The 144,179-nt window shown below is 38.7% G+C and overlaps 2 long non-coding RNA genes across 2 annotated transcripts; both read right to left on the bottom strand.

Moving 5' to 3' along the window:
- Positions 1 to 34,835: 34,835 nt before the first annotated feature.
- Positions 34,836 to 48,690, bottom strand: LOC120581603 (uncharacterized). Its single transcript, XR_005647347.1, has 2 exons — positions 46,809 to 48,690; positions 34,836 to 41,125 (listed from the first exon to the last, which is right to left on the bottom strand). It is a non-coding gene; the product is annotated as an uncharacterized LOC120581603 (long non-coding RNA).
- Positions 48,691 to 53,973: 5,283 nt separating this feature from the next.
- On the bottom strand, positions 53,974 to 113,098 carry LOC120581601 (uncharacterized). The gene is made up of 4 exons (XR_005647345.1): positions 112,863 to 113,098; positions 83,557 to 83,683; positions 56,159 to 56,267; positions 53,974 to 55,649 (listed from the first exon to the last, which is right to left on the bottom strand). It is a non-coding gene; the product is annotated as an uncharacterized LOC120581601 (long non-coding RNA).
- Between the last annotated feature and the right edge of the window lie 31,081 nt (positions 113,099 to 144,179).

Genomic DNA, 144,179 nt, shown 5'->3' with positions numbered 1-144,179 from the left:
CTATTCTAAACTTTACAATTATACTTTACATTACATTTATAAACTAATCTCTATCACAACTATGTTATGCAGGTGCTATTGTTACTTTACGGATGAGAAATCTGAGGTACAGAGAATTTAAATAAGATTTCTGAGGTTATAATGGAATATTGTCAGAGGTGGGCACAGGATCTGAATGCATGTAGTCTGACTATAGAAAGTCTCCCCTCCACCACTGCACCGTACTGGGGTGAGCTGGGCATGTGCTTCAGGAATATTATCTTTCAATATTATGTGTTTCTGTGTGGCTTGAACATCTTCATCAAACATATATTACTTTATAACTCTAATATAATGCATTTGCAAAATGAGATCACATACAGGAAAGCATTTCGTGTTATAGTCTGTCACTTGCTGTACTTATATAAATTCAAAGCACTGAGAGATGCTCATATTAAAAAATATAGTTGTTTTGCACAGCAACATCTCTTATACAATCCTTGCTAGGGTAAGGGAAGTTGAAAATAAGACAGCCACATCCCCAGCTTTTACTTGCATTTTCTCCATAATGTGACTTGTGATTGCTTTGCAGATGGGGTCTGATTATCAAATTGTACATCCTCCTAAACCCACTTGTGTCAATTGCACGTCAGACAATAACTAGCAAGTGGTGTCAGCGCCCCATCGACAGAGCTACTGTCAGCACGGAAGCATTTGGGCCGAGAATAAGAATGACAAGTGTATACATTTCCAGCTTTGCAATCAACATGGAAATTAGTCAGTTTATAGATGCTGAGTGGTCTTATAGAGAGGGCCCCAGCTGCAGACAAAATGCCAAACAGAGGATGATAAACAGAGTGGAAGCATTCAGCAGCTTTTCTTTTCAGCTGCTTGAAGCCTGAGCGCCTTGGCAGTAGGGCGGGTTGGCAGGAGTTGCTGAATTATTTCAGAGCTGGAGGGGGATCTTCAAGGCCTGTTGTTCTCCTGTGAGGAACCCGAGGCTCAGGAGAGGACTAGGGGCACGGTGGAAGAGTGTGGGGGTGCAGTGTGAGCTATTGGCTTTTTCTGCACTGTCAAAGTAATAGATTTATTCATTCGTTTGTGCATGGATGTGTGTATTTGAGCATTTATTTATTAACCATCTGCTGAGTGCCAATAGTCCATTCTCCTCACTGCAGCCAGAGTCATCTTTTAAAAATAAAAACTAGATCATATGTCTGTCAAACGAACTCAAAAAGAGTCTAGAAGGCTTTGCTAAGAATAAATAATAAAGATTTATCCAAGGGTCTTAGAATTTACAAGCAGAAACACAACGAGGCAAAAACTCAAAAGTGTTCCAAAGAAGAAAAAAAAACCTAAGAGTTCTTATACTAAAAAGTACATTCTTGAAAATGATCAGCCCTGTATTCTTAACCCTAGGATTGGTCCAGAATGGTTATCAGTCCGATGTCCGGAGTCTGGATGACGGATGCCAGGACGTCTAGTCATGTGTGATGCTCTGGATAATTGATGTCAGGTGGTCTGAATATGTGCATCCCTTGTGGGTAACCAGAGGGTTATCTGGAAGTCCGGTGTATTTTCAGGATTGGTACACAGCGAACTAGTGTGTATCCAGGCAATAACGCAGGACCAGAGAGTTCAAACGTTTGCTTTCGGGCTAGTTAGAACAAGAATAGGATCATTTCCTCACACCTCAGCCTTCATAATATTAATAATTTTAGCAGCTTGGTTAAAGTGAATTCATTTTAGATACTTCCTAAAACATTTCTTTTCTCCCTAAAACATTCCAGTAGCCTCAGTGCTCTTGGAATAAAATTCCATTGCTATCCCAGGACTTACTTATGTGACCAAATAGGATTTGTCCCTTGTCTGCCTCTGTCAACTCATCTCGTATCACTCTCATCCCCCATTATCTCCATCACCACTGAAGGAGAGAGGAAATTTTTTTTCTTTTCCCCTTCCAGTTTGTTGGCTGAGACTCCCCTGTAGCACAAGACAGATTAACAGGAGAAAGACAAACAAGTCTAATAACATGCCTACCTCCTGTATACATAGGAGGGACCTGGGAAAACTGAATAACTCACCGAAGTGGCCCAAGCCAACCACCTTAAATACCATCTCCAGCTAAAGACAGGAGAAGATATCGGGGGCTAAGGGAGACCAGTTATGGAAGGTTTTTGGGCAAAGCACTACAAAGGAGATATGGTTGCTATGTTAAATCTCTGCCCTCTCCATGAATAGAGATTTAGTCCTCTCTCTCCTGCTAATAAAGCTAGAGAGACACCCTTACAAATGGAGATTTCCCATATAAATGTTTTTATATGTCTCTTTCAAAGGGGTAACTTCTACTTGGTTTTCAGAGTTTCTCCTGTGTGTACTGTTTCTAAAAAATAATCAACCTAAAATAATCGTTATGCCAAAGAGGCATATTTGGAGGTGACACATTCTGTTCTTCCTCACTACTTTCTAGCCACATGTCAGGTGTTCTGTCCCGAGATCACACTATGCCCTATTTTGCCTCAGATCTTTGCATTTGCTGTTCCCTCTGCCTAGAGTGTTCTTGCTGGCCCTCACACTGCTGGTTCCTTCTCATGGTTCAGTCCTAGTATGACAGCTGCTTTCTCAGAGAGGCCTGCCTTTACTATGTTCTCAAAATTACCAGTACCAGTTACTCTTCTGCCCCCGTACTTTCCTCCTGGCATGTTGCTGCCATCTCTGCACGTCCTTATCTGTTCACTTGTTGGTTGCTTGTCTCACCCATGCCTCATGTCCCCTGCTATGCCCGAACCAGAGCAGTGCTTAGCAAATGCCTGTGGAGCGAGTGAATAACCCCACTAGGTGACGTCCTTTGTCCTAGGCATCAGGGCTACAGTGGTGAATATAACTGATTCCTGGCCTGAGGCCTTGATAATCTAGGAAGACTGACAGAGAAAAAATAAACAAACAACAAAACATCACCATTTGTTGTCATATTTTAATCTTACTAGACTCAAAGCCTCCTTTCTTTAACAAATCTTCGTAACATTCTTCTGTCAGCCTCCTACAGAGTTTATAGATAATAGAACCAACTTCGATGCATACTTTTCCCAAATCAAAATGTGCTAAACAAAATATAAAAGGGAAATAAAAGAAAATTAATTTATAATAAACTGATATTGTTTAGTGCCTGGGTATAATTATACTAGAACACATACATCCCTACTTGCAATGAATGTTTTTGGATTTGAGAGAAGCAAGACAAAATCTAACCTAATATAATCACCACTTTTTCTAATAGCTGCTGGTTTGAATTTGGGGCTTACACACGTACAGGCAGGTTTCGAATCACAATTACTGTCACAACTACAAATGCAGACCATGCAGACCAATACAAGTGTGTGAGATTAGCAAACCAAACAGGACAGACAGCAATCCTGCTTATTGCATGGCTTACTGAAGTGGCGAATGATTCTTTGCAAAGTTCTGAACAAAGCAAAACACAATCCTGACTTACCTTGTGGTTATATTCCTAGAAAATTTGATGTGTAAAACCATGCAAAAAAAAAAAAAGTTAAGTGCCCATTATAGTTGGTAATTAAAATATTTACATGAAAACAGCTCAATTTGCCTACAGCAGAAAGCTGCTGTCTGGGAAGAAATGTAATATTCAAATACCTTGTAATCAAAACAGTTACCCTGTATCTGAGAAAAGCATCTTGGTAATTTTGTGAGTAGGACAAAGATGGAAATTAACCAACACTTATCTTTGCAGCAGTGATAATAATAATTTTAAAAGGCCATTTTTTTTTTCTATTTTTCTCCACTGTGATAATTTCTTTGTTTGATTGTCACTGAGCATGGAAAGTGGCAAGGTTTGAGAGTATAGACTGTGTCCTCTTGAAAGTAAAGAAATCATACCCTTCAGAGAATGACCTGTACTGAGTGAGCATGACACTCTCAGTAAATTCTCCAGGCTGCACTGGAATGAACATAAAAGGAAAGAAAACTTTTTCTTCTACCCATCTAGGTTCTTTGACTGGACCGATCATCAAATTACCACAATAAGATAGATTAACAGGAGAAAAACAAGTTTAATTACATACGTATAGGGGCCCCAAAAGAATATGAGACCCACAGATAGTCAAGCAGTTGAGGCTTATGTGCCACCCCTTGCTAAGGAGAACTGGGTAGGGTCTAAGACTTCAAAGGGGAGAAAGACAATTTACAGGAAGATAAAAGAGTAAATGTTTGCTAAACAAAGTTTGGCAGTTCCATTCAGGTACCAAGGACAGAGAGAGGAATTTGATCTCCAGACCCTGGAGCTCCCGCCTCCCCAGGCTTACCAGACTCAGACCCTACTCTTTGTAGTTCTCTCTGGTGATAGTTCTCTTCCTGGATCAGGCCCTCTGTCTTAACTAGTTTAGGCTGTTAAGGGCAAGGTCAAAAAACTTCTTCCTGTGTCTTTTGAGCCTTGATTGTTTTCAGTCCAAAATAGTTCACATGCCAAAGTGGTACATTGTGGGGATACTTGTTCTGAACCCCTTCAAACCATCCAAATTATTATAGTCATGTGGCTGGAGAAGAACTTAGTTGTGACCCAGTCTTCCTCTGCCCGCTTTTGATGTTTGAATGTGTTCTGACGATTCTTTTCCAGATTGTCAACAGTTCTAGTGACAGAGAACTCATCTCCAAAGGAAGCATGCTATAATCTTGAGTAGCATTTACCTTAAGAAATTCCTTCTTTACATAGAGCTAAAAACTCATTTACATTTTTCCATATACAAAGCAACTACTGGGGACCCACGTGAGTTTTCTCTTGCAAATGTTGTCATGTCTAAAGCACTTATGAGAAATAACTATTCTAAGAATTCAGACAGGAAAAGTTAAGGATTTGGTCCTAGAATGAATTGAGTAATTCATCTTTTTTTCCTTCTTTAAAAATAGCAATTCAGAGACATTAAGAGTTCAGACAAATGTCACCTGGATGTGATTAATATTTATCTCCCACCCAACATCTTCATTTTTCTCTGACCTTTCCATTTAGGTTTCCACCAGGCTCTGGGATGTGAACTGTGGCATTCTCAGAGGCATCCACATTAGTTAGATGCATTCTTATATTTGTTTACCAAAGAAATAGTAATTTCTGAGCATAGTCTGTGTGCACAAGATTGTGCTGGGGGCTCTGGATCTATAAAGATAACAAAACCCAGGAGGCAGTTAGCTTGTATTCCTACATTATCTTGGCGTCACCAGAAGTGTCTCTCTTGAGCTCCTTTGTTGTTCATTGGGATTGAAGTGACTATTGATATTTGTCGTGGGTAAAATACTGGAAAGAGCTTCCATCCTCATTTTGGTGCAATGCATGTGGGTCCTGTTCTAGGTCCACAGAGAGTGCATAAATACATACCAGATGAGTACCAGAGATAGGAAATGCTCCAGAGGAGGGAAGAAAGTGGTCACCGTAGGCTGTGAACACTTTACCAAAAAAAAAAAAAGGAGTTTTGAATTTGGATGAGTAGAAAGAAGGATAACATCCAAGCAAGAAAAGCAGAAAGAAAAATACAGAAAAAGAAATAGCTATGGTATTTGGGGACAAGGATAAAATCAGTAGACTCTTGTTCCAGAACTATAGACAAGGAGAAGTTTAATAAATACAACTGATGTCGAAGTAAAATCAAGAAGTCCGGAAAAACTTCTGTGTGGTTCTGGTAACTGTGAGAACAAGCAATAAGACATAACAGGTCCTTTTCATTTAGCCAGTGACATTCTACAAGAGAGACAGGAGCTGAGCTTAGATTAGTTCAGTTGATTTGGCAAAATAACAAGCCAGTATATGCAAGTTCACATTTTTAAGTATATTCTTGTAGCGCCAACTCGGGCCCGCTAAAAAAATGAATGGTAGGTATAAAAATTTCTCTTCATGGTTATTTATAGAGCTTCACTCTGAGAGTTTCTCGTAAAATAATTGTGCATGTAAATGAAAGCATGTTGAAGTTTTTGAAAAATATGTTGTTTAATGTTAAAAGTTTAACTGCAAGACACAGAGCAACTTTTGAGCTTCTTGAGAGCATGTGTTCTCAATAGGGGCAATATTGACACTAAAGGGACAAAAATTGATTCTTGGAGGGAGGAGCAAAAGATTTTACTCTGGATGTATAAATTGTAGAGATACATACAGTATATACATAGATATGCAATATATCTGTGATAATAAAATTTCATAGGGGTAATAATTAGGAAAAAACATCTAAAAGACTCCATAGGGGAGTGATAATAATGGAAAATTGACAAACAGTGCTGTAAAGGAAAGCCAATTGGTCGATCAGAAGAGGATCTGACCTTGCAAATTTAGAAACTTTGTCTCTGTTCATAAACAGAATATGGACCCAGCTTTTAAAAGTATTGTCATTATTAATCAAGGTTATAGACACTGATAAAGACTTCAGAATGCCTGTGGTGTTTGTCATTGTAAGTAAATAAAATGTCAGATGAGCTAGAATGTTTGTTAGTGTGTCTAGCATCACCTTTCTATACAGAAAGCTACATGAGGAACCAAAATACAATCAAAAGCTTGCTTGGAGAGCACAAACCAAAAAAAAAAAAAAGGCAGTTATTTAATTTCAAATGTGCAGTGGTGTAGTTTAACAGAGACATGTGCAGCTAATGTTCATATTAGGAATATACCCGCCATGGGCACTGGGGAGCTCCCTGAGTGAGCCAAAAAACTGATTTCCCCAGATGGTTGCTATGACTCTGCTGCTGGAGCACCGTTTTCCTATGCTTTTATTTATGGCCAACCTCTTCCAGTTGACAAATTACTCCTTTAGGTTTGTTGATCCTAGTGTCACACCTGATTGTCAGTAAGGACTCTTTAACGTGACTTTACATACCTCTAATCTAATCCAGTTTTCATTGTTTAACTCTCCGTGGACGGCATTATTTACATCTGGGTTGGAAGCGCTCTTTGCTCCTCCATGAACCTCACAATGATGGAACTTCAGAATCTGCTTGGGTGACGTGGTCAGAGGGTTTTACGTTCTCAAAGTGTGCGTCCTACACCACATGCAGATTCCAGGGCTCCCCTCATGCCCACCAGGTCAGAATTTCTGAAGGTAGGCCTGAGGAATCCGCATTTTTAATAAGCACGCTGGATGCTTCTGATGTCTGTTGAAGTTAGAGCAACACCGTTTTCAAAGGAATGCTCTGAGACACCTCCTGAAAGGAAGTAAGATGAAATGTGATCAGACCTCCTTTCTCAGGTCGTCGTCAGACGAGTGACCCTAGTGTGAGCTACTTTTCTTTATTTAATACAATGGTTATTTCAATCTTAACCCTTAAGAATCACTGGCAAAGTTATAATCCAAAATGTTTGCTCTTACAAAATTCATCATCACATGTCACCCCAAAGCATGTAAATGTCCCTAAGTGGAGTTAGTCTTCACTTAGGCGGAGCAGACCTCTTTCAACTTCATAATTTCTTAGAAAAATCAACACAGACAGACTTCTGGGGTAGTGTCCGAGGTTTGGAGTTAAAACCCTGCCTCTGTAATTAGCATGCCTTCTGTCCATCAGCAACTACTTTAGCATCTTTGGCCTCTAGTCCCCTCATTGGTTAAGGCAGGATAAAAACTTTCCTAGTTATTTGACAGGATATTTGGATAATCAAAGGACAGAATAGCTGTCAAGCCTTCACAAATAGATTAAAAAGAACTCATAAGAATGTAAGGTATTATTATTAAACACTGACTCCCAGACGTAGTCATGCTTGTTAAGGGTAAAATTATTTTTCCCATGTTAGTCTAAGCTAATGGTGATGGGTTTGAGGAATTTCGAGTTGAAGACAATTTCATGGAGGAGAGATTAGATGTTCTAAATAATCATTGGAAGTGAATGTATGTGCCTGAATGTGAAATGACACCCCTGGAATTTTCCAGGAACCAAGAGTGACATTTAAGCAATTGAAAACATCAGCAGAACGAATCGACTCACAGAACACAAATTTATGTCAAGAAGGAAATGGAAGTGTGGTGTTGCTTCTGCAAAAGGAGAGAGACTTTACAGGAACATTAATAATACGTCTATCACATGGCTTTCTCTACCAAAGGGAGAAAAATGTTTCCCTGTAAACCCGCCCTGGATACAGAATTCTGCTTGCTTTTTCCAAAGCATAGCTCCGCTCCCGCCAGACGCCTCATTAAAGTCTTTCGTGCCTCCTAGTCCCCCTCCAAGTTTAGACCCTTTGGTGTAGGAGTGAAGACTTTCCAAAATCTAGTCCTATCCCGCACTTCCAAACTCATTCTCCCACTGCATCTCTTCACTCGCTCTAATTGCAACCAAAGAATAACTTTTGTATTTTTCAGATAAATCTATACCTTTCCTGTCTCTGTCCTCTGTAGCTCCACCTGCTCTTTCTCATGCATGCACAAGTCTGATGTTTGCCAACCCATCAAGGCCAAGTTAAATTTTTATTTTTATTTTTTTGTATTGATTAGATTTTTTTTAATCAAAGTGGCAAAAATAGCTTCCAACAGCTTCAAGAATATGTTCTACTAACTTACCAACCCTGCTATTATGTACAAAGTCCTAGGTAGGGCTCTCATGGCTGCTATTGAATCACATGCCTGTCTCTGAGGTAAATGATATGGTCGGCGATGTGCTCTAATCAACAGGACAAGGTCACATTTGGACTCTGGTCTCGTGGGCAGACTTAGTTTCACCTGTGCTAGAGAGACTGAGAGAGATGGAGTGTGACTTCTGAAAGGAAAAGAGGAATTCTACTTTGGAAAGGAAAGAAAATGGCACAGACATAAGATTCTATTTCAACCTTTTCTTCTAGCTAGAAGTAATATCTTGTCTTATTAAAATTCCTATAGCTCTTGACAACTTTTTAGCTTGCATTACAGTTATCTGTGCACACATCTCATTTCCCTGCTAACCTTTAAGATCCCAGACACTGACGGAATCTCCTACTCTGTGTTCCATTTCCCACACAGCCTTGTAGGATGCTTTGTTCTGCTTTGTTTATTTTCTACTCACTTAACCTCCTTTGACCTATTTCTTGAAAAAGCAGCATTGTAATAGATCGTGTTTAAGCGCCCTTGTAACATCAAAATTCTTTGATTCTGCTATATAATCGTTAGTTGCTGAATGAATGACTGAATATAACACAGGGGAAATGCAAAAACTGTCATATCTTGGATTTGCTTAGATATGTTTCAGGAATGTCAATTATCAACTGAGTTACACACCCAAATCCAGTAATTTAAAGATGACCTGACAGTATTCCCCCACTCACTCTGGTTTTCTACATATGTAATGCATAGTATTAGGAATTGCTTTCCAGTTTGTGGGAGGATGCGAAGGCCCAGTGTTCTAGGAAAAGGAAGTGAATCAGAGCTTGTTTTGTTAGCTCATGTGAAATGGAAGAGCCTTAACACAATGGGGTTCTTAAACCCAGAGAACCTGCATAAAAATAAAGATGAGACAGGGAAATAATTGGAAATGGATATATTATATAATAACTGCTACCTTTAAGTGAGTCCTTGTCAAATGTTAGGCATTATACTGAGTGATTATATACTTAGTCTTATTTAATTGTACGATGATCTTATGAACTAGGTCTGTTCTTCCCATTTTAAAAAAGAGAAAAGAAGAATTAAATCTCAGATGAAACGGCTTGCCAGACATGACCCAGCAGCAGAACAAAGATCTTAAACCCAAATCGTTCTGTTCTGACTCTAAAGCCCAGACGGTCAAACCCCACACTCTACTCTGTTGTGTTCAGGAACATCCTGCCTCAGGTTGTTTTGTTTCTTCCCACGGGATCCCACACTTAAGTTGTTCCCTTTTCTTAATCAGGTCAGGAAAAATTCACCCTTCGCCATGTAAGTATTTTATAGAGATGAAGGATTAGCTCAATTAGTGTGATCATTAGCGTGACTCGTCGAGGGGTACACAATAACCAAACTGGCCAGTGAGCCATCTCCACATGATTTTAGAGGATTTTACAATAACCTAGAATCTCAAGGCTGCAGGGAATTTTGTCACCCATTTAGTCCTGATCCACCCTCTTGACCTAATGCTTTGTGTTCTCGTTTAGAGCACGGAGTCATAGAAGTTAAAAACAGTATATAGTGCATCCTCACCCTGACACCCCAAAGTCAAGGGGATTATCTGCCCAGAGGGAACAAAGTATGCTGCTGTTAGATCTGTGTGCTGCAGAGGGATTAGGATCCAGGATATCTAGGTTTGCAGTGGTTCTGCACGTAGCAGAAGGCCAGGGTAGGGTCACATCCTGGTAACAGGTACCATCCATCCCTATTCTCATGTTATTCCACTGATAACTGCAAAACCAAACCAGGGAACTAGGTGAGAGAGAGAGAGATGGGGAGGGAGAGGGATGCACGCTGGAATAAAATATCAATCAGGCCGCAGTAGCCAAGTCATGGTGGAGACTCAGACTGCACATGGGAATGAAGGAGCAGATAGTCAGTACAAGTTTTGCTAAACCATGAACTAACCATAGTAGGTCATTTAAAACGGTTTCTTTATCAGTCTTGCTATGACTTTCTTAAAGAAGCAAACCTGTAGGTTTCTCTGCGATGACAGCAAACTGTATGGAACTTAGCATGAATAATTAGGTCCCAACATGAAACCAGAGCTCACCTCTGTCCTCTTCTCTGTCTCTCTGACCAGATTTCGTGACCCTACAGTAGTTTCCCAACATTTTCCACATCAGCTCTGAAGTATGTGCAAGATGAAGAGAAAGTTCATTTGAAAGTCCACTAGTTTGTTTAGCCAGATGTGTAGGCAAGCTGCCTCAGACATGTTACATCTGATGGCTCAGATTCCCAATCAGCTACTCCCTGTGATCCCTGATCTCTGTTTCTTCAAATCAGAGAGAGCAGATGGAATCCCTTGACCTTTTTCTATTTAAAATGTCACAGACAGTGGTAGGAAAATTAAGCACAATGGAACAAAACATCTCGTCATGTAAATTCCCCTTATATTAGCTGCAAATTCATCGACGCAGAGTTTTAATAGAGATGACAGGAGAAGAATCTGAAGGTTTAGTTATTGTTTGACAATATGCTCCTCCTCAGCAGGCCCGGTCAAGTCAGCTGTCACTTCATTAGCCAGGAATCTGACAGTCTTTACAAAGTGGTTCTTAATTCATTAGGGCTAAGTGGCATGATTGATTTACAAGTATTAATGATTTGCCACTTTTTTCAAAGGGTCGTTGGAGAAGGGGCGTCCTGTCAAGGATCTCTAACTACAGACCCTAGTGGCTAGTTTACTTAATGCACATTTAACTCTATCTTGGTTAACTTATTTTCTTGATTGTAAGTCATCATTAGTTTAGCAGTAGCTTTCCAAGAAAAGCTATTTTGCTTGAAAAGGGGATGATATATTTAATATATAGGTAATCTATGTTGCATGCTTCCTATATATTATATATAATCAATTATGTTTTCTATATTATGTAACTATATTATTATGTATTATTTTTCTAGGTAGTATATTCTATATATTATCCAGAGGTATACAAATAAGTGATAAGATCCATTCCAGTTTAAATAAAATAATGCATATTTAAGAATTAGGTCCAGATCATTTTATGTGTGTAACATACATATATATGATACTTATGTTTTCTTCCTTCTCGTCTCATTAGTACAGTCAGTACACGGAGCTAGCAGGAAGCTGCTCTCTGAATATCCTTCTCAGTTGACAGGAAGTTATCTCTGAGTCCCCCAGATCCAGCTCAGGTGGTTTAGGTTTAACTTCGGTTCTTCGATGAGATATTAGGGTATTAAGATTTTATGATTGTAATGAAGAGAAATTGTGTCCAAATCCTGACACATACTCAGTCTGAAAAACAAATTAACTGTCCCAAGCAAGAGCAATCTACTTTCTACAAAAGTGGAGAGCAGAGAAGTAAAGTTTGATCATGTGTCTCCAAAAATATCCATGAAAGATGCTGTACCCCGTGAGGAGTATTCAGTACATACATCCAGATAGTTGTTGACTTACTCATTCACTTCTTTGGTAAATACTGAGAGAGCAGCATGTTTTGTGCACGCACTGTGCTAAACTCTCAGAATACGACAGTAAACAAAAAGAGACTTTTTATACCTTTACCAAACTGACAAACTTGATAGGGGAACATAAATAGGCTATGACAATGCAAAGAGGGAAATAAACAGAATAGAAGGAGCTAGTCATGAACAGAGCCAGGGAAAAATAATCTAGAAGGGGAGAAAACATTTAGTTTAGAGATTCTAAATAAAAACTTAATAGTAAGCAAACGTAGCCAGAAGGCAGAGCAGGATGGGGAGTGTTCGGAAAGGAGCTTGGAGAGGTGGATGCAGTCTAGTCACACAGGACCTTGTAGATCACTGTATACTGATGCAAGTTCAAAGATATCTTCCTGTATAATCACCGTACCACTCATTCTGTTTTTCTTGTTTTGTTTGGCTAGATGCTCCAGTAAAATGTTAAGAAGTGGTGATAGAAGCCGTTCTTGTCTTTTTTTTAAATTTCAGGGTGTACTTCTAAAATTTAGTCATTAAATATATTTGCTCTAGTTTTCTCATAGATAACCTTTGTCAGATTAAGAAAATTACCTATTTTTAAATGTTAATAATTTTGTTCATAAAAAGTGTTAGCCTCGATTGAATGTTTATTCTGCATTTATTGAAACGATCACATGTTTTGTTCTATCTGTTAAACTGGTATATTTCATGAGACTTTCTGAGTTAAAGAAACTTTTCATTCCTGAGATTATCCCTACTTATTCATTATATTTATATTTATATATATATAAATATATATATATACACACACACACATATGTAATTCTATATGTGTGTATGACAGGATAACTATGTGGGTTTAGGGTCTGCTGTGGAGAAATACTTTTATACATATCCACTATTTCAGTGCTTGTTTGTTCATAGGTTTTGGTTATTCATAGTTTTCTAGAAAATCATTCAATTTTGTTTTCAAAATTGTCGACCTAAAGTTATTCATTAATAATTTTTAAAGTCTCTCTACTACAGCCAGTGGTATGCTAGTAAACTATATCTATAAAAATACTTATTTGTAGCATTTGCCAATTTCCATGGTGTAAATACTTTACTACGCTAGATTTCAAAGCTATCAAAATGGCATTTATGTTGATATCAGCCCTCTGGTATGCACCAGCTCCATCCTGCTTGTTATACTTTTCCTTTTTCCTTGGTGATTTTATTCATTTGTACCTTTTCCTTTCTCTCTCTTTTTCTCTCTCTCATTTGTAAATCAGTCTCCTTAGAGGTCTTGTATTTTATTAGACTATTTTTAAAAAATAAATTTCTGATTCTGTTGATCCCCTTTTTGTTCCGTTGTTTTCTCTCATTAATTTCAGCTACCATCATTATTACTTTTATTCTATGTTCCTTAGGTTTTCTTTGTTTTAAGCTAGAGGTTCAAAGGCATTTAATTTCCATCTGGTTTTAGTAACAAATGAATTTAGTTATACATTTTTAAGTAATGTTTTAGTTGCATGACACAAATTTTCATTTAGTATTCTCATTATTTTAGTTCTACAGACTTAGTAAGTTATAGTATGTTTCACTTCAGGTGTCTAAAAATGTGTGTCTATGCTTTTTGAAAGGGAGAGACTTTTTTCATGAATGATTCCTCACTAATCTGAAAGTAGATCAGGGAAGATTATGTGATATCATTTCTTTGAAATCTGACGCCAATTTTGTGACTATGTTTACAAGGTGAACCTTTGTCGTCAAAAGTTCATATATAACCTAAATGAATGTATATTCTTTAAAATCATTTCTACCTTATAAAATATTTAATTCTGGTCTATGTAAATTAGAAATGTAATTACTATCTATTTTGATGGAAAGCATTTAAAAATATCCCTGAGACCCTCCTCTCCCCAAATAGCAACCATTTATGCATATCTCAATTCATTAGAGTTAAATGTTATCAAAGGTATAGGTAGTGTCTTCAAACAAATTATTCTGTATAATATGCTTATCTCTCATAATGTGTCATTTAATTTTCTTTTAACTTTTAAATACTCTTTACTTAGAACTTTGCTAGCAAAGCATACATATGCTAGTTGTTGTTAATATGGAAAAAAAAAACCCACTAGAGACAATGAAAACAGTGCAAACGTTGCATTATGTTATTACTGCTACCAGCTAACACACCGGGAATGCAAATGTGAAGATGAATGCGTAGCAGCTCTCCTTTCTCGCTGCTCAGAAGATAGTCAAAATTCAAATTCATCTCTGGAAGAAGAAATAGAGTATTAAAAGGAATTCCTTTTAAAGGTTGAATTCTTGTCATTCTAAGAGAATACCTTAGAGTATTACTTTATCAGATGCAGAGGTAAATATGTAGATTCGCAGACATGCGAGATTTTTTGTTTCTTTAAGATTCTTACAGCCTTGCTGAATTTTTCTTGTCTGCTTCATCTTTTGCTTTCTCACAGAGGTATTTTTAAATCTCCAGTATAATTGTAGATTTGTCCATTTCTTTTTGTGTTTGTCAGTATTTACCTCATGTATTTAATATGATAGTGAAAACATCAAAAGTTCATAGGTTCTATAACTTCTTGGCAAATTATCCTTTTTATTACAATGTAGTATTCTTCTTTATTCCTGTTAATGAAATGTGCTTCGTAATTTATTTCCATTTTTAATATTGCTATCCAGCCCATTTTCATTTCAACTTCATTTCAGGAGTATTTCTTATATGCAAGTTATCACAGTATTTTGTTAATTTTATCTAACCTATAATATTTGTCTTTTAATCAGTGAGTTCAATTATTGATGTATTTGGACCTATTTCTATCTTATGATTACCACCTTTTTTTCTGTGTTTGTTTTTCTCTCTTCTGCCTTTGTTGTATTGATAAAAATTAACATATAATTATATATTATATAATTTTAAATTATATTCATTTAATTATATAAAAATTCTGTAGCTATTCAAGATTTCTTTCCTTTTCCAAACCAAGAAAGGCCCTTTGGCATATTTTACCTACCCATTACACAACATTGTATCATGTTATTTTTATTTTACTATACAAATAAACATAGTTATCATAATAATTAAAGTATTAACACCACCTGACAAAACAGAAAAAATAAATCCTAAAATCTCAATGGCATGGGAAAACACATTGATTAACATTTATTTTCATGCAAAGTCCAAGCCAGGCAGCTCCCTTCCAAGCAGTGACTTGGAGACCCACTTGACTTCCAACACGCAAGCGGTCACCAAACTTCTTGGGCTTACAGCTGTAGTGTAGAATCACTGCCTCTGCCATGACGCCAGGGCTGGGACGACCGACCTCAGCAAACCTAGTAGACAGCTTGGCACAACTCCAGGAGTGAGTTTGCATCTTTGTTCCCTACCTCCCTCGGCCCATAGCTCTGACAAAACTATGTTAGTATTGACAGCTTTTATAGGAGTGGGGTGGGAGACTTCTTTTCGGGATTAGAGGTGACTTATTTCAGGCTCTGGCTACGAGCCATGAGCAGCCTTCCTCTGGGCCACTGACATCAAGGAGTTGACATTCCTGTCCCCACTGCCCGCTTCACTCCCTGCTCCAGAGAACCTGTACCTTCAGCCTTGGTCACATGTTCTGAATCCGGTTCACAGAGCAAAGGGAGGATTTTAATCATAAACTTACCACAGCATAGATTTCTGATTGCTTCTCTTTTATACCCACCCCTTCTTGTCTCATTCCTTCCATTTTAAGTTGTGTGTTTTGTTTTAATATATTATTAAAAGGTACTTACATATGTACATTTTGAGCATTGTGAATATATACTGGTATACATTTGAAAGTCTGTTTCAGATCATTCCATAAGATTATTTTACGTGTCCTTTCTTGCATGGAGACATTTTGGTTCCTATTTCTTCCACGCGGGAGCTAAACTCTGGCCACTACTCTCTGTGCCAGGCCCGAGCAGACCATGGCTCTGGTTCTTCTCTTGCCTTCTGTTTCCATTTCCATTCATCTTGTTTGGGAGCCCTGCTATATCTTTGTTCATATACATTTCATGTATCATTGCATGTCTTTGGAGTAGAGAGAGCAAGTCAAAATATGACATTACTGTATTACCTAGACCAGAAGTGCCAGTCCAATATATTTTTATCATTCAAAGCTCATGTTAAAGAAATTTTCACCCCCCCCCAATTTCTTTTGCTTTTAGTTATATTTATTTGCAACTTAAAATAGCATTGAAGTATATTATTTAATGTTTAACATATGGCCACGTGGATTAAAATAAATCGGTGATATATTTTTCGCAGCCTTGTTGCTCCTATGTGCTCTGGCGCATCCATAAACACACACTCCAAAGTGTACTACACAGTGTTACTGAACCCCACAAGCAGCACATACTGACAGTCTGCTCCAGCTCAGGGAGAGGGATGTTATGAAACTCTTTGGATTCAGTGGAGAATAGAGAAAACCTCAGATTGAGAGCTCTTAAAGACTTTTTCCATTACTCATAGAGCTTTTCATGGATGTTAGCTCTGTGTCTCGCTTTCAAATATATTTGCTTCCTCCCCTGTCATTGCAGAGATGAGGGAGAAATGGTCCATGCTCTGCTCACCAGAGATTTAATGTTGAAGTGACTCATTTCTGTTTCATGTGAATTAAGCAGGACAGAAAAAAAATTACCCCAAATTACGAAGGCTTAAATTATCTCTTGATCTTTTAGTCACTAAATATTTACTGAGTTCTCACTATGTTCCAGGTGTTTTTGTAGGCACCAGGAATACAGACATGAACAAAATACACTAAAACAATCTCTGCTTATATTGGGATAGAAGCAAATAAGTAGCTAATATATTTAATGTGTTTAACAGATGATAAACACCATGTTAAAACAACAAAGTAGGGAAGGAATGCTTAAAATTGCCATTTTAAACAGGGTAGTAAATGAGAAGGTGAGATATTTACAAAACCTAAAAAAGATGTGGAACAAGTCACATGGACCACTTGAGGGACAAGCAGTAAGTCAGGTGTGGCTGAAGTTGAGCAGGGGTGAGAGAACTCAGAGAAGGATAGAGAACAGTTAGAAGTAGGATTACTAGATCATATGGTAGTTCTATTTTTAATTTTTTGGAGACCCTCCATATGGTTTTCCATAATTTACATTACCACCAACAGTGCACAAGGGTTTACTTTTCTCCAAATCTTCATTGACACTTATTTCTCATCTTGTTGAAAGTAGCCATATTATAACAGGTGTGATGTGATAGCTCATTGTGCTTTTGATTTGCATTTTCCTGATAATTAGTGATGTTGAGCATCTTTCACATACCCATTGGCTATCTGTATGTCTTCTTTGGAAAAATATCACTCCAGATCCTCTGCCCATGTTTTAATTAGAATGTTTATTTATTTATTTATTTATTTGTTTTGCTGTTGAGTTGTGAGTTCTTTATATATTTTGGATATTAACTTGTATCAGGTATATAATTTGCAAATATTTTCTTCCATTCAGTAGGTTGCCTTTTCACTTTGTTGATGATTTCCTTTGCTGTGAAGAAGCTTTTTAGTTTGATGTAGTCCCACTTGTTTGCTTTTGGTATGAAAAAAAAAAAAATCATTGTCTAGATCCATGTCAAGAAGCTTTCCTCCTGTTCTCTTCTAGGAGTTTTATGGTTTTTGTTGTTATATTCAAGTCTTTATTCCATTTTGAGTTAAAAATTAACTCCAATTCTTATGTATATGATGTAAGACACTAGGTGAGTTTCATTGTTTTGCATATGCTTGTCTAGTTTTCACAACACTCTTTATTGAAGAGACTGTCCTTTTCCTATTGTACATTCTTGGCTCCTTTGTTATGGATTAATTGACCATATAATTATGAGTTTCTTTTTGGGCTCCCTAGTCTGTTCCTTTGATCTATGTGTCTGTTTTTATGCCAATTTTATACTGTTCTGATAACTATGGCTTCGTAATATAATTTGAAATCCAGGAGTATGATGCCTCCAACTTTTTTTTTCCTCAATGTTACTTTGTCTATTTGGTATCTTATGTTGTTCCATAGAATTTTATGATGCGCTAATAATTAGCTAGCACAATATTCAAAGTGCTAAGTACTTTATTTATCTCAATAAAATCTTAAAGGTAGGAGATATTTGGAGAAACAGGGATCAAATGTTTCAACAGCCTCTTATGTCTTGCCACATATGGAGTCACCCTATCTCCATTCAAAGTTGGATCCTTTTTCTCTCTGGCTAAGAGTTTTATATACATGAAGTTGTTGTATGTCCAGCAACTATCAATCAGCTGACATAATTTGAAGCTCACTGTGGGTAGGCAAAGTAAGATGACACTGAGCTGCTGCTATCATGGAACTTTCGGTGTGGAAAATTTGCTTGAGTTTTCCATAAGAAAACATACTAAGAGTCTTTTTGTACGTGGCAGTATGACACATACATAATTAGAAACATTATTGCTGGACTGTATATTTAGTTTTTAAGGTATTGGCAAGAATAGGGGCAAGTCTGCCTGGCAGTTCAATTAAATTTATTACCATTCAATAGTTATCTGCAGTTCACATAATGCTCTGTTTGGCCTAGTTAGTGCTGATAATGACAAATTGAGTAAATAATTTGTATTTTTTAAAAATATATAATGTATCTGAGTGAAGAAGTCATATTAGCATTGACTAAATTTTAATTAACCAATTTGGGGACATCTTACAATGGATGCTTAGATACTGTCTGTCCCTAATGACATTGCCACCAAGTCAAGTGGCCCCAGAGTCCAATTACTAACTGGTTTGGGAATTTTGTTTTCTCTACCATTTTCTTTCATATTCCTAGAGCAGGTCCTCGAATAATGTTTCATTCGACACTGTTTTGTTATGTTAATGAGAAAAAGAAATCAATTCTTGGCAGGGGTCACTGTCTGTGTGGAGTTTGCAGTTCTCCCCATGTCTGCGTGGGTTTTGTCCAGGTACTCTGGTTTCTTCCCACATCCCAAAGATATGCACGTCGGGTGAACTGGCATGACTGTATTGTCTCAGTCTGAGTGAGTGTGGCTCTGTGGGTGAGTGGCCCTGGGATGGAAGGGCACCCTGTCCAGGGTTGGTTCCCTCCCTGTGCCCTGAGCTGCTAGGATAGGCTCCCGCCACCCAGGACCCTGAACTGGAATAAGTGGGTTGGAAAAGAAGTATCTTACCTGTTAATATTACTCTTTCTTAAATGTATATATAACTCACATTTGTTTCAATGTTTAATACAAGAAGTGATTAGGGTCATCATTTAGAAGTTTTGTGATGATTTTGTGACCAGTATTATTCCATAGAAATTTAACTCTTGTTTATCAATTAGCCTATGGTAGCAGGGGTTTTGTTCTATGTTGTTTTACTTAAAGTTGTCGTTTCCAAGAACGTATTGATGGCATTGAGTATGTACTATATTTTGCATTCTCACCCTGCTCCAGAATCTCTTTATATTTTGCCTCACAATATTGCTTTGTAAAAAGCACAGTTTTTAGAATCAGAAACATAAGAATATCTTGACCACTCACTGATACGACCTTGAGTAAGCTACATCACTTTTTTTTTTAGACTCAATTTTCTCATCTGTCAAATGAGAGTAAGAATGAACTTGTTATAGAATTTTGTAAGAAAAAACAAAAGAAAGAATTCCATCCTGAGTTACGATGGAGCAGCTTAACAGCTTGGCATTCCTGCTGAGAACAATTATAGAAATTGTATAAAATAAAAATAAATAGGTATTCAAAGGCATTGAAGAGCAACCAAGGCAGCTAGGACTTTAGAGGCCCAATTCTCAGAGAAAATAGAATTGCAAAGAAGTTTGTCTGAAATTGTGCATAACTTTTCCCCCCAATGAATTTGCCTCTTCCTAAAATGCACAAAGCAGCGGTATAATAATCCAAGCAGAAGGGTGACACTGGAAAGATAGGTAGAGCTGTCAGGCCAATAATTAGAGTCTAGGACTGCTGAAGAGGTAGGTCCTGTAAACACCCTGTCTTTTAGTTGAGGACGTTGAAGAATTAAACCATAGAAGGAGACCAGGACTTTCAAAGATTAAAACTTAGCCATGAAAAATTGCAATTCCTGGTTCAATCCAGGTGCTTGTGCCTCTGCCCTAGTCGAACTGCCTGCCAATTAGAGAACTAAATCATATCTGGAAAAAACACACCATTGTCCTGAATCTCTGAAATTTTTTTAAATGGAATGTCTGGCATTCAATAAGAAGTTACCAGGCTCACAATGATGACACTAAATGAATACTGGCAAGTTAAAACAACAACAATAATGTGTTCTGGAGTTAAATATTTTATATATATATATATATATATATATATATATATATATATATATATATATATATATGTGTGTGTGTGTACACACACACACACACACACACATATATACACACACACATATATATATATATTTCCATATAGATAGATAGATAGCATTTAATTTAAAAATATGATAGTAACAGTAAAAAAGGCATAAGGGGATAAATGATTTAAGAAGTTGTCAGTACTTTGTCTGGAAAATGAAAAAATACTAATTTGTGATAAATGCTAAGTCATCAATAATGCATATTAGCATATCTAGAATAATTAAAAGCAATTCAAAATGTGTAACATTTTACTTTTAGTAATAGAATAAAAATGAAAATGGAAAAATCAAAGAGTAAAACTGTATTAGATCAATTTAAAATGGCAGGAAAGACAGAGTAACATAAGTGATTTAAATAGAAAACAGTGAGTAAAATTATATATTTAAGCCCAAATATTTAAGTGGTTACACTGCATCGTAATGGACTAAATATGCCATTTAAACATAGAATATGCTGCTTATAAGAGATGCAATTTAAATAATAGAAACTGAAAAATAGAAATTAAAAGTACAAAAGATAAAAATACTATATAAATCCTAAAAAAATGAGAATTGGTATGGTTATACTGATATCAAAAATGTAAAATTTAAAAGAAGAATCACTAGAGATTAAATGGACTAATTGTGTTAAAAGATGTAACCCACACACATAGACACACAAAATAAACACAGCTTTAAACTATAAAATGACCAAAAGCACCTGGCATACAGAAAAGGATTAGCCAAATAACAATCAGTATAAGAGTTTTAATATCTCTCAGCAACTTATAGAACAAAAAAAAAGTAATGATATGAAAGATTTTATAATGCAACAGAATTGATAAAACACACAAACATGCAACCAACTACAAAATAACTTCTGCAAAAATAACATTTTAAGTCTACATGAAATATTGACCAGTATTAACCAATTACTAAGTCATTTAATCAATTATCAAAAAATTTCAAGTTTAAAAATCATATAGAATAGGTTTTTTTTTTTTTAACCACAGTGGAATTAGACAAGAAATTGATTTGAAAACATAGCTAAAAAAATTCTTAAATATTTAGAAATTAAGCAGAGCACTTCTAAAAAACCTGAATTTCTAATAAGATATCAAAATGGAAATTAGAAAATATTTTAAATAATTGATTATAACAGTGCTTCTCAAATATTATGGATGCAGTTAAAAGAACCCTTAACAGGAAAATTATAGCCTTAAGTTTATAAATTAGAAAAGGACAGCTCAACATATAAAAAAGAGCATATGAAATGACCTAATGAGATTTATACCTAGAGTGCAAGATCGGTTCAACAAATGGAAATTAATCAATGTATATACTATATTAATAGAATCAAGTAAAAAATCCTACATGATCTTCTCAATGGATACAGAAAGAGCATTTGACAAAATCCAACACCCTTTCATGATAAAAACACTCAACAAATTAAGAATAAAATAGATATCTACCTGATAATAGATTATATAAAAATCTCATAGCCATTATCAGACTTGATGGTGAAAGAATGAAAACTTTCCCCTAAGATCAGGAACAGGACAAGATGTCTACTTTCACTACCTCTGTTCAGTATTGTACTGGAAATTCTAGCCAGGGCAAAGAGCAAGAAAAAAAAATAAAGTAATTCAGATTGGAATGGAAGAAGTGAAAGTTATTATTACTTGCAGATAACACGATCTTATAAATCTAATTGAAAATCCTAAAGAATCCCAAAAATACTATTAGTGCTAATAAATGATTTAGCAAAGAAGCAGGATACAAGATCAGTATACAAAATTAGTTGTATTTCTACATACTAACAATGAACAATCTGTAAAGGAAACTGAGGAAACAATTCCATTTAGAAGAAAATATTTAAAAATTTTATTTAAAAATAAATTTAAAAATAAGTACAATACTTGTATACAGAAACCTACAAAATGTTGTTGAAAGAAATTGAGGCAGATCTAAATAAATGGAATAGTCCATGATCATGGTTTAGAAGAATTCATATTGTTAATATACGTCCCCAAACTGACCTTCAGATTCAATGAAATTCCTCAAATTTCCAACTGCCTTTTTTGCAGAAATAAGTAAGCCCATCATATAACTCATATAAAATGCAAGGGGCCTGGAATAGCCAAAACAATATTGAGAAAGAACAACAAAGTTGAAGGACTTACACTTCCTTCAACTTCCTTCAACTTCCTTCAAAAGTTACAACAAAGTTACAGTAATTAAGAGTGTGGCACTGACATATAGACCATGCATTAGAATTGACAATCCAGATATAAACCTGTAACAACTGTGGTCAATTGATTTTTGGCAAGAGTATCAAGACCAGTAAATAAAAAAAGAATAGTCTTTTCAACAAAATGGTGCTGAGACAACTAGATATTCACATAAAAATAATTAATTTGGACCCCTACATGACACATTAAAAAAAAAGAAGGAATCAAAGACATAAATATAAAAGCTAGAACTATGAAATTCTTACAAGGAAATATAAATGTAAATCTATTTGCGCATTAAACAATAATTTCTTATGTATAAGAGCAAAAGCATAAGCAACCAAAGATGAAATAGACACATGAACTTAAAAAGTTTTGAGAATCAAAGGACACTAATCAAGCAAGCAAAAAACTCACAGAATGGGAGAAAATACTCATATCTGATCAAGGATTTGTATCTAAAATATATAAAGAAGTTTTCCACACCAATCATAAAAAGACGAACAACCCAGTTAAAAAAAAATGGGCAAAAGATATGAAAAGCCATTTCTCCAATAGCCAATCAGGATATAAACATATAGTCAACATCATTAGTCATCAGGAAAATGCACATCAAAGCTATAACGAAATACCTGTTCACGCACAGTGGGATGGCTATAATAAACAAGATAGATGATAACAAGTGCTGGTGAGGATGTGGGAAAATTGTAGCCCTCGTGCATAGCTGATAGGAATGCAAAGTGGTGCTACTACTGTTGTAAACAGTTTGATGGTTCCTCAAAAAGTTAAATGTTGAATTACCATATAACCCAGAAATTCCACTCCTAGGTATATACCCAAGCCAATTGAAAACATATTCATACAAAATCTTGTATATGAATGTTGATAGCAGCATTATTTATAATGGACAGGAAGTGGAAACAACCCAAATTTTTATCAACTGATGAATAGGTAGACAACTTTGATATGTCCATAAATGGATTATTATATAGGCATAAAATAGATTAAGTACTCTTACATGCTTCAACATAGAAGAGTCTCGAAAATATTATTGCTAAGTGACAGAATCCAGACTCAAAAGGCCACGTGTTACATAATTATATTTATTTGAAATATTCATAATAGATAAATCCATAGACAGACAGTTGATTCATAGTTGCCAGGGATCAGAGGAAGAGGGAATGGGAAGTGACTAGCTATTAAGTCTGAGGTTATAGAAATGTTCTGGAATTAGACAATTATGATGGTTATACAACATAATGGATAAAAACACTGAATTGTACAATTTAATAGTGGGTTTTATGTCGTGTGAATAAATCTCAAAAAATAATAAAAAGGAGGCTAAAAAGCAGTAATCTGAGTGTCTTTTTAAATAAATTAGACAGGAAATATTAGCAACTCACTCCCAACGCTCTCAACGAAAGTAGAAGAAAATAAATAATGAAAGTGAGATTGAAAGTAGTGAAATAGAAAATACGTGTATAATAGGGGAAAAATCATATAAACCAAAAGTTGGTTCATGGAAAAAAGTTAACAAGTTAATAAAAATCCTAGCAAGTCTGAGCAAGGAAAAAAGAAAAAAAGAAAAGCACAGATTACCAAAGTCAGAAATAAATAATGAAATATTACTACTAATCCTACATAATTTTAAAATGTAATACTTTGTAGATACTGATTAGAAAATTCAGATGAAATAAACAATTCAGATGAAATAGACAATTTCATCAGAAAACTCAATTTACCAAAACTGATACAAGGAGAAACAGAATAACTGGATAGTTCCGACATTATTACATAAATTGAAACTATTGTTAAAAGCCTTTTCCAAAGAAAGTTTCTGTCTCAAATGGACTCACTAGTGAATAACTTCCAAACAATACAGAAGAGAGAACACTAATCATTATATACTCATCCAAAGAATAGAAAAAGAAGAAATACTTCCTATTCACTTAAAAGGCCACAACAACCTTGATACCAATACTGGAAAAGAACATAGTAAAAACAAAATTACAGGCCAATCTCTCCCATGAACTTAGGCATAAATATCTTAATAGAAAATTAAAAGTTTGAATTCAGCAATATAAAAAAGGGATAATATAGCTGGTTACACCATTGCTATATTCCTAAAATGTAAGATTTGCTTAACTTTTCAAAACTAATAAATTGCCTTATTAAAAGAGTAAGGGAGAAATACCATTATCACAATTGAAGCAGAGAAAGATTTGATAAAATTCAGTAGTTATTCATATGTAGAAAATTCTTAATATGTCCCCTATCAGATTAAGAGTTATCTACAAAGTACATACAGAAATTAAATTACTTCTACTTCCTGATGAAATAACGAAAGCTTTATGTCTGATGTCAAGAATGTGAAAATAAAACTTATTACCACCACTTCTACTCAACAGTTTGCTGGAAGTCTTAGGCAGTGCAATATGGGGGAAAAAAGAAAAATGTAAAAATAGAAGACTGGAAAAAATAAAACTGTTTATTCAGACAACATAATAGTATACATTCAAAATCCAAATGAATCTACAGCTAAATTATAAGAACTAATAAATCAATATAGCAACATTTCAAGATATGAGGTAAATATAAAAATTTTCAGCTTTTTAAATAGGATGCAATTAACAGTTGCTTAAATTAAATATCTAGAAATCTAACAAAAGTTGTGGATGACCTCTATAAAAAATTATGATGTGAAATTAAAGAAGACACCCTCTTTCCCCAATTTAAGGAAGATATTATGCACTTCCAATGGAAATACTGATAGAACAAAAATGTTAGTTCTTCCTCCAAAAATTTATCATTCCACTGAAATCTGAAACATTATCAAATTATTAAAATTAGTAAACTTATTCAAAAATTTATATGGAAAGGCAAAGAGCTAAGAAAATTTTGAAGACTGAAGCTGCAGAACCTAACTACTAAGTAAATTTATTTTAAAGCACAGTAATTGTGTTTTATAATAAAATATAATATAAAAGTCTCCTTATACACAAGAATGTACAGGGAGACTTTTGAAACAGAAAAAGTAAAAAATAGTAAACTTATTTTGTGACAAAGATGACAGTTCAGTGCAGTGGCAAAAAGACTAGACACTGGATATTGTGGTAGGCAGGATAATGCCTCCCAAAGATGTTTATTTCTCATTCTCCAGAATTTGTGAACATGTTATATGATATGGCAAAGAGGAATTAAGATTACAGATGAAATCTATGTGCTAATTAGCTGTTCTTAATATAGGGAAATTTTCCTCAGTTATCCGGATGGACTCAAAGTAATTGCAAATGGTACTTAAAAGTAGAAGTGGGAAGAAGAAGAGGTCATAATCAGAGGAAGATGCAACTTTGGAAAAGTGGTGTGATGTAGAAGAATTTGATTGGCTGTTGCTGGTTTTGAAGAGGAGAGAAGATGGCCATGAGCCAAAGCAGGGAGAAAACTGCCTTTAGAGCTGGAAAAGGCAAGGAAATGGATTCTCCCCTCGAGCGTCCAGAAGGAAACACAGGCCCACAGTAATTTGATTTTAGCTAGGTGAGACTCATGTCAGCCTTCTGACCTAGAGAATTATAAGATAATAAATTTGTGTTGTTTTAAGCCACCAAGTTTGTGATAATGTGTTAAAGCAGCAATTTAAATTAACCTAAGTTCCAATATAAGACAGTATGAATCTGAGCCCTTGACTTGACACTGTGTTGAAAAATCAATTTCAGATAACTGCATATTTAAGTGAGAAAAGGTAAATAAATAAATAATAAGGAAATAAGCTTCTAAAAGAAATCTAATAAAATATCTTCATGACCTTGGGATAGACAAAATATCTTAAATGGGGGTGGGGGGGAAAGGCACAGGCATAGATAAAAGCATAATAAAAGTAATGTTTCTACTTTTTTAATGTAATAAAGCATTACATAAAATAAAAACATAGTAAAAGTTCTATTTTCTTAATGGTAAGAGACACCAGGAGCAAAGTGAAAAGCTGAGCCATGGAGTGGGAAAAAATAATCGTCTGTATAGTCATGTAGGACATGAATAAGAACTCACCTAGATTATGCAAAGAACTCTATAAATCAATAGGTAAAAGACAGACATCTCAATAAAAATAATCAAAAAGATTTGAGAAGATACTTCATCAAAGATTCATCCAGCAATAAGAATGAACACATGGCAACTACACAGAAAAGCATGGATGACTACCAAACTGGACAAGAAGCCAGACACGAAAGGATACATACTGTGTGTTTCCATTTATATAATGCTCAAAAGCAAACTAAATTACCCTGTGGTTTTAGAAGTCAGGGCAGAGCTTGTCCATGGCAGGGTTTTGTGCCTGAGAAGCATGAATGAGGGAGGCTTCTCAGAGTGATTTTCTGTTTCTTCATCTGGGGGCTAGTTATATACCAGGTGTGTTCAAATTATGAGAACTTATGAAGGTGAGCACTCATGATTTGTGCATTTTTTTGTGAATTTTCTCCTTTGATAGAAAATCTGACCATAAACCAAAGCAAACAAATAAGATATCAGCACTTAGTGTAAGAAAATCAGTTTTCTGGCTCATATTAATCCCTCAGTAAATATACCTGTTAATGTCCTCTTTAAACCCTGTTTTTCTTCTACTTCTTGCTAATGCATTAGGAAACAACCTCCCTCTCTCGTTTTGCTGTTCCACCGTTTTTCAAGGCAACATGAAAACGATGCATGTTAATGATTTTTCACCTGTATTAAGAAAGTTCTGAAAACAAATAATGCGTATTTATGACTGTGTGCTGTAAATTTCTAAAGTGCATTTAAGTGTTCAGAAATCTTCAGAATCCCTGCAAAAAGGTATCTCCTTGCTAACACTTCCTCTAATTAAATCCACTTTTCTTCAAGTACTAGTGATCATGTTTTAAATGATCATTCTGATTAAATTTTGTTTTTATTAACTTTCATTTCTAGTATCTACTAGTGAATGTGTTCTACAATTTTGCCAAATAATGTATTTACTATAAACATATACACATGTGCACATGTAAACATGCATATATACATATATGTATGTGTGTGTGTATATATATATACTGTATGTATATGTGTATATATAGTATTTCTAATACAGTTCAGATTAATCAGACTTTTATCAAAAGTAACTTCTCAAATTATATTCATTGGAAAACAGTCTGTGTTCAAAAGTATGGACTGAAAAAATGAATGTCCTATATGAACTTCCTGAATGGTTACCCGAACAAAACGAGTTTAATACAGATATGTAAAAAGTTGGTTAGAAATTCTTCACGGTTATTTACTACTTGTACTATTTTACTACGTATTCATAAATTTTTCTTTAACAATTACATCTCTTTAACAATGAAGAACCAGGGCAGGTATCATTCTCAATATTTCACACATGAGGAAAGCAAGGCTCAGAAAATTACTTAATTGTCTCAAGTTCACTATGTTAAATTAGTTTCAGATTCAAGGGAAAAACAAATAACAAAAGCCCAGGTCTCCTTTTTTCTAATTAAATCCATTCTTTTCGGCACCTGTATTCCAGTCTCCCTCCCCCATTTCCCCACATCCTCTTGTACTAAAAAAAAGAAAGGCCTGGGTGGGTATTAAGAATACATAGAAGTTTCTAAGAACGTCTTGAATCTTTAAAATATGAACTTTAAAGTACAAGTAGGGTTTGAATTAGTGTTGAGCAGAGAGAAGTGCCATGTAAATGGAGGAAAGTGCCACCAAGTAGGGCATATGCAGCCGGTGATGAGCAAAGTGAACTACTTAGAATGGACCGACGGTGTTAGGGTAAGAAGACAAGAGAGATGAAATTGGAAACGACTGCAAGAAATTCAACCCACACTGTGGTATTTCTACCCACAGACTCAGTATTAATTAATGAAACTCTCCAGAAATTTATTTGGACTTTAAGGGCATGTTTTTGTATCCTAGTTAGCTCAGTTAGGAGTAGGGGAGAAGGTAAGACTCTCAGATGAGAATCTAGGGAATTCGCATTATATAGGCAAAACCTTAAACATATTTCAAATGCCACGTGTTCATCGTGACCCATTCAAATCTCTTTAGCACGATTTGCTTTCATTAGTGTATTTTTGTATGTTCAAAATTTTCATTTAAAAGTTTTACAAAAGAAAAAGTGTTCCACATAGAGAAAGGGGAAAAGTATAAATATATATATTCTTTATAGGGCAGGGATGGGGAGGAAACTACAAGTTAAAAAAAAAGAAAAAGAAAAAGAAAAATATATTATTTTCTTGTTATTTTGAGAGTTATATTGGTATTCCCTTCCTTCTGTCTTTGAATTAGATCCTACACTAAGTTCTGTCATTTTTCTCTCCTGAATATGTCATGACTTCAGTTTCATTTCACTTGTCACCTGGACCATGCCTCTATCTTTCTATCAGACTACCCTTTGCCCTTTATCTAATCTGTCAAGCTACCATTACTTACCTTTTAGATTGGCAAAGATCCAGAAGTTTGACAACATCCTCTATTGGTGTGGCTGTGTGGGAATTTTTTTAAAGTCACTCTCATATATTAGTGAAAATGTGAACTGCGGCAATCCCTACGGAGAGGTTACTGTCATTACCTGGGAACATGTCTTATACATGTACATTTTCACCCAACAGTCCTCCTCTAGGAATCTATCCGAAAGGTATTCTGGGCAAATATATGAAAAGCTGTGGGTATTATGGTATGAGATGCAGCACTTTGCAATTGCAAGACTGGAAATCACCTATATGTCCATCAGTGGGGAACCGTTCGAATAACCTGTGATGCATTCGCCCTTTGGAGTACTGTAAGAAGGAATGAGGCACATCCCTATAAACCACCCTAGTGTGATGTCCAGAAATATTAGGTACACAAAGCAGGATGGAGAAAAGTATGTTAACACTTATCTAAAGGAAGAAGGAGATACAAATATCCAGGCATCTTCAAAGATGTTTATGAAACTGGAAAATTTATCATCAAATAGGAATCATTAACTGTAGGGGAAGAGAGGTAATAGGCCAGAGGTGTTTGTAGATATCGCTTCAGTTACATATAATCACATAATAAGATAAAAGCAAGTCAGAAGCGACGATGACAATCTAAAACAAGATGAAACAGTGAACCTTGTGTCTGACAGGAGGCATAACTAGTGGAGTGTGTCTAGAGTTTGGTCAAGGAGACAGCCTTCGTTACTCTATAAATATGTGCTGAATGTTTGACCATACCTGTAGGAAAAAGTGTTCAGGACATAAGCAAAAGGTGATAAAAATAGCTCGTTTCAATAAGCATAAAAGAGAAAAAAATGCTTATTCTGCGTGGAAAAAGCTGGAGTGCGTTTCTCTGATTTTATCCTTTATGATATTAAAATGAACAATAATAAGAAGCTTCCTAATGTTATTAACTATAAGTCTCTTCCCAGTCCTAAGAACAGACATGATTGTAAGTGGAGAAGAGAAAGTGAGATGTTCTCTGTGTCTGTCTCTGCTTTAGGCTTTAAAATAAAGAGAACATTATTTATTTATTGCAATATGACTATGAATTTCTATAAAGTTACCAATAACTGAATCCAGAGATGGCTATAATTTTCTATAGGGTGAAATAACCTCTGCATAGAAAGTGCTGGGTGGATTCTGAAGTGCTTTATAATTCTAACACATAAAAACCGATAGACCAACAAGCTCTGAATTGTAGACCCCAGTGGTTATTTTTGTCTCTCTTCTGGAAGGTTCTGCAATGTGCCTTTATTAACTGGAGCACCAGGAATGTGGCCTTCTCAAAAATTCAGAATTCAGAGCACAGAGCATTGCTAATTACAGAAATAACGAATACATGCAGCTTCTTATCTTCTTAATTGTTTCATGTTATCTCCTTTTGCAAAACACAAGCCAGTTACCTGCTGAGATGCAAGTCCTCATTCACAGAGGAAAGCAAATTGTCAGCTAAAGCTAGTTGGGATCAGTAATTCCTCCTAGATTGATACTTAGAAAGAAAGTATGGCATAAAAACTAAGACAGATGTGTTTGCATGGGTGGAGGGGGACATTTTTATTCTTCTGCTTTAAGTGGAGCAATGTAAACCTGAGAGATCAAGTGTGCTGTGGAACGTAGGTGCAGAGCAAGATGAAAACCTGAAAAACATGAGAATTCATAGAGAAACGCATAAACATTTCTTATTTCTTTGTAAAATGGGTCACTCAGAGGAACTCTAGCACAGGCAAGCTGTGGGATTTATGACATTCAATTGACGGGGGGGAAAAAAGTTATAACATAGAAGAAAACCTGAATATTTAAAAGTAAAATGTCCTAAGAAGCATTTGATGGATGAAAAACTAAGATTTTATGCCCATCTTCCAGACCATTTCTCTCCCCAATCCCCCCTATTTTTAAACAACTCATAAGTTTCCCCAAATGGCTTATCAGTTTACGAGTATAGTTTACTACAATGATTCTCAGACTTCAGCATAGGCGTAGTTTATGCCAAGGAACTTAAACATGAGTCTCTTTGCTAGTGAATCTGATTCAGGGGGTCCGGAATGAGTCCCAGAATCCATACTCTCTTTGTTGTTGTTGTTAATTTTTGCATTTCAATTACAGTTGAAATACAGTAGTATATTAGTTTCGGGTGTAAAATACAGTGATTAGACATTTATATAACTTATGAAGTTATCACCCCAATACCTACCTGACACCATACATAGTTATTACAATATTACTGACTATATTCCCTATGCTGTGTTTTACATCCCTGTGACTGTTTCTATAATTGGCAATTTGTACTTAATCCTTTCACCTTTTTCACCCAGTCCCTCAACTCCCCTCCCATTTGGCAACCATTAATTTGGTCTCTGTATCTATGAGTTTGTTTTATTTGTACGTTTTTTAGATTCCACATATAGATGAAATCATATGGTATTTGTCTTTCTCTGCCTAACTTACTTCACTTAGCATAATACCCTCTAGGTCCATCCATGTTGTCGCAAATGGCAAGATTCCTTCCTTTTATGGCTGAGTAATACTCCATTGTGTATATATTCAACTTGTTCTTTATCCATTCATCTATTGATGGACACTTAGATTATTTCCATATTTTGGCTATTGTAAATAATGCTGCAGAGAACATGAGGTGCATATGTCTTTTTGAATTAGCGTTTTGGATTTCTTCAGATAAATATCCAGGTGTAGAATTGTTGGATCATATGGTAGTTCTATTTTCAAGTTTTTGAGGAACCTCCATACTGTTTTCCAGAGTGGCTGCACCAATTTGCAGTCCCACCAACAGTGCCTAAGGGTTCCCTTATCTCCACATGATTTATTGATGGTAGTCATTCTGACAGATATGAGGTGATATCTCATTGTGGTTTTAATTTGCATTACCCTAATGATTAGTGATGTTGAGTGTCTTTTCATATGCCTATTAGCCATCTGTATACCTTCTTTGGAGAAATGTCTATTCAGATCCTCTGCCCATTTTTTAATCAGATCGGTTGTCTTTTGGGTGTTAAGTTGTATGAGTTCCTTATATATTTTGAATACTAACCTCTTATTAGATGCATCATTGGCAAATATCTTCTCCCATTCAGTAGGCTGTCTTTTCATTTTATTGATGGTTTCCTTCACTGTACAAAAACTTTATAGTTTGATGTAATCCCATTTGTTTATTTTTTGTTTCCCTTGCCCTAGGAGACACATCCAAAAAAATACTGCTAATAGCAATGTCAGAGAATTTATTGCCTATGTTTTATTCTAGGAGTTTTATGGTTTCAGGTTTTACATTTAAATTTTTAAAGCATTTTGAATTTATTGTTGTATATAGTGTAAGAAGGTAGTACAGTTTTATTTTTTTGGCATGTGTATGTCCTGTTTTACCAACTTATTCTTGAATAGTCTGTATTTACCTCATTGCATATTCTTGCCTCCTTCGTCATAGATTAAATGACCATATAGGCATGGGTTTTTTTCTGGGCTCTCTATTCTGTTCCTTTGATGTATATGTCTGTTTTTATGCCAGTCCCATGCTGTTTTGATTACTATGGCTTTGCGATACCCGAACCCATACTTGTAACTAAGCCCTCAGGTACTTATGACACACATGTTCCATCGGCCACAATTTGAAAAACATTGATGACATAAAACCTGCAGGGGTATATGGCTAGAAACACTTGAGCCTCATCTTGATATAATTGCCATGACAATAAAACTAAATGTCAGGCACAGAGTTAATAATATATACTTGTTGATGATTAATATTCTCAAAGTGAGTTTTAATGCAAGTATGAGCTGGTGTTGTTTTAACTAGGTGAGCACAATTAGACTCTGACTGGGGCCCGCACTTTCAGGAAGACAGGGTTAGTACTGGTGTCTCACGCGTGGCTGCAGGCTTCAATGTTGGGCAGCTGGGTGTGGGACGGAATGAAACAATGCTGCGCACAAGAGCCCAGCTTCAGACCCAGGTTTTCACAGTCCTCGTACTATGGACTATCTGTGTAACATTGAGAAATTTATTCCACTTCTCAGCTTCCTCATTCTTTAAATAGGAACGGTAATGTCAATGCCCGCTTTCTAGGATTGTGTGATATTTTGATGAGAAAATGTTTGTAAAGTGGTTAGTGCGGTTCCTGGAATAGTGTAGGCATTTGAATAAAGAATGAAAAATGGACTTCGTTTTTTAGTCCTCATAGTAGGTTGATTTCATTGTCAGGAGGAAAGCAATGACACCCTAGGGAGTAGAGTTCCAGCATAAGCCTAGAAAAGCTGAGAGCTGAAGATTTCAAGTTTGTGTCATTGTGCATTCAGAGGTATTGCCTTGAATAACATGAGAAATAGTGATGATTGCCTCAGTGGCTAAGGCTACATACTCATAAATAAAAAAAAAAATTTTGAAAAATTATTTTTAATCATTTGGGTGGCATTAGGAAGTAGAAGGGGCTACAAGAAATGGGAGAAGCCATTCGAGTTACTGGGGCCTGTCTACGTTGCATGTTACTACAAATTCACTATTGCTGGGCGAGAGGCAGGTTATTTTCCCCCTGGGGCCATGTCTGCTCTCTAGTTCCTGGCAAAAGCCCCAGACAGAAGCTAGATTCGATGCTCGTGATCTCCAAGGAGCTTTCTTGAATTCTGTCTTCACCAGTGAAGAACTCCTCTAAATTCTAAGATTCTATTGTTCATAACATTTAATTATATGAGGTAATACGTGGAAAAACGTTATCCTGGTGCCTGGTACATACTAACTGCTCTGAAAATACTGGCAATTATTATTACTACTTTGCACTGCTATTTCACTTTCAGTTTTAAAAACACTGAAAATTCTCCTAATAATGCTATAATTGACAAATATCAGTGTACCATTCATTGTTGAGTGATTGTCATCTAAACGTTGCTCCATTTCACTTTACCTTATGTTGGCACTTCGAAGGTACCACTGCCTATCTTTCACCTTGCATAGTTATTTTAATGAGAAGTATGTTCTAATTCTTATGTTTGTTCTTTTCTACAGAATGTCTTTTTCTTTTTTTTTTTTCTGTCTGCCTTCAAGATTTTCTCTTTATTGCAATTTGAATATGCTATGTCTAGGTGTGTATATGTGTTTGTGTTTTTGTTTTGGTATCTATTGTTTAGTGTTCTCTGAATCCTTCTAGCCGTGGTTTGATGTCTTTCATGATTTTTGAGAATTCTTGGACATTACTTCTGTAAATATTTGTTGTACCCCATTCTTGCTCTCCTCTCTTTTTGGGATTCACATTACATGTATGTTAGACAATTTTATATTGTTCTATAGCTTGTGGATGCTCTGTACTTTTCCCTTACTCTTTTTTTCTTTATGTTTAAATTGGAGTTACTTCTATAGATTTATCTTCAAGTGAATTCTTTTCTTCATCAGTTGAGTCAACTGATAAAGGATTTTTTCATCTCTATTATCATGTTAACTATCCCTAGTATTTTCATTTGTTCTTTCTTATGGTTTCACTCTCTTGAAATTTTTGATGTGTTTACCTCATTGCATATTCTTGCCTCCTTCGTCATAGATTAAATGACCATATAGGCATTGGTTGCTGTCCAACTTTTCCACTAGCGCCTTTAACCTATTAATCATAGTAATTTTATATTACCTGATAGTTCTAACATTTGGTTGTTATTTGAACTTAGTTTTATTGCTTTGTCTCTCGAAAGTGGATTTTCTCTCTCTTTTCCTTGTGTCTCAGAAGTCATTTGATAACAGAATAAACAGGCAAATAGTATTTATGCTTGCAAATGAATATGCCTTTTTTTTTGCTAGACTTTTATGTTGATTTACTCTTGTTGGGAATTGAACTAGGTTTGGGTTTTGTCACGGATACCATTATTCTCAGTATATTACCTACTTTGTATTCCTCTAGGCTTACCTTGTATTTAGGGTGGAGATTGAATTGACACAGATTTTTGTAAATATTCCTCTTACACCCTCTACTTTCGGTTTCCTATGAATTAATACCTCAGAGAGGATCTCTTGCCAGGTTTTCACCTCTTTCCCAGAAGTCGATTGTGATAATTTGGCAGTTGGCTGTTTCATAGTTGGCTGGCAGGAGTCAGAAGTGGCATTCCATTCAATCTTGTCCCCTGCCTCTAATTTTTCTCTAAGTACCCTGTAGAGGTCCATGAAGAAGAGTCTGTGAGTGGCTGCAAATTCCCTTCGTGTCTGCATTTCTAGTGGCTTCTAAATTTTCATGATAGCTCACTTAATTTTAGCAGTCAGCTAGAAATTTTAGCCCCAATCTTCTTACCCACTTGTATAGTGACTGTCTTCTTCCCGTGCTCTGCCCAGGAGAACCAGTGCCCATGTCTCCTCAGAGGTACTTTTTTTTTTTCTTAGATTTTAGGCTAGTCAGTGGCCTTGCAAACTCAGTTCTCCAATGGGTTCATTATAGTTATGCTTTCGTAAATCATGCCACTTCTTTCTTACTGTTAAGAGTAACACTTTCTAGGTTTTAACATCCTGAGTAGAAACCAGAAATCCACTTTAAGTTTTTAAGCATATATTTAGGGTTTTTATCTGTAACACAATCTTAATCTGAAACATTATCAATCCATTAATTACAATCGATTACATCTGACTGAAGGTTTTCCACAGCAATAGGGCCCGGTCTTCACAGATGAAACAATTAGAATGTTCTTATTTTGCATATGTCTGAATAGTGAGGCCTCTAAAAGCAATTTATCTCATTTTAATCTTCACTGAACATTGTGTTTAAAAACTTGCTAAAATTCTAACTGTTGTTTATCTAATGTTTAGAACTTTGACAAATAACAGAGTTCTAAATCTCCTGGAAAATTGTGTCTTCAGCTGCCGTTTTCCTTTCATCTGATCATAATGTCCCTCCGACACTTTAAGATATTCTAGTTTAATTCTCATTTTAAGAATTCTCACTGATCTCTAGTTTCGTCAAGACCTTAAAACCTTGACTGTCTTGTGATTTAATTAGTGAAACCAAGGCTGTTCCATGTAAACTAGAAATTCACAGGGATTGATTAAAAGGATAAGCCCTTCCATAATAAACTTGAACATCTATCTCAAGAAATTACCACTTGTAATGGATGTTTTCTGCTTGGCACACTTAGGGAAGGGAAATTTTCAGAGATCTGAACTGTTCACAGTATATATTCTTGGCATTTTGTAGTGGTACTTGCCAGCCACTTCTAACATAAGACTGCTTTAGACCCAGAAAAAAAGTTAAGTCACTTTGACCAAAATCTTCATCTCAGATCTTAATCCACCTGTATTATAAAATACCATTTCCACAGCTGGAAAAATTTTATTCTAACGCAGTAAACTTTTAAGAGTTAGCATATATCGACTAGATACTGGGCACCAGGCACTCTGCTAAGAACATTCTAGCACAATTCTATTTAATTTTCATAACATCATAGTGAGATAGATAATATTTACCTCCATTTTACAGAAGAACCAATTGAGGCATAGAGAGGGTAAGACACAACCCCAGGTTCTCAAGGCTAGTGAGTAGAAGAGCCAAGTGCTGCTCCTAGCTATATAGAATGCTGTGCTTACAGCGCGATGTCTGTATTTTAACACCTGGATCAGTGTGATATTGAAGAAAAGAGCACTGTACTGAGAGTCCTCCTACTTGGATTCCAAAGCTAATTTATAGTGATATGCAACGGTCCTCCTGGTCAAACTACTTCTTGCTCCCAGCCTCAATGACTTAGATCTGTTGAGAGGAACCAGATCAGGTGATCTTTCAGACTCTTCTAATTCAGGAACTGGCCTAAAAATCAGTAAGTAAACTGCATCAACTCATTCATATGAGGCTAAGAATGATCTTCCCTTGCCCCTGATGTTTGCATTTTCAAAGAGGAAATACCCAAGGAACCAAAGAGCCAAGTATTCATTAATTGAGGCATTTAAAGACTTCAGGCGAGAGGAACTGTGCCATCACTTACTTTACATGTAATGCCCATCCTGTCTTTCTTGCTCTTTACCAGCTTTCCTTTCTCATGTGTTCATTCTGTTTATTGTTCAGCTAAAGATTCTACCAACCATATGCTAAAATCCAGGCTATACGAAAGATCATTTTTAAATGTAAGAATCCAAAATGCCAAAATTAAAAACAAACTTAGCGAAGGAAGGGGGCAGAAGACCTTGCTGTGAGTCCATAGGAAGAGAAAGATTTGAGTAAATACTGCCAATCACAGTGTTACCCATTTCCTGGCACCTGTTTTCATCCTAATGTCTAAATGACACTAGAAACGGTCAAGTTTATACTTCCCCCTAGTACACAGTCAACGAAGTAGAAATTGTTGTAGTATTTTTCAGCATCTTCATGAGCAGACTGGAAAGCCTGGATGGAACAGTTGACAACTTGTGAATAACCCTCTTCTGAGACAAAGAAAAAATGTACTTTCATTGTGATGTACACCTAAAGCACTGCTGTTTCACAGTTCACTGGCATAAAGTTACCTGCTCCAATTGTCTCTTGAGTAAACCCAAATTTTAGCAGAATCATTTCTACAGTAAGTCAAATCTATAGTATTCAAGAGCTTAAGCTTGGGCATAAGACAAACCTGGATTTGAACTTGCACTGTCCTTTACTAGTTGTGTATCCCCAGTATGTTTAACTTACTTTTCAATTCCCTTCTCTGTAAAACAATGGAGGCAGGATGGTATTAAAAAAAAAAATTCAACTAAGTAAACTAAAGTTCTTATTGGCTTTATTCATCAATTCATGAATCAGGCAGCATCTAATCTAGCCGATAGAAGTGCCAGGGAGCTGTACAAAATGGAAGATTTTTCCAAGCAGAAGGGAGCAGGAACGAAGAAGTTATACTAGGCAAAAAAAAAAAAAAAAAATGGATTGGTTATTTCAAGGTCACTTACTTTTTGGAGATGGCAGGGGTCTATTGGGCAGATTACCTCACTAATGTTGATCAGGTGATTCCTGTTCGACTGGTTTAAGATTCTATGTCTGGGAGACCCAAAACTGTAATTAAACCTTGATTTGGTGATGTGGGGCCTAGTGTAAGCCACTCCATTTGGGGCCTTTTGTCTTATTTTTGCCAATAATAAATTGATAATAAATTGACAATACTATTTCGTAGACTGATTGTGAGGGTCAAGTGGGATGTTGCATTTAGAGCAGCAGCCTCTGTTTAATGGCAATAATAATTTGGTATTTTAAAGTTGGTTTTGGTGCCTTCTAAAGTTTCAACATTTTATCCTTCCTCTACAATAATTTATTTAAAAATTATAAGCCCTAGAGCTTGATAGACCAACTAATCTGAATGTTTCCGCTTGAACAAAAGGGCCAAGTGACATTTTTTTGACATCATAAAGTTAATGGTAATTCTTAAACTAGCTTTTACTTTATCTGCTTCCCAGATCCTCATCCTTTGTCCCCCTCTAGTAATCAAAAAACTGTATCCAAAAGTATAATTTTTTATGGTTAGGTAGCAGTTAAATTTATTAGTCCTGGAAACAGATCTAAATTCAAATACAGGTCCACCCAGACCCTGACTATATAACCCTATGGATGTTATTTTACTAATTCATGCCTCAGTTTCCTCATCTGTAAAATAACGAATAAAAGACCAATTGGCCAAGACAGTCACAAGCTCTGGAATGAGACAGACAATGAACAGTCGTTATGATGTGACAGCTGGTGAGGGATGGCCCGGCTGCTATGAGAGCAAGTGGGCACCAGGCAAGAGTCCCATTCTGAGAGCAAATGCAGCAGTGGATCCTGACTGCTGGACTTGGAAGCTTGTTTCCACCACTTCTTGCCTGTGTAACTCAGGCAGGGCACTCCAACTTTCTATCCTCAGTGTCCTCATCTCTGAAATGGGAATCAAAAGAGTAGCTACCCCCACAGAATTGGTATGAGGATTGAATAAGTCAAAACATTTAGAACTGAGTGTGCCACTTAGCTATCAACAACGCTTATTTGGATTTTATTTAATCATATGCCATCTTGTTGATTTAAAGGGAAAAAAAGTCTATGCTACTTTTCCAAAATACACGCAAAACATCTGACTTGGATCTCTTACTAGATTCTCAAAATCCTATAGCCTACTTCTCATCAAACATTTCCATTCGCATGTCTGGCATTATAGTTTATATGCTCCAACTTGTCTTACATTTAAGACCTGTAGTTCTAGAGATTTCTCTACCTCAGCCAGTGGTAACTCCATCTACCCAAGTACTCAAACTAAAAACATGGCAACCCTCCTAGACTTTTCCTTCCTTCTCATTCTTACTTTCCATGGCTAAACAGTCACTGGATTCTGTCACTTTTTATCTCTTAAGTCCCACATTCACCCAAACACATTTGAAAGAGTGAGTCCCAGAAAGAGCCCCAGTTCTTTCATACGTACTAGAGCTGCAGATAACAATGAGCAGACCTACTGGCCCCTCGCCATCAGAACTTACAGCTTAATGGGTGAGATGGATATTTAATGAATAATGGGAGGTATTTCTCACTTAACTGTAAGTCGTGTTAAGTGCTATGGAGGAAAAGCACAGAATTTAATGACTTAAATTGAAAAACCTGAGGCCCTGACTGAGCCAGAGAGATTTGTTGGCAGAGTCTGGAACAAACCAAAGGCTTCCCGAGCTCTTGAATTGGAGACGTTTACCCCAATCAGCCTTTTCTTATCCAGACCAAAGCATCTCCTTGGCCACAGAGGAGACTGTTGGTTGAAAGAACATGTTCTCATCATTGTGGTAGCAGGTCAACATAATGGCTGGCGTCAAAATTGGAGGGTGCGTTAACATCGATTGTGGTGACATTTTACGTCCATAGAATCACTAAATCCTGTTGATTTTACTTCCTAAACACCTCTTGAACCTATCCATTTCTCTCCATTCTCATTGCCAAGGTAGCATTACTTCTCATCAGATTATTGCCACAGCCACCTCCTCATAGCCCAACATCCTTTTTAAAGTTCCCAATACCAGCATGCTATGTTTATTTTTTTATTATTTTTTTTTCAATGAGCATTTGACTATGTTCCTCAGTGGCTTAAGAAAAATCTAATATCCTTAACCATACTGAAATGTGCCTGCATCCGAAGTCCTGGCTTTAGAGCTGCCTTTTTTCCATCTCTCTTCTTCTTCAGCCACAGGCGACAGTTTGCCTTCTTCCACTTCCTTTGGACCTTTACATATGATGTTACTTTTCTACCTGGGAAACTCTTGCCCAAGCCTCCTTACTTTAAACCTTGTCTTGCACAAACAGCATTTCTTCACAGGGGCGTTTGACAGCCAGTCCCCAGCTCTCACCACACACACTCCCCCAAAGATTCTCAATTTCAGTGTGCAAAAGCAGGAGCTAAGGAGTTTGTTAAAAACGTAGCTTCACTAGGCCGTCCCCAAAGTATATATGGGTTGATCTAGGCATTTTGCATTTTTACTAACACATATCCCCGGGGGTTTCTGACCAGGTGGCTCTCAGAACCATTGAGAAGTCCTGCATGATGGTGGCTCCTCCTGCTGTGTGGTGTCAGAGTACCTTTTTAAACTTCTCCATGGAATTCTGCATTTTTAAGAATTATTCCTTTTATGTCTATAGTCCCTGCTAATTTAGGACAGGGTCCTTGTCTGTGTTGTTCAGCCATAATCCATAGCAGAGTGGGTCCTGTATAAATATTTGTTAAATTAATGATAATTCCTTACCTTTGTAGAACATGATAATTCATGAAGAGCACTCACTACATGTAAATCAGGAAAACAGGGGCCTGAGAATAGATGGTGTATCCCACTGCTTGTAGGCACCGTGCTTGAAATCCTGGGAGGCCCCTGGCTCCTGAAGGATGGCTAATCTGCTTGTTAAAGCTCATTTATTTCAGCTGCCTCCACACAGGTCGCTTCCTTCTCCTCCTCCACACGCTCTGGTGACACTTAAGCCCTAATTGAACAGTGAGGTTTCCGTCACCTTCCAGTGGCTCTGCTGATGAGCTGTCAAAATAGAAAACACCAGGGACAAAACGCTGCCACCAGTGAAAAGACGAGAGGCTCTCGGCGATCTCAACTGTTCACTGCAGCTCTGTGCTCTGAGGGGCCAACCTTTAGGGGTAAAGAGAAAGATGAGGAAGTTGAATCAGTATTCGGAAGGCATCTTTTCCTTCTCCACAGAAGCATTTAGCTAGGAAAGGGCAGAGGTAAGATACATAAGGTCTCAAACCCACCTCAGGTTACCAGGAAGCAGCAATTCTCCCCGGTCACACTCTGGTCACTGTGATGTGGTACAAAGTTTAAAAAGCTCGGAAAGATCTGAGTTAAACCCTGAATGAATCAAGGTGTGTGACAGTGGGTTGTTAAGTGGAGAGTCAGAACTATCAAAAATGCAAGTTCCTGAGCCCACCCCTATAGATTGTGATCTAGTAGATCTTGGGTTGACCTAAAAAATTCCATTTTCAACAAGGACCTCTCCTAGTAATTTGAATGTAAATAGTTCTCAGATCGTGCCATGAAACACTGATATTTTTACTCAGACATATTAGGTGCTGTCTCTGATCCTCAGTTTCCTCAACTGCAAAACGGAGCTGAAAACTCCAGCCTGACCTACTTCACAGGGTTGTTCCAGGAGATGGTGAATTTTTTGAAAGTTATAAAGCGAGAAACATCTAGAGATTGTTACTTGCATTTTTGATAAGGGGTAACAATTATTTCTAGGAAACATGAATTGTAATAGATGCTTTCTAAATATAATAATGTAACCCAAAGGAATAGCTTAGCAAATTGGAGTTTAAAGATCTATTTAGTTTATGAGGGATAGGACAGATCTGTCTTGATTTATGTTCTGTCCCCAGTGTCTTATTTGAAGTAGATACTAAAAAATACTGTTAAATGAGAAAAGGAAATGCTAGCTCTTTGATAACTAGTAGTTGACTTGCCCCTCAACTTCCACCTGATGTTTGCTCACTTCCACTGCCAGCACAGGGTCAGCCCCAAATGTGCAAAGCACAAGGGACCTCCATGAACACTGACTCTACTGACACAAGGCCTCTCTTTACTGGGCACCAGCATCCTGCTTAGCATTGTTCTAGGCTGTGGGGTCACCTGTGCTTTGGATTTGTCTTCTGGACAAATCATAAGACAGAGCCACAGTTTGGGGACAGAGGAGGCTTTCTCTCCAGTCTTCTTGTTGTGTGACCTAATCGAGTGTCTCCTTGCAAACGTCTTGCTCCTTCAAAGAAAGGTGCAGTGGGATCCTTAGCTGAGTGGCAGAGATAAAGACCCCCACGTCCTCTGAGGTTACCAGTCTCCCTTCCCCCAGGCCTCCCTTTCACACTTACCTGTACTCTGGCACTTGATTAGTCCACAGCACAGACAGAATTTTGCAAACCTGCTCTGTGTTCAATAAAAGGCAATGTGCCAGGTAGAAAACACAGAGAAAGAACAGGTGGGCGGTTTCAGTCTGCAGGGGCAGAGCAGGGAGACCTGCTGACTGCAGCAAGGGTGGCTAAATTGCCATGGCAACGAGCAAGCTGATCACTTCTGCTCCATCACCCACTCCATAGCCACAGCCTTCATGAAGACAAAGGGAACACGTCCCTCCTGAGGGCTTTGATATTAACGCAGGGGCTGCTTTCTCTACAAAATGCCTAAATTTCTGGTCTATTTTAGAGTTTTGTCATTCTCTTTCAGATTTCTTTGAAATCTCAAGGAATCAATTAAACTACAGACAATACTTTTGTAATAAAGGGTAATATTTTCCTTTTTAAGCTCTATAGAACTGTTTCTACTTATTTATTTGATAAATATTTACCGAATGTAAAATTAATAAGAGACATTCTATCTTCAAGAGCTAACAGTCTAGAAGGAAAATAAGACATGAGAAGAAATCACTGTAATTCAAAAAAGAGTATGCCCTGGAAAGTTCCTTTGCTTTCACAGATTTAATACTCATTATTTCAGCAACTCAAAAGTTATTGCAATGGCCCATGGCATGACAGAATTTGAGATGATTGAATTCCCTGTGGGGTGCAACTGGCATGTGATTGATCAGAATGAATCACATCACTGGTAAATGAACCAAGCTGCCCTCCCCCCACCTCCCCATAGCATTGTTGCTTTCTATTCATTGGTATCTATATAGCTACTATCTATAAACATCTAAAGTATTAAAAAAAACACTTTAATTTTAAAATTCTGACTTTTATATGAAAAGCGATACAATGATATTCTTGGAGATATCACGGTCCCTTTGAAATGTCAAGGAATTTATTCCACTGATAAAGGGTATTGGATATTTAAGAAAGGAAAAAGTTCATTTGGTAGAGAAAGTGGATGTTTTGAGAGGTGCTGTATGGAGTAAGTGGCATTGAAATTGGCTTTGAAGGGTTTCGACATAGGACGTGGTAAGGGCAGGGGTTTTGCTATTGCAAAGAAGGTCATAACATGTGAAGAGATTGAATCAACAAGGAAATACCACTACATTCCTGTTGAAATAGCTAAGATACAAAAAAGGCGGTATCAAATGCTGACAAGGCTGTAAAACCCCCGTTCATCACTGGTGGGAATGCAAAATGATACTGGAGAAGACGGTTTGTCATTTCCTCCCACAGATAAGAATAGTCCCAGTTCTAGGGACCGGATGTTTAAAGCAGCTTTATTCATAGTCACCAGTAAGTGCAAGCAACCAAGGTGTCCTTCAGTAGGCAAGTGGGTAAACAGGGCGAGGTACATTCACACAGTGGAACATTATTTAGCAATGAAAAGAGATGAGCTATTAAGCCACAAAAAGATGAGGAGGAACCTTAAATACAAATTGCTGAGTAAAAGCAGCCATTTTAAAGGACTGTTTACTTTATAATTTTCATTATATGACATTCTGGGAAAAGGTCAAACTGTAGATAGAGGTAGTGAAAGGTCAGTGGTCCCCAGGCTTTCAGGGGGAAAGGACAGACTTGAAACACAGGGGAAATTGTCACAGCCAAGAGGAGCCTAAGAAAACATGGTATGTATTTCATTCCATGGGCCATTGCAATAACTTTTGAGTTGCTGAAATAATGAGTATTAAATCTGTGAATGCAAAGAAACTTTCCAGGGCACACCCTTTTTTGAATTACAGTAATTTCTGCTCATGTCTTGTTTTCCTTCTAGACTGTTAGCTCTTGAAGATAGAATGTCTCTTATTAATTTTACATTTGGTAAATATTTATCAAATAAATAAGTAGAAACAGTTCTATGGGGTTTAAAAAGGAAAAGATTTCAAATAAATGTATTGTGATATCCTGGATGGGTTCCTGGGTAGAAGGACATTAGGTGAAAACTAAAGAAATCTGAATAATATATGGACAGTAATTAATAATAATGTATCAGTATCAGTTCATTAGTTGTAACTACTGTGCCATTGTAATGTAGGATGTTAGTAACAGAAGAACGTGTGTGTGTGTGTATGTGTGTGTGTGTGTGGTGTGTGTGTGTGTGTGTGTGTGTGTGTAGGGAGTATATGAGAACCCCTTACATATCTTAACTTTTCTGTAAATATAAAATTGTTCTAAAAAAGTTGTCTACTTAAAAAAAAATAAACTAAGAAAAGGGCGGGGGGGAGTGTCGAGGGAATAGTAAATATTGTAAATAGTGAACACTGGAGTTGGGCTGGGACAGGAACTGTGTGTGGTACATTGGTGGGAAATCAGACAGGGGCATATCATGGAAGGCATTAAGTGGCAAACAGTAGAGGTTGGCTACACTCAAACCATTCACAACCCATTTTTCCTTTGCCTACTTTTACTGCGGAAGCTAGAAAAATGAAAACCTTCCCTGCATTAAGGAATGAATAAATGGCAGTTATAATGAGAAGTCTAAGAAAAAGAGAAAGCTTCTGTTTTCCTGAAAAATAGGTTAGGAGTCACTATTACTACCACTTCGACCTTACTTGCTTTGAATACATGCATGCTGCCTTACAGTACAGTCACCATCTTAGAGTCGTGAGGCTATAAGGCAACGTGGGAAGGACAGTGAGGACTGAGATCGAAGGAGGTTCTGTCTTTGATACATCTTTTAGCACCTACTGGATCAAGCCAGCTGCCCTCCAGGCTTCTTATGTGACCTAATCGAGGGTCTTCATTACCTACCTGATGCTGAGTCTGAAGGTGAGAATAGAATGACTTGAAGGTGAGAATAGAGAGATGGTGGGGAGCTCAGCTTAGCATTTTATTCATGCACTCAGCCACGCATTCGCTGCCATTCACCATTGAGGCATTTAGGTTTCCCAGTTCAGCCAGTAAATTAACAGTCGACTATGTGCTAGGCATGGTTCTAGGTTCCTAGACATGCTAGGAAACTAAGCAGGTTTCCTGTTCTTGTCAAATGTACATAGTCTTGGGAGACAGATAGATCACTCAGCTGAGTGGTTTTAAATGCTAAGAAGAGACATGAAGCAGGGGGAGAAGACGGAGATGAGTGTGTTTCAGGTAGGTTGGTTAGGGAAGTCCTCACTGCTAAGTCTGCACTTGACAAGAAACTTAAACAAAAGGGAGAAGGCCACGTGCATGCCTAGGGAGGCCGAGGAAACAGCGAGGGCAAAAGCCTCAATGCGCTCGAATCATCACAGTGTTTGAGGAACAGCAAAGGGGCAGCAGCTCAGATCAGAGTGAAGTGAGAGGAGGACAGGTGGCAGGATGTCATGTCAGACAAAAAAAAAAAAATGGGACCAACTCATAGAGGGCCTTAGACAGGCCATGGTGAGGACTTTGACTTTTACTCTGAGTGAGCTACAAAGCCATTGGGTGATTTTTAGGAAAGAACTCATTGGATATAACTGAGGTTTTAACAAAATAGACAAAGGAACGCCAGTTAGGACTTGCCATTGCAATAACTCAGGCAACAGGTAATGGTCATTTCAACAAGAGTGATGGTGAAGGTAAGCAGCAGCAGTCAGAGTCTAGAAAAATTGTTTCTGTGTCTATTTCATCTTGTAAACTAAATTGCAAGGTCAGAATGAACAAGGAACCTATCTTAAATTTCTTTCACATCTTCCCTAGTCCTGACACGTTATGTATGGTCGTTAAAAACAGGTTGAATCGTGGAGTAAAATCCTGAACAGTTCTTGAGGGGAAAAATATGGGGGAGAGAGGAAGGAGGAGGTTGGCTTGATGGATGCTGAGGATATAGGCATTGCCTTATTCTTCCTTTGAGCCCATCTGGCCAACCATTCAGAAAAAGCCTCTGCATTCTGAGTCCAGCTCAGCTAGAATTGACTCTGCACGTTCCTGAAAACTGTGCCTACGAGAGGTGGGTGCCATCTCTAAGGCTAAGTGGAAGCAGTGTGGAAAAATCTTGTTGGAAGTGTGTCGGAAGATACAATTCCCCAGCCCTCAGTGATTCATGACTGCTTAAATATGCGGCTGAGAAAACGTATGATCAATTTCCTGTGAGTGTGATTCGTGAGAGTTATTTGGGGCAATCAACAAGTTATTCTGCAAGGCTTGTTCTCAGGCACAACTCTAATTTTGTTTAATGAGAGTTTTTCTGAAGGCCCTTGGAACATGATCTTCTATTATGTAGATAATCAGCAGAACCTGCTCATCCCTTAATGCAAGCAGCTGAGACCAAGAGCCATAACAGCCGAGATAAAATCATGGCTTTACTACATAGTGCATTAACTGGATAGAAACTGCATCCTGAGGTCATAAGCAGTTATTAGCCAGTTAATGACAACCGCAGTCAAATCATTACATTTACATTTGATGAATAGGAATGAGGCCTTCGTTGCCTTTTCAGCACTTAGACTACTTACTGTAGAGTTTTGATATCCTGAGCAGTAGAATTTCCAAAATTAAAAAGACCAATCATTCCTCCATTTACCTCGAAGAAACATAGTAAATGAATATAAGTAAAAAAAATTACGTAAGTTTTCCTAGACTGTTCTGCCTTCTAATGGTATCTGTATATTCCTAAAGTGCTTATATCTCGTTGGAGATGGGACTGAGACCAGAACCAGCCTCCTGAATACGCAGTCGTGCAACTCTGGGTCATTTAACGCTTCCAAACTTCCGTCTTCTAACCTGTTACGTAAGGAGATGGGACTGGCTCATCTCCAAGCGCTTTCTTAGAGATCTTCCTTGCTATGGCAGTGAGACTTTATTCTGAGTGACGGTAACAAATGAACACTTAGCCTTTGCATGTTCTCTCCTGTGCTATTTTTTCAATAAATATTTCATATACAGTCCTATTTTATTAAATGATCCCTGAAATTGAGAAATGTAAAATGCTGGTTAAACCTCGCAATAACCCTTCTCCTCCAGTGGTAGACACAGATTAATCCACAATATATTGTTTTTGGTGGATTTAACACCCAAGGATATGTACTTTGAACCTGTTTCCCAGTTTATTTGACTAAGGGCTTCGGCTTTAATTGGAGCTATTTGGACTAGGACAAAATATTTGCTCAGGCAAGCTTCCTGAGAAGTAAAGAAAACAAAATGTGATCCATAAATATCATTGAAAGGTACACATGTTCAGCAGCCTTCTGTTTAGAAAAGAAATTAGTGAACTTGAAAATTCTCTTTCCTCATCATAGTTATTAGCCCCAATTTGAATTTGTCCGCATAGGCTGTGTGCTTGGGTATATAAGAGATGTATGACTCTGGGATACAGTTTTACATATATATGACAGCTATATGACAGCTAACAAGCATTTGCTAAGGTTCATTTATCACTGTGTGTCCAGGACTCAATAAGTTACTGATGGCACAAGTACAATAGGAAGAGGATGGCAATGTGATCATTGATTGTCCTCAGGATTCAGAGGTTTAGTTGACACTGTAAGACTAAGTAATCAGAGGAAAATGGAAGCGCACGTAACCCATACTTGTTTGTCGAGTTCTGACAATAAACGTTACTGGGGTCATCTGCACAGGTGGGAGAGTTAGGGAAGGCTTCCTTGGCGTCAGGGGACTTTAAAGGAGGCAGGAGTCTTGAGATGGTGATGAGGAAAGGAAAGGAAGGACCTCTAGATACAGGAAAACCTCATCTTCGGATGTATACTTTAAGCTCTTTAAAGAAACGTCTCCTTATAAAATAGTTATATTGACAATCATTTCCCCGATTACTTCCTGTTCTGCTTTCTAGAATGGGAAGAAACAGGATTACATTGATGGTGCCAGTTCTCATGGCCTGCTCGCTCAGTTCAAGCCACCGCAATTGTAAGGCGCCCCCTCCCCCAGTGTCCCTCCTCACTCAAAAGGCCAGCGGAGACAGTTCTAGAAGTACTGTGCATTTCCTTCCCCTGTCCTCTTCCCGAATTGCCTCACTTCCTCTTCCTACTTAGCCTGCTCCTACCTTATACTCCAATGTGTTAGAATCAAAAAGGACTTCTCAAGCAGTAGACACAATGGAAGGATTCAGCTGGGCCTGACACACAAAACACACAACAATCCTTGTGCTCTTTGATCCTAAGGTTGTAACTGTCCCTCAAAGTTGGTGACATTATCACCTGAGTAGACCGTGGGGACTGGGGAGAAGGGATGAGATGATAAGAATAGTATTCTAATTCAATGTCGAAGAACTCCTGCCTTATGACTGACATTTATTGACTGGTTAACAGAAGTGGAATTGTAACCATATTTCCGTGGTCTCGCTTCAGGAGCTGCTGAGCGCGTGTGAGACACTCACGCAATTATGCAGTGTTTAGGGGTAGATATGGGAGATTGCAAGCATGGGTGAAGCCAACTTCCTTGAGGTTAAGGAAGTTTTCGTTGTATAGGTTAGCCCAGCTTAGCATCATAGTTGAAAACCGTGGTTAGCTTGGAGACAAGGAAACTTAAGACGTGATATAATCTGTCTGAGCTCCGATGCGCTGATCAGGGACATGTCAGTGCCCATCTCCCAGGGGGGGTGTCTGTGATGATAATGCAGGAAAAGCACTGTGCAGAGCGCCTGGCACATAGTCCTTCATTAAGTGTTAGCTGCTGCTGTTAGCGATGATGGTGTGTGTGAGCCTAGTGCAGGAAGATGCCACGAAATTCCCTGCTCTGAGTCAGCCTTGCCAGTTATTCTGTGGAACTGGGTTAACGGCTATCTATGTGAACACAGTTTTCAAAAAGTGGGAAATGGGTGCCAGAAGAGTATTTTCTTTTTGTGGCACCTCACAGATCTGTTTAGAACCTGAAATGAAATAATGAACATAACTGTGCTTTGTAAACTCTAAAAGTACTCTGAAACTGTAGTTGCTTTGTCTTGAGCCGTACATCCCCCGAGGCCTGGACCCGCCCAGCCTCGGCTGCTTCTCCGTGAGCATCTCCTGCGCCTCCTTCAGGGTCCCAAAAGCTCGACGTGAAAGGACTGATTAAAAGTGCCCGGTGATTTGTTTGGCAGACCACATGCAGTATTGTGTTTGGGAGGCGTGGAAATCTAATCAGATTTTCTGACTCATGAGACTGAGTAGTTCCAAATATGATTTTTCTGAGCCTCTCTCTGGAGCGGCTGATTGGGCCAGTGGTGAGATGGTGTCAGCCTGGCGTCAAGAGCAGGTGGGGCAGAAGAGAGAGCAATCAGTGGGAAACCCAGGGAGCAGGGACCTCATTGTAGCCTGCTGACTGCTTTTACAGTTTTCTGAGCTTTGCGGTAGTAAACTCTGAAACAGGGCTCATTCTGGAGGAATGGCCAATAGCCAATGCTGTTAGTAACAGAGAATGGAATTTAAATTCTTTTATGTAGTGAGGATGCCTGGGGAGTTAAAATGTAATATACATTTCAGCAGGTGATCTAATTCATTCCCAAACCTGGTGCTTCTTGCCACCTCAGTAAGTGCAGCCCATTATCTGCTGCAAGAAGAAGGAGGCAGTGGGGGGTGGGGTCGACAGATGTAAACTGCCTTGTCAGGATCAAGTGCTGCAGAGTGATGGCAGGCTTCTTTCCATGTTAGTTTACGTGTGCAGATAAATTTCCTGAGCTTGGCCCGAACCCCATGGATCCTTTCAAATCAGCGGCCGCTATCAGGCTCAAATTTATATCATAAGAAAGGGTGCCTTCTAAGCCCAGAGTTTTCTGTTTCTAAACTTTCTGGTTTTTAAGAATAGGAATTGCCTTCCAGGGCGGTGCTGTGTTGTGGGTGGGACTAGTGAGATGGCTCACTTTACAATGAACCCACGTGTGCACTGAAGGGGCTGTACCAGTCTTAAGATTGGTACATTCGTTTTTATTAAGTCATGTCATTTAGAGGCCAAGAGGTCTACAGAAGTATTCAGGAGCCACTATAAAGTGGGAAGAGAAGAAAGAGAAAGGTCGAATCGGATGGGAAGCCTCTGACTTCAGCTTACCTCTGGCCCACACTGTAATCACACAGCAGTTCGACTACGTGCATTTGTTCATTGTATTGTGGCCCCTCACAAGGTTTTCTGTAAAAAAAAAAAAAAAGGGATTCTACTCAAGGGGCCTGGATGAATTAAATCATTTTATGTCGCTGCTTGTGATCTTTGATAGTTCTTTCTTGGTTGCCTCTATTGTACTTTCTGTCTTGTCTGGGTCTAGCTCAAATCATAAGTGCTCTGAGGCAGAGGGAGTCAGGACACTGTGCCCTATTCCTGCCCTCTGTTATCACGACTTTGAAGAAACCCCTTTCTCCACTTGACTCTTCCCCCAGTGATGCTAGGCGTCATTTTTCTGTGGCTACTTCAGGTGTATGGCTTTGGCATAGCTAAGAGTGGCCTTTGGTTTATGTGTAATTCCTAGTACCTACTGTAAAACTATTCATTTCTGGAAAGTTATGGGTTTCTGGTATTCCCTCACCACTGAGGGTGTGAGCTGTTGGATAACATCAGTGATTTTTTTATACATTTTTGTTTTATTTGTTAGTAACAGAGGCTTTTTTTTTTTTTTTTTTAAATGGAACGTTACATGGAAGCTTTTATCTCTAGCACAAGAAGTTGGAGCTGCTGTGTTTGGAAGGTGGGTTCGAGGAGCCAGAGTCCCGGCTATTCTTTCTTTCCTTCTGATTCCCACGGTGGTCCACAAGGCGTCCTTGTGGGGAGCCTGGAACACGCTTTGGGGATGACGGCTGGATGGTTCCCGGGGTCACTTCTAGTTATGTTCCATGAATCTTCACTGCAGCTCACTGGGATCAGCTGAGCATAATGCCATTAGAATGTCTGCGTTAATCAGGCTCTTTGGAAGGTCTCTCATATGTTGCTTTTTCCAGGTGGTACTTTAATGAGGAAATTTTGCCACTTGTGACAACATGGATGGACCCAGAGGGCAGAATGAGGAAAGGGCTATTTTTCTGGGGATGTCTGAATTTCTTACCTTGGGAGGATAGTTTTGCTAGATACATACGATTCTTTCAGCACTTGGAGTATGTCATACCACTGCCTTCCGGTCTCCATGGTTTCTGTGGACAAATCAGCAGTGATTCTTACTGAAGATCCTTTGCACATGATCAGTTTCTTTTGCTGCTTTTAAGAGTCTGTCTTTTATTTTTGACAGTTTAGTTGTTATGTGTCTGAGTTTGTATCTCTGAGTTTATCCTTCTTGGAGTTTATTGAACTTCTTAGATATACTTTTAAGCATTATTTCTTCAAATGTATCCAATGTCGGGGCTTCCTCAAGGATGCTCTTTGTTGAATACTCTTCACCATAGTATATGGGCTACAGTTTTCTGTATCTCTGTATATCCAATTTAAAAGGAAAAACAAAAGCATGAGACATTGTGGCAACTCTGGAAACCAAGTTCTTCCCCCTGTCCAGGGTTTGTTGTTGTTTATTTGTTGAGTGACTTTACTGAATTCTCTGCTCAGTTAAATTAGTTGTCAGCTAATAATTGAATAGAGATTTCCTTAAATTCTTAGGACTGGTAAGTCTTCCAGTTGTTGCTGAGGAGCTCAGTGTACATGCTGGGGCACACTAATGCTCTGCCAGCAGTTAACAACCTCAACTTAGCCTTCTGCTTCTCCTGCTAAAACTCAAAGGTAGACAGAGGTGAGAGCTTACAGGCTTCTTTGGTGCTGCTTGAGGATTTATGTAGCCCTCAGCATGCGCACAGCCCTACGGGCATACGCACGACTGTCTAGATTCTGTGGAATGTGTCAGTACTTTTAAAGTCCCCTTTGGACATCTCATTCCCCAGATTTTCTTTTAAGTTTTTTGGTTAGCCTGTCATTTCCCCCAACTCTTATCCACTGCCTCAAACTTTGAGCTCCATTTATATCAAATAAAGATAGCCTTGCTAAGTAAGGTCCTCCAGGAAATCACCAAGCAGATCAAATAATGGCAAATTCTCTAATAATGGGATTTCGAAAGAGTTCCAGTCTTATTCTCTTCCCTCTAGTGGTTGCCAGGCTACTGGTTTTCACCATGATGGCAGGCTGTTGGCTTTCAAGGTTGATGTAGTACTGGGGACAGTATGCAAACAGGACAAGTTCAAATGCCATAATGCTCACTGTTCTTATGTGAACATTTCTAGAGTTTCTATAAGACTTTAATTTTCAGAGTTCTGAAAAAGTTGATCCTGACAATTTATGCTAGTGTTTTGTTGCTTTTATGGAGGAGAGGACTTTCAGACATCTTTACTCTGCCATTTTTGCTGATGTACTTCTTTCACGTTAATCTACTCCTGTGGCACCAGAGAAGATGTGAGCACAATGATAACAGAATGGAATCGCCTCCACTAAGGGCAGGAACTCTAATCACTGTGGGATCAACAGTAGGAGATCGTGGTTTGAAAATGAGATTATGGAGGAGTGCAGTTATTGCTGCTCATATGGTCTAGGGAATGAGGAAGAGAAAAAAAGACCGGAGAAAGAAAAAAATTGGGGAACTGAAAGGCCAGGGAGCTGCAAAATCCCCTCTGGTGAATTTTTACTTCACTAAAAATTAATCCAGGAGAAAGGTTAAACAGGGAAAGAGAGTGAACACAGACTCATCTGACAAATGAATTGAGGAGGAGGTACCATGTATTTGTGCACAATAATGTAAGATTCAGGTAAGGGGTTTAGGTAGAAGGAACAGAAAATCCGGAAGTAGCAATAAAGAGCAGGGAGGACACTTTCGTGACCTCAGGCTTCTGGTAGGAGGTCTGGTGGGAGTGGGGGGTGGCGGGGAAGAAGACTTCAGAGGGAGCAGCATCCTCAGGAGCGATCCAGGCACCTATTAGAGTAAGAAGGTGATGAACAGTTCTATCTTTTTTCATTTAGAGTTGACACACAATATATACTCGTTTCTAGTGTACAACATAGTGATTAAAACAATAAGTTATATAAACATAACTTGCAATAAGTCTAGCACCCATCTGACACCACGCATAGTTAACACAATATTACTGACTATATTCCCTATGCTGTACTTTACATCCTTACGACTTTTTATAACTGGCAATTTGTACTTAACCCCTTTACACCCAGACCAACCTCCCTCTCATCTGGCAGCTATCAATTTGTTCTCTGTATCTACAAGTTTGTTCCTGTTTTGTTTTTAAGATTCCATACAAGTGACTTCATATGATATTTGTCTTTCTCTGCCTGACTTAGCATAATGCCCTCTGGGTTCATCCATGTTGTCACAAGTGGCAAAATTTCCTTTTTATGGCTAATATTCCATTGTATATATGTGCCACTTCATCTGTCGATGGGTAATTAGGTTGCTTCCATATCTTGGTATTGTAAATAATACTACAGTGAACATAGGGCTGCATATGTCTTTTCAAATTAGCGTTTTGAGTTTCTGTTGAGAAATCAGTCTAATGGGAGCTCTCATACATAACAACTGCTTTTCTCTTGCTGATTTTAAGGTTCTCTGTCTTTATCCTTGGCATTTTAATTATGATGTGTCCTAGTGTGGGCTTCTATGTCTATTTCCTTCGGCAGGTTAGAGAAATTTTCTGTCATTATTTCTTTAAAAAGGTTTTCAATTCCTTGCTCTTTTCTTCTGGTACCCCTATGAAGTGAATGTTGACATGCTCGATGCTAACCTACTGTCGCTCCCCTCTAATGTAGTCTTCATTTCTGACTGGTTCTTTTTTAATTTGAGTTCATCATCTAGTCTTCCCCTAAGTTCAACGAACATCCTTATAACCAGTGTTTTGAACTCTGCATCTGGTAGATTGCTTGTCTCCATGCTGTTTAGTCCTTTTTCTGGAGTTTTTGTCCTGTGCTTTCATTTGGGACATCTTTGTCTCCCCATTTTGGCTGTCTCCTTGTGTTTGTTTCTATGTATTAGGTAGATGTACTATGTCCCCAGTCTTGGAAGACTGGCCTTATGTAGTCGGCGTCCTGTGGGGTCCAGTGGCACAGTCTCCCTGTTCACCTGAGTTGGGTGCTCTATAGGTGTCCCTTCTGTGGGTTGTGAGTGACCTCCTGTTGTAGTTGAGCCTCGATTGCCATTGGCACATCAGTGGGTGGGACCAACCCCCAGGCTACCTGGTTGTGTCTACAGTGGACAAGTTGTCATGTGGGGGCTGATTCCGCAGAGAGGAGTCTCTTTAGCATGGCTCTGGTGCCAGTCAAGTCCACCCTTCTGGTGTGTTGTTTGTGGAGGTAGGTGGTACTCCGGTGTGGTCTGAAGCTGGCCACTGGGTGTGTTGGTTCTGCAGCCTTTCAGGAGAGGCTCCAGTGCAGGCCAAGGACAGCCGCCATTTGTGCCCAGCTCAGGGCCTCCTCATGGTAGCAGAAAGTGAACTGCAGCTGGTTGCTGCTTGAGTTGGCCTTGATGCTTGGGAGAGGCTGTGTTGTGAACCCAGGCCAGCCACCACATCTGCTGGGCTCATAGCTGCTTAGTTGAAGCTACGTTCCAGGCCAACACTCGTCTCAGCTTCTGCTAGGCTCGGGACCACCTAATGGGAGTTATAATGCAAGGTGAGATCAGTTGCTGCATGGGGCTGCTTAGCATGAGGTACAGGACACACTGAGGGCAGCCACTGCTTGTTTGGGGTTTGTGGACCTTTGAGAGATTTTAGGGAAAAGTCTGTAGCAGGAGCTGAGGTAGTCTGTGGAAAAGCCACTGGAAGAGGTTGGGTAAACAGTGTCAGCCAGGTTCACAGAGAGCTCAGATTTGGTGCCCACAGATGGCAGGTACACTTAACAAGGGAACAGTGGCACCTGCCAGCACTTCTTTCCCAGGAGAGAGCTGCCCCTTCAGTCCTCGCCCTGAAGCTGGGCATTTTATTTCCTCCCCCTGTATCTCTGGCAGCTTTCTAGTTGCTGTTCAGCGCTGGAGCCCAGAGAGAGAGAGAGTCTGTGCACAGGCTCTTTGAGTGAACGCCCGCATCTCCAGCAGCCCTCTGGCTCCCTCGGATGCAATCCCCTGCTGGTTTTCACAGCAGCTGTTATGGGGATTCCTCGTTCCATCACTGGTGCCCCAGGCTGAGAAGCCAGGACCCCTCACTCCTCAGTGGGGATGTCCACAGCTGAGGTATCCCTCCTGAGTCTTAATCACCACACCATGGGTGTGGGACCCGCCGTGTCTGCCTCTCTCAGCATGTGGCTTCTTTATATCCTTAAAGGACTTCTGTTCAGCTGGTTGTCAATGCTGGTTGTTCTTTAGTTGTCCTAGTGGTGTGGTCATGGGAACAGGTGAGCGCAGCATCTACCTACTCTGTCATCTTGACTGGATTTCAGCATTTCTTGAAGACACCGAAGGTATGGGGAGTCTGTGGGAGAAGCCCAGGGACACAGTTAGGTGGTGGCAGGATATGAGGGAGACGTAGGCGGAGCTGGTGTCAGTGACACTGGTACACAGAGTCAAGGGGGTGTTAGAGTCTGGAGGAGGAATGGGTTCTCAAGACTCCCGGGCCTCCCTTTGCTCACATATTTTTATTTCTGTGTCTGGGTTCAGCACAAGGCTTGATGACAATATCTTTACTGACCATCACCCAGCCGTGAGCTCTCCTTTCTCTGAACTAGCCTCATAATCAGTGCTTCTTTTTGTATAGTCTCAACGTAAGATCAGATTTTTTTTCAACTTAATATCAAACTTCTGAAGTACAGAGGGCAGCATTAGCCAAGCGGTTACTTACATTTAGTACATCTCACCACCTGGTCCAGGTCTCCCCACCTTCCGCTATCATACAACACATGCTGTTCCAGTGAATGACAGTGTCACGTGGGTACCCCAGGTCTTAATGAAGCCTCAAAACCTGAGAGAACTACATGATCATACCTTGTAAGTGCGGCAGTCATCATTCCCCATTTAAAGTGGCTGTGGCATAGGTACTGTCCCTTAAGGGTGAGTCTCAGTGTCCTAGCTGTAACTCCGTTCCTTTCTCTTCCTGTTTAGAAAGGATATTATAGTAAGGGTGGCATAATTTCAGTGATGATAACCTTGCATCCATGCTAATGTATAAATGACTTTTAAATTTCAGCACTTTATTCGAGAGCCCATCTCACAATTGTCTGAAAACATCAGTATCATAACCGCACACTGAGAGCTACTGCCCTTGAAAAGTTCAGGGGCTAGGTCAGAGTGCCAACAGATGCTGCTTTGAATGTGTAACCTGTTCTGGTTGGTATCAGTAACCTAAAGTCTCTAGGTAGTAAATTGCATGCAGTTCTTTATCCAATTAAAGATTTCTCTTCTATTACAGTAGCTATGCAGGCTCATCAGGTGTGTATTCTGGTTTCACCACTTAATATTTTTATCATAGTTTGGCTTGTTAATTTCTGTCCTCAGTTTGTACATCTTTTAAAATAAGCATAAGAATATACATCATAGGTTTATTGAGAGGATCAAGCGAGCCAATACTTATAAAGTGCTTAGTACTACGTAAGTGCTCAGTATCAGGTGGTATAAATATTACTATACTCAGGTCATTTCATGATACAGATGCTGTCTCCATATGTCACTAAGATGTATTTCATAAGCTACAGTGTGCGTTTTAAGTTGCTCTATTTGGAAATGGAGGGGTTTTCAGAATCTTCCATAGTGTCTTTTTGATCTCTCTCTTTTCCCCAAGCATTATTGAGTTATAACTGACATCTGACGTTGTGTAAGTTTACGAGTTACACACATGTAAATGTTTGCCACAATAAGGTTAGGTAACACAGGCTTTGCCTCAAATAATCACCATTTGGTTGTCGTATGTGAGAATATTAAAGCTCGACTCTCACAGCAACTTTCCAGTGCACATTATAACCGAAAGTTTTTACCCTTTGACCAACATCTTTGATCTCTCCTGATAAACAGAAACGTGACTCACCTTGATCCTCGTTACTGCTGTTATTAGTGCCACTTAGTTGGCGCTGCTCTAAGCACTTTGTGTATATTAAGTTACTGAATTACCCTCTCAGGTAGTAATATTACCTTCATTTTGCAGATGAGAAAAAAAAATGAGGCACAAGATACCTTAGGAACTTATTCAAAGTGCTAGTAGGTGCCAGAGGTAGAATCCACACCCAAATCTTCGGGACTGCACACACCCCCTATACTCTACTTATCTGGCAAGTAAAATAGAAACATTATAATGAGGTTACAGCTACAGTTCCTAATGCTAATCTGGGCAGCATGCCAGCCCGTTGAGAAGGTGACTCTACAAATGCGATGTTATTTCTGCCCCTCTCTGGGTAACGACTACTGAGACTCACCCACTTATTCATTCAACAGATAGTCACTCAGCAATATTTCCAGCACTGTTCTAAGCTCTGGAATATAGCAGTAAACAGACAAAACCTCTGCTTTTAAGAAATTTGCATCCTATCTTAGTTGAAGGGAACAGACAGAACACAAAACGTATAAGTAAATTACATATTATATTAAAGGCCAATAAATGGTATATGGAGAAAATAATGCAGGGAATAGATTGTGTGTGTATTTTGGGGGAGGGAGGTCAATTTTAAATAAAGTAAATAGAGAAGGTATCACTGAGAAGGAGTCATTTGAGCAAAGACCTGAAGGAGGAAATGGGAGCAAATCATATAGTATCTGGAGAAAGAGCATTCCCAGCGAAGCAGCTCTGTCTCAGTCAGAGTGGCTCAGAGATGAAACCAGAGATTTGGAGGGGGAATGGGACATGTCATGTAGGACCTTTGTAAGGACTTTGTGTTTCCTGAGTTAGATGGGGAGCCACCGAAGGGTGTTAAGCAGAGAAGTGACATGCTTTGACTGACAGATTTAAAGTATTATATGACTCATGTATTGAGACCAGGATGCAGGATGTAAGGGTGGAAGCGGGAAGGCATCCACCGAGGAGGCAATTGCAATATTTTAGGTAAAATCTGATGCTGACATGGCTAATGCTAGTATCGGTGCCGGTGGTGAGCACTAGTGAGACAGTAGATGTGGAATATAAGAGAAGCAGAGGAGTCACTGATGACTTCATGTTTTTGGCTTGAGCAACTGGGAGGATGGAATTGCCATCAACTGAGATGTGGATAATTAATTATAGATGGATCAGGTTTGGGAAAGAATTAGGGGGTGGGTGTTACCAGGTAATTTTGAGATTCGCTGAGTGTAGATGGCTATTGGCATTCAAATGAAGATATATATTGGGAGGGTTTTATGCCAGAGGTACAAATTCTACTAGAGTCATCTGCAGAGAGTGAATGTAGACAGAAAAAAGAGGCCGTCTTAGGAATAAGTTCTATATTACTTTGTAAAAATTTCAGGGACATGAAGAGAAACCAGCAAAGGAAAATATGAAGGAATAAGAAAACCAGGAGGGTATTTTGGCAGGCAAATATAGAAAATGTTGCAAGAAAGAGGGAGTAATCAGTGCCGTATGCTGCAAGGTACAGGTGACTGTCAGAGGAACAGTGTCCAAAGTGTTGGGATAAAAGCCTAATTAAAATGTGTTCAGGATTAGAATTAGAGACAATAAATATAAACGAGTCTCTCAAGTAGTTTTGTTATAAAAGAGCAGAGAGATGGGGTGATAACTGGAAGGGAAAATGAAGTCAATAGAGGTTCTCGAGATCGGAGAAATTTCAGCACTGTACGTGCTGATGGGGATGGTCCAGCAGAGACAGGAGAGAGTGTGGGGAGAATGGCTGGAGCTGAGTCTTCACAGGCAAGAGGGGGTGGGGTCTAGTGAAGGTGCCAGTTTTCCATAGAGGTACAGATGGCTCATATCAGGGAAGGAGGTCTAGGTTCTGGGGTAGACTTTCTGGGGACAAATCTCAGCCCAGACATATCTTCACTGGATATCTTTAAGTTTTATCCTCTCTCAACCTCTGCGGTGCTTGAAAATTACTCAGCACAGGGCTCAATTAGCTGCTGTTATAGGAAAAAAATAAAGCTTAACAATTTTGCTAACAGCAAAAGAGAAACTTTAAGCAGACTTCCTGGATTAGTTGACTACAGCATGTTTTTCTAAAATTTCAGTTAATACGCTTCCCTCCACCATATTTTCCAATGGCACACTGAGATTTGTGTATTTTGCACACACTTTGCCTCGCACATGACATGGACTGCTCAGGAAGGTAATTATCCCAGCAAACTAAGCTGCGTGAAAAGATAAACTGCTTAGTGGATTAAAATTGCATATTTTATATAACCCGATGGCACAAGCGTCCTCGTTCTGCTTGTTGCGTGTCTCATGAATCTCTCTAGGACATCTACTACCACTGCCTTTGAGCTTTGCCATCATCACTTCCTTTTCTCTGGCACCCACCTCACCAAGACAGAGGGGCTGTGACAATTTAGTGGCCTGGAAAAATAACTGAGAGAGAAAACCAACAATTCTTCCCACCCTCTGGGGAAAGCAATGGGGTTTCATTAAGGGCTCCGCTGCTTAGGAGCAGCTGGCTGTTCTTACAAGGGCTTTCTTACTGGCAACCCTTTTGGGCCAGTCTTAATAAAAGAGCCAAGCAGCTTTGTGAGCGAAGTCAGAGCCATTTGCCACTGGAGCGGCCTTTCTGGCTGAGCCGAGCCTGTAATGTCACTGCCTTGAAGCTGGCTCTGGTGGTTGTGCGATAGAAATGGGAGAATCATTTGGGGAGCAGTGCGCTGATTAGATTGTCTATAGGGTTGTCAGACAGACCTACAGGAGGAAATGGACTTCAGTGAGGCCAGAAAGACTGAAGTTAGAAAGGAAGAAAAATGGAGGAGCTTAAGGCAGCCACTGAAGGTCTGAGGTCCGTCCCCCGGGACTCTTATTAAGACACTGTGCATTCCTCGCCCAGAATGAGCAGATTTTCACCTTCCTGCAGGCTGGGAACGCAAGGGACTGGGCCCAATGTTCCTTTCAGTTCTAGGATTCTCTACTCTACAGCTCTGACAGCTGAGGCATTTCCCACCAAGCCCATGGCATACCTCTACTCCACTGTAAGCACTGGCGACGCCTGAAGGATAGTCCTCAAGATTTCACATTTTTACCCTTTTCTTTCCCGTTTCGATTGACTTGAGTTCTATTTCTTTGCCCTCATTTCATTTTGGCACCTACAATGAATGACACGATGTAGGTACTTGATGAATACTGGCTGAATGCTAAAGTCTTGGCATAAACTCAGTCATTTCGTTATAAAAAACCAATACCTGTAAAATTCTAAAACTACATTATGAGTTCACATTATCAGTTCCCTGCTCTCTAGACTGGAAACGTCCATGACCCTCGTCTCCCTGAGGACAGAGTGGCTATGCCCCTCCTTACTCAGAACAGAGCCTTGCACATCACGGGTACCAAGTGAGTACTGAGTGACCAGCTGAATTCTCTAAGGGTCCTGGAGGGATGAGAGTGTGCAAATGAGAAGGAAGAACCCAGAGGAGTCATCGGAGGAGAGCGTGTCTTCAGACTCTACATGTTTAAATGCAAGTACATGACAATCAGTTATTGTCCGAAAGACCTAACCCTTTACGTTTGCTGAGCGCCTCCTTGTCCGCTGACTTGTATCAGCTCTGACCCACACATTCAGCACTTCCACATAGTCATCACTGAGCTCCATAAAACGAACTGTTAGACTTGCATGGCATGAGAAGGGGGCATCTAAGATCACTCCGGATGTGCAAGCTGATTGGAAAGAGTGATGATACAGGGACCTGGGTTAGTGGCACTAGAAATGGTGATCCCTAGGCTGCCAGATAAGCTGCAGTTGTCAATTGGGAAAAGGGAATTGTTCTGTTCTAGAAGGAAGAGTTAAGTGGTGGAATTTATAAGAACACAAACGTACAGTAATTGAAGGCTGCTTTGTAATCTAGGGAGCTCTTTCAAGGAATTATTCAAAAAGGTCTGAGTGACTGTCAAGTTGGGGAAGTGATCAGTTAAGCCTTTCAGATTCCTTTCAACTGGAAAAGGCAAGTGTTCAAGACATATACACACAAATCTGTGATGATGATTATTATATTTCTAATAACGTACTAAGTACTTAATATGGGCCAGGCACTATGCTAGCCTTTACATTCATTAACACCATCCTTATGACAGCCTTATGAGAGCTAAGGACTACTCTTATACTCATTTTGAGGATGAGGAAAGTTCGTTCAGGTAACTTCTGCAAGTTTCCCTAGCAGGGAAGAATCAGAGCTGAGAGGCAAACCCAGGTAGTCTGACTCCAGAGCCTGCATCAGTTCCTCTGAGTAGTGATGCTCTTTTAAATTAGAAAACTTGAAAGACTTGTCTGAGAGCAGATGCTTTAGCTGGGGCCTGGCGAGTAGAAGCCAGTTAGTTGTGAAGTAGGGGTAAAGCCTTCTAGAAACAGGGAACATCACGTGGCACTGAAAGAGTAGGTGCTTCCGAAGAACCAGAGGAGACGACTGTCATGGCAGCAGACTGAAGAAGAGAAAGGGATTCACAGTAAGGCCAGAGTTCGAGGCCGGGTCAGGGCACACAGGCTGTTCTTAAGGACTTTGCATTATAATCTAGTGAAGTGAGAAGGAGGGATATCATTCGCTCGTTTTATAGATGACGGAGAAAGTGCAGTGAAGGCGATGCCTTCCCCAAGGTTCTTAGAAGGCTGTTGTGATCCAGGGGTTGTTAGTGTGGCACAACCAAGCAAACACTGAGTAGTGCTACAAGAATTAGTTACGGAAAGGCTGTGAAGATAGATAGATAGATAAAGAGTGATGTAGGCTTAAAGGGAACGGCACTTGCGAAGACTCTGAGGAGGTAAAGGCTATGATATGTTGCAGATCGTAAAAGGCCGAGGTTTCCTAATCAAAGGAGAACGTGGTCCAAGAGGAAACCGAAGAATTAGTCTGGGGCCGGATCATGTAGGGCCTTATAGGTAGTTTCAGAATTTTAGATCTAATCCTCGGGTCATCCAAAAGCCGAGGGTCAACATGTAATGCATGTGAAAGTGATAATTTTACTCTGCAAGCTTTGAAGTGTTAACAGATGTTATTTACACGCCTTACATTAAAAACGAACCTTTTTACCCCAGAACGTTGAAAGTCACTAGTATTATAACTCTTCACTCCTACATTGCTCAGCGTAAGTAAAAGGTATTCTCCTAGATAAGCATGACACTGTTATCACATTTTAAAAAATTAAATGTTTGAAATTTTTGTTTTGTGGGAATAAATGACCGAGACGTAAAAGATAAGCCCCAACTATAGCGAATGCTTTCATTTGACCCAAGCATCTCAGAGCTATAAGGTTCCGCCAAAACCATGTAATTTTCAGACACTCACTCTTGGGGAGAAGACATATGTCACAAGCTATTGATTTACCACTTAGAGATCTGGGCCTAGAAATAATGTTTCTGGGCTCTACCTCAGTCCGGCACCATCGTCTCTGTGGTCTATGGGGGAAGCTTGAGGATTCAGCCTTGTTTTCAAAGGCAACAAGGGAATCGACAGGCCAAGTTCTACCAAGACCACCGCCTCTCCAGCTAGCCTGCGTTTTAACACTTCAGTCGGAGCGGAGTGCTCCATCAACATGCTTCTTCTGTTAGCATTCCAGAGGGCTGCCGGCGGCATGGCTACTGCCCCGGCATCCATCCTAGCTCTGCAACAAGAGGCTGAACCCAGATGTGATTTAGGGTCCTGGACCTAGTCACAGGGCACTGTTCAAGGCCAGTGTTTTATCCACAGGCCCAATGGGAATATCGCTTATGACAGTTTAATACAGCTGCAGTATTATAGCAATTTATTTTCAGACACCCGCGCCAATGCCCTCTCTACTTCTCTAAGTGCCATGGCGAGATATGTTTACATGAGCCCTGAGAAAGGCCCATGGTACAAGAGAAAGAGGGAAAATCAACCATTACTATATTACCTACAAGTTTCAGTAGATGTCAGTTTAACATAATAAGTCAACAAACGCACGTATAGTTCAAAATACACATTGGCTTATAGCTTCCCTGTCTTCTAGTACTCAGAGAATGTATTGAAAACAACTTAATTGGGGATTCTGGACCCTCCATCATCTCTTCTCATAGTCTTTTAAAACTACAGACCTATACTTCTAACTCCTCAAGGGCCAATACCCGGCACTTGTGTTCAAACGTTATTTGAACATCTTTTCCATGTGAATGTCCTATAACAGCATCAAATTCAGGAGGCCACTATTTGGTTTTGAGCACAATAATTGAATTCCCTCTGACTCCCCATCGAGTTCAGAAACAGTGGAGAAAAAACACCGAGGAGGAAGATGAGGCCAAACGTTTTAGCATATTCCTGGAGAAACAGCCCTGGAGCTGATTCCAAAATGAGATTTCTAACCCCTTCGTACATCCGAAATTATATTTAACCACCCAGTCCCATGCCAAGTAGCACAAACACTGCAGCCTGCTTCACCAACTCTCAGGTGCTTAGGTGAAGTCGGGCCTGAGCCGGCCTGCCACGGAAGAGTCATATTAGCAACAGGCATGCGCACGCAGATCTTAAGACAACAAATCAAGAAGGGAGGTGAGCTAAGCATTGTCCAAGTTTCTTCTATTTCAATAAGTGGTAAAATGATTTTCTCTTCGAAAGGAGAAAATATGGAGGGAGACAAGGACAGGAACTTTTCTCCCTAACATATCCTCAAGTTCCTAATATAAAAGCCCACAGGAATCTAAGGAAATGGAGAAAAGAAAATGCCCTCTTCCGGCCCCAAATAGAACTCCCAAACATGCCCCCCGAACTGGTCCCAATTCAAGTATTTCCTCTCTTAATATTGTCACCCGTTACCCAGACCTTGGGGCCAGAAACCTGGAAGTTCAACATCAACCTTCTCTTCTCCCTCAGCCCAACATATCCAGTGAATTACCAGGTCTTAGAGAACTTTACCTCTAACATTTTCTTGATGTCTTTCTTCTCTTACAACTCCATTGTTACAAAATCACTGGCAGCCTCTCCCCTCTGGCCAACTGAATCAGCCACCCCCCACCCCGCCTCGGTGTAGTTCAGAGGATGGGCACTGAATCAGAGTGCACGGGTCCAAGGCCTGGTTCCGTCTCCTACCAGTTGAGCGACCTGACCTTAACAGAGTTATTTAAGCTAAGTCCATTTCCTCATCTTTAAATGAAAAAAAAATATATAATAATAATACCACACGATCATGGTAAGGATTAAAAGAGATAATGCAAATAAAATTCTTAGACTAGTGCCAGGCACATAATTATTTTATAAAAATAGTAAAATCTCAAAAATTTCAGGCACTATTGTCAGGATCTATAAACTATGTACATGCATGTTTTGATTGTAGAGAAAAGTATAAAATGGTAAATACCTAACTATTAGCATTGGTTATCTAAGAGGTACAGCTGGGGGATGGATATTATCCACTCTTCTTAACACATGAATGTACGGTTTGATTTTTACAATGAGCATGCACTTTTTTCCAATTAAAGAAAGTCTCCAAAACAACCTTCTAGCATCCTTTTAATTTTTGTGTTTTTAGAGTTACCAGATCCTGAGATTTACAAGTATTAATCCCCTACTCAAAATCTTTGCCTACAGAATGAAATCTAAATACACAAGTAGGTTATACAAAAGCCTTCCTAATCCAGCATCTCAATTTGCTCTTCTAATCTCTCCTCCCGTTTACTATTCTCATTTAAATCTTCACGCATACTGCCTTTCCCTTCACAACGTAGGACATCTTTCCCCTCTAGCATTCCCTCATTCTTTATGCCACAATGGAGTGCCGCTTCCTCTGCCATAACTGCCCTCCCCTAATTCTAGGCTGTATGGTGTTCTTTTTCGCATATCATTAGAAAATGAAAAATCCTGCCAATCTTTTTAGGCCTCCTCCTGCCGTCTCTAATTTACCTATTCTAATTTATGGCCGTAAGTGACACTGTGGTTTGGGTGCTACTTTGAGTTAGATTCCAAGCCTTTACAGACAGACCCCAGTGCTACTCACAAGACTTTCCCCACTTAGCCATGTTCCTCTCTGGACTCCTGCAGATTAAGTCTGTTATGAATCTTACTGCTGGTCATATCAGATTGATCACCTGAATAAATCGGAGCTAGTCCATGACTTCAAGGACATTGTAATCCAATTATTTTTCTAAATGCGAATATGATTTTCCTTGTAAAATATCACCAAACCACATATAATCAATGGCCAGTATGGTTGTTGTAAATTTTTTTCCCTCGGCAATCAATAAGGAAAGGGAGAGGAGTGTGTGTGTAGTGATAGAAAAGACAGATTTGCCTTCTTATTTCCAATGTCTGTTTGCAAATTTCAATTTTCTTTTGCAAATAAAAATATAATTTTCAAAAACCAATAGCCAAATATTAATGAAGTTACATTTACTGTTCTCCCCCTCACTCCCCCGGCTTATGATTAGTGCTATATGGGTCCTGTTTAAGAATTCTTTGCTATATATCCATCTCAAGATCATGAAGCTATTCTCCTACATATTATTTTCTAGAAACATGGTTGTTTTATTTTTTATATTTAGGTCTATGGTCAATCAAAAATTGATTTTTGTTTACGATTTAAGTTAGGGGCTGAGTCTTTATCTTTCAAGGCAATTGTACTGGTAACATTTAGTGACAAGACTATCTTTTTTCTACTTTATAGCAGTGGCACCTTTTTTATAATTCTGTCATTGTTATATATATATATATATATATATATACACATATACATACACACACACACACACACACACACACACACACATTCATATCTCCATTTGTTTCAGGATTCTATAGGCAATTCCATTCATCTATTCATCTATCTGGAATCAATACCATTCTTTGTTAATTCCTGTTGCCAGATAATTAGTCTTGAATCTGGCAGTAAAGCCTCTTTGACTATGTCGTTCCTCATAATCAGACTGGTAATTTTCACCAAAAAAATTCCTGCTATATTTTTATTGGGATTAAACATGGAGAAATAGCAATAAAATATTAGTCATTTAATTCATGAGCATTAACTACCTTTCCTCATTTGTTATTTTCTCTCAGTAATGTTTTGTAGTTTTCTGAGGAGTTCTGTGCCTCTTTCATTAGATTTATTACTAGATATTTAATATTTCAGGATTCTAATTTAAATGGTTTCGAAAATTTATTTTCTAAATGTTGCTTCTATATAAAATTGCAAGTGATTTTCACATCCACCTGCTTCGTTAGAGTCATTTAATTCAAACATGTTATCTGAAGATATTTTTAATACTTTTAAATTATATACATGAAGATCATTATAATCTACATACATAAGTATGTTATCTAAAAATACTGTCAGTTTTACTTCTTTTCCAATCCTTATACTTGCTATTTCTTTTCCCCTCCTCACTGCACTGGATAGAAATTTCAGCACAGGCTGCAAAGAAGGTATAATGTCAGACATTTCCATGTAGTTTCCAACCATGGAAACTTGTTGCCAACAGAGTTAAAGAGGTTCTCAGTAAGTGAAGAGGCATTCCAAGTTCACGGGTTGGAAGACCGAATGTTGTTAAGATGGCAGTTCCACCCAAATTGATCTATAAGTTCTGTACAATTCCTATCAAAATCCCAGGAGGCTTTTTTTTTTTTTTGGCGAGGTGGGGGTGGAAATTAACAAGTTGACCCTAATGGATATATGGAAAGATAAAGCACCTAGAATAACCAAAACAATTATGGGGGGGGGCGGTGCGGGGGGAACCCAACAAATTAAAAGGCTAATATTACCTGATTTTTAAACTTACTATAAAGGTACAGTAATCAAGACAGTATAGTATTGACTTAAGGATAAATACAGATCAAAAGAACAGGAAGAAGAGTCAAGAAATAAACCCTATATCATGGCCATATCAAGGCAATTCAAAGTGGAAAGGACAGTCTTTTAAACAAACGATGCTGGGAGAATTGGATATCCATACGCAAACACAGGCCCTGAATTTATACTATACGCAAAACCTAAGATATATCATATGCCTAAATGTGAGAGCTACAAATATAAAACTTCTACAAGAAAGCAGAGGAGAAACACTTTGGTACCTTAGATTAGGCAAAGATTTCTTAGATATGACAATAAAGCATAGCCATAAAAGAAAAAAAAGATGAATTGGATTTGTTCAAAATTAAAACCTTTGCTCTTCAAAATATACCATTAATAAAAAGAAAAGCCAAAGAGTGGGAGAACACAATTTGCAAATTACATATCTAATAAATGACTTCTTTCCAGAATATATAAAGAATTCTTACAACTCAATAATAATTAAATCTTTAAACACCAAAAGTTTAGAGTAGAAATTTCATTAAAAAAAAAATGTACAAAGGCTAGAAGCACAAGGAAAGATGTTTAATATTATTAATCATTAGAGAAATGCAAATTAAACCACAACGAGATACAACACCCTTAACTAGTAGGGCTAAATCAAAGAAATTGACAATACCAAGTGTTGGCAAGGATGTGCAGAAACTAAAACCCTCACACATTGCTGGTAGGAATGTAAAATGGTACAGGCATTGTTGTCGTAAACAGATAGGAAGTTTCTTAAAATGTTACCCATATGACCCAGAAATTCTACTTCTAGGTATCTTACCCAAATAAATGAAGACAGATGTTTCCACAAAGACTTGTACAGGAGTATTCTTGCAGCACTATTCATAATAGCCAAAGAGTAGAAATGACCCAGATGTGCATCAACTGATAAATGGATAAATAAAAATCCACACAATGAACCATTCATCTATAAAAAGAAAGAAACTACTGAGTCGTGCTTAAATATGAATCTCAAAACATTATGCTAAGTGAGAGAAGCCAGACATAAGAGACCATATACTGTATAATTTCATTTTATAAAAGTTCTAGAGGGCGAATCCATAGAGACAAAACACAGACTAGTAGTTGTCTGGGTTAGGAGTAGGGATTAACTGGAAACAAGCAGAGGGAATTGTTTAGGATGATGGATATGTTTTGAAACTGGATTATGGTGATGGCTGCACAACTCTAAGTTTATTATAAACCATGAAGTGTACATTTATCATGGATAAATTTTATGTTATGTAAATTGTACCTCAAGGAAGCTGGGGGGGGGGGGCGGGGGGAAGCCCCACCAAAAGTGATACCGAATCATATCCGCCAGTTCAAAATAGGCAATATTAAGGTGAGAGAATCTGACTAGTTTCCTGGAGAAGGTGGTGCTGATTGGGAGTGACAGAATGTTTCCGGGCTGCTGTTGACGTCCCACCCTTGCCCTGGGTGGGGATATCCTCTTGGTAAAAGTTATTCAAATAGTCGACTTAAAATATGTGGGCAGCCTCTAAATATAATAAATGCTTCACAAAATAAACAAATACGAAGCTGTGACCCATTTTAGAAGAAGGGATCCTGTTATGATCTATTCTAGAATTTCCTCAAACTATCAGTTCTGCTTTTATTTAGGGATCTTTATTAAAAAGATTGATGAAATCATAGGTTAAAAGCAAATCTAGCCAGCCTATCCTCCAAACCGTACTACTGGGCTTTTTCACGTGTCAGAGAGCGAGCATCAATTCCAAACAAATCTGCCTTCTAAGTAAAACCTAGGCTGCTCCTACATTACGAAGGCATACGTTCTGTATCAGTGAAGACATATTTGGTGTCTGTTAAGAACACAAATTCACAATTTTCCCCCTCTTGGAATACTATTAACAGTGGCAATCTTTCCACAGTGACATTTAGAAATCCTAGTTCTATACAGCACTTTAAGATGCCCTCGCCCTTCATAACGCCACGTGCTGAACATAGGGCAAGTGGTGGGCAGCACCCACTGGGAATAATGAAAAGAACGCCAGACTATGATTTGCAACGATGGGTCCCATTAGGAACTGTCTAGGGACCTGGACATGTAACACAGTCCTCATGATGCTACATTTCTCCCCAAACTGGAAGTCATCAGTCTAACTTTACCTAAGTCATCGGAATGTTGGGAATGTCAAATGAGATAAAGTTTTTCAAGATGCTCCCCCAGGCATTCGGTGTCATCCTAGGCCACTTCCTGGTATTATTAACAGCAGCAAATAAACAAGTTAGAATTTTTAACTTGCTTTCAGTTGTGCAGCTTTTAAAATTGAGGTTATAATGAGTTCCTTGAAAAGTGCCTTATCTGCAAATATTATGTTTCTCCATTTGGTATAGAAATGGGTTCTCTAATGATCTGCATACCAAGCTTGAATTTGAGATGATCCCAGTGGCAGCGTAATGCTGCAGAGGAGGGTAGATACGAACACAGACGTCTTCACCATATTTCCACCCCAACGTACCTAAGAGGGACAACAGACAATCATGGCCAGTGATGACGCTCCACAGGCTGAGAGAGTGGGCGGGAGTGGTAAGAACACATCTTCCTACAGAACTTGACTAGATGCTTTGGGGGTCAAGGAATTAGTGGTTAGAGGCCCTGCCCCACCCTCACGGAAGATTCTTACAGTCCGTTCTTGGGACTGAGAACGACACAGCAATAATAATGATGGTAACAGCTAACATTTCTCAAATGCTATAAGCTAGACATTATGCTCTACGCTCTACTTGCATTTACTCCTAATAAGCCTTCTACACAGAAACTAAAAAGATTTTTTGTAAGGTCAATTAGAACATGTCGCTCCAGTGCATAAAACCCTGTCAGGGACTGCCCTTGCATAGAGAGTAAAATCATCCTATACCTCACTCTGTCCCTGCCTGTCTCTCTGAACTTCCAGTGGCTCAGTCTTTCAGTCACACTGGCTCAAAGCTTTTTCCTTCGCTGTTCCTTTTTCTAGGAAAGTCCTCATTCCTGATTATCATGAAATGCGATCCCTTTGCTTCGACCTTGATGGCATCACTGCAGAAAGACCCTTCTTGACCATCCCCTTTTGAAATACTCAAAAGGATTAAATCACTTGCCCATGGATACAAAGAGGGTAAAGTGACAATCTGAATCTCAACCTTCCAAAGCAGGGGTCAAAAGAAGATATCATTGAAAGAATCAGAGTAGAGGTTTATTTTTATCCCGAGAAAACAATTTAAATAGAAAAGTCTCAGATTGGAATTGAAGCAAACATTCTTCTTCACTCTGAGTTGGGTTTCTTTTTTCTATTTAGTCCAGAAAGAACTAAAATTAATAAATTAATTAAGGCCACATTTCGGAGTGGCACAAAGGGAGAAAGTTACGAAGGAGATGAAAGTGAGATTTTAGAACTTATACCTGCCTTTCGGAGACCTTCATTATTCCTCCTCATTAAAGTAATTGTTGGTCTAATGCCAGATCTTTCCATCAAACAGGCCCAATGAGACAGTGAAAACTGAATAAACACACTGTCTAATAATAAGTGATAGAAGCAAAAGGTGAAATTTCCACTTAGAAATAGCTATTCCTTGTTGAAATTTCCCAGGGGCCAAGGGTTACCCAGCTGAGATAATTGCTAATTAAGGTTGGACAGTCCAGGCAAGAAGCCAGACCAGCACCCCAATGTGACAGTGGGTCAGCCATTGATTAGATTCCTGGCTCCTGATTAAATGCCACAGAATGATTAACTCATTCATCCGCAGGCCTTTCTAGAGGAGACCCTAGTTTGGCAGACGAAGCTACAGCCCAGTAATTCTGTAATTCCTCTCCTTGACACAGACTTTTTTGAGAAAACTTTCATGACCCCCTCTGTTTCACTTTCTTCCTAGCAGCCTCATTCAGCTTCTGTTTCACTTGGTAATGACTAATGAGTATGCGCCCTTCTTTGCTAAAGGCATAGCTTGGTTAATTTAATACTTTCCTCTGTATCCTTACCTATGTATAGGAACATTCAGGTAAGAGTGCTGTGGACCACAAAAGCATAATGCAAATTATAAGAACTTACTTAGAGAGTAACTCGAGAGGCAGTAAAGTCAGAAGTGCACGGGAGCACAGCCCAGCTGCACTGCTTAGCCTGTGTCACACCTTGGTAAAGGTACTTAATCTCTACAACTTTCGATCCCTTATCTATAACAGGAGGAAAATAATGCTATTTATCTCAATGGGTTGTTGAAAATTAAATAACTTATGCAAAAAGTAGTTAAACATCTACTGAGTCTCTAATAAATGTTTCTAGAATGAGTCTATTAAAGAACTAGTAGGAATATTAAACTACAAACATCAGCCTCTTGCCGTATCTGGCTTCTCCCATTGACTGGGAAGATCCCCATTCTCCTAGGCAGAGCAGAATTCAGAAGAAGCAGAGGCAGATCCTGCTAGCCTGGAAAAGACTCAGTCCGATAATAAATCCTATTACGATCTTTGGAAAAAGGGACTTTTTATCAAATGATGGAAGAATAATAGCAACTACTACTATTGAGCATTTTATGTGTGCCACTGTTCTGTGTACTTTACATATGTGCAATCATTGAATCCTCCTAAAACCTAACAGAGTCAATACTACTTAAGTGGCAGTGACAGTGTCGTGCAACTCCAGAGCGAGGCTATGTAAGCCTTCCCTTGCTCACTCTAAATTCTCACCTAGTCAATCCCCGTACTTGTGCACTGAATGCCATTTCCTCTCACCATGTCAGGGACGTCACTGCTGCAATTTTATGCATTCTCTAATACACCACCAAGTTTTTTTTCTCTCTCTCTTTACTGGGTTTTTCCCATCAGATCATAAATGTGACATTTTTCCCATCTTAAAAAGCAAAATAACAACAAAATAATTCATTTATCCGACTTTCCTCGCCAGCCGCCTCTCCATTTCTCTGCTTCTCTTCACAGCATAACTCCTGGAAGGACTTCTACAATCGTCACTCTTTCTAAAGCCTCTCCTCCAATTTTCTCTTGAACCCACTCCAGTTAGACTTTCACCCACCATTATAATAACTTCTCTGAGATCACCATTGCTCTATACGTGTTGCTAGATCCAGTGTTCCATTCTCCTTCCCCATCTTACTTATCAGTAGCACTAGGTATAAAATCAGATCCTCCTTGATACACTCTCTTCACTTGGTTTCACTGCCCTGGTTTTGGCTCTACCCCGCACCATCTTAATCCCCTACGCTGCTTTCTCCCCTTCTCCCCAACCTCTAAATGTTCCAGTAAGCCATGTCTCTATCCTTTTCTTCTCTGCCGATCTCATCTATTTTGAGTACGTAAATACCACCTATATGTTGATGACTACCAAATGTGTATCCCCTGTCCAGAACCCTTTCCAAATGTAAACGCTTAAATAAGTGCAGCTCTTAAAACGTTGGCATGCCAGCCCCTGGCATTGTTTCTTTTCCTTCGGCATGCCAGCAATTTTGTGCACTCCATGTTGATGGCTTCCAGGGCAAGCAGATTTCTTATGTAACTCATCACATTATGCTGCGAATGCCCATATGGCCATTTTCCACGGTTTCAAGCGTGTGTAAAGACCATTCATGAAGCAAGAGGTTAGAGAAATCCTAGACTAGTGAAGAGAGGAAAACAAATATCTATTTGCTCAGTTTCACACCATAGGTGACTTTTTTTTTTTTTTACCCCTTTTACTCAATGGCTCCATTATACCTATTATGGATGGTGAAGAATTGAAAGAATGGTTAAGAGAAACCAATCATTACTATTCATAGTAAATGTCCTATTGGCATTGGAACATTTCTATCATCTTTGTGTTATAATATATTGTTTTAATGACTCTTTCATTCATTTAATAGTCATTATATTTCTGTCCTCCAGAAGAGAGAACGATAACCTCTATGTAAAGACTCTGGTTTATGAACGTAGAGTAGCCTCATGTTGCTCAAGTATAAAATATGACAATAACTCCCCATTTTCAAAGGGTAAGGTGAACACTCTATTAAAAAATATAGTATTATTTATTAATGTGAAGTGTTGTAAACATATAATTTTTAATTTTAATTTATATGAAATCCCATTTTTCACAAAAAACCATGGACTAGTCCAGCATGTAGTCTGACAAACAGAATCATGACAAGTAGCCTTCCTAATTTCATAGCAAAGCTAAAACACAGGTTCTTAAATCTTAATTTACATCTAGAAGATAATCTCTTTACTTAACACAGTGTATATGTAGATAAACTAAAATCTTTAATTAAAGAGATTCTACTACCTTCTGATAACTTTTTGAAATCCTCCTGCCAAAGTTTTAAGAAACAGAAAATAAGAAATTTGACGTTACCTAAAAAGGCTGAAGATAAAACCCCCACAGCCCCTACATTTTCCTTTTCTCCCACATGGACTAGCTGAATAACCTCAGGTTATTTGACTGGGAAAAAAAGATTCTACAACCTATGATACCCTCTTTGAATGAGGGGACTGCCTTGTTAAAGGAATATTCATCACGTACCTTGTGACAGACAGTAAGAATTGAATTTCTGAAAGTTGCAAAGAGTCAGAAATGTCTTTCTTATACGAGATTTAAATAGAATGGTTCGAGCTGACCAATGCTAAGTCTTTCACAAATGACAACTTTTATAACCTTTGAGACTTAAACAGTTGTATTCCCCATTACCTATAGGTCACAAAACTGAGGCTTAGAGAAGTTAAATATCTTGCCTAATGTCTCACATCTAGTAAAGTGACACAGATGTGAGTGACACGGACATCCTAACTAGGGGTACAAGTAAGGGGTCAACCAGGTGAGGAGCCCATCTGGCCTGCCAAGTGACAACTATGCCACAGCAGGAGGCATGCAACTCCATCTGAGTTTCCTTGGCAAAACCTCAGTAATCAAAACTAAATAAATAAAAGACAACAATAACAACAAACTGCCTGATGCCTTGAAAAATAATCATCTCAGAAGAAATGGACAGATGGCCTTAGTGTTTAGCTTGAACAAAAGCATCGGTGTGCTAAACATTCCCTTTGGGTAGGATTCTGAAGCACACATCTACCTGTATGTCTAACCCCAGAGGGGTTTGGGGGATGGAGGTTGGGGGTAGGAAGGAGTATCATGAAGCAGAAGCGTCCTCCAGGAGCTTCCTGCTTGGCAGAGCACGTCATCCTGCTCCATTCCAGCCAGCAGGCGTTTGGCAATGACTGCCCTGACCTCATTCACAGAGGGAATGATGACCTGTCCACAGCTACCCAGTCAACTGTCACCCACTTCTGGGTCATATCCTTGCATGTGTTTATTAACTTATTGATTTACTATATTCCTTTACTGCCGGAGGAGATCACATACCAAAACATATCATTATCTGGGTGATTCTCACTCCCATTACACTATCTTCTTTCCTTATTATGCTGCTGAAAATCGACGCCACTTGAGTCGATGCTCCCACACCTTCCCTTTTCAGCTGCTCCCCTCACAGCGCTGGCTTACATTTTCTCTAACTTACCACTTTATAGTTCAATCACACTCGTTCTTTCCTTTAGAGTTTTGGAAGGTCTGTGTTTTACAGACTTTCTCACCTCAAACCAGAGGAAGCTTTTTGCTTTTTAGAACGGGTCTGAACAAGCTCAAGGGTTAATGAAAAAGAAATTATGATTTAACTTAAAAAAGAGAATCGCACCAGTGAGAAAATTAACTATATATTTGGTGGTCTAGCCTTCTGTAAAATAACAATGGAGCAGAAGGCCTGCATTATGGGGTGAGGAGGTGGAGATCTGGGAAAGTGGACCCCTAGTCACATTTTCAACGCTGAACGCAAAGAACGACAAAGCAAAGAGCACGGCTTTATGAGATGTTGCCTCGTATTCCAGAGCAGCTGCCGCTCCCCTAGCTCTTTAAATGACGCTGTTGAGATTGGGAAGGATGGTGGGGACAGGGTCCTGACACTGACCAATCCCCTTTTTACAGGTATCCTCGGTGCTCAGGAATTTATAAGTAATAGATGCTACACCGGCTAGGATAATAAGAAAACCCAAATGCACAGTGGAGGAGGAAAGATAGGAGAGAGGGAAATGCATTTTGGCATCCAAAAAGACTCATCATTAGGCAGCAGTAAGAATTGAAAAGCCAATCTCTGAAAGGCCTCAAACAACTGCCTCTGGAGTGTTCTGGCAGGCTGATGAAGAGGACAAATTCAAGAAGTGCAGTTCACATAGCAACTGGCCATTCACCCTGAAAACAAATCTGCTCTGGGCATTATTTATCCAGCAGTTACCTTTGATTGCTAAATGAATCTGCGGCATCTAATGTTTGTTCCCCGATTCTCTGATGTCTGGTGTTGACCAGGCGTTTAATAACTGTCAACTGAGAAACTGTATTAGAGGGAATATTTCCAGTAAACGATTAGGCAAAGCAGCCGGACCACCTACTGTGCAGAAAAGTATTCCTCACTAGAAAATAACATTAGCGTCATAAGGATAAAAAGAATTTTAAATGAGAGATTTAGAATTTTCCTCCCCAAAATGCAAGGTGTGAGTTTTTGCTCTCAGACTAGGATGCGTGTGGCTTGGCCTAGTTTAAAATGCCCTCTTGACCCATTCCTTGTCTGCCATGGCCTGTGAGACTCATTTCTGCCCAGAAGTTTTTCCCAATTAGCCCCATCATATTCATGTCGTTCTTTGTGTCCCAACTCCTCGAGTCAGAACATCCCAGCAGAATGCGGGAATAGAAGTAGTGCTGAACTTACAGTCAGAATGCCAGAACGTGAACGATAATTCCCTTCCTCTCCGCCACGTGACTGGGTTTTTACTGAACCTCAGATGCCCCGTCAGTGAAACGGTTATATAAATGTATGTGCTATTGGAGATATAGCATGTTGCAAACATTGCCTTGTAATAGTCTTCCCCATATTTTCAGTATGTGTGGTTTATTAAAACTTGGCCTATCAGAGAAGGACTATTATGAGGAATGGGGGTTCAGATAACTAGATCAAACATGGTATAGGTGTTCAAGTCCGCGTAAGATGAAGACAGATTTCCAGACAGGCAGAGAAAAATGCAAAATTAAGATTTGGGGTAGTTCAAGGTTCAATAAGAATAGCTCTAGTAGGCAGGACTGAACTCTGCCCCAGGGCAGAAGCTATTTATCTGCAGTTTGGCATCTTTGCACTGCCAGCCTAAGGTCAGTGGTCCTTAGTACAAAGTCGTTAAAGCCAGGAAGTCAGGTCCTAAGGGTGAATCCACTGTGGGATTTAGGCTCCATGAAGCTTTGAGAGAACTGTTTGTCATATAATTTGGGCTGCTGATTAAAAAAATATATCAAGAGCTTCTCAAAAAAATTGCAGGCTATAAATGTTCAGAGAGCCACACCCTCGCTAGTAGTTAAGGACCTTTTGATGTAATTCAATTTCTTACCAGACCTGCAGGAAATTCAATAGTTCCCACTTATCCTCGGTTTCACTTTCCTCGGTTTCAGTTAGCATGGTCAACAGTGGTTTGAAAATATTAAAAGTTCCAGAGAGAAACAGTTCATACATTTTAAATTGTATACTGTTCTGAGTAGCCTGATTAAATCTTGCACCATCCCACTCCAGCCTGGACCTGCACCTGCAATCAACCCTTTGCCAGCGTATCCTCGCTGTTTATGCTACCCGCTCATTCGTCACCTGGTAACTACCTTAGTTATCAGAGAAAGAGGAGACTGGGGGGACTACTGTATAGCATTCTCAGAAACATGATTGTTACTATTGAAAAAAATCAGTAATATTTCTTCTCTTTGATTTTTCTTTTAATTTTAGTTCATCTACTCTCTTTAATACTATTGATCACATTAGAAATAGCTAACATTGGGACATCTTAAGTCTCAAACACCAAACAAATACTTTATGTAGAAGTATCTTATTTACTTCTCATAATCAACCCTTCTACAGATGAGAAAATAGAAACTTAAAGAAATGAAGTACCACATCCAATTGATAGAATCCTACAGAACTAAGTTCACATTCTGACTCTATATCAATTATATTTAACTGGATTCTATCAGGAGAGTTTTTGTGCCCTGAGTTATTTTCATCTCTGGCATTGCTCTTCCCTCTTATAAGAACAGAACTACCAACAAGGAGAGATCAAGCAGAGTGGCTGTGGCCTCTCTCTGGGCTTCTTCACTCAGCACCTAAAGCCACCTCTGGATTATTGACAGCCTCTAATCCATTCTGGTATATTTCTTGGTCCTCTGCTCACCATAGAAACCAGCTAGAAACATCTTGAACCCTCGTGGTTCATCTGACATGTGCTTATAGGAAGGACATGCGATACCATGAATTCTAGTTACATAGCTCTAACTTTCCAATCCTGCATTTTATAACTATGGAATAAAATGTGGAATATCTGACTTAGGTATTTTCTAAGTGGAGTAGTTAGAAAAATTACTTTATGTGGGTGGTTTTTTTTTTTTTTTAAAGAAGATGTTTAAAACAGTAATAATTTAACTTTAACAGTCTAGCTCTGCTAAAGAAAGCAAACCTTCAGAGTATGCAGCAAATATTCCCTACAGGCTGTTAAGATACCTAAGTGTTTTATACATTCTCTTCTTTCCATTGGAAAGTGGCTTCTTAAATATGGCACTGAAAGCATGTATCCCAAGAGATTTTATTGTTCAGAGAGTGTAAAATTTTTTGATTAATAAAAATTAGATGAACGTTAATGAAGGAACTATGTTGAATACCTGAACTCAATTGAAAGCTGGAGAATTTTTTTTTAAAACGTTAAAATCCCCCACCTGCTCATCACTTGATATTTTACTCCTACTCTTTTCATTCTTGTTGTCCCTGAGCTTCTGTAATTGGCATCTCAGATTTCCTATTTAGTGAAGGGTCTGAGATCTCAGTATCCAAATTTGTGACACATTTGAAATGCTCAGTTTGGCTGTTTCAGAGAACCATCTGGATTGATTCAGCTGTGATGCATCTGGGTAGATTGGTTACAGGCCAGGTTAAAAAAAAATACACTGGATGGAGTTGCCTTTCAACAGCTTAGTTATTTCTGCTGTATAGACTTGGTCATAAAATCATAAAGAAATAGTCTCAATGGGTGAAAACCCTTTCAAACAGTCACCTATTCTAGTCTCAACTTACTAGTTAGGAAACTCTTCTTTACAACTAACAACTTTTGCTACAATTAAAGAAAAGGCTATGTCACATTGTTTAACTTCGGCATGGACAAGGAAGTTACCAGGCAATCATACAAAGTCATGAAATTATCACAATGAAATCATGATCACATAGATGACAGGCATTTGGACTAACTGGAGATTTTGGAAAACTGATTGTTGGCTAAAAAACCTCCTGATCAATGATTATTTACATCAATAATCTCTCTCCAAAATGTCTGATTTCACTTTCAGACACAGAAACCTTTACCCCTCTTTCTGTTCTTCACCAGTCTCATTTTTATCTGTTGTAAATAGTTGGGTTGCATTTCTCTGGACCATCTTAAGTGTTGGCACTGACTTTCTAAAATGGAGAGGCTTAAATAAAACTTCTAGAAGAAAACACAGACAGCAAACTCTCTGATATTGCTAACGGTAATTTCTTTTTGAATATATCTCCTCAGACAAGGGAAACCAGCAACAAAATAAAGACAACTGACTGAATGGAAGAAGATATTTGCTTATGATGCATCTGATAAGAGGTTAATATCCAAAATATATAAAGAACTCATACAACCCAACAACAAAAACCAAACAATCCAATTAAAAAAATGGACAAAAGACCCGAATAGATATTGCTTCAAAGAGGAAATACAGATGGCCAATAGACATATGAAAAGATGCTCAAAGTCACTAATCATCAGAGAAATGCAAATTAAAACGACATGAGATATCACCTGACACCTGTCAGAATGGCCATCGTCAATAAACCGAAGAACAAGTGTTGGCAAAGATGCGGAGAAAAGGGAACCCTTGGACACTGTTGGTGGGATTGCAAACTGGTACTGCCACTGTGGGAAACAGTACGGAGGTTTCTCCAAGAATTAAAAATGGACATACCTTTTGACACAGCAATTTCACTTCTGGGTATTTATCTAAAGAAAATCAAACAATAATTCATAAAGATCTATGCACCTCTATGTTCATGGCAGCACAATTTACAATAGCCAAGATATGGAAGCAACCTAAATGCCCATCAACAGACGACTGGATAAATTATGGTTCATATATACATATAAAGAAAAAGAAATCCTACAATTTGCACTGACGTGGTTGAACCTAGAGGTTATTATGCTGAGTGAAATAAATCAGAGAAAGATAAATACCATATAATTTCACTTATATGTGGAATCTAAGGAACAAAAAGAACAAACTAAAATGGACAGGCTTAAGAAGGCAATCATTGTTCCAGAGACCATCCTGTGCTATATTATTTATATTCTCCCTACCATCCCAGGTGACTTTTTCAAGACTTGTCCTCATTCACTTATCTTCTGCTTAACCAAATGTGTTTTGTAACTGTTTGACAAGGTTTGGGCTGAACAAAACTCCAGAGAATGAAGGGAACTCATCCAAGATTAGAAACTTAGAATGGCATATCTCCTTACAGATGACCTATCCACAGGGTGTCTAGTCACCTCTGAACCTCCCTTTAGGACACCCAAACCAGACTCGTGTGGTTCTTCCTCACTGTAGAAAATGTCAGCACTTCTAACCATTTCTCAAGCCAAAACCTAGAAGTCATTCTTGATTACTTTTTGCCTCTCCAAAACATCTCCAGTACATCAAGTCCTCGCCAATTCCACTGAAATCAGCCTTTAAAAGGGACCATTCTCTCTCTTCTGTAACAGCTTCCTTCCAGGTCTCCCAGTTTCCACTTTAGCCTCCTTGCCATCCACTATTTTTAAGCAGATAAAAACATCATAATCTCACACCCGGGAATTGCCACCAAGGTTAGTACCTTAGTACCTGTATTTGTGGATCTTTTTTTATGCATGTATGTGTACATACATGTGTTGTTTTTTAACCCCAGTGAGAACGCAGTGTCCCTGCTGTTTTGTAAATTCTTTCTAGTCGATATCACCTGTGCATTTCAGCAATTTAAAAAATTTCTCCAATGGTCCCGAAATGTCTTTACAGCTAATTTCCCCCCTGTTCCAGCATCATACTTTAATCATACTCTTAATCCAGCGTAGTATCTTTCTTAGGTTTCTGACTTATTGAAAAGACTGAGCCAATGTTCTTAACATCCTTTTTTCATGAAGAAGTATGTTTGTTTCTGTAAATGGAAATCAAATCAGTTGACTTTCTTCCTTAAACATATTAAGGGCTTCTCATTGCATGTAGAGTAAACTCCAAACTCCTCCTATGGCCTATAAGGCTTCATAATCTGGCCTCTGCCCAACATCACACTCCCCACTCTTCTCACAAAGCACCAGTCACACAGGCCTCATCTACGATCCTCCAGACCTCCAAGCTTTTTTTTACTTCTTCTCTTCTCTCCGATATTCTCATAGCCTTTTCAGGTCTCAGTTCACATAGCGCTGCTTCTGAGAGGTTTCACCTGTTTTCCGATACATAGTAGTCCCTGTCCCCTCTCTTTAGTGACTCCTAATGATACATGGCTCTGTTTTCATACACTTGTGTAGTCCCCTCCCACACTGACTCTAGGCTTGCCCGTGTGACTTGATTTGGCCAATGGGACATCAAAAAACATGACGACTAGATATGCTTTTAGAGCACTTGCACTTTGAGGTTTAATGTCCAGCGGCCATTCTGTAGAGAAGCTTGCGGAGGAATAGAGAATGATGACAAAGTAAAAAGCCCCTGGAGGATGATGGGAGGTCATCTTGGATGTTCCAGCACTAACCGCCCTCCCAGCGGGGTGCAGCTGCGTGAGTGACTGCCACCAGCATACAGAGGAGGACCACTCAGCTGATCCAGTCAACTCGAGATTCGCAAGAATTAACACATCATTGCTGTTCTAAGGCAATACATTTAAGGTGGTTTTTATACTGCAATTGATAACAGCCAGTTCTTTCTTTTAAGGTACTCCATGGCATTTATCACCCTCTGAAATAAACAGACATTCCTGTCTACCCGATTACTGTCCATCTCCTGCCATTGTAAGCTCTACCACAACAGCAATTTTGCCAGGAAAATCTTTATTCTACCACTGCATGTATGTTAGGTGCTAGCGCTCGGCACCTGATAGGCACACAATAAAATTTGTTCGGTGACTGAATAAATAAAAAACTCTGAGACTCCTAAGAAAAGTTTAGGAAAAATGTATAAAAGATGAGCTGGAGCAGATTCAAAAACCATCAAATAGGCCAATCGTTTTTTGTTATTGGTGAGGAAACAGCAACCCAGGGAGGACAAGGACGCATTGTTTAGAGTGAGGGCTATAGAACAGATAAGAATCCGCACCTGCGGTGTTCTAGGGAGCAGACCACTCAGAGAGTAGGACTCCCAGATCGAGAATACAAAAGTCCTCAGAGATAAGCAGTGTCTGCAAACTCGATTTCAGACCGGAAGCATCTGGATTTGGAGCTATTTCCCTGCAATCTGTCTGGAGTAGGTCTCTGTGGTCCTTGTGAAGGTGGTCTTGGGCATCTGCCTGCTCTTTTCGTGCAGCCTCTGAGCTATCACAATTGCACATCTGGACTCTAATTGCTTGGCGGTGACCTAGACCTTCGCTGAAGCCTGGTCTCCCAACACCTATTACAGTACTTTTCAACGCCAACACCCTGCCCCTGAGCTGGGAGTGCATTTTTTTTTTTTTTAACCATAATATTGCCTAGTTTTACTCTGTGACACCGATCCAAGTACCTACATGAACACGCCAGCCTCTGTTTACAACATGTCAGGCCCTCTGCTAAGTGATTTCCGTGCGTTATTTAATTTAAACTTTACGGCATCTCTTAGAGGTAAATACTATTCCTGTTCCCACTGTAGTGAGTAAACTGTGCATCAAAGAAGTGAGGTAACACATCCAAGGTTAACAGCTGAAATAAGTGAAGGAACCCTGCTTCACGTCATTTTCTTCCCATCTGCAAATCTTATGATCCATTGTCCTTCTTTCTCTGATGCTTCAACTCTCACAGTCCTGCATGTGCCAACGTCAGCCCAATTCTCAACCCTGGATACCCCTTCACAGCAAATTTCACTGGGAGGTACCTCATTCCTTTGAGTTCAAATCCACTGTCAGGCTTAAACTGAGAATCAGTGAATATTTACTTGACATGCCAGACTTCCCGAGTGGTTCAGGAGTAGTTCATGCCTTAACTCCCCGCAAAGTATCTAATCCTGTATTTTCCAAATCTACTGGCAGACTACTGAGGAATATATTTTAAGACAGAGGAGCTATAAGAGGTTGGCTATATGAAAGATAACTTTCCCCACATCTGCACTTTGGCATAGTCTGTCCCATGTAAATATTTAGTTATGTTTAAGAATAAGAAATATTTTATTTATAACCTTAAACTGAAGGAATCCCAAAGACCGTTTACTCCAGGGTTTTTAGTAATACATCCTTTTAATTCTTTCATGCAAATACAATATATAAAAGATCAGAATCACGTTTCTCTGATTTAAGGAGGTGTGTGCATGTGTGGTGGCTGCAGGGATGGGGAAAGTTAGTGATACCTGGCTCCTTGGCTCCTGCTTTTGCCAGACAAACTGAGGCTAAAGAAAGTCACTCACTCAAGGTCACACAGTTTTCCAGATGATCATATAGTTACCTGTGAGTGTTGGCCCTTAGTACTTTCATGCTAAAATGCACAACTTAATTCAACGTATCTACCACTTCTTTATCTGGGTAGTAGGCAGTGCTTTTTCTTCTGCCTCAGCTGACTCTAAGAATTGTTTCTCGCTATTTTCCAGGCCCACCTCCCCAGATTCCCTTGGGCACACACTGGTTGCTGCCTCCAGACTGGGTTGCCTAGCAACCAAGCTCTGCAGGCTTCCTAATAGACAAAGGTTTTTCCTTCCACTCCAACTGCTGTACTAATGCTTATTGTTGACGAGGGAACAACTCCCTGCTGAGCAAACTCTGTAATCTGGAGGCAGGTTTGGGGACTTCGTGCCAGGAGCTATGGACATCTCTCCTAAATGGAGGAGGAACAGAAGTATGAGGCCCGACTCATTGTATTGCCTGGACTATTTTCTGCATTGATGATAGATGGCGGCTATGCACGCATTTCCACTTGGTCACTCACCAGAAATTACATTACAGAAGACATTTTGTTACAGCGGAATCTGACTTCAGAGAATAATTCACATTGCCATCTTTTTGTCCCATACAACGCACAAAGAAATCATCTACTCTTGCAAGATATACAACCATATAGTTTGAAATTATTTCATGCTTATTAATTAAGTGGCTCAGATTTAAGCTCCATTTAAGTAGAAACACTTGAATCCATAGAGCACTTTCAAATCCATCTCACTGGATCCTAATGTTGTGCCATCATCAAGGTAGGCAGAACTTGGAACACCATTCCCACTTAAGAGAAGATAAAGTGACTCACCCAAAGGTAGACAGGCAAAAGAAGATGAAGCTCATTCTTTAAGACCAGTCCTCTGGCTCCAGGTGCTTGTTCAACTCTGGGACAGATGTACCTTCATGTGAAAAATAATTTGATACTGCTGGCTTGCCTGCAGAGAAAAGAGGGCAGAGGGTAATTTTCTAAATTAGTAAATAAGCTTGGAGAAATATAACAACTTATTCTGGGTTACCTGGCAAAGCTGTGACCCTTTTATCTTTCTGACTCAAGGCAATCGGCCATTAAATACTACGTTACTGATATCTCTGTGGTTTTATTACGAGATAGCCTGCGGATGCATTTAGAAAGATAGGCAGATAATTTTAAATATAGATAACTGGCAAAATGCAATTAATACACCCCACTACTGAATATGGCAGGGTCTCATAATCTTTGTTCTTCTAGAAAAAAGCAGGATAATAAATTTAACAGGGATCAGTATTGTGTCTATCTTCCTTGCCTTTGTGTTTTCTATATGCTTCCACAGAACCTGGCACATAGAAGGCATACCATAAATATTTATAGAACTGAAGAAAAAAAATAAAGAAAAATATAAGGAACCAGTGCGTTATCCAATATAGCAAAAAGAGCGTGTGTTCCAATTCCTACCTCATATCACCCAGTTAGACTAAATACCAGGGAAGGCTTTTCCGGCATTTTAGTATTGCTAAAATCCTGGAATGTTGTCCAGAGGGAAAATAAAAGTCCTTCCCTGTGAAACAAGACCAGCTACCCAACTGTAAGGCAAGATCTTGCGTAACTCAGACTGGGAAGAGGAAGGAAGTTTCGACCAAATCGGAAACACCCTCCAGCCCTCAGTGTTGCAATTCTTCTACTTCCAGTCAATATCATGCCATCTGTAAATACGATGATCATCAAAGAAATCACCTAGTTCAGAATCTGTTACTGTTAGGGCATCTTTGTCACAGCACACAGCACGACGGTCAGAAGCATCATCCCCAGGTAGATGGTCTTCCCTCCTAGAGGCTGTGTGACCCTCAGGCCTCTTTGAAGCGGTTTCCTTATAAGCAAAATGGGGATTATCATAGCACCTGGTTCAGAGCGTGGTTTAATGAGATAATTCTTGTAAAAATTTAGAGCTCAGATCTAGCATATAGGGCTCCATAAATGTTAGCCATTAATTTAAATAATAGTAATTTAAGTAATTAAATATTTGGCTTTATATCTTTTTTTTTTTCTTTTCTTTTTCTTTTTCTTTTTTTTTTTCCCCCTGAGTGGCCAATGTTCTTTGGCCAAGGTCCTAAGATGTCCAGACTTTTCAAATCGACTCACGGAAAGGATCCCTGTGACATTTCTAAGAAATGTGTTCAAACAGCATTTAACAAAATTTAGTACCTCATTAGGTCCAAGGAGGAAATTCTGGAGAAGCAGCAGTCTAGACCTTTTTCATGAAGGAGTTTGATGTTGGCACCCCACTATCTCCCTTCTCTTTCCACCCCCACCGCCTGGAAGGAGGAATCACTCAGTACACACTGTTCCTGCCCCTCCCTCAGCTGGATAGGAACGTGCCATGTTTTTCCATCACACGCTAGATTTTTGTGACACCATCTGTTCTCCTAAGCCCACGACACACAGTTTGCCTTGCTGTCATGAGTCTATTTGAAGTGTCGAAAAGAAATGTGATGAATGATTCTGAGGAATGTTGTTTGCCTACCAATCATGCACCGCTGAGTGTAGGGATGGGCTAGATAACAGTACAGTCTTATATATAATACTGGGATTCTATGATTAGCCCTATCTAATATGTCACCGAGTTGGAATGACAGAGACAAAGGCTGATTCCAAAGATGTTCAAACCAGTAAGGACCTGCTGCTACGAATCCTACCTTAGCTCTTATTTACTGAGTTCTTAGATTGCAGTAGGCACTATATTAATTACCTTCCACATATAACACAATCTTCACAGCCCCCCCAAGTAGGAAGATACTCTTATCATCCACATGTATAGTTAAGAAATCAAAGGGTTGTGAAAATGAGTTCATCTTCTCATAGTCACACAGCTGGCAAATGGCAGAGTTGGGATGTGAACCGAAGTTATCTGTCTCCTCACTGTCCTTGACCAATGCATACGCTGCCTCCCACAAGAAGAGTATAAACTAAGAACCAACTGGCTTGCATTCTCCAGTCCCACAATTAATAAGATTTCGTCTCCCAGAGTTAGTTCTATTTTGCTGCTGTTGTAACCCTAAACTAGAATAAAGTTCGTTAAGAGCGGAGACCATGAAAACATTTACACTTACACACATACCGCATACCACCTTTGATCATGCATTGTAAGAGCTCAGTAAATATCGTCGGTGGGTGCTTTGTCAAACTGGAACAACGGCCATGGTAATTAAATAATTTGTCACCCAAATCGGAGCATGTTTGAGAGTAAAAAGGGCCCTACTAAAAAGTTTGCTAGGACAACAGCTATAAACTAAGATCATCCTGGACAAATTGGACCATGTGGTTATTCTAGTTACTACCCTATCTTCTACTGTTATATCTGTTCAATGTTGTGAGTTTCCCGACATAAAAGTTAGAGATAGCCTTTGAAACACTAATGTTAAATTGGAACACCAAAAAAAATGGATTCATCCATCCTAAACACAAACCCAGAAACAGAGACTATCAAAAAGACAACCTGGATGTCACACTGATTTTGTTTTCCCTTTTACAAATGTGTTTGTAATTTTTTTTCTTACTCCTCAGCAGATGCTACCTGATTTGTGCTCTGGCTAATGTCACTCATGTCAAGAACGTTGCCAAATGCAATGAGGTGTGACTGACATCAGGAAAGATGATGAGCAAGGAGAATGGCAGCTGGCTGCATTTCCTTCTCGTAGAATTTTAATGAATCAGGGAGCATCCTGAGAGAGTACATCTGTACATGCTGGAAGCGAAGCAGGATGCTCTCATCCCAAACTCTGGGATCCGAGAACCCTGTAGTGGGCTCCATCCTCGTGATAGGGCTGCATGGGTCCTGAATAGAGGATGATGACTGGGAAATATAAGCAGAAGCTGCAAAGCTATAGAAAAACTTCAGAGAAGTAGTTAGGAAACCTGAGTTCTCTCTCTGTGCTATTACTCAGTAGCTTTGTGACTTAGGCGAATTGTTTGTCTTAATTGAGATTCTGATTGTTAATAATAAACACACACTGAAGCTGCCTTAATCAAACACAATAAAAATAAGAGGTTTATTTCAAGGATCCATGAGCATTTCATGGAAGCCAAAGGCAGGAACACAATAGGGTCTCAGAAGTAGTGGATAAGGGAGCCGAAAATGCACTGCAGGCTAGAAAGGGAGCTCATGTCTTAATTCATTATTGCCTCTTTCTGTGAATTTGCTACTTTCTCTTTTCTGTCAATTGTTCCTTCTCAGTCTGCCTGGTGGAAGACAAGATAACCCAAGTTTTCACAGTGTAGGTCCATTCAGAAGGAAAGACTGATTCTCAGTCCTCATTCTCTTGTCCATGTCTAATTCCCGGCCAAAGATCTGATTGGCCTAGCTACTGTCGGTTGTCGTCCCCAGGCCCTTGAAGCATGAATACAGGATATATCACTTTTAGATACCATGCCCGAGGCCTGCTTCTATGATCCCACAGAAAGTGGATCTGTCCCCACTGCAGGGGGACTGCTTGTGAGCTGAGGCAGTGTTTCCAAAGACGTTCATGAGCTTTATCCCCTCAACAGGAAAACCTGACTTTTTTTTCCTCATGTGATTCTAAGTCTTAAATGATACCATGTATAGGAAAAAGTAATGTGGACTGCAAACTGCGAAGGGCTTTATATTCATCGGGCACCAGCTTTAAACTTAAGTCGCCCTGTGAGTGAGAGGTAAAGCAGTCATATTTACACCTATATCCTCTGGATACCCAGGTTGTAGTCCTCCTTCCATAGATACCTGAAGGTAGGTCAATGTCATTGTCAGGGAAAAAAAACTCTCCTAATGCTAATATTGTGGGCTTAGAATTCACTGACAAGCCAGAACCTTTTCCTTCTCTATGTTTGTAATTAATTTCCTTATTTGCATTACATAAATGGTACCTTGTATAATTTCATATTCAAATTGTTATCATTAATAAACTCAGTTGCTATTTCTCTAAAGAGCTCTGAGATGCTTAATTATTAAAACTGTAAACAAAACATAAGGGGTACAGAAAGCATGAATCTTTCATGATACTAACAGATTTTGTTCATGACCTGCCATGATTATTAATATTACTATTAATTTTGCCAGGGCAGGTTGTCAACACGGGTACGAAGTATGAAGCAAGGAAGACTCCTCTACCCAAAACTAAATTCTCCAAGGAATGCCACTAAAAAAGGAAAGAATACACATCTCACTCAAGCCCTGAGATTAGGGTCAATCAATCAACAGATCTCTACTGAGGCCTGTGACAGGTAAAGACTCAACAGTGTTGGGGCTTAAGAAAGGGCTAGGATGTGAAATAATATTCCGGAAGTATTTTAATGATAGACTCCTCCACCTATGTCCGATCTGAACACTCCCTCCTCTCCAATTCTCTATAAAAATGACTGTGAAAAGAGCACCAGATTCTAGTTCTGACTCTATAACTACGGGCCTCAATTCCTCACCATTAAAGGAAGCGTAATTATAATATCTACTCTCTTCAGCTGGAATTGGCAGAGGAGGAATACTCTGTGAAGGAGCAGCAGAAAAGAGTTGAAATTCATGGTTTCGGGCATGTTTTATGCAAGGAAGCCTGAAGTGATACCTGCCCTGGGTAAACATGAACTGTTTTGCACAGAACCATTGAGAAAGAAGGTAGATCCAACATGTAAAGCCCTCTTCAGGTAAATATAAGAGGCTCTCAGCTCTAAGAGAAAGAGGGTTCAGTACAGATTACTGAATGGTGGTACCGTCTCAGAGGGTAAAACCTGTGGAGATGAGGCAGGAAAAGTGATAGAGAGGAATTAGGAAAAGAGGCAAAGGGAGAAAGAAAATGCCTGATTATACTGAACAGGCTGAGTTTAAAGGAAATACCCACTCGAGTAGCTGTTCTCTACACTCTCAAAGGTGCACACGTGCAAACACACAAATGCAGACACACGCAGGTATACATTCCCCCCTCCCGCAGACACTGTATATGTACAAAATCTCCTCGTATTCCTCAATGTATACAACTCACATGTGCATGCACACACATAAATACACCGCCACAGATCACACCAGGCACACATACACACACTTCCCCTCCTGTGTATTTCCTTTCATCCATGAGAGTAGTAACATCTCAGCAGAGTGGTCTGAAGTGTGGAAATGGAGCACACAGGTACTCCAAGGAGACAGACATAAAACCAGAGCCTGTCTGACCAAGAGTCAGTCAGAAAAACAGAAAGACCAAATCAAATGCCAACAGAAAGGTCAGCATGAGCGACTCCTATTTCCTAAAGCAACTGGTAATTTTTTCAGTACTTTTGAAAAGAAAATGGAAACTGGAAAAATTCAGGTTAATGGCTGCATATTATCATTAGTCAGATTGGTGCCCATTTTGGAAAGGATATTTTAGTGACATGTTTACTAAATGCTCCTATTCAAATGCTAGTTAAAATAGTAAATTATAGGTACATACATCACTATCCTAGATTCATCTCCCCTAATGCACATAGGAATCAACTGCGACACGTGCAAGCACAACATATACACACACGCGTGAACATCTGTAATGATGAAATATATTACTCCTAATGCCCCTATTGACTTTGAGTTATTAAATAGGCTATTAATTGTATATCTGAAGGGGGTACTGCACAAAGGAAAGGAAAGCTGAGTTCACCTGAGAGCTGCCACTTATTCAGAACTACATGTAAACATGTCCTCATATCTTCACAGGATCTCATTTAATCCCGACAAAAATTCTATGGAGTAGGTATAACTCTGATCTCCACTTTGTGGATGAAGAAACTGAGACATAGAGAAATTATGCTGAGGGGATATTATACATAATATCATAAATATGCTGAGGAAGAAGAGGAGCTTGTATTTGAACCCAGGTGGTCTAGTTCTAGAATATTATGCTAAAATGAGAATATATCATTCCCATGCCAACTATCGACTGGTACTATCTCTAATGCTATATGGAGAGGTACTTTTGACCGTCTGGGCTTAACAAGGAGTGCTATAATTGATGGGTGAAGTATGCCACAGACATGCATAGTGAGTATTTGCAATATTGACCTGGGTTCCAAAGGATAAGCAACCATTAATCGTATGTGTGACTTTTTAACATGATTTCACCCTACGGCCTTTGTTTTTTAAACTCTACTGATTCCTATGCCTATTACTAAAAATAACAGAATTCATTGAACGATAAATCTTCCCTGTGTGCTTATAATACAGTGGGGATTTAAATGCATGCCCAGAAGTCACATGATAATTAAAGAAAGTGACTTTATATACTCAAAAAACTTCAGTGGAGAAGAAAAGGAAATGGAAGTTGAAATTTTAACACTTAATCAATGTGCGAAGGCTTTGGTAGTTCTACCAGTCTAAAAATGTAATGACGTGCCCACCTTCCTGAAACAATATGATGCTTAACACCAACACTAATATGGGTAAGGAGAGTACTCTGTGCTAATTTAATCTTTACAACAACTTCCAAAAGCCCTGTTTAAAAACATACCCAAGGTCACCCAGCCATTCTGAGCAGATCCAGAACTATTATCCCAAATTGCTAAAACCAGATTATTTTTCCCATGGCTCCAAGTTTGCTTGTGGGGATGGGATAAACCAAGCATGTCTCAATCTCTCTTATAACCAAAGGTCTATGAGCTGATGACTGGCAAGAAAGAGGGCTGTGGACTGTGACCTGGGATGGCTTGGCACTCAGCCTAGCTTCATTTGAATCACATATTCAAGTGACAGAATTAACCAGCCACAGAGACTTGAGTTCACTAAGCAGGAAAAATAAGGTTGCCAAAAAAAAAAAAAAAAAAAGAAAAAGAAAGCTAATGCAATCTAAGTCTGTGTTAAATAGAACAGCCATTTATTTATTCCCTGCTTTCCTTCAAGAAAGAGTTAAGACCTGGAAAACAGTTATAATGTTTTATCTAATACTTAAAAGTTCTGTCATACTGAAGAGGGGTTAGAATTTTTTCATATGGTTTTAGAGAAAAGAATATGGCTGCTAGGTGGAAGTTCCAAAATCTATCCGAAAAAATAAATAAATAACATTGATGAGGTAGTGAGTGCCATTAATATCTGAGCTGTTCAAGAAGAAGCAAGTTTACAAATATCTTTACAAATGCTTAATGCCAGATGGACAGAAGGGATTTTAAACTTCATGCATTTGATTAACTCAGAATCATACACAGTCTAAGGTATCTTTTCATCTCCGCCAGGCAGTGGTCTGAAAGATTTGTTATGCTTTATGTGCTAAGCACAAAAGTCACAGGGTAAGAAGAATGAGAATTTTTCTATAAAAAGCCACAGAATTTTTTTTTTAAATCAAAATTCAATCATAGGATTTACTCTTACTTCTCCGCACGTAAGAGCAAAAAAAAAAAAAAAAAAGCCCCATCCATACCTGCTTCTGAGTTTCCCCAGAATCACAGTTATCTGGTCCTTCTGTTCAGAAGGAGAAGATTGGATAATAGCAAATCATCTTCTTAGCTGTGTATCACTGGTGGGGAGCATTAGCCCAGCTCCTTTGAACTGAAAGGGGCTTCAGGTCAATCCCAGTATCCCATTCTTCTCTCTCTATATGAATTCTAAGTCATTGTCCTTGCAAAATCAGCCCACCTGATCAAGCTATTGGTAATGCAGTTAGTGACCTCATCTCTCCAATACCAGTTAAATACCTTATTATACATGGAAAGAAAGAGTGAAGCTATTTTTTTTGTCTGTTCTGTGATTTCCAGATTAAAAAAATAAATAAATCTTTCTGCATTTCAGAAGGCTTTATATCAGATTTCCTTTTCCTTACTTTGCTGATACAGCAGTAGACACAATAGCTGTGTGGGGCAATTTTCTAGCCAACTTGCTTCAACTGAGCAATGTAGGATGAGAGATTGTATTCAAAATTCAGTATCACAGTTCTGTCTTTCCAAATGAGTAAGATCATGACCTCCATTCAGAGGAGAAGATAATAAAAATAACAATTTTTATTGTTATTTTTGAAAAATAACAATAAAAAGAACAAAAACAACAACAACAAAGAAAAATAAGAAATTCTTTCCTTATAGTAGATGCTAAATACATTCAAAACCAAAGACCACAGATAACACCATAAAAGAGAAAGTCTAATACTTTAAAAGTCCGGGCAGATGAGGTGAAAAGGCTCGTTATGCAGCAGTGGAACGCAGTGTCGGCATCCAGTTGGAGCTTCTGTGTCCTGCCTAAGCATGTTATAATTCGATGACAACGACCTCAGCAACAACAATAATAAAAAATGTGACTTAACCAAATACTTGAATGTTTTCAATTTTTGAGCTGGAAAGGTCTTTAAAGAGCACCTTGATCCAGTGGTTTTCAACTCTGACATCATATTCGAATCCCTGGACAGCTTTTAAAAAATATCAGTGCCTAGGCTGCATACCAGATTGATCAGAGGAGCATCTGTAGAGGTGAGAACCCAGCATCAGTGTGATTTAAAAATCTCATCAGGTGATTGTAATGTACAGCCAGGTGTACATTAGAAACGAGGTGTGGAAACACAAGGTGAAAGTAGTAAAAAGATTTGTTCACGATCATATCAGCACTTGGCAGGCAGCAAGCGCGGCCTTAATTATCAGTGAGTAACTTCTTAGGTCCCAAACTAGAAGAAGCAAACGCATAGAGAAAGTAACAGAAGGAGAATGTGCAAAAGTTGTCAAGATTCTTTTTGATCACAGCGATATTTGGCTAGTTGGAAATTTGGTTGCGCTAATGATATAATGCACTTTCTTAGTGCCTATAATGTGCTAAAAATAGCGGAACATTTAACATACATTCCCTTTATATCCTGTAACAATACACTAAAGAGGTAAAAACACTGATGCACAGAGAGATAAATTATATTGCCTAGTACACAAAGCTAATTAATACATTTCTGAGGATGGATTAAAATTTGACTATTTGAGGTAAAATTTATATGAAGAGAAATTACAATTACATGAATTTGGCAAATGGATACACCCATGTAACCAACACTGCAATCGATATGTAGAAAATTCTCATTTCCTAGAAAATTCCCCCACATCCCATTCCAATCATTCTACCCCTCATAGACAGCTATGGTTCTAATTTCTGTCACTATGAGATTCACCCATATTATTCCAAGTATCAGTAGTTTGTTGTCTTTATGAAGCTGAGGAGTATTCTGTTGTATATGCCATAATTTGTTCACTTGTTGTCCTGTTTATGGTCATTTATCTATGATTAGTAAAGGTTTTTGGCTATTTATTAGTAAAGCTGCTATAAATATTTTTGTTCAAGTCTTTTTGTAAAAATATATGTTCATTTCTCTTGGGTAAGTACTTAGAGTCACCAGACATAGGTGTATGTTTAACTTTACAAGAAATTATGAAGCTGTTTTCTAAATTCATTTTGTGAATGAAGTTGGAGTTGAGATTCATTGTTTCCATTTGTTTATCCAGTTATTCCAGCACCATTTGTTAAAAAGACTTTTATTTTCCCGTTGAAATGTCTTTGAGCTTTTACTGAAATTAACTATATGAATATCAATCTATTTTTGAACTTTACTTTGTCCCATTGATCCACCTGTATATTCTTCAACACAATACCATCTTGATTATTATGGCTTATAATAAGTCTCCATATCAAGTCATATAGTTCACCTGACTTTGTTCTTTTTCAAGATAGCTTTGAGTGTTGTCTATTCTTTCCATTTGTATAGAAAGTTTAGAGTACGATCATTTGCCTTCGTGCATGCGCGTGCACACACACACACACCCTTGAAATTTTGTTTTGCATTCTGTTTTAACAAAACAATATTGAATCTCCCAATTCATTAACATGTCATCTCCATCGATTTAGGTCTTCTTTAAATCTCTTAAAAATATTTTAGAGCTTTTAATAGATAAGTCTCATATATCTTTTTGTTAAATAACCCTTGATTTTTATGAGTATCTTATATGCTCCTATAAATATTATATTTAAATTTCATTTTCCAAATATTTGCAGCTAGTGCATATCATTTACATTGATATATCAATCACGACCCGCTGAGTATCTATAATGTGCTAGAAACTGTACTAAGCATTCTCTACTAAAATCTTTATAGCAACTTATTTAAGAGATGAGGCAACTGAGGCAGAAATAAATTATATAGCTGAGGACATAAAGCCAATAAAGTTCTAAATTTGAACTAAAAACCTAAGTCTTTTTAATGTTAAATTCTATGTTCAAACTCCTGTGCTTTGCTTGTGTCATAATATGGGGGCCTTAAGTATCATATCCTTGAGGGTTTACCCCTACCAGTCGCTGGGTTTCCATGGCAGATCTTTGAGTAGGGAAATAAGTTTGAAAGAGACGTTCCTAAGGAGCCTATACAGATGGAGGTGGGAAGAATGAAGCGGATGGGGCGCTGAGAGACAGACTACATATTGTCAAACATCCCACACACTGCCACCTCCAATTTGACTCTCCTTCTTTAAGTTCGCCAAGAGTGAAGTTTCATGCCGTCACTCTGGAAAACAGTCTGGTAGTTCTTCATATGCTTAAACGCAGAATTTAAATATGACCCAGCAATTCTATTACTAGTTATGCATCCAAGAGACATGAAAACATACATCCACATGGAAAACTTGTATGCACATGTGTACAGAAGTTTTATCCATAGTAGCCAAAAGGTAGAAACAACCCAATGTCCACCAACTGATGAATGGATAAGCAAAATGTGATATATCTAAATAACAGAATTTTTTTTTTTTAACCACAAAAAAAGATGAGGTACCGATTTGTGTTGTTACATGAATGGACTTGAAAACATTATGCTCAAAGAAGCCAGTCAAAAAAGACCACATATTACATGATTCCATTCATATGAATGCCCAAAAGAGGTAAATCTGTGTAGATAGAAAGTAGATTAGTGATTGCTTAGGGCTGGGAGAGGGGAGAGATGGGAATGATATCTAACCGGTATGGAATTTCTTTCTGAGGTGATGAAGTCGTTCTAAAATTGACTATGGTGATAGTTGCATATATGGGTAAATATACCAAAACCCAGTAAATTCTACATTTTAAATGTGTGGATTGTATAGTATGTGATTTATATCTTGATAAGGCTATTAAAAATAAAAGAATAAAGTTTTTGTTCTTTTTCACAGTGCAATGCCTGACACCTAATAGATGCCCAATAAACATTTGTTGGGAAGATTAAAGAATAGATTCACTAGTAATAGGCCCCACTGTTTACAGGTACTGGGCTACAATGATGGAGAAGTGCTTTAAAAATATAAATAAAGTAACTCCCTTTCTCTGATTTATCCAACCACATAGTAAATCACCTGGAACACCACTTACTGTCCCAGGCTTCATTTAACTAAATCCCTTAGGTATTTGGGGACTCTTTCGGGAGTACTGTTGTCATCCATTATTACTGGCATTTTCGGCACTGCCTTGTACTACCGTTGGTAGGTCTCCTTCCTTTTTCTAGCTTGTTTCTAATAGAATTCTTAAAAGCAACCTTGAGAAACTGACAGATGAGAAGATCCAGGGAAGCAGAAAAGGATAAGGCTGCAAACTACAACAGAGCTATAAGATCACTAAACACAGTAAGTAATCTGTATCCCTTGGCATTTTTACCTCCCTAATTTTCAACTAACAAAAAAAAGAAAATCTGACTACATCAGCAGGGAGCACTGCAATCTTTATCACAAATATGGGTCATACTTTATTTTTCTCAGAGCATGAAATATATCACTGAAGCTATTTATTTGTTTTACTCTTTTAAGTCCTTTTAGTCCTAAAAAGATAGAATAGAAAGGGACTTTAAAATTTCTTTAGTCTAGTGCGTTCCAAACATTAATGTTAGCCACCTGACACTCATTCCCACTGGCCACTATTTCCCTCCTTTAAAACCTCCCAGAAGTCTCCTCCAGTGTTGTATTTTACTGTTGAGTACAGGATCTCAGGCTCCATCACATCCCCTGCCCTCCCCCCCACCGCCCCCCGCCCCGAACACCCTCTTGTGTGTTCTCCACGTGCTAACGTGAGGAGCGGGGTGGGGAGAAAGTTAGCTGGACTTCATTTGGCCAGCTGGTCTGCGGAGGTCTGTGCATCTGTGCCAAGATGAGGTCGAAGGGAAGAAGGCCAGAAGCCTGACACGTCCCATTTGTTTTTTCTCAAAGGCCACGGCACTGGCTGTAGACAGATGTCTGGCAGGCTACATCCGAGGATATTTACTCACGCCTACTCACAGATGGCTTTACTGAGTTCCACAGCGTACGTTTGATTTCTTTCTAAAGCTTCAACTTATAACTTGAGGGATCACGGAAATTACAGCTGAATAGATATTTTATCTGCTAATATTTGAATTCTCACATGCTAGGCAGTATACAAAACAATAACATCTCATTTGATCCTCACACCCACCCTGTCAAGTAGGCAGTATCACAACTCCTATTCTACAGATGAGTAAGCTAAGAATCAGAAAGACAAAGTCACTAGGCCAAGGTCACATAGCTGGTACGAAATAGATTTGGTATCAAAATCTAAGTAGAGTCTGACTCCATAGCCTATGTTCTTTCTCACTGTGCTATAAAAGCTAACGGAGATGATGATGATGATGATACCGCTATTCAGGCCGACACCGCCGACAACACAAAACACAACCAGAGGCCCTACACTATGGCCAGCGCTTTATATGCGGGGTTTCTCTGAACCCTCACAGCCTCTTCCTGGGATGCCGTTGTCAACGGCTTCTCCTTATCTGAAGGAACTGAGCTCCTGAGAGGTTCAGCAACCTGCTCCGTGCTACCAGACTGGTGACAGCACTGAGACCGAGCCAGTTCGGTGTAGCTCCGGCACCCACATGCCCGTCGGTCGCTACCGCAACCGTCTTGTTTTAAAGAGAAACTGAAGCTCAGAGGAGGAAATCTCAAGGCCCATATTTCGAGAATAAGTCAGTTTAGAAGCGACAGCCGCCGAGCCTGGTTACCAACTCCCAGAAAAGTGCTCGCTCCTTAGTGCCAATTGTGAGAAAATGCAACCGGGCTCCATTTTAAGAAGTGGAGGTGTGTTCTGAGAAACAGTGGTGGGGAGAGAGTGGCCTTGGAACCAGAAAATGAGAACTAAGCCGTTAATTAGCTGCTTCCCTTTGACCGGGACACTCAACTGGTCGTAGGTCTTTTCCTCTTTCACTAGGGAGCTTATTATATGATTGGGAAATTTTGCCATTAAGGACTGACTACTCCAAGACAGCGTGCAGGCGAGAGCTAAATTAGGCTATAAAAATGTTAATGGCTATCGCTTAAGACTGAATAGATCTCTATAGGTCAAAGTAATAAAAAATGCTTTAATTGAGAAGGTGGCACCTAAAGTTGGCTCTAAATATATGAGAATAACAACTTTTTTTTTAACTATGTTCTTACTATGCATCAGGTCCTGAGGTAGGTAATTTAAATAAATGATTTCGGCTTACTCTTATGAAAACTTATCCATTTATTATTGTGGCTCTTATTCTAGAGGTGTAGAAACTGAGGCCCAGAGAGGTATGAGGTTAAAGAGCTGGCAGGTGATATAGTTGACATTCAAATTCAGGGATTTAGACTCAATCGCTGCACCATGCTGTCTCTCTGGGTAGGCTGAAAAGACAGTTGTGGGGATGGCACCAAAGAAGGCAAGAGGCAGCCAGGGATTGCGTTAAATTCTCCGTGCATTCCACGATATGGAATCTGGTGTTTCGGACACCTTAAAATGATAACCTGGCTATATCTTATGATGCTTTCAGGCAGGGCAAGCATCATCACTACTATGCATTTCAGAGGGGTTGAAGGATACGTCCAAGGTCGGACATCTCGGTGATCACCTCCTTTTCCCATGGCAGTGCTTCTTCCTTAATCCCTTGCCTTGAAGCACTGTTAAAATTCACGGACATCCAGGTCTCAAGTAATAACTGCCCTACCTTACAGATATGCTTTATAGACCACAGATTAAAAATAAGGGTGCTGAGACATATTAAAGTTCTTTCAGAGACAGAAAACTTCATGTAAACACAAGGTATGTAGAAACCTACAATGAAAGGCCGTGGACAATACCATAAACGCATAACCAAATGGAAATTGAAATGCATGGCCTTTCCTGTTCAGTAAAGCATTAAACCTGGAAGAAGCTTTGGTGGTCAGCTCATCTGAACCACCCATGTTACAGACTGGAAAACCAACCGAGGTTCAAAGAGTAGAATGACTTGCACAAGGTTCCACAGATGGTTAATTCTGAACCCAGGCTCGCACCCGGTTTCCAGATTTGTTATTTGCTGCTCTTTCTTCCTCGCCGTGCTGCCCTCTCCCTCGCGTTGCTATCACTGTTAGGTCTAACCCATTGCCTCCCATGTGAATCACTTGCCAGTTTCTCTGAAGCCACGACCCCAGAAAGCACCACTTTTTAACTGTCTGTCCCCTCATTAAAGCATTCACTTTGCTGACCTGCTCACCCTCTGCATTGCTCCGTTCCCTCGGAGGGTTGCACTGGAAGGTTCTCATTAACCGGATGCCGGATGCCAACGTGACTCTCTCACAGGTGCAAAAGTGCCCCTCCCATTGAGCTGGCCCTGCTTACACAATGCAGAACAGGCCTCCCCTTTGACAGGAAGCCTAAGAGAGATTTGAAGCAGGACAACTGTCAGAGTGTGGAGAAGGAATAGCCTGCTGTGAGCAGAACAGCTTCTCAATACAAAAACCCATTTGATTTTACATAATGGAGGCTGAGAGGGCTCAGAGTGAAAGATGGTGGAAGTTCATTTACTTTTTAAATGAACACAACATTTGCCTTGGGGCGATGCTTCCTCCCAACAATCTAATCTGAAAAACACCACTCCTTTTTCTTTCTTTCTTTTTTTTTTTTAAATCTTTTCCCTTAAAGTAAATAAACAAATATATTTCTGTTTTCCAAAGTTGTTACTATCTACCCATCTTTTAAGCATAAAATCAAGACTGTGCCTTCAAAGAATGGCTGATCTAAGCCACAGGAGCATTTCCACTGGAGTTAATAGATCAAGTGACTCATGGGGTTTTACTTTACTTCAAATGCAAAGAATTATCACTGGGGACAGATCCCCCCCTGGCCAGGCCGCCATCTCTCTTTCCTTTACAGGGAGAGAAAAAGAAAGAAATACTGTTTGGCAAAAATAGCCTCACAGATGCTTCAGTGATTCCCTAGGTAATTCCACAGAGAGAAAAATCCATTCCCTTCAGGGCCACACGACCTGAGTGTGCTCTACCACAAAGAGCATTCGTCACTCAATGAAATTACATTTTTGAAACAGAAGCATTTGAGGACACCATCGGTGACTTTTATGATATGTAAATTATATCTCAATAAAGCTGTTTAAAAAAAATAAAACAGGATTTGGTGCCTAATAAATGCTATATCAGGTATAGCCATCATTATCACTATTTTTTTTTATCATTTTTATTTTGTCATCATGGATCATTTTGGCTACTGTGTGGAAAATGAACCGTTTTGGGGGAAATTGGGCAAGAAGTGGCTGCCATACCTTTAGGCAAGACAAAATGGTGACCTGGATGAGGTGACTATGAGGATGGAAAAAAGTAGCAAGATTCAGGATAAATTTTGAGGTGGAGCAGCCACGGTAGAAAAGAAAGCACTATTCTTGGATGGGATTTTTGAGTGACTGGATGCCCACAATAACCCTTCAAGAACAAATAACCACCAACTCCCCCGGTAAATACAGCTGCTATTAAAGCGACTTCTTGAGTATAAAGACTATGTGTTTTTCTTGTCCAGGAGTTGACCCAAGAGCTATTTCAATCAGATACCTCTGATTCTTGAAATAAAAGATAAAAGACAAGATTTCTTCAAATTGATAGGTCTAAAGATTTTCACGTGGCAATTCTTGAGGACTTCCACGCTGATAAAGTACAACTTGAAGGATAGGGACCAATTTAGGCCCATGATCCAAGAGGTGGGGGACTGTATTCCGGGTTCAGCAAGTATTGATTGACTAGACCTTGGAATTGAAGTGAGTGAGTTCTTGGTGTACCCTGCAATGAGCAAGAAAACATTAAGCCTTCATTTGGTGAGGAGGAGCTAGCTGCCCAAAGGCATGGAATTCCAAACCATTTCCTTCAGTCGCTAATGGCAGGCATCTCTACTGAGAGCCCTCCTTGATTTCCATGATGCTCTAATTTAGCTGAAGTGGGCTGGACAGATAGTAATCAAGACCACTGAGGTCTTGTCTTCCACTGTAATGATCCTCTGGAAAAATGCCTGTATTGAACCATAATGGATTGAGGATTCCTTCTGAAAATAATGGGTTGAAAAATCATCCTACCAAATTAGGCATTAAAAATAAAGTCATTCCATATATGAGACCTTGAAGATAATGAAAATTAACATTTAATGAGTGCTAATAATATTCTAAGGCCGCCCAAATTACTTTATATGCATTTCTTCCATTTAGTCCAAACAATACCATGAGGAAGTTACTGTTATTGTCCACATTTTGAAAGACGTAACATCCCGGCCATTAAGGGGTAGAGTTGGGACTCGAATCTAGACTGTCTTATTCCAGAGCAGGCACAAGGTATATTCTCAAAGAGAATCACTGTTCTCCTTTAGCCCTATATGAAGATATCCAAGATCATGACATGCTGAGTCCCTTCGTGTCTTTTGACCAACCTCAATCATTCCTTCAGCTAATGTTTATTTATAGCTTAATGTCTCAAATATTTGATCAATTAAGAAACATGAACACAGTGTCCATCAAAATGTCAAGCAATAAAAAATAAAAAGGTATATGCCTCATTTTCTGTTACACATTTTAAGTGGGAAATACAAAGATCATGTAGGATTTATCTCTAAAATATCTTTGAAAACAGAGAAATAACCAAGCAATCTTGTAGAATGCAATCTGAGGCAGCATATAATTATATGCATTGCTGCGTGGTCCAGAAAAAGTACACTGAAAGAAATAAGTAAATAATACTTAAGAATGAAGTTTGAACACCTTCACAGATGGGTATGACTGTAAAGCTCCATTTTAGTAACCATCAAAACACTGCCTTGACTGGCAATGAAGAAATTTGGTGGTCAAAAGGGAAAAAATCTCTTTATCTTAAGATTACATGGTCTAGAGAACTCATAAAAGAATCTCAAAAACTGTTTCCACCTACTTTTGGAATTGTGGAATTATGGAACAGTAAGGTAATTCATCAAAGAGCATATAAACTTGAAATATGAGAAGGGAAAATACATGGAACCTAATCATCAGAGTCATGGCTGTCCCAAAAAGAAGTGATAGATTTTTTTCAAGTGGCTTCAGAATGAAGAGTTGGAGGCCAGTAGAGAAAACATTCTCATATGTATTTACTAATAGGGACGGGACACTGTAGTAATGCAACATTTTTTAATGGTCTGTAATTGGAAGCTGGTCATTTTGTTGTTTTAGAGTTATGGGAAGAAATATTAGTGAAGTGAAAACCCAGCCACTGTGGCCTAAATGACTTTGAGGTCATCTCTATCATATCCATGATAGGTCATCCCTACCCTATCCGTGATAGCATCCTTATACCTGTACTTATCATATTCCATGTTCCCTCTAAAGGACGGCAGAATATGCCACCCCCAGAATCTGCCACTTTGGCATATCGATTATTTTTGAACTAAAGTTAGCCGAGAGACAGCCAGTACAAGAAGGAAACTTAGTACAAGGCCTGGAAACTTAGGAAGCACAGGAATTCAAGACAGGACCCTAGGGCAGATGCACCACTGCACAAGCGGGGGAAACTTTCTACACCAGTTACACCTTTAAAGAAATAAAAATGAAGACATGCATGGAATAGCTTTTGTTAAGACTCTGATGAAAAGATTATCATTGAAAACGTGTTAAGCAAGACCATGAGAATCACAGACAATATAAAAGCGGTACCTTTTCACGTGTATACATCTCTATCAACCAACGAGATGGTAGTGCTCGGCCTGCCAGCTCCTTCCAACAGCTGCCCGCCCATGACTGATCCTAGCTATGGCTTTGCCCAAGAAATCACCAATTCTAACCCTCTCGTTTACATTTGGGGTGACTGAGGCATAGCATCAAGAAAAAGTTATCTGTTAATGGGCACAAAACTCGTTTTAGTGGAAGAAACAGGAACAGAATTTGGTCTTTCCTATGTACAACTATGCTATTAGCTGTGTGACAGTGCCTTAAACTATGCTTATTCTTCTATGAACAAATAAATTTTTCAGAAGCATGCCAAGCAGTGAGTGATGACAAAACTCATAGGAGTCACTCATTTCATTCTCAGGACAGAGAAGTACCAAGGTGCCCAAATTAAAAAACAAAACAAAAAAAGCCTTGGAATTATCTAGTCCTTTCTGCCAAGTGCAGAATTTCACACTGATTCATGTCAGTTCCCTGCCCACCATCACGTCTCCCATTTATAATTGCTAAATATGCAAGGTTCACAGTGTTTTCCCATCCGGGTGCCCTGTTTGAATTTGTGTATAAATATTCACTCCTCCAAATGTTCTATTTGAATACACAAAATATCCATTTCAGCACAGACTGCATAAATTCAGGGCTAGAAGCATGTGGTGTACTGCAGAATAGCACCGATTCGACTGTATGCTTGCCATGGAACCTTGTGAACCTCAGTTTCCCTCTCTGAACCTCTTTCCTGATCCCCAAATTGGGGGAAACTGGACTTTTTGTGTTCCTCTCATGGTTAACTGGGAGAATCATATGAGATCATGGAGAAGTTTTAAAACTCTGTTCATGATCCTCACTTTGAGAATAAAGAAAAATATATAATTAAAGGTGGGTATTTAAAGAAATTACAAGGAAACTTGGAGACAAGTGATATGAACTCAGTTCTAATCTTTCTACAAATTTGCTCACATTTTCTTCTCTGGAAATTCAGTATCACTGTCAGTAAAATGAGGAATCCAGAATGGCCTTTTATGTCTCCTCTGATTCTGCATCGGACTGATTGAGTCTCTGCAGCATTAGTTGGCAGTACCGTCTCTGTACCGTGCATTTAAGTGCAGTCATTCCAGTACCTGAATTATCTCTCTGACTGCCTTCGGAGCCAGGATTTATCCACTGTCGTGTGGATCATGGAATTATGATCTAGAGCAGTAAAGCTTGGCGTACATAACAACTACAAGCAATATAAGACCCTAAATTGGGTCCTAGAACAATAACAACAAAAATTAGAGAAAAAACTGGTGAAATACGAATAAAGTCTATAGTGAGCTAACAGTATTTTTCCAACGTTAATTTCTTGGTTTTGATAGTTCTACTATGTGGTTAGGGAGGATGATAATGTGAAGAGGAGCTGGATGAAGTGTTCGTGGGAACTCACCGCAGCGACTTTGCAACTCTTCTGCAAATCTAAAATTATTTCAAAATAAAAAAAAAAAAAAAAGCTACATTCCATAGGAATCACCTCAAATGCATGTTGAAAATATAAGTTTCTCCAATATCAGGGATATGGAAATGACAGTCCTGGAGCAGGACCCAGGAATCTTCATTTCCACAGGCATGCATGTAAATGCTGAGGCAGAATGCTCAGGGATCATTCTTGGAGAAACTGAGCTGAAAGGAACACTGATTCATGATAAAAGGAGTGCTAATTAGAGTTGCTAAAATGAAAAATACAGCCTGAGCTGCAAAAAGGCACTTAGGTGAGATCTTGATTTTAGTTCTACCTCCAAGTTACTCATCTGCGGGCCCTCAGGCTCTTCCCTTAGAAGAAGGTAGGTGTGTGGACTTCTAGTGGTCATTTCTGTTTAGTACATCAAAAGAATGTCCCAAAAGAGGGGAAGAGTAGTCCCTAACAACTTACTTTAGCAGCCACTAGTCTCTCCTAGCACCTCTGCAGATTCCTTTTCTCTCATTGGGCTTTGTGCAGCATCATCCCCTTGCATGCAAGTGTCTGACCCTGCGGCCTGTTAAACACAGCCACGAAGGATACACAACCATGTTGCAAAAACATAGCCACTGTAACAAGGTCAGCAGCGGAGACATTAGATTTTGAATCTGCTTTATTGAGTGGAGAAGCAGACTGTAGCTCCCATAGCATGCCCTTTTGCTTTGTGAAATAGAAATCCTAACTTCCATCTGTGAAGACTCTGGGGAAAGGAAATGAAGTCTTTGGCTCTAGGCCTTTCATTAGAGAGCAGTTTTGTACCAGATGAGGCCATAGACTCAGAGCTACTGTCTCTACAGAGACCCTGCCCATAAGAAGAAGAAAGACTTACATCAGTTCAGAGCAACTGAATTTAGAAGTGGCACTGACTAGAGTCTTGGGATTGCCCCTGGCTTCTCGCTGTTAAGCATGCGTGCACACACGCATTAGCATGAGTATAAGCTCCCCAAATCAGAGAGGAATAGGGCATGCATCCAAATAAAAATTCCTGTGGGGCAGGTAATATGCCAACCTCAGTCTCATTCCAATTTTCCTGACCTGACTCAACAGTTTAGGTAGATGAATGTTTTTAATGGTCTTTATGAATTAATTTTAAGTTTTGTTTTCCCATACAGAGAGTATATCAGAACATAGGACGCTGATATTTACCGAGTGCAAAACTGCTACAAATGTAGGGAGGAGGCAAGAGAATTAAAATGTTAATGAAGCCACATTCAGAGACTCCAATATGCTGATCAGCCCTGCAGTCAGGCAGGAGGACTCCTGCAGAACAAAGGAAGATTTCTGCTGGGATCACTAACAGCCCATTCCCCACACCAGAGAAGGGGAAACAGGAACCGAGAGTCATTCCCTATGGCTAAAACCATGGGGGAATCTAAAGGTTAAAGGCTGGGAACTGCCAGCAGGCCTTTCGCTCTACATATTCTCTCTTCCCCTTCCTCACTGTATGTCCCTATCAAAGGAAATGGGAACTAAAGAATGACATACAAACTGAATTCCCTGAACAATCAAGGTCGCTCTCGGTGCCTTTTCTCTGTCTCTCTCACTGTCCCTCTCACTATCAGCCTCTGAGAGGAGACCACGCTCTGTCAGTGGAGTGTTACCCCTTTTCAAATAAACTTTCCTTTTCCCTCCGGCATTGGTGTGTGCTGAATTCTTTCTTCACTCTCCATCAAAGGACACTCTTCTCTCAGTGCAGGCCTGGGTCTCCCCCACCAACTCAGGGAAATGTGCCCCGTCCTGCATCACTGCTTATCACAGAGCATGATTCTACAGAATATTTAGCTTCTTTTCATCTCGGGTTCCTCAGGTGTAAAGAGAGCTAATAACATCTACAAAATTTAATTTGAATCTTGACAGTAATCCTATGAATTTTACTTTACGTGAAATTATCCACATAAATACATTAAAAAAATTGAGCTTAAACACTTAAATTGAGAAGCAGGTAGTTAAGTGTGGGAGCTGGGATTTAAAACCAAGACAAGATAACTCTAAAGCCCCCACATCCACTGGGATGATTCCAGACAAACAACTATTAACTCTGATGCTTCTTCTGAAAGCCAAAACGAAGTTAAGTCTCCAAAACAAAAAGAAGAGGGGAAAAAAATTTTTAGCGGGGAGATGGTATCTACGCTTTGTATCTGGTTTGTCAGTTTGTGATTAAGTATGGTTTCCTTAGAATAAAATGTGTTAGCCGTGTAGAAACTGCCCCCAGGACACCTGGAAACCAAGACCTACCCCCGATGGAGCATAAAGGACAGAGAGGCTTCCATCTAATCCATTCCAGAGAAGCTGGTCTTCTGGTATAAGAATTAGAGATAGAGAGGTGAAAAAGAAATTAAACAGAGACAATAAACTAGAAGGCAGTGGTAGAACTGAATTAGGAGTTCAGTTTCCCTGTAGGTTTTGTTTTATGTGGAGGAAAATCATGTTACTTGTCTTGCCAGGACCACTGTTTATTGTGCATGCTTTCTGTTTCCCAACTCTAAATGGCATCCCTCCCATTCCTAGTCGTTACACATTTGTTGACATGTCATTGTAATTTTCAGGTAGTTGACAATAAAGTGCCTGGAAGATGATGATCTAGTTTTTGATGTAGACACTTCCTGATTTCAAACTATATTTCAATGCTATCGTAGTCAAAACAGTATGGCAGTGTCATTAAAAACAGGCATATAGACCAGTGGATTGGAATAGACAGCCCGGACATACATCCACACTAACCTTTGACACCCACACTAACTTTTGACAAGGGCATCAGGAACGCACAATGGGGAAAGGATAATCTCTTCAGTAAACTGTTTTTAACAACTGGATACCACATACAAAAGAATGAAACTGGGTCCTTATCTCACACCACTTAAAAAAATTAACTCAAAATGGACCAAAGACTTAAATGTAAGACCTGAAACCGTAAAACTAGAAGAAACATAGGGAAAATATCCTTGACATCAATCTTAACAATTTCTTGGATGAGACACCAAAAGTACAGGCAACAAAAGTTAAATAAACAAGTGGAACTACATCAAACTAAAATGCTTTGAAAAGCAAAGGAAACAATAAATTGAAAAAGCCTACAGAATGGGAGAAAATATTTGCAAACGATTTATCTAATAAAGGATTAATATCCAAAAGATACAAAGAACTCATAAAATTCAGTAGCAAAAAAGCAAATAATCTAATTTAAAAGTGGGCAAAAGACCTAAATAGGCATTTTTCCAAAGAAGACATTTGAATGGCCAATAGGTCTATGAAAAAGTCCTCAACATCACTAATCTTCATGGAAATGAAAATCAAAACCACAATGGGCTATCACCTCAAAACTGTTAAGATGGCTATTATCAAAAAGACAAGAGGTAACAAATGTCAGTAAGGATGTGGAGAAAAGGAAACTCTTATACACTGTTGGTGGGAATATAAATTAGTATGGCCATTAGGGAAAATGGTTTGTTAAAAAATTTAAAATAGAACTATCATATGATTCAGCAAACCTACCCCTGAGTATATATTTGAAGGAAGTAAAATCAGTTTCTTGAAGAGATATCTGCACTCCCGTGCTCCCTGTAGCATTATTCACAATAGCCAATAAATGGAAACAACCTAAGTTTCCTCTGACAGATGAATAAATAAGAAGTTTTATATACACACACAATGGAATAGTATTCAGCCATAAAAAAGAAGAGAATTCTGTCATTTACAACAACATGAATGAACCAGGAGGAAATTATGCTAAATGAAATAAGCCAAACAGAGAAAGACAAATTCTATATGGTATCACTTATAGGTGGAATTTAAAAACATAAAATAAATCCAATGTCGCATAAACAAAAAATGGAATGGTGATTTCTAGGAGCTGGGGGAGTGAGTGGTAAATGGAGAGATGTAGGTAAAGAATACAAACATTTAGTTATAAAAAGAATGTTTTGAGGATCTAACATACAATGTGGTAAGTCTAGTTAATAATACAGTATTTTATATTAAAAGTTGCTGAAAGTAGATCTTAAGTATTCTAAATATACACACATACAGTTAACTATGTGAAGTGATAAGTATGTTAATTATCTTAATCTTAACAATCGTTCCACAATGTATATGGATATCAAACCATCACATTGTACATTTTAAATATATATATATTTGTCAATTATTACCCAGTAAAGATGGAAAAAAATAAAGTTGTTTAAAAAACCTAAGTACTTTGACTTAGATTCACAAAGGAAGGAAAAGAAAAAATTATCTGAGGGTCATCTTAAGTCACAGGATAAAATCCATTGTCATTGTAGACAAGATACCGAAGCAAGAAAAAAATCCAGGCATCAACAGAGGAAAGAATAAAGCAACTGGAGGACACTCCTTTCTTGCTTTCTCCCATGTTTTCCACCTCACCTGAGCTCCGCACATGCTTAGAAAGCCCATGACCGTGGATCAATCGGTTCTACAATCTTCCCTCTCTGCTCCTGTGGTTGAGTGGCTGAGCATCGCTGGAGAAATTCATTTCACTGCGTAAACTGGAGTCTACAATTTCACGAGCTGGAGCTACTTATGAGCTTTATGCCTTTTTTTGGTCAGCTCGCTTTCCCATTTTTCTTGGAAATTTTGCAGGGCTTTTATCACTCTCTTCCAGGAAACTACTCCACCTTTTTCTCTCTCTTAGCAGATGAACTTGTCTCCCATTTCATAAAACAACCGAGGCGAGCAAATGTCATTTGTATCAACTTTCTACCCTCTCCCAACCATTAACTTACCTGTCTCTATACCAATCCTCACTTTTATTCCTCCAGTCTTTGAAAATAGCTGTGTATTCCCCTCCAGAAGCCACTCTCTGCTGTGTACATACTTGTTCCTTTTTAACCCTTTGGCTACATATATTCAACTGTAGGCTAAACACTCCATCTAAATCTCCCATAGCTGCCTGAAATACATCTTGTCTAAGCTCACATTCCCTTCTCCAAATTGCCGCTTGGTGGTACCACAAGGCTATAAATCTGAGAGTCATCCTTGACTTTCGTCTTTCTCCCACCTTTACGTACAATGTAATCATTCATCTAATCAGTCATTATAAATCCTACTGATTTTGGCTTCTAAACACTTCTCGAATCCGACCCATGTATCCTCAGTGCCTTCCACTGCTGCCCCTTGTCTGGACAGGTTCCTAATGATGTCATGACCTCTGGTGGTTTTCTTCTAATCCTTCTTCTACATCATCCCCAGAGGTCTTTATATAAAATGGAAACCTGAACACACTGATGCTTTGCTTAAGACCCTTCACTGGATATATACTGATCTACTTTTCCAACCTCATCCCTCACTGGAGCATCACGTCTACTTAGAAAAACTGTTGATCTTCTCTTTTAAGCTTCAAAAAATTCAAAACTATATGTAATTCTCTATACACAGGTCCGTACTCTCTTCATATTATTTCCTCTTAATAAAACATCCTTTAACATCCTTTTCTTGCTGTTAATTCTTCACCTAACTTTACTTTCACTTCAGGATTTAAGACATCACCTCTTCCAGGAAGACTTCCATAAGCATCATTGTTGCCAGACTAGGCTAGACTTATATTCTGTACTCCTGTAGTACCCACTACATGATTTCATCACTGTTCTGAGACTTTTTTTTTTTTTTATAATTTGTTATTCTGCATCTTTTTCTTCCACTACAATCCAATTTTTGGAGAAGAAATAAGCAAACTACAGCCCAAATCCAGTCTGCCACCTGTTTTTGTAAATAAAGTTTTATTGGAAGACAGCCATGTCCATTAATATGCATATTGTCTATGTGCTTCTGCATGTACTACAACAGCAGAGTTAAGTGGTTGTGACAGAGACCAGATGGGCTGAAAAGCCTGGCATATTTACTATCTGGCCCTTTGCAGAAAAAGTCTGTCAGCTGCTGTCTTGGAGAGAAGTAACTGTTTCATTCACTTTTGCATCCCAACACCTTATCAAGAGCTTGCGGTACAGGAGTTTACCTTTGTTAAATAAATGTTACCAAATTAATAAAGGTAGTTCTGAAATTTCTGTTTATTCTATTAATTATTGACCTATCAATAGAACCTGTTCATGATCAGATCATGAGGCTGAAATATTTAATGCAACTCTAATGACAGAAGGGTCCAATATAGGCATTTTAGCAGCTTCTCCTTAGGAAATCTATTTTGAATATTATTTTTAGTAACATTATGCATCTTCTAGTAAGTTATTTCTCTCTCTCTCTCCGCCCAAACAGGATCTAAATTAGGTGCAGATCTTTTCCTTGACTTTATGATAAAGAGATGAATTCATATTCATCTATTTTATTTATAATCGTATTCCGAACATTGAGGTTTCCCCAACACTGGTTTAATGGGAATGATCCAGAGGTGGAGTTTATTGATTTTATGCAAGCATTGATTGAACAAATAATTTCTGAGTAACAGTGAATGACGTACACAGAATTCTCCTAAGCGTCATGGATCATACAACTCTGGGTAAGACACTGTAACCTACTATCATAAAGACTACCAATCGGTGATAAAACTGACTAATACATAAATGGCTATGAGGTTTTAAAAAATCTATGATTACAGGTGCTCAACAAAAGAAAGATCATATTGCTGTTGGAAGGTTCTTATTCTGAGTAAAATTACACACCACTCTATCACTCCCACTAAATGCAGCTGGAAAACCTGGACATAACACATAAAAAAGCTGTTCTTTAAGGGCTTTAAGATAATTGATATTCAAAAATCTATGCGTTTAATGTATATAATTTATTGAATTTGGATATATGCATAGATCTATGAAACCATCACTACAATCAAGGTAACAGACATATACATCACCTCCGAAGTTTCCTTAAGTACCTCCTTCTTCTTTTTTTGTATGGTAAAATCACTTAACATGAGATGTAGTCTCTTAAATTTTTAAGTGCACAATATAGTATTGTTAACTATAGGTGTTGTTTTGTTGAGCTGATCTCTAGAGCTTATTCATCTTGTATAATTGAAACTTTATAGTAATTGAACGACTCTCCATTTTCCCCTCCCCCCAACCCTTGGTGATCGATCCCTATTCTATTCTCTGCAGAGATACTGAAGACTCTATCTACCACATAGTAGTGGGCAGACTAAGGAAGAAGACAAGAATTCCAAGTACCACCAAACTGGTAGTGAAATTGCCACACTCATGCTCCTCCCACAGTTTCCCCAAATCCAAATTCAACACAGCTCAAAAGTGGGAAGTGGGTCCTCACATGGACAGAGACAGACCCAGGAAAAGACCTGTAGGTATGACTCAAGGGAGAGAGTGGAGAGTAAGAAGCCTCTAATTTTTCTCCTTTCGAATTCCCTCATTCTCTATTCTCTTGTGCCCCAGCCCCCAAGCGATCTCATGGCAATTGGCAACAGTGGCAAGAAAAGAAGCTGCAGGATCCAAAACTCTGAGGGACAAAAATCTTCCTGATTCAAGGAGCTGTGCGGTCCTAAGACTGATGTATTTTTTTCCTTCTATTTTCATAGTTTGGCCCTGGACTCTGGAACTTTTGCAAGAAATAAAAGGCAGAGTGGATTAACAACATCTTCAGTTTTCTGGGCAAATGACTGAAAAGAAAACCCCTAGAAAACAGAAAATACCAGGGAGATAGCAGAGAGAAAAGTCAGAAAGAGACTTCATAAAATTGTTTATGAACTCTTGGGCTCAACCCCATGCTGCACATATATGGACCTGACCCTAAATAGCATATATAGACTGTGGGAACTAAACTGTGGGATAGACCACTGTCCAAGTCTCCCACTGGGTGCCACACGTGACGGATAGAGCCACAGAACACTGCAAAGGCTTTGACAGCAAAATTGACACTGAGGCTAAAGACCACATAAAGCTGCTCAGGATCTGTGGCCTAAGCCCTACCAGCCTGAAAACATGCTAAAACGAAAAGGCTGAGCTTCTCATCAGGATTTAAACAAGAACTAGACTCATAACATAAAATGTAAAAAGTCTAGGATACAATCCAAAATTACATGGCATTTAAAGAATCAGGAAAATCCCACTTCACATGGAAAAAGACAAGAGATACCAATGCCATAGATATGAAAGATGACATAAATATTAAAATTATCTTGCAAAGACTTCAAAGTAGCTCCACCTAATTGTCAACACTCTTGAAATGACTGGAAAGTATAAAAGCCTCAGAAAAGAAACAGAAGATATAAAGAATTAAGTAGAAATGCTAGAACTGAAAAATATAACAGCAAGTATAAATAACTCTCTAAAGGGCAAATAGAAGAATAAAGATTACAGAAGAAATAGTCAACAGATGTAAAGACAGCTCAATAGAAATTATCCAATGGGGGGAAAAAAGAAGGAAAAAAAGTAACAGAGTCTTAATTACCTGTGGAACGATGCAAAGGAGTCTAATATTTGTATCAGCAAAGAATGGGAATAAGAGGAGAAAACGTTAAGCATTGGAAAAATGTTTTGAAGAGATAATGACTGGAGACTCCCTAAATTTGAGGAAAACCATAAACCTCCAAATTCGATAATCTCTGAAAACACAAAACTGGATAAACATAAAGAACCTTATGCTAAGACATATCACAATCAAACTACTGAAAACTAAACACAAAGAAAAATATAGAAAGCACCCAGAGTAAACTTATGTATTACTCATAGCTGAACAACAATTCAAACAGCTGTGAATCTCTCATTAGAAACCCTGAAGCCACAAAGATGGCAGAACAGTGTTTTTTAAGTGCTGAAAGAAAACAATAGCAAAACCAGATTTCTATATCCAGAGAAAAGATCTTGAATGAAAGCAAAGACATTCTCAGATGAAAGAAAAATGTCTAAAAACTGTTGCTCTAAGGTAACTGCTAAAGAAAGATCTCCAGACAGGGAATTTATATAAGAAGGAAACTTGGACTATCAGGAATGAATAAAGACCAAAAAAAAAAAAAAAAAAAAGGGTAAATATATGATAAATATCTTACACTACTCTTCTAATAATTTTTTTAAAAATATGTTTAACCATAGAAAGTTAAAATTATAACATTGTTTAATAAGGTTTTCGATAAATGTATATGTAAAAAACTGTAACTTAAAGAAGGTAAAGAACTCTATATGGGTATAAAGGTTTAAACATTTTACTTAAAAGTGGTAAAATATTGATTTTACAGAAAAGTTAGGTATTTACATTGTAATCCCTAGAGACACAATTACCAAAATTATAGAATGAGATAAACTTAAAAAAAACACAGTGGATAAAGTAAAGTAGAATATTTTAAAATGTTCAAATAACACCAGAGAAAATGGAAGAGAGAACGGAAAATTCAAAAACGGAGACAACAAAAAACGAGTAATAAAATGATACGTCTAAATCAAAACATGTCACGGTCTTTGAAAATCAAAGATTGTCAGAATGCATATAAAAGAACCAATTATATCTATGAGAAACTTATTTCAAATGTAATGATAGAGGGAAGTTAAAAATCAAAAGAATGAAAAGATATACCACATAAACATTACAAGTAGGCTAGAATAGATATCCTAATATAAGACGAATTAGACATGAGAACAAATAAAATTAACAAAGAAAAAGAGGCGCTACATAATGATAGCAAGATCAAATCATGAAGAAGAAACAGCAATCCTAATTATGTATATATCTTACTAATAGAGCTTCAAAAAAACGAAGAGTATATATTTTACTAATAGAGCTTCAAAAAAACTTACCAAACTGATAATAGAGGAAAATCCACAAGTATAGTTGGAGACATCAACATTTCTCTCTCATTAATAGACAGAACTAATAGATAATCAGGATACAGAGGAACCAGACTGCATCATCAAGCAGTTGGATCTAATTTATAATTTTAGAACACTTGACCCAACAACATGACATTTAGCAAGATAGACCGATCTTGGGTTATAAAATAGATCTCAGCAAGACTTGAAACCATATAAAATATTTTCCATAACTATAAAGAAAGTAAATAAAATTCCCAAACATCTGCAAATTAGACAACATGCTTCTAAATAATCTATGGATCAAACAGGAAGTCTCCAAGGAAATTGGAGGATATTGTAAACTAAACGAAAATGAGAATATATTATTGCAAAATTTGTGGAATTCAAATAAAGTAGTGCTAAGAGTTAAATGTATAATATTAAATGCTTACATTAGAAAAGGAAAATGGTTTCAAGCCAATAATCCAAACTTTCATCTTAAGAAACTAGAAAAATAAGAGCAAGCATACGGAAGGAAATAACAAAGGTAAAGGAAGTCAATGAAATATAAAACATAAATGTGACAGAGAAAATCAATGATACCAAAAGCTAGTTCTTTGAAAATATCTTTATAATTGATAAACCTCTGACAAAACTAGAGGGAGGAAGGTGCGGGGGAGAAAGAGATTAATTAAAGAGCAGGAATAAAAGATAGAATTCCAGTATAGATTCTGCAGACATTAAAATAAAAGAAGACTACATTATTATTCATATAAATTTAACAACTTTTTTAAGGAATTGATACCTAAAAAAACACAAACTACCAAATAGATGAAATACATAGCCTGAATAGTTCTATAACTATTAAAGAAATCGAACTCATTATTAAAAGTCTTCAGAAAAATAAATCCCCAGGCCTAAACAGTTTCTCTGGTAAATTCTACCAAATACTAGAAGACCAGATAATATAAATTCTACGGAACATTTCCAGAAAACTGAAGGAAACAATTCTCTATTTGTCGTATAAGATCTGCATTACCTTAATATCAAAAACGGGCAATGACATTGATCACCTTCCACCGTAAACTCTACAACAATCAGGGTCTACACTGTTCGCAATTATGGAAATCACATTATCTGCCTATTTTATTTATATTAATAAATTTATTCATAAATACAATGTTTATTTTTTAAAAAGACAATGCCAGTCCAAGAAAAGCAAACTGAAAATGTCCTTTATAAACATAAAAATCTTTAACCAAATATTAGCAAATCTAATCCAACACTATATAGAAACAATGATACACAACTAAGTGGGGTTTATCGTAGGTATGCACTGTTGGTTCAGTATTTGAAAATCAATCAATTTAATCCACCATATTAAAATACAGTCTAAAATAGTAAAAGCTACAGAACAATATAAATTGACACGGAGAAGCATTTTAAAAAAATCAGCATCTATTCATAGGACTGTAAGTAAAGTAGGTATAAAAGGGAACGTCTTTAACCTAATAAAGGGTATTTTAAAAAGCCTGTAGCTAACACGATATTCTATAATGAAAGATAGAATGCTTTCCCCCTAAGATAAGGAATATGGCATGGATATCCACTCTCCCCACTCCTATTCAATATCACACTAGAAGTCCTAGCCAGTGAAATAAGTTTAGAACAAAAAATAAAAGTCATATAGATTAGAAAGGAAGATGACTGTAGAAACTCCCAAGAATCCACAAAGACTTCTTAGAACTAATCATTGATTTTAGTCAGGTAAAAGGATAAGGTCAGTACACAAAAATCAATTGCGTTTCTACATATTAACAACAAAGAAATAGAAGCAGAATGTCTAAAAAATGTATGAGTTTCAAAAACAATAAAATACTTAAGTATGAATCTAACAAAACATGTAGAGAAACTATGCTGAATACAGCAAAATGTTAAGATAAATTTAAAAAAAAAAACAATAAGTGGAGAGATATAGGATGTTCATGGACTCAAAGATTTATCCTATAAAAATGTTAATTCTCCTCAAAGTGATCTATAGATTTAACACAATTTCGCATCAAAATTCTAGCAGGATTTTCTGTAGATATAGACAAGTTCATTCTAAAATTTATGTGGAAAGAGTTAAGAATAAACAAAAGAAATTTGAATCAGAAAAATAAAATTGGAGAAATCACACTAGATTTTAAGTTTACTATAGAGCTACAGTGATCAAGACAGTGTAGTATTGGCAAAAGTATAGACCAATGGAACAGAATAGAGTCCAGAAATACACCAGCACGGCTATGGCTAAATAATTCTTGACAAAGGTGCAGAGGCAAATCAATGGAAGAAAGACAGTCTCTTTAACAAATGGTGCTGGAACAACGAGGTAGCCATCCAACAATAAATAGCCTTAACTTCAATCTCACACCTTATACAGAAATTAATCCACACGGGATTATAGATCTAAAAATGTAGTATAAAACTAAATATTTTCCATAGGAAAACATAAGAGGAAATCTTCAAGACCTAGAGATAGGCAAAGAGTCATTTTGAAGACAGTAGTACAAATTGCCAGGTGTAAAACAGTCATGGTAGTATAAAGTACAGCATAGCGAATATAGTCAATAATATTGTAATAACTATACATAATGTCAGATGGGTATTAGACTTATTGAGGTGATCACTTCATAAGTTATATAAATGTCTAATTATTGTGCTGTATACCTAAAACTAATATATTGCATGTCAACTGTAATTGAAAAATAAAAATAAAATAAAATATACTTTAAAAAAAAAAGTATTAAAAGATATACTTCAGTAGACCAAGAGATAGGGAAAAACTCAAGAGTTATAGAGTAGAACATAGATGTAAAATCCATAATAATTTATGAAATCTATCATTTTTTGAAAGGATAATATATTAGAATTAACTGAACTTTACCCCAGTAAACATTGGCTTAATATTTTATAAAAATAATCAGTGTAACTCACTGCATTAACAGAATACAGAAGAAACCCATATATAATTTTAATATATGAAGAAAAAGTATTTGACAAATTCAACATTTATTCACACTACAAGCCTCTCAAAATTTTTTTAAAAATAAAAAATGTTTTAACAGTAGTATTTTCATCAATTTAATGAATAGTTTTATCTTAATTGATGTAATCAAATATAGCATATTACTGATATTATAAATTAACTTAAATAGTGTCTGAGATATAAAGAGCTATAATAAGATATAAATTTATGACATAATTTACATAACATAAAATTCACCCAAAGTATAAAAATTCAATGGCTTTTAGTGTATTCGGAGTTGAGACTATCACTGTGATCTAACTTCAGGACATTTTCATCAGCCTTAAATAAATTTTTTGTACCTATCTGAAGTCCCCCAAACACCCATTCCTTCCCACCTCCCAACCCTAGGCATCTACTAATCTTTCTAAGACAAAGAGTTCTTACACAACTCTAAAAGCGTGATCAAGAATATATGAACAAATCGGAAAATGAAAAGACTGGGAGAAAAGAGTTGCAAATTACATCTCTAACAAAGAATTTGAATACAGAATATACAGAGAGCCCTCTAAACTCAACAGTAAGAAAACAACCCATTAAAACGTGGGCAAAGACTTAAACAGATACTTCATCGAAGAGGATGCATGGATAGCAAATACAGCAAACAAAAAAGAATTGTTAGCCATAGAGAAATGCAAATTAAACCACAAGAAGATACTACTTCATGTTTATTAAAATGGTTAAAATAAAAAATATTGACTACACCAAGTGCTGATAAGGATGCATAACAACTGCAACTCTTAGATATTTCCAGTGGGGATGCAAAAACAATAACAGCTACCTTGAAAATCAATTTTTCACTGTTATTAAGTTAACCATCTACTTATTATTTGTCCCAGAAATCCCAGTTCTGCGTATTTACCCTGGACAAATGAAAACTGATTTTCACACCAAAACCTATATATAAACACTTATAGCAGCTCTCCACAATCATATAGAATGGAAACAACCCAAATGTCTTTCAATAACTGAATAAACTACGGTGCATCCACACAATGAACTACACACAACCAAAAAAAAAAACCAAAAAACAAAACCAAAAAACAAAAAAAACCTACCAACAAACATCAGTACAAAACAAATAACAACAAAAAACCTGTTGACATATTTAACTTGATGAATCTCAAAGGCATTATGTTGAGTGAAACAGGCCAGTCTAGAAAGCTTACATTCTGTATGATTCTATTTGAATGTCAATCACATAAAGACAAAACTATAGTAACAGAACAGATCAATGATTGCCAGGGATTAGGGTTATGAGAAGGATATGAATATAAAGGAATAAAATGAGGCAGTTTAATGGGATAATAGAACTATTCTATATCTTCATTTTGGCAGTAGTTACATGAATCTATATGTAGGTTTATAGAACTATATATGTACAAAAAGTAAATTTTACTATAATTTAAAAATTAATACAAAATACAAAAATAAGGGATAAGCAAAGGGATATCAAATATGGAAGCCTACCACCAGCTTCTCCCACTGAACTGATTTCCTCCCCCAGAACAAAAACTCACACATCCTTCACTCCACAATGCTGGGCTTTTATTCATTTATTTAATGAATGTTTATGTAGCACTTACTATGTGAAAAGAGCAATCATTTCTGGCTAGGGAAAGGCTGGGAAAAGAACATGGGAAGTCCTATGGAAAAGGTGGCATATTAACTGAATACTGAGAAATATAATTTTAGTGAGAAGAGATGGAGGGGAAAATCTAGACATCTCCCTGTCTGAAGGCAGAAAATTACCTGCCTCATTTGAGGAAGGTCCAGTTTGTTTGGAACCTGGAATAGAGACAATTTAGAAATAAGGGCAAAAAGTTAGACTGGGAACAGGTCTTGAAAACCCTGAATGCCAGACAAAAAAGTTTGTCCTTAATTTATATCCTATTTACCTAACAGTAAATATCATCTCATATACCTTGGTTTATCACATGGATCTTATTCATTCTTATTTTATATTATTAAAGCCAACATTAAGGGTTAGAAGATGGATTCCAGTATAATACAAAAGCTATTAAACTCAAACTGTGCATCCTTCAGTCCATCCTGAACATTGCAACTTCATGAAGAGACAATGTCTTGTTGGTAGCTAGAAAATCAGACGTTTGTCACTGGTGTTTTGCTTTTTACAACTTATGAAGCTATCAAAAGCAGATTGTCCTAGAGCAATAATTACTTTCAGAAATATTCAGCACTCTGTATCAGAAGATCCAGGAATGATTTCTTATTTCTTCGAGGAAAAGAAAACAGGGAATTTTTCTTCAATGATTTGTATTTTGATAAAGCAATTTTGTTTGAGAGGATTGCATGTCAGCACACTGACCTACAGTCACAATAAATTTGTGTCAATTTACTCAATGAATCATCTCTAATGTCAACATTTCCCCTATATCCAAATGTTCTTAAGCATTAGGACCCCAGCTGCAGAAAGGATGAACAATAAAGATACTGCTAAGTCAGAGGAAAGCACAAATAAAAAGGAAGGAGTGGAGACACTTTTCTCTCTCGGTTAGTACAAAATAATAAACAAAAATATGTTTTTGTGTAATATATTTCAACATGAGATAACATCAGAATAAATAATTGAAATGGATTGCCTGGTGCCTCACTCAACTAAACAATTAGACCAGTGAACTTGTTAATGTCTCTTAATCTGTATCCTTTTTCACTAATTCAAATCCTATTTTTCTATGGTTTGCTGGTTCAAGTTATCACCATCATCTTTATGTAAATGTTGATTCTGTTCCTGAATGTGAGACTTCCCTATAGGCCAATCCTGTCAGGATTAGCTCTAAGTAAACATTTAAATTTGGGAATAATTCATCTTTGAACTAAGCTCCTACCAGAGTACAACAGGTATAAGTCTACTGACCATGCTCCAAGTTTAGCCATGAGCTAACTACGAGCCTCTAATTCCAACCCTGAGCCTCAGTTTTCTATCTGTATAATATAAGAGGAGCCAATAACCTTCTATAGACAGGGATCTCATAATTTCCATTCTATAACCATTTGCTTTCTTTTAATGTCCCCTCACTGTTTCCCGCAAAGCATTCAATTCCTATTCTGCCGGCATTAGCTCTTTCTCCAAAAGAAATAAATCTGATAAACTCATTACCATTTAGGCCAGAGGTCACAAATTCAAATGCCTGCAGGTTAATAAAGTTATCATAATGATTGCTGGGTATACAAAAACATATACTAGGCAGCTTGTTCTTCAACTAAGTAAAACACTTTCTAGTTAACATTGTTTTTGAAAACCTGTAAGGGTACATGTAACAAACTGCTAAGACAAAACAATTGTAGTAATTATAAAACTTCGAAGCCACCAGTTTGCCTTCCTTGGTTTAATCCTTGAGTACTTCACATAGTCTCTGTCAAATTAAGCTCCTCTTTTCTCTTTCACAGTTAAAATAAAGGATTACTAGATGAGTAAAATGATGTTTGGCCATGACTCATTTTGGATTATTTAAATATGGTCTACTTGTCAAAGATGATCTCAAATACCATCTTCTACATCTAATCTTTTTTTCTTCTTCCATAATATATAATCTCTTTCTTTGGTTTACATGTACTGTGCCTCTGTGTAAAGGGATTCACTTATTCTGCCTTGCAGTGAATGTGTATTAGGTAATAGGGAACTTGTTACTCCTTATTTTATATTCTGACATCAGGTACTGTGTATTATTGCTCTTTACCACCAATGTAATTTAGAACTGTGCCTGGAATGTTTTTAAATCAGCCTCCAAAGAATTCCATCTGCTAAAAATGGACTTCTATTCATTGGATTAAAAGAACCATACATAAGTGACTATTCTGGCCAAAACATAAGCACTAACCACAGTCACCTCCACTGTTATAGATTCCCACTCACAAATTTCCATGAAGTAAACATCCTTGTGCCCTTACAGATTTTACTATTCTTTATCCACAAGATTTTACTATGAAGAAAAGGCAGACATTGGATAGGGAAAAAAAAAAAAAAAAAGCCGCCTGGGTTGAGAGATTAAGGAGGAAGCAAGACGCAAAACTTTTCAAACGCTATAGAACCCTGATTCATTTCTAAAACATTTTTCCTTTCTTAAGTCCTTATTTACTAGAAGTTGCTGTCAGGCTATGATTAAACACATTGATCAGTAACTCCTCCCTGTTAACAAGACTAGCAATCAGTCCTCTTAGAGGAAGTCTGATTGCCCCCATTGTGAAGGCCTAAATATTCCAGATGGCTGTGCACAGATTCTTGGGTTTTGTCCAGAACCGTGGACAGCTCCACTTATTCATCCACAATAGCCTGTGTATAAGTTCTCCCCAGAAGTGTTAGTATGCATTCTTTGTCTAGCGGTTGTCACAATCTTGAGTTTATATTTTTCTCTTCCACTAAGAGATACAGTGGCATTTTCAGATGCAGTGTTCACATTTCCTGTGCATTAGATTTCTCTCTGAGCCATCAACAAACTATAGCAAGCTCTTGATAAAGCATATGAATTGATGACAAAAGAATAATTTCTGCCAAATCTCAAGAGAACCTCAAACTTGGCATCTTTATTTTTTGTCTAGTGACAGAGTTTTTATGAGTCATTATACTGTTTTTCCCCCCAAGTATCATCATCATTATTAGGGTGCCATTGCAGAAGAAAAGAAAAATAAGGAAAAAAAAAACCACCTCATAACTACCATTGGCGAGGCATAAGATTTTAGATGAAGAAAGACCTGTTAGAGTTTTAGTTAAAATAAGTGTTTTGCTGATGACTGATTTGTTTTAATTGGGGAAAAAGTAATTCCAGGAACCACAGTTACAGATAGAATGTTAGCATCCATTGTCAGGTCACAAAAGTCAGGCACTCCCGGTCATTCCCAAGAAAGTCAGACCCAGGAAGGTCAATGAGGCTCTATCCCCCTGTAGTATCTCTAGTGTAAGAAAGGAATCAGTTTTCCCCCAAGCATCCTTGCAAAAGGATCCGTTTGCATTGTACTTCTTGTTCAGAGTGTTAATAAAGAATCTTGGTATATCCTCAAATATGTCCCTATAATCTGATCTAAAATTGCTAATAGGAAATAGTAGCAAGGATTTTCTCTAGTAACTGACCTGCCACCATATTTGCATACAATTAAAAAGTTAAGGTGAATTAGAAGATTTGTTAATCATTTTAAAATTGCGTCCATCAGTTAATATTATCCAACACATGACTATGAATAAATGCCCCTTACCTAGACAAATTGTTCATGAATATGATTGAGAGAGAATCTAGTACTAGCCCTGATGCTAGTACTAACTCAGTATATAATACTGAATAAATGATGCCTTCTCCCTGTAAAAATCTCCTCTTTAAAGTGACAGGTTTAAATAAGATGAGCTCCAAGAATTCTAGAAAAAAATAGCAGATCCTTGATCAAGTCATTTTAGACCTCTAATGCTCAGTTTCTTAATTTATGAAGATAATAAAACATATCTTCTCTACCTCACAAATCAAAGGCAGATCATTAACATAAAATCCTAGAATTACTTCAGCTAGACAACTCTATCATATTTTCCTTTGGTGGAGTTGCATGTCATCAATGGCCAACATTTCAAAGCCAAGAAGTGTAGGGGCTCTGGAGTAAGGCTTTCTGGGTTCAAAACTCATCACTGCTACTTATAAACTATGTTGCTTTAAGCAAGCAACTTGTAATCACTCATAAATTCCTTCATTTGTAAAACAAGAAGAAGAAAAAGAAGAGGAAGATGAGAAAGATGTTTGTTATGCGCAGTATATGAGAAAACCTATCCAAATCACTCAAAAGTCATAATAATTATTAGCTCTATAAATGATAGCATCTGCATGGTAGGGGCAAAGTCAAGAAGCTAGCTTGGTTACGACAACCAAAACCATAACAGCAGCAACTGCTTCAGCTACACTGATCATTTGCTATAAACTGGGGACTGTGCTAAGTACTTTGTATGTATTGTGTCCTCCACGTTCTTACTTGTGCCCCTCTCGTCCGCTTCACTCTACTAATGATCATCTTGCAAAGAGAGATCACGTCAGGATTCTTTTATGAAAAAAGTCATCTTATAATTAGAGAACACTTTCACGTGCCCTCTCTCAGCTGATTCTAGAAACAACCCAGCAGTTACTTACTGAAGTTATTTTCATTCCCATTTTGCAGAGGCAGAAACAGAGAGGTTGTGAAGTTAGTAAATATCAGACCAAATCTCCTGATTTCAAGTCTGTTATTCTTGTCATTCTACCTCACCGCCTTTCGTGGCAAAGACTCACCAGGTGAGCAAATGGCACAGGGCTAATTGCTGATGGGCACTGAAATGGTGCCCCACCAAGAAACTATGAGTACATACAGCTGGATGTCTCCCAGGTCCTTCCCCTGCCAAAAGGAGATATTTTATGTATCAGATACCAGAGGGCTGAATCTTTACGTAAGCTTGGTACTGGGTTGGCTGGCCAGAAGAAGGCAAATAAAAATTGCATGAAGTTTGCAGTAGGCGGAGGCGGGTGGTGGGAGTCTCCCTGCTGACTTGGCCTTTGCTGCAGGAACAAGAAAGCGGAATCTCAGCAAGCCTTACGTGTATCCTAGAGAAACTCATTTGACAAAAATATAAACCGTCTATCTGAAGGGAAATTCACAAGACTGCAAAGGCCAGAGAAGCTGACCATCCTTTTTTTTTTTTTTAAAGAAGGAAATGTGAAAAACAGCAAATCTCTTTTCCTGTGTTCATTCGAGATATATTTAATGCCTGCTTTGTATCCAGATTTATGCTAGGCACTGGGAAGCACATAAGAAAAACATAGCATTAAATTCTTTAAGCATAGGAACATGATGAGTACCAATGCTGGGCTATAAAGGATAGAAAGAGATGGTCCCAGCCTTGAGGGGCTCACACCTAATAGGAGAACAGACACTAACAACAAACTACAAGTGCTAGAACACCAGGCATGCCGCATGCCCACCAGCCACAAGTGTTATTCCCAGGTGGGTAGGGGCAAACAGAAGTCAAATGGTTGCCACCAAGAGGGAAGTTAGCAAGCGTTGCTTTTGCCCCTAGAAACAACCAGCAGTTATTCCAAAAAAAAAAAAAAATGAAATTTTAGGTAGGTCAGTGATAATATTTGAATACCAGCGTTTCGGGGAGTGGGGGAAATAAGACTCATAAAAATGCTGAGGCATTCAAGGAAGGCTGAAGAGTGGAGGCAGGTCTCTCGCTCCAAAAACATTGCATTTTCTTTATCATCTTAACGGAAGCTACTGTGAAGCTAATAGAAACAGTGCAGTGGGAGGTAAGTGATTATTGCTAATGTGATGCAGCAAAAGCAGGACAGTGAAGCATTTAGGACCTGGCGCTGGGCGTCAGGGACTCCCGGCTTCGAGTCTCAGCACCACCATTTTTGAGACTTGTGAGCTCCATTGCTTCAATTAAAGTCTCTAAACCTCAGTTTCGCCAGCTATGAAAGGGGATAACGCAAATAATTTAGGGTCGATGGAAACATATTAGTGGGCTTGTTAACAATATTTAAATTATCCGAGTACATAGTAATTAAAGGAAGAGAAAAAGGACAGAGTCCTGACTGATGTATAGGAATCGTGCCAAGAGATGGTGAATGATTAGGTTTATGGGGATAAATAGTGGGCAGGAAAGGGAGAAACGACTCAATTTGAATTAAATTATTTTACTCGATATTCAGCCTTTTGGGGAAATGTTCCTCCCTGAGGGCACAGGTTGTACCTCATTAGGGCCAAAGACCAAGTAGAGAAGATCAATGGTCAAAAGCAAACATTGTCCCCTACTTACTTTGAGCTCTGGAATTGATTTTGCCATTGGAACAAAAGTCAGTCGCTGGCTAAAAGCGTATGCATTTGAATAAGGAGTCATGAATTTTAACTAGCCTTTGCCACCTAGGGAAGAAAGCTATATCACGGTGCCCTGTGGAAAAAGCCCTGAAAGGCTTAGCAGAGATGAAAATTTCAATAAATTGAAACTTACTCCTAATGCTCTTCCCATTTCCCGAAAACCTTTAAATTATCTTTGACTCCACTTTCTCCTGTAACCTACATCCATTTTATCAGAAAACACTACCTGCTCTACTTTTGAAACATGTCCCGAATCTGACCATGCTGCTCTCACTTCCGCCCCCTGTGCGATCACTTGGGGCCAAGCCACGGTCTTCTCTCACCATGACAGTGGTCTCACAACTGTTCTAGAACCCTTTTCCTTCCTTAGCCCCCTGCACTCTTTCCCACACAATAGCTAGACAGATGGTTCAAGATCAGATCAAATCATGTCACCCCTTTGCTCAGACTCCTCCAAAGGCTTCCTGCTCAGAGCTTTTTTTTTTTTTAAAGCCTCCTTACAAGATTTGACCCCTACCTTGAGCCCTCTCCTTGCTCATTTCTTCAACTATTCTGGCTTCTTTGCTCTTCCACAGACATGCCAAGCACCCTCCTCAAGACCTTTACACCTCCTCTCTCTTTTGCCGGACCAGTCTTCTCCTCGGTAGCATCATGGTTTACTTGCTCACCTTATTCGGACTCTAAAAAAATAGTGATGTGATTAAGAGCCCCTCCCAGATGAACGCCTCTGAAAGGGTGTTAATCTGGGAGGGGCTCTTAATCACATCTTCCCACCTTCCTTTGCTTTTTCATAGCATTTATTACCATCTGATAGAGTAAATATATTATATTCAATTACCTGTTTCCCTCTACCAGACTGAAGCTTCATAAGGACTAACACGTTGTTTTGTTCTCTGCTGTATCTCCAGAGCCCATTACATAAGCTCGATACAGTTTTGTTGAATAAATACCACCAGAGTCAGGCTTAGGAATTGAAATGTAGTAATTATCTCCCTTCACTATCAAACCTCAGCCTTGGAATCTTAAAGACCCACCAACCATGTAATACGAAAATCCATTTTAAGATATTGCTATTCATTGACTTAACACTAAAATGAAATGCTAAAAAACTGAAAAGTTTATTAATGTACAAATCAATGTTGAATGAAAGCCACAGTATTAAATACATCCTGGGTTATTGAATCTTACAGGCTCTATGTTGCTTTTCATTAGGGTAGAAAAGAAATTGGAAGCCCCAGTTGAAGACTAAAAAAAAAAAGAGCTCCTAGTTTAAATGCCTACTTTATAAATATAATATCTTTTTTTTTACCTCATGACAAGTAACGGTCAACATTTACTGTAAAGTTACTGCCGTAGCTATTATACCCACTCATTTATCTTATTTATTTTATTTTATTTTTTAAACACATTAGTCTATGAAAGCATTGAAGATTGTGGAAGTATAAAGAGGCAGGTAGCCAGACTATTTTAAAATTGTTTTCCTTTACCATAAGCTTAGGGGAAAAACACATGGTTTGACAGATATTATTGCTTTGACTGAAAGCAATGTAAATAATATAGATTTTAAAAAGTGAGTAGAAAGAAAAATATTAGGTAAATAGTAGTAGAGGTGATACTTGGATGGGCAAAAATTGTGAAGAATGCATGTGAATTACTAAAGTTTGGAAAATGCTGACGATAGCATTTCACATTCCTCTTGCAGAAATTCTGTGAAGAAGACACTATTAATTCCAGTTCTCCTTCAGATAAAATACTGATATAGAGAGAGATGAAGTGAACAACTCAAGTTTCATAGCTGAGGGGGTCCCCAACTCCTGGGCCACAGACCGGGGGTCTCACAGCAGGAGGTGAGTGGTAAGCAAGCAAAGCTTCTTCTGTATTTGCAGCCACTCCCCAGCACTAGCATCACCGCCTCAGCTCCACCTCAGATCATCAGGCATTAGATTCTCATAGGAGAATCTAATAGGAGCACCAGTCCCTGGTACCAAAAAGGTTGAGGACCACTGTCATAGCTAAAGTATTGCAGAGCAGAGACTAAAAACATGTCCCCTGACCACATAGTTTGCATCCTTCCCATGAATCTACCATAATCAAAGGCCTCTTCCATCTCAAAACCAATGATGGTTACCAAGGATTAGGCCAGGATTACAGACTGGCAACCTGTCATCTGGATCTGGTCCATGGAGGGGTTTTGTTTATCCCGCAATGTACTTTTTTTTATAAATTTGAACCTGTAGCCAACTTTTTTTTTACAAACCAAGAAATGCCACATAAAATATATATATGTATATGTATGTATATATCTTTCTGCCTTCATTTAAAAATTCTAGTCAGTCCAACAAGTGGTTGTAACATGCCAAAAATCAGTCAGAGTAGTGTCTCATGAATGTGTAAATAATCTCTAGTGACTGATAGCATCCCCAAATGGCCAATTACAGTTTTGGTACTTGACTGGCTGTTACTATAGGCATTTTTGGGCTTTAGCACCACTGGGTTAGAGAAGAGTTATTTCATAATCAGTGGGGGGGCCGGTTCTTTTCCTGAAAGTTGAACAGAATTAAATCAAATTAAATTAACAGGACTACACATGCTTAGTACCTGAGGCAGAGCTGGTACTAAATAACAATTAGTGTATTTCTGTCCAGTCTACTACTTTTATTCTCCTGTCTTACTGAAAGGGATATTTTAGGAAAGACAATATTTTCCAAAGAATGGTCCATTGATCAACTGCATCGAAATGATCTAGAAAGCTTGTTAAAATAAATGTTTTCTGTGCCTCGGTTTGCAATATATATGGCTAGGGGTCACAAGATAACAACCTCTGAACCAAGGCCTCATCTCTGGACCATCTCTGGAGTCCAGTTACCTCCAGCTGGAGCTGTGCTTCGAGGAATGCCATTTACGCAGAAGGCAATGTGAATGGTGCTCCTGGCATCGCACAGTATGGCGACCCTGACTGGCTCCCATAAAATTGGGTTTCCAGGACTCTAGGAAAAGGACTGGGACAAAAGTAAAACTGTTTCCAGAAAAGGAAAAAATAAACAAACAAACAACTCAAACATGCAGAAGTTTCTATGTATATATGGCAGAGAAGTCCAGCTAAATAGACTCAGGCAGCTGTAGAGAGCGATTTATCATCTGTACCAGCAGCCAGAAGTAAGGTCTTGGTCCATCAGGGCTCACGATCTCATCCCAAGGCTAATACTTAGCATCACTTCAAAATCCTGCCTGTGAAAGTAAATCCCCTAAACACAGTGATCACACAAGTGAAATTATTTTGGGGGGGAAGGAGTAAAAATAATTCCAAGGTGATTAAATGTAAATTCCAAAATGAACAACCAACCCTTCACCAGCAAAGGCAGAGACTCCTCATCCATCATGCCTCAAAAGTCATGAAATGAGCCCTGGCAGAGCACAGGAACCACCGCTAAGCGCTTTGAGATCTGTTGCTTGAAGAGCTACTGCAGGACCAGGAAGTTTGACATACGCTAAGTTTGACCTTCATACCCCTGAGATTCTAGCCTTCTGTTTTTTATTTTTAAAATAATGAAACCATAAGTCCTGAAATTGGGTCCCGCTTATGTGTTAGCCATAAAGGCTGAGCCAGCCTTTCACATTTGATGGATTTCACCCCAGTAAGACCTAAACGATTAGTTATAAAACGGGTAAGGCATATCATTTACCCATGTACTGCCTTCCTACCATGTGGTGTTATATCAGAGTCAGCCCTACAGAAGTACCAAACCTGCTTCTCGCCCTATTTAAATATTAAACAATAACAACACAATTTGTATAAAGTACAGGTAGTTAGAAAGCAATCTTGTCCTACACTTGTAAGCACCATGAAGACATCTCCGAGGAATAAGACCACACACAGACTGCCAGATCACATTATTCAGAGCAAATTCAACTTCCGGTTTGAGTGAACATGCACTGCCCCCTCGTGGTCACAAGAGGCCACAAGACAGTGCCCACAACAGGAGCAGCACTCAGGGAGCCTTGGAAATGGGGTCCAACAGGCATTTGGCGTGACCGATGGTGCTGATTTATAAAGCCGTTTTTTCCCTGCTCACACGGCAACTGCAGTAACTTGCAGTAGTAAACTTGTTTGACAAAGTGAAAATCTCAACACGGTAACATTGCTGCTTTTAGACACGAACAGTCTTCCGTGTTACTAAATCTTTCATTGGTTCATTATGGATACATACATTTATTCAACAAGTATTTATTGATTGCCTACTAAGTGAAGAATTTTTCTGGGCATTGGAGATATCTATGGGGGAAAAAAATAGATGCAATCTTTGCTTCAAGGTGCTCGCTTTTTGTGAGTACTGGAAATGTAGACATTAAAAATGATCACGGCCTAAGTCTGCTGCTGAGTGCAAGGAGGAGTTAGTTCCAGGTTCATTCTGAATCCTCCCTACAGATGAGGAAAAGAAGGCAAGAAGGCATGGTCTTATCAATATGCCATTCTGCCATTCTAAATCACAGACCATCTGTGTCGGAAGGGCTCCCAAAGACCAGGGAGCAAACCCTCTCGTTTGCAGTGGCAGCCGAATAAGGTTATGATCAAGAACATAAACTTTGGGTTCCAATGTCAAGGATCCACATTCTAGCTCTATTACCTGTGCAAGCCACTTAACCTTTCTGACTCTCCATACCCTGGAGATTATAAAATTAATTTATCGGCTTGTAGTGAAATGAAAAGGATCAAATAGTAAAGCACCCGGTCAAGCAACTGGCAGGGGTATTACAGGGCGGGAAAGGGTGCTGTCATTTAGAAGTGGTGACAGAGAGCTGTTCCATAAACTAGTGTTTCTTATACTTCCGCTTTTCATTTTTATCTAGAGGAAAAAAGTGTGATTTTCACACTCTGGCAGAACAGACAGAGCTGTGACTTTCATTTCATATTGTACTTTTGTGTTCTTTTGAAAGGTTTGACACATTTTAAATGATCATAATTTTTCCCTTCTTTCGCACATCATGGGAACATGTTCAGATGCTATGCCAGGTCACTGGGGAAGAGCACAGGAGGATGCCTGCCACCTCGATACTGATGCTGTGCTTAAGGTGACTGACTCATAATTGGAGTCAATAAATGTTAAAAACAACTATTCATGCTTTAATAATATAGACAATAATTATTGTTGTTATTAATATTTATTACCACTATCACTACTATTACTTTGAGTTAGATCTGCCAAAACGGCCCTCAGGCAAAAAGTGGTATCCCCAAAATCTATGAGCTTAGTTCAAAGCATGTTATTTCCAGATGATTTTGGACACTTCCCCTATGAAATTGATCCCATATGGAGTCAGGGAGCAAAACAGAAGTAACGTCTGCCAGGTCACAATGAGCGGCAGAGGCAGGGCCACCACAGGGTTCGTGAAGTTAGTCTCAGACTCCTTCTTGGCCGTTAAGCTGGAAGCTTTCATGGTGATGGGGAGGCATGTCATCACATCTAGGAGTCAGAGCTGAAAGGAGCCTGAGAATCACCTATTCTGGGAGTCAGTCATCCACGGGCCAGGCAGATAACAGACACGAGGAAACGGGTTTGGAGGCGGGGACCCTGGTGAACCTGGGAACAATGAAGCCCTCTTATGAGAGGGGAGGAGCCACAACTGAGAACCAGCCAATTGTTTTTATGCAGAAATGTGGACCCGCTCTGGTCAGATCTTCGGAGATTCCAAGAGAAGCTAGAACTCTAGAGTTTATGTAATATTTCCCAATTTTTCAAAACACTGTGAAGACCCAATGAAACAAGTTGAAGAGAAAGATTCAGCCTGCAGAGCTATTTCCCATTCCGACCTGGTTGGGTCCCCACATTTTAAAGAGAGGAACCTGCTCTCTAGGATGGGGAGGAGATTCGTCAAAGGCCACGTGGTTAGTAAACAGTAAAGATGGGAGCAGAAAGCAGAATCATCTGTACCTCGAAGTACAGGGGTCCTGGTGATTTATTTCCCATGTGGCATCTTCTCCTTCTCACACATCTTGCTACCTCTGGCACGTGGGGAAAATCTCAACTACAGTGATAACATAAGAGAACTTCTAATCTATGGTTGGACTCTGGTTTTCAGAAAGTGAGTGATAATTTCAGGGGTGGGGGTGGGGAACCCAGCATGCTGGTTTGGGTAAGAAATGCAGCCCAGATGGACTGAAAGCACTTGGAGAAAAGAAGGATGTATTTAAGCTGAATTATTATTTTTTGTGTGCTTCCACAAGTAGTTTACATCTGGAAAGAGTTATCCAGTTAATGTAATGAGATTTGGGGCCATAATCATCTTTAAGTAGGAGAAAGGAATTATGGAGGAGCTTAATTACCAATCTAAAACTCCTCCTGAGATTTAGGAAATTTTTGTTACAGCCTCATTTTGAGATCTAACTGGCTAGTGATTACAAAAAGTCACTTTACCTCTACAGCTCCCCCTGGGTGATTAATCTCACCCACCCTCAATACCAAAATTGTTTGACTTTTTCTTTTTTATAATGAATGAAACAAATATTCAGCACTCTGGCTCCTAGGATAAACAACAGAAAGCTCAATGCCACATTGGAGGGATCCATGAAGGAGGTACCATTGGGCCTCTTGCCCTTGACCTTGGATATTAGGATCTCTCTCTCTCTTCACTGGTGTCAGGAGTCTGGCCCTGAGGCTGAAGCTCAGTCTGTCATTGTTGCTAGGGGGACGCTGTGAAGTGAAGGGGACAATTTGCCAAGGGAGAATGGTACGCACAATCTTACTTAAATACATTACTTAAGAAGTCTGCATCCTCTAAAATTCTGGGTCTGGATCCCCAAGTCTAGTCCATGGCTTTAGCTGAAGGAAGCCATGTTTCAGATGCTACAGACTGAATTGTGCTCCCAAAAAACTATCTTGAAGCCCTAACCCCCAGTATGTGATTGTATTTGAAGATAGGGCTTTTAGGAGGTAATAAAGGTTAATGAAGTCGCACGTGTGGGGTCCTAATCCAACAGATTTGGCAGCTAAGAAGGAACAGAAAGAAATCTCTCTCTCTCTCTGGCATGCATGCACAGAGAAAAAGTCATGCGAGGACATGGGGAGAAGGCAGCCAGCACCTTGATCTTGGACTTCCCAGCCTCCAGAACTGAGAGAAATAAATGTCTGTTGTTTAAGCCACCTAATCTGTGGTATTTTATTATGGCAGCTGAGCTGACAAAGGCATCAGGTCTCCATCTTATACACTGGAATGGTGTTTTTACTATTCTAAGCACGTTCACTTATATTTTACGCTCCCGTACACATTGGGCAATAGAAAAGCCGGGAGTCCTTGACTCCAAGATGTGGAGACATGCACAGAGATATCAAGTGACTTGCTGAAGTCGTGGAGCAGGTGGGTGGCAGGGAGGGTCATCCTTGGGGCCAGCTTCCCACCCAGTTCTCTACAGCAGAAGCAGATGCTCCTACGTTGGAGGGGACAAGCCTCCTCCGAGGGTGAGCTCTCTCTGCTATCAAAGGGGTTTGGGTGGCACTGCGCTAGCTTCACACTGGTCACCTTTCACTCTACAGCATGTTTCTAATTAGTACGAGAGGGAGGGGAAAAGAAATGACACTTTGAAGCTGGGGCAGAGGAAGGAGGAATGAGAAAAGGATTAATTGCCTCCCAGCTGTCAGAACGGTAATTAAATTCAGGTTGTTGGCTCCAGTCTTGCTTTGATTATGTGAAAGAAATCTCGAAATGCATCCACATTTCCGTTGCCTTTTGCTGTTGTGTGAAAGGCAGGGCAGCTTGAACAACATGCGAACAGAGGTGTAGTGACACATTCCGCCAGTATCTAGCCCAGGCGGCCTCTGGTGCTTGAGCAGGGTTAGGGGCTTAGAGAGACCTTGCAGTGCTCTTTATAAAATGTGATCACTCAACTTGTGTGTGCATTCAAGACCACATTCGGAGGGAATGATACCTAGGCATTAGGAAGTCTTTTCAAAAGAAGAGACCAGCATGTTCTTCACAGGCTCGAGAGTTTAAACCACTCCAGAGGGAAGTTGGGGTCTTTAACCAGTGCCGTTGAAGTGCAGGTCTGGAGTCCCTAGTTCCTGTGCTAGGAAATCTGGATCCTTGTGTAGTTTCTGACATTGAATCTCTCTGACTCTAAGCACAGGGGACGACGTTTCCTCTGGGCCTCAGGGCCTCGGGTTAAACCCCTACCCTAACCCTTCTGAGATAAGAAGATTAGAATGATTCTCTTCCTGTGCTAATAGTCCTGGATTCAAAGACCTTCCCACTCTCCATGAAAATGTGTTCATGTCTAAATATTCCAGGTTCCTTTCCTAATAAAACTGTAGCCACTGGGTGGCCAGAATTTTCCTGTCTTCTAGATAGCTAGGAAAAGGGATGTCAGTCTTCGTGCGTGGAGCACATTTGTCACTCACTTACTGTGAACTTTAATAATCCTGGGCTCTACTCGTATCTGCTCCCTCATGCTTGGAATTCATTTTGGTGAGAAAAGTCCTAATCCCCTCAGAGGCCAACTTAAAGTATTAAAACCCTCAGGAGAGGGAATTCAGAGGCCACCTTCCTGAGGTGCAGATGACCGATGGCAGTCTTTCACTTGGCAGGTGAAAACACTGACAAATATCATGCAATTTCTTGACTTCTAGGAATAGAGGTGCCATGAATAGGGGCAAAGGGACAAGCGACGGGTGATGCATGCATTAATTTGTTCAATACCAGCTTTGCCTAGCAAGACTTGTTACCAAGATAATATTTTATTTCTCGTCTGCAAGAGGAAGAGAATACACACAGACACTAGCACGGAGCTTGTGTCTTGGTCTTCTCATGAAAAGACTAACAACGATGATGGTTTCTACACAGAACCATTGCAAACATCTGATAAGGATGCAAAATACTTTCACATGTGCTATTTCAATGGGAAGATAATGTTGACCATTTATAAATTTTTTTTTTAAATTAATAATAACTTTTACAAAGGAGTGAATATGGGCCAGGCACTCCGAGAAGTGCTTTCCTTGTTGCATTACCTATTTGATCCCTGTATCCATCTCGTGATATAAATATTATCCCTCTCTCCACGCCCCGCCTCAGCATTTGTCAATTTGAGTTTTAGTGGTATTTAATCACTTAAAGAAAGCACTTACTATATTACAAATCCAGGATTCAGGTAAGCCTTTCTAATTTCGGAAACTGCATTCTTAACTAACCAAAACCCTGTAGAATGAGAGTGAGTTCCCTGTCATTGGACATGTCCAAGCAGAGGCTGGGGAAACAAGTGTCATGAACACTGAGTGTGACTTCTGTATATAAAGGTGATGCCAGACTATGGAACTCCTAAGGCTATTCTTAGAGAATGTGGATTCTACAGACATAGTGGTTTAAATGTCAGCTGAACTTGAGTTCTAGGCATTTGTTAATAGCTAAGCAGATCAGCAGTCAGAGATGAGTCAAGTTCTCCAACATTAGGAATGCCTTTCTTCCTGTGAGAATTAACCTTCTATCTCCTTTTTTGGAAATTGTTCAATAACCCCTTGATTTTTCAGAACATACATTTGTTCCTCCTCAATTGCTATTACTCATTGTCTAAGCCACCCTGGGCTACGGTGCTCAATCCCCATGCCCTCTCATTAACCCAAATTTTCTTCCCCATGATCTGCAACAAAATTATGACTAATATTGCTTCCTTGGCTCTATGCTATAGGCCTTGAATACCTGTCACTGGTTAATGGGAACAAAAAGATAATTAATCCACCCAGGTACCATTACTTCTGTGAAAAAGTATTTTGTTCATATTTTTAGAAGCTGTAGGATTCACCTTTATGGGATAGGAAATTTACCTTCGGATAGAATAATATCCACATTCCTCTAGCTTTTGCTCGTGGCCCGATTTTCACCCAGCACCTACTATGTGTGCAGGCCTATGCTTAAAAGAATTAACTTGGAAATTTACAGAGAAGACTCATTTTTTTCCTAATGTGGGTAGGAAATAAACACTTAGCCATAAGTCAATTTCACATAATTAAGATTTATCCCTTTGAGTCCCCAAACTTAAGGTAGCCTTTTTTTCTTGCAAAATTTTTATACTACTTATTTCCTCACCTGCTTTAACACGGTATACAGGTAATGAGAAAAAATGTACTTCTTGATAACTTTAAGTCATGCACATCAATTACTATCAAATGCTATAACATGTTATGTTCTTGGGGATCCACCAGGCTTTTTGCTTCCACATTAAGTGTCCCACAAAGTGCTATGATTTTGGAAATCTCGACGCTTTTATATATTTATGCTTACCACCAGTGCCACCCGCTCACCTACACACACGCACTCACACCAACACACACGCAAGTCAACTGGCCAAAGTCTCTGCAACTGTTGGCGTCCTGGTCTTTTGTCCCACGTTCTGAATTGTACTCCTTATCTTCTAAGTCCTGAGAAAAAGGTTTATCTGTAACTATGGTTGCCTACAATTCCTCCCATCAATAGACAGATCTCTTTGAATGTGGATCAGCCCTGTGACTTGCTTTGACCAACAGAATTCTCCAGAACTGATGCTGTGCCAGTTTTGGACTCAGGCTTGAGAGTTTCACTTTCACTCTAGGAAGCCAGCCGCCATGCTGGAGAGAAACTCAGAACGGAATGCTAAACAGGGAGAGGCCATGAGGAGAGAGAGGGCCTGGAAGGTGGGGCTTCTCCTTGGACACCGTAGCCACATTCTAGATCCCGGCTGAACATGGCCATTTATGTGACCTCAGCTCACATGCAGCAGGTCCACTCGGCCCAGTAAACTTCAGATCCATGATGAATAATTGTTGTTGATTTCAGCCACTAAGTTATGAAGCTGTAACATTTTGAAATCATATACAATGAGAATAAAAAGCTCTGAGTATGCATTTGAGTGGCCCTATTTACTAAGTACATCATATTTAGTAATAGACTCTTTTAAATCTCTTTTAAATGGTCAGAAAACTAATTTTCCCATCTTCCCGATTATGGCTATAATCTGTAAAGTTGGTGTTCTAGATGAATGCAGGAACCACCAGAAAGGAGAGAGAACTCTGCTCTCAAAAGGTACCTAAGGAAAAAACACTAAGGCAGGGCTGAATATGGGATAAGGAAAGATGGAAAGAGAGACTGGTTAACAAAATCAGCAAGTTCACATGAGGAACCAATAAAAAAGGGGTAGAGGAAATGGGTAGTAGGATGGCAAATAACAAAGGATCCTAGGAAGATTTACAAGGTAGCTGAGAACTTTCTCTGTGAGATGTGTTTTTGAAACAACAGTGTGTCAATTATAAACATAATTAAATAATATAAGAATAGCTGTTATATCCTTAGCTGGGACTAACTGGAAGTTTACAGTTTGGCTTAAAGGGTTTTACAAATTCTCAAAAAGCTAATAGATAAGTCGGTGAAAGTATAAAGTAGTCAATATTCAATTAATTTATTCAACCAATATTCGTTGATTACCTATTCTAGATGATAGAGATACATCAATGGAAAACACAGCCAAACAACCCTGTCTTCTTGAAGATCACATTTTATCTGCGGGAAAGAGGCATTAAGCCTAATAAATAGATAAAACTTTTGGAGGCGGGGGTGGGGGATGGGGGGACCAGAACGGTGATAGGAGAGACCAGAAGCCCTGCAAGGGAGTGGTTGTTTTAAACAAGGCATTGAAGGTAGACCTCACTGAGAAAGGGGCACGGACTAAGTAGCTGAAGGAGAGTAAAGAGTGAACCATGTGGAAATTCGGTAGGAGAGTACAGTACGCCTGGTCAAAGATATAAGCATTAACAAAGTCATGAATTAGGAGCAGGCCTGCCATGTGTGGGGAACACAGAGGACAGTGTGGCTGGGTGACGGTAGTAACAAAAATCAGCATGGCGGTAGGGGGCAGATCCCGGAGGCTTTGGCGCCATCCTCGGCACTTTGGCTTTTACTCAGAGTGAAATAAGAAGCCCCTTTGGAGGCTTTGAAAAGAGAAGTGATGTGATTAGGTTTTAGAAATATCACTCCAGTTATTATGTTGAGAATCTACTACAGAAGAACAAGGGTTAAAGTAAATTTATTTAAGAGGTTATTTACTTGATCCAGTAGAGAATTAACAGTGACTTAGATCACAGTGGCATGCATGCAGGCAAACACACGATTGGCATTTAAAAAGACTTCTGGGGAAGAACTAGTAACAGGATCATAAATATGACATTGAAGTTTCTTTCTAATCTTAGGCTCTAGGACCTTGGGTGCACTCTTACAAGGTAAGCTTCTAGGAGACTCAACAGCTCTGCTCACCGGACACCCTAGTCACTCTTAAGATGCTTCCTGAAATTTTACCATCAGAATGTAACTATTCTTTTGTAACTAAGTCGCTTTAAAAATTCAATTTTGATTTAGATGTGAATTACCCCTGGGACCTCAACTCTACAAATAAGTGTCACTTATATCTCTCTTTGCAAAGAGGCTGATATAATAGAAAGCACAGTGAGCAGGGCTTAAATGTTATAGGATGCTATGGATGAAAATAGGAGAGGCAGCTAAGGCAGACTGAGAGATGAGAAAAAAGATCTGCCGGCATAAGTGATCTCTAAGCTGAGATCTGAAGAATGAGTAGGCATTATTAAATTGAAGGTAGTGGAATGGGAAGGAGTATAATATTCCAGGTAAGGGTAATACCATATGCAAAAGCCTTGAGGTGAAAAAGAAGAGTTAACTCTTTCCAAGAAATAAAAAAGGTCGCTGAGCGGTGATGGGGGATGAGTTTTGGGACTGGGCAAAAATCAGAGTGGAGGGAATCTCATCAAAGAGGCTGTGGGAGCCACTGAAAAGTTTTACATAGGGGGGCTGCCTAGACTAGATCTGTAGCTTAGGCAACTTCCTCTGTCTGCTCTGAGCGGAGAATCCACTTACAATGTTATACAATAGTCTAGGAGAAAGATGATGGTGGTCTAGATGGTGGAGATCAAAAAAAAATTAGGATATTCTGAAGTACCTGAGATAAAATAAGTAAAATGTACTGATGGACTACATAGAGCAGAAAGGGGAGAGAAAGAAGTAAAGATGGTGGCCAAGTTTCTTTCTGTACTAAATGCACACCCTTTATCCAACTTTACTCAATTAGTATTCCAAAACTGACATTTCAGATTCTGAAGATTAAGGAGTATAGTGGAAAGAGCACAAAACTGCCAGTCAGGAAACTTGGATTCTAGTCTCAATTCTGCCATTGGCTATGTAACCCTCCCCTGTTGAAGGAGTCCTTATTCTACATCGGGCATGAAATTCATTGATCTTTGAAAAACAGGAGGCTTTGGCTTAATGGCGGGAGCCAGACAGAGGAAACATCTCTCTCTGACGTTCTGGCAGGGGGCCACGTGATACACTGATTCCATTTGGCAGCAGCAAAGTAGTTAATGAAAACTCCTCTTTCAAGATGTGACATGTTCCGCGTGAGCTGTCAGAAGGAAAGTTTACATAATGAAGAGTACTGGCATGGATCAAAGCCATCTGGAATAGCCCGATTCCCCTTTGGGCAGCTCGTGACTGGGAGTCCTTAAGAGAGCAGAGCCGAGAGATGAATTCTGGTTCCGTGAACAGTTAGCCAAAAGGATCAGTTCATGACAGAAAAAAGGCTGCGATTAGAGGGTTGATTTTGAGAGGATCAGTGCATGTAATGGTGCAGACTGTGCATTTTCGGGATAGAGGACCACCCAGAATACATTTACTCTACTTCTGGCAATAAACAGCCCCCTATTCCAAGTTGTCCTTTCTTCCACTCACTCCTCGGTGTAAGTGGTGAAGACACCTAGGTGGCACTCATTTGGGCTTGTTCTGGGATGGACCTATGAAATATGAGAGTCCAAAGAGAAAAAATTTCCTGGAAATGCTGGGGCCAAAGTGCTCTCCCCTCCGGTGCTCCACCCACCCACCCAACACGCACACGCCACGCGGTAGATTTCCACCTGAATTCCAGGAGCTAGCTCGCACTTGTCTGACCACTCTCACAGGTGAAGCTGTGAGATGTAGCCGGTGGCAGAACTGAGACCAGCATCCACATTTCCTAACTACCAGCCTTGATTCCTATGTGCCACTTAATCTTTAAATATGGAATGCTTTAAAAAAAAAAAAAATGAGTTGAGTAACTGAAGAGAGGGCTTATCTGACAATAAAACCAATTCAGAGGACAAGGAGATGAGTGACAGGTCATTATTTCATTTTTTGAGCTCCAAAGCCAATGCTGTCTTCAGACTTTTTAGTAATAGGAGCCAATAAATTCCTTTGATTTTTTTAGACCACGAAGAGTTACATTTTAGTTACTTGTGATACAAAGACTTTTTGTATCACAAGTTACCAAAAGACTAATTGATACACAGACTTTTCCTTGTCTGAATCCAAAGGGTTTTCCTAAACCTAGTCCATGGTTTTGCTAACACACAACATTGAATATAAGAGGAGTAGAGGAGGATCTGTACTCTTCTCCCCACCACCAAAAAGAAGTGCAAATGGCACAATGGCCTGTGTTCTGACTTCAAGTTCTTTCCACACTTCATTAGGTCTCCTTGGGCCTAAGAGAGCTGGCCTCAGGGTCCCTGCAAGTAAGAGGCAGATAATGTCCCGTGCCATTCCTTATCATGGCTATTGACAATATGAAATGACACAATGCTTGTGAAACAATTGTGACAAATCTAAAGCCTGATACAACTATTTGGTATGATGATTAACTCAAAATATATGCTCTTACTTATATGCTTTATTTAGTATCACGTGGAGTGATGAAAAACAACCTGCCAATGTAGAACACATGTGTGTATTTAGTGCTGGACCAGGCAAGTCAAAAGTTAAAAAAATCATTCAAGCCAATGCTAGTCATTAGAGATTAATAATTAGCACACCTGTAATGCATACTGCTATTTTACTGAAAAATTCTATTTGTATAGAACAAAGCATATAATAACACTCTACATTTTTTTCTTCATCTTTATCAGTTAAAGGTGATTCTCTTGGCTCGAAAACCCAAGCTAATGTACCATGATTCTACAGAGAAAAAAGTATATAAACATTGTCCCGGAGTAATCTACATTCTAAAATGCAAATTTTTGACAATTTTTAAAATCAATGAAGCTGACAAAGGTGGCAGCTGAAAAAACACAGCTATTTGCCAGCACCCTCTACCATAGGCATGAAATCTGTATAATAACTGTATCTCCTGACTTAAGTCTCTCATCTCTACATTCTGAATAGCTATACGTTTAGAGAAGAAACTGCAAATCAAGGACTGACAGCTTTAAAAATAGTCAAGTTATTTTAAGTCAATTTCCTATATTCTTCTTTATTTCCCCCATGTTTTCTCACAAAAGCTTTCAGATCAGTGATTCCAGACCTCATGAGCTAGCTTCCTCCTAGCGATGTGAAAAAATAGATTTTATCCTACTGTTCATCATTTGTAATTGATTACTCTTATTAAAACAACATCTCTTAACTGGTATTTCATTTGCTCTGCTTCCCACAAGCGCGAGCCTTGTGTAATTTAACTTTTTGTTCCATGGCAGACAATGATATTTCCACAGTGAATCACAGATTAAATGTGATGGGGAGATGCTGTGAGGTGCTCTACCACTTGGGTTTGGTGGAAAACCACCCATTGGAGAGTGACCGGCGTGCTGGAGAGAGGGGCCCAGGCAAACCCCGGGAGACGGAATGGTACTCTGTATGCAATCGGCCTGCGCACGGGTTTCTGCAACGATGAGGCTCTTGCCTTCTCTCCCACTTCCTCTTACACTTACTACTTCCTCTTAGGCTCCAGCCACTTTTTGTCACTCCCTCAAACATGCCAAGCACTTTCCTGCTCTGTGGACTTTTTTTTTTCCCCCTCTCTGCTCCCCAAGAATCTTTCTATCTCTTTCTCATCCTTCAGATCTCAATTTAAACGTGGTAAACGTTTGACCGGACTCCTTAAAATAAGAGATCTTTTTAGTGTGAAAAAAAAAAACTCAGGAATTCATTTATTTCATAGCACATGAAATAAAATAATCCATAATTATTTCTTTAAAATATTACTAGTTCACTGTCTATCACTCCTTCTAGAACTATGTTGTACAATTCAGTCGCCACTAGCTACTTGTGGCTGATTTAAATTATTTAACATCAAAAATTCAGTTTCTTAGTCACGCTAGTCACACTTCAATGCTCATCAGCACTAGTGGCTGGTGGGTACTATGTGGGCAGCACAGATACAGGACATCTCCATCATCACAGAAAGCTCCACTGGAAAACAACCTCCCTTAGGGCAGGATTAACTGTCCATCTTGTTCACTACTGTACCCTAGGGTCTAATGCCTAGAACACAGTAGGTGCTCAAATACTTCTTGAGTAAATGTATAAATGAATGAATTACGGAAATAAAAGGATTACTAAATGACAACTCGTAAGGAAGATCTTAACAATTAAAATGGCTAGCTAGGGTAGATTACTGGGAAAGGAGTCAAGCCTAGCTCTAAGAAAGAGGTTGCCACAAAATATAAGCTCCCTCGGGGTGAGAAAACTTTTCCTTGCCCTTTCACTGCTATATTCTCAACACTCACAACAGAGCCCACAGTGAGAAAATCCAGACCGTCTTGTCCGTCTTCGTATACTTATTTTTCATATATAGAAGTACAATGACAATTTGATTTCGGGAAGGTTGCAGCCATTCACCAAATGTCCCACCTGTCTCACTGCCTTTCATACTGCCTTCCCAGTTTCATTTATTGATCCTCTTTTTGTAATCCCTAGATCCCTCGCTGCTCTTGGTAGCTATTTGATACCCACCTGGGGGCAGATGCACAGGATTCCTCCTCAACTCCCACTGCCTTTCTTCCACTCCTCAGTGTGACCTGTCACTTCAGGCAGTGGTTTGTACTCAGCGTTTCCTCTTTCCATCTGCATCAGTATCAGGGTGTCTACTTCTAATTCTGACAAATAGCTGTCGCCTCTGAGCTAAGCATCTAATGGCCTCACGTGGGGTAAAGTGTTCCTTCTCCAAGGTGATATGAATCTTGAACGGGATTTCTTGGAGTTGTCTTAGGTCTGAATCTTCATCTCTCAGGGGCTCAGCTTAAATCTCTTCTTCGCCATCATGAAGCCTTCTCTTATGCCCAGAACTAAGTGTGAACGTGCTTTTGACTTTAGCCTAAGCACATTTGAAATGTCACTTACTTGTAACCAAAAGATGCCAAAATACAGCACTCTACAATGACGTAATTTCTTTATCCTCTCACTTCTCAGAGCAATTTATCTATTCCTCTCCTATGACACATAATACCATCCATCTTATACCGTAATGATTTATGTGCAGGTCTTATCTCTATAAAACAGTGGTTCATCTTTATATATCACCCAGCCTTGCACAGAATAGGCATTCGATAAATGATTTTCACATTAATGAGATGGAGTTTCTTCTCCTGGCCCCATGGTTTGGATTTCAAATCCTTACCTAATAATTTCTGTGTGAAACCTCTGCAAGATGTAGAAAAAAGTCTTTCAGCCTTATGAATATAAAATAGCAACAACGAATGAACTTCATATGGAATACACAAGGACTTAACATAGGATGATTAAAAATGATCAAAAACTACTCCAATCTAAATTGTCATTCATACTGACATATTATTGTAAGGGCGATAGCTAAGGAGGGAGGAGAAGCCATGTTCTAGAAAAGTGGCAAATTTTTATCACTTGATTAGTTAATAAGTTAGAATGAAAATACTGTTAAGAATGTGATTAAGAGGTTATTCATGAAAACAAGCATGATACTCATGAAAACAAGAACATGGCAAGGCAGATAAAAAAAAAAAAAAGACAGTCAAAGGCATATGTATGGTTTTGAAAGAAATGACTCCCCTGCAAATGACGGCACAGACTCTGCCTTTGCTCCCATGTCCCTTCTTGATGTTATGACCCACTCATCCACTTCCTGTAATAGTACCTAAATTCCAGCATTGGAGACACATACCTTTAATCTATAGCTTTTTATTTCTAAAGAGACTCTCTCAGAAATTGTAAGATCTTCTTAAAAGGTTAACATGCCAAAGGTAGGACATGAATATTTGAGCACAGACTAGTAAAAAGAAAGAACGAAAGAACGAAAGAAAGTAAAAGCTGTTCACTAGGACATATAGTTACAGAACTGGCTCTGTCACCTTTGTCAGTGAGACCCTAGTGACTTCTCTGTGTCTGTTACTTTGTAGGCAAACTGAGTGATATATGCACATGGACACACACAGACACATGCATGCACATGCTACATTTTTATATAGGTATATTTAATATAAAATATATCGTAGGTACTAAAAAAGGCTATAAAGTCTGTTCCTTTTCATAGAAAAAATAATTAGGCAACTCATAAGATCAATTGATTTAAATGTTCTATTTTACATATGGGAAAACTATGACCCAAAGCCGTAATATCATTTTCTAGAAAATGTTTTATTCATTTCCTTTTCTTCTAGTGTTATTTTCCTATGAGAAACTTATCACTTTCCCAATTTTAGATTATCAGATTTAGGAGAAATCACACCTGTTCTCCACTCTAAGAAAGAACCTGTAATCCAGGAAGAGGGGAAATATACAAAATGCTTAACATCTCAAACAGCACAGATGTCGGCCATAGACAGTTAAACAGTTATAAAGGCAAGTACTGGGTGGAAACTACTCTGGCCCGCACTAAGAAAATTAGGCTGTCCCACCTCACAGGCGATAGTGACTGGTCGGGAACAGTCACAAGAGACAAGACAAAGAATGGAGCAAAGGCCGTTGGAACACTTACTGGGGAAAGAATTTTCTCCCTCTGTAAAGTGATTGAGGCTCTCTACATAGAATCTGAGAAGAGCACAAATACAGAGGAAAGAAAAGCTGGAGATAAAGAAATCTTAGTCTTCATGAGAGTGCTTGAATTCCTGATCCAGCTGTACCTGAAGCCGGCCAGAAAAACCCTGCACATTTTAAGCATGTGAGCCAAAAACTAAGCCCCCTCCTTTTTTTTTTTTTTTTTTTTTAGCTAAAGTCACTAGCAACCAAATTAACATCTGAGTAATAACTAAGTTTACCAAGAAAAAGCAGCAGGACCATGAGTCAGATTCAACGATGTCTCTCAAGTTAAAATTCAAGTTTCCTTTCTATTACATAGAGGTTCTCACTTGTGGGAGGAAAAGAGATATAGGTACCAGAATCACTTGGAAGAACTTTTCAAAAATGTACATTGATCTTCAATAGTTCGCTCCCCTCAGGGAAACCAGAATAAAGGAAGACTGGACGTAGGAGATAAGAAGAGATATGGAGGTGAAAACATAAGCAAAGATGCTTTGAGAAAGCTCCCCGAATGACATATATCCCTAGCTCTGGAACGAGTCTCCACTCCTATGCTGCTGTGTTACGTTGAGTGCCAACAGCTCAATTATGATGTAGAAGTGAAGCTCATTTACGGCACTGCCTTATGCTTCATGAATCAAATAACTGGTGTCTGAGCTAGCAACAGTGAACAATGCATTGGAGAGATTTCCTTCCTCAAGGAAATGATTCACATCTCGGGGTCCCTGGAATAAAATTGATTTTTAGAATTGCAGGAAGTAAGTGCATAACAATCATGGTTTTGAAGGGGAAAATTCACCAATGACTCCTGAAGGGCCACTTTGTCTTCTCGCAAGCAAGAATGACAATATCCTCAAACACGTAGAACAAAGTACCGCGTCTGTCAGCTCCTGCACGCGGTTCTTGTTTCTGGAATGTTTACATAACTTTGCATGAATTGTCATAACGCAGGCTACCTTGTTAATAGGTTTCAGGCATAATTAAAGAAGGTGGAAAATTCTTTTTGAATGTTACCTGGAAAAGAAAAGGGAATTTCAAATACGGCTTTGGACTGAAAGGCTAAGACAGGGCTTTAGGCAGGGCTGGGTATGAAGCGGGAATAGAAAAATGGGCCATTTCTGAACAATGAGGAATATCTGCTGAAAAGAACCGTGAAGACTCTGGGATCCAATAAGAAAGGACACTATGATTGATTATTGATGTCTGTCACGGAAATGGGAGGTGGCAGCTTGAGTACAACCTCTTATCCTCCCTGACCTAAACCATCCGCAACTAATAAAGGACTGCGGTTTTATTTTTCAATTTGCACAGCCTCTCCTAAGTATTCTCAGATAAATAATTGTATTGGCATTCGACCATTATTTTAGAGCTAAACGGCAACAAATTGGCTCATTTTGAGAAATAACCCTTAAGCTGTGTCAGCTGTGGGTAGTGGAAAAGAGATTTAGGTATCAGATTCACTTGAAGGAACTTTTCGAAAATGTACCTTGACCGTCAACAGCCACCTGGCTTCAGGGAAACCAGAATAAAGGAAGGCTGCAGGTAGGTGACAAGAGGAGGCATGGAGGTGACAATTACACCTCTGCCGACCTTTCTAG

Source organism: Pteropus medius, unplaced genomic scaffold (assembly GCF_902729225.1).
Source record: "Pteropus medius unplaced genomic scaffold, Ma_sr-lr_union100, whole genome shotgun sequence".
NCBI classification, from domain to species: Eukaryota; Metazoa; Chordata; class Mammalia; order Chiroptera; family Pteropodidae; genus Pteropus; species Pteropus medius.
This window is presented reverse-complemented; position numbering and strand designations above follow the sequence as displayed.